Genomic DNA, 144,179 nt, shown 5'->3' on the forward strand with positions numbered 1-144,179 from the left:
CTGGTTCACTCCCCAAATGCCCCCCCAACAGCTGAGATGGGGTTAAAGTTAGGAGCTGGGAGCTCAATCCAGGTCTCCCATGTGGGTGGCAAAGACCCAACAATTTAGTCATCATTGCTGCCAAATGCCTATCTGTACTTTCCCATGTATTTTTGTTTTGCACTGTTATAGTGTGTTGTCGGGTATGGAAGCCAGCCATCCCTAGAAGGCTGCAGCAGGGTGGAACTCTGGAAAACATGACTGTAATTATAGAACAACATCGACTTGGAAACAACTGCATCTTACCTCCACTATGACTTATCATATTATTAAGAAACAGATTATTCTAGCAACAGGTTGTTAAGAAGCCTGTATTAAATTTTTGGTGCAACCGGGGAAAGTGATTAACTTGAAGAAATACATGAATATGTTTCAGGTTTGGGCTACTGTGTAGAATGAAAACTGAAATTGTAAATTCCATAGTACTCACTGTCTTGGCTGATTTTAGTGTGAGCTTATGCATGACTACAGCCCTCCCACAAGTTTACACAGGCTTGGGAATTTTCTTACCAAAGTTATTATGCAATCTGCATTTTAGCCACGATATATAATGCTTAGAAAAATATTAGGAGGCATATTAATCTTGACTTATAATTATGTATTCCCCTTTACTGGGTTAGTACTGAATTATTTTTCCTATTCTATATTTTTAAGGAAGTAAGGCTTGCTGTAAGCCTATTGTCATTGGAGCTATCCTTCATTAACCTGTTTCACATCTATCACAAATAAATCATCTAATTGATCAGCACAACTCCCATCAATGAGCTTTTTTTTTGCAAGCCAACTAATTAGCATCAGGCCCTTGCCTACGAAAAGTTAGCCAGTACAGGATGAACTCGCTTCAATAAACACAGCTCTGAGTGCCAACCAATTAATAAGATTTCATTTTTATTTATTTATTTTTATTTATTTATTTTTTCACAGGCAGAGTGGACAGTGAGAGAGAAAGACAGAGAGAAAGGTCTTCCTTTACCATTGGTTCACCCTCCAATGGCCGCTGCGGCCGGTCTTCTCCTGGTCTCCCATGCGGGTACAGGGCCCAAGGACCTGGGCCATCCTCCACTGCCTTCCCTGGCCATAGCAGAGAGCTGGCCTGGAAGAGGGGCAACCTGGACAGAATCCGGTGCCCCGACTGGGACTGGAACCCGGTGTGCCGGCGCCACAGGTGGAGGATTAGCCTATTGAGCCGTGGCGCCAGCCTCAATTAATAAGATTTCAACCAGGAACTGTGATTCTATAGATGATGGAAAGTCACGAAAATTCTAACAGTCCCTGACCTCCTGCTTCCTAAAATCCCTAGGAAAAACTCAGCAGTCTGTTCTGCTTGCCTGACCACAACAGCTTTCCCATACTATGGCAAGCAGTAAATTCAGCTTTGTCCTTTTATTTCAGATAATGTGTGGTAGTCTTACCATCTTTTAACATAGATGGATTTTTAACTTCTGACTGGGAATACTGGAAGCTACAAAGCAATGGAGAAAAGCTTTCAACATTCCAAAGGAACATAATTAATAAACTAGAGTTCTCTACCTAAAAAAACTACCACTCAAATATAACAGATATTTTCAAACACTCAACAGTTTATTTCTCATACACTCTTTCTTTGGAAGTCAATGGAAGAACTCAGGCAAGATGGAGATACAGGTTCCTGCAAACAGGAGATTCTATGTAAGAAAAAGAAATCAAAGAATAGCCACAGAATGGCATTAAAAAGAGAACCCATGATGACAGTTATAGCCCAGCACAAACCAGTTCACATTCAGCTTGTATCAAGTATGTAGCAATGCATAACAAACCAACCCAAAATGGTGTGGCTTAAATAAAAACAAAAAACTGTTTAGCTCACAGTTTTGCTGAGCAGGTCTTCTGGCTGATCTTATCTAGGTTCTCTAGACTATCTGCAGTTCAGCTGAGGCTGATTTGTTCCAGATGGCCTCACTCATACCTGATGGGTATCTTGGTGTTGACTGGGGTGGGGAGGGGTGACTCGGTTGTGACTGTTTCCTCATCAGGAAGTGATCCTGGTTTATCATAGGACAGCTGGGGCCAAGAGCCCAAGCACAAGCACTCTTTATGCCTCTATTCCATCACATGTGCTAACTCTCCAGTGGTCCAAGCAAGTCAAATGGTCCAGGTCACAGCCAAAGTGAAGGAACATCCAAATTTACAGAACAAGGGAGCATAGATACAGAAAAGGTAATTGGGGCTGGCCATTTTTGTTATTATTATTTTGTCTGCCACAGAGCTCTTCAAAAGCCTCCAGCTGAAAACTCTTTAATAAGATTGAAATTGGTAAAATACACCTGATGTATCTGAATATGCTGATGGAATATTTAGGTAATTGCAAAAGCATTTGGTATTGAATTCATGGTAAATGCAAGAGCTCTTTGGTTGTGGAAAATGTAAATTTTGCGCCAAAATAAACTTATTTCTTAATTCCATTTCCAACATACTTCTTGAAGTACCCCTGTATAAAGATGACTAAGTGAAGGGGAAAAATAACAGAACATTGTTCAGGAAATAAAAGCAACATAGTTTGCAACAGACTCAGTAGTAGTGTTTACTTAGTCATAAATAAGTCGGTTAACCGTAATTATTGTTTGTGTCCCTCCAAAATTCATATGTTGTGACCTAATCCCCATGGTGGTAGTATCAGAGGTAGAACTTTGGGAGGTAATAGGTCGTGAGGGCTCTGCCCTCATGGATGAGATTAGTGCATTATAAAAGAGGCTTAAGGGGGCTAGCATTGTGGTCCAGTGGATAAAGTCACTGCCTGCAATACTGGAATCCCTTATGGTCACCTGTTCAAGTCTCTTCTGTTCCCACTTCTGATCCAGCTCCCTGCTAATGGCCTGGGAAAGCAGTAGAAGATGGCCCATGTTTTTAGGCTCTTCCACCCATGTGGGAGACCTGGAAGAAGCTCCTGGCTCCTGGCTCCTGGCTCCTGGCTCCTGGCTCAGCTCCAACCGTTGGAGTCATCTGGGGAGTAAACCATCAGATGGAAGACACCTCTCTCTCTCTCTCTCTCTCTCTCTCTCTGTAACTCTGCCTTTCAAATAAATAAGTAAATCTTTAAAAAAGAAACAAAGGCTTAAAGGAGCCTGTTTGCCCTCCCTCCATGTGAGGATACAATGGGGACACAATTCTCAGGTAAAAGAAGTGAAAGTCACAGACAGAAATGGCAAATGAAAGAGACAAGAGCTTGCTGTTTTTATCAGTAAGCCTTGGAGGGCCATTTGTCTTTAAAACTATCTGCATTTTAACTTAGTTAAAAATAAAGACAAAGGAAAGGAAAGTGGTCAGCATTATTAATCCAGGCTGATAGGCAATGATCTGTAATATTAAGTGAAAAACAAAAAAGCAGAAAAATTTGTATAGTAATCTATTATCTGTGTTTTTAAAGTGGAGGGACTGGGAAACATAAATATAGGATTATATGCATAGAATGTCCTCAGCAAGCTCTCTCGGGTGTGCCATCAAAATAAATCCCAATCCAACCATAGCTCACCCTTCCATCGCTCTCACCCTTAAGAACACCACCCTCTCTTGCTGACACTGGGCCCATAGCCTTCTCACTGTTTCCCTTGCCTCCCTGTTTCTGCCCTTCTGCATAAAGCAGCTCAAATAATACAGTTAAACACAAACAGATCACATCACTCCCCTGTTCAAAACTTAGAGGTTTTCTTTTCTTTTCTTTCTTTTTTTTTTTTTTTCATCAAGACATAAAATAAAACCAAATTCCTGGGATGGACTGTGGTAGCCTCAAGTGATCTCATACTCATGTCATACACTTCTTGTTGTAACACATTTTTTATTATTACTTTTTTATTTGAAAGGCAGAGTTAGAAAGGGACACACACACACACACACACACAGAGAAAGATCTTCCATATGCTGCTGAGAGAGAGAGAGAGCGAGAGAGCGAGCGAGCGAGAGAGAGAAATCTTCCATATGCTGCTTCATTCCCCAAATGTCCACAACAGCAAGGCTGGGCCAAAGCCCAGAGCTTGGCACTCCGTGCAGGTCTCCCACATCGGTAGCAGAAGCCCCAGTCCTTGGGTCATCTCTGTTGCTTTCTAAGGCACATTTGAAGGGAGCTGGATCAGAAGTGGAGCAGCTGGGGCTTGAATGTGCCTCAGGGACTTTGCAAAAAATAGCCCCTCTGCCTGTAATACTTTCTCAGATGTCTGCTAGTCAGCCTCTCATGGTCGCACCTCTTCCCTACTGCCATCTCTTCAGAGAGACCTCTTCTAGGGCCTTTCTGTGCACCCTTGCTGCCCCACACACCTTGTACCCATCATTGTTTATCACCTCACCCTGATTTATTCTTCATAGTATTTATTCACCATATGCCCTTTCATTGTATATTTAATATTTAGTCATTTATCAGCCATATTTGTCGACTTTGTTTATTGTGCTGATCTCAAGCTCTTAAAACAGGACCTTGTACATGGTGGTTATTAATGAACAAATTTTTTTGAATAAAGGAATAAACAATGGAAAATACACACTGGTTTGAAATTGATGCCTCTTCAGAGAAAAAATGGCCTGCCATATTTTACAGAAAAGAAAATGTTAAGGGGCCGGTGCTATGGCATAAGGGGTAAAGCTGCCACCTGCAGTGCTGGCATCCCATATGGGCACCAGTTCAAGTCCTGGTTGTTCTACCTCCTATCCAGCTCTCTTCTATGGCCTGGGAAAGCAGTAGAAGATGGCCCAAGTCCTTGGGCCCCTGCACCCATGTGGGAGACCTGGAGGAAACTCCTGGCTCCTGGCTTTACAGATATCTGGGGAGTGATCCAGCAGATGGAAGACTTCTCTCTCTGTCTGTCTGCCTCTGCTTCTGTGTAACTCTGCCTTTCAAATAAATAAATAACTCTTAAAAAAAAAAAAAAGAAAACGTCAACTATTTATAGCAGCTGTTTTAGGGAGGGAACTGGGAACTTGAATACCAGGGGTGAAACATCAGGAGAGAATGACTGACTTTCACTTCTCTAGGCCTTCTGTCTTCACCTCCCGATGCATCCAGGATCCAAGCGATGGTCTCCACAGTGCTGCACACACAGGAGCTGCCCTTAGATTGTAGAAAAGGAAATGTTAGAACATTCATTATAAGTATCCTTTTCCTGAAATGAGGAAGGCATTCTTCATATTCAATTCACAGGTTTTGGTAAATGCATGTAATTTACAAATAATCTTCTACATTGCAAGTTCAAAATTTATTATCAAAGGTTATACAATCCAAAAGAAACATGGTCTCTAGGAGTTTAATGACAAACTCATAGGCCTTGTAAATAGTGGATGTGTTGTTTGAATCAACATTGAAATCTAGAGATTTCACATAAAATGCCAAGTTTCTGGCTCTTTTGAGACACTAGGAATGGTAATTTTGGTCCTGTGATTTGCTGGTGAGGATGGACACGTGTGTGTTTAGAAGGAGGAGAGAGGTGTGTGCACTGGCACACAGGGTCTTCCCAATGACTTCCCATGGGTTTTCACTTTCAGCTTACCTCACTCATTTATTGTCCTGACCCTGGAGGCATTTTGGTTTATGGTTGACCCTATTTCTCAACTTAGCCAAATCATTTGTCCTTAATAACAGTGAAAGTGCTGAAATTTGCTAATAATCTACGTCCAAAGGGGGAAACAAAGGATGCATCCTGAGGTATTCCTATTAGAACACCATACGTTCTCTCTTCTGATCTTGTTGAATGAGAATAAGGGAGCACATTGTATTTGCTAGCACACTAGAAACCCAGCTTAACCGGACTGTATCCTGTGAATCATCACCCCTTGGATGTGTCCTGGCTGAGAGCAGATGAGAAACACTGATATGTAGACTACAACTTTGTACGCTTTGTATTCTCTAATTATTGCACAGTTCTTCTTTGTTCCATGTGCATCTATGGTCCATATAAATTTCCTACATTGAGAATATTTACTGAAGATTTGTTGGTTGAGTGATTAACAGAAAAATGCATGGATTCTGCTGGTATTTATAACTCATATTTGCAGGATCTTAGTCCACCCGAACGAGGATGAACTGGGTCCGAAGAAAGGTAAGTGCGCCGCTCGCCCGTTCCCCAGCCTCCTGATCTCTGATCCCGGAGACAATCAGACGCAGTGGGGAGTCAAGTCAAGCAAGCAAGAACTTGGTTTATTGCACATGTAGCAAAGCCTTTTAAAGCACAAGACCGCAGGATTACTGGGCAGGGCATAAGGACCAACCAATTACTTAAAAGGTCATTTTACGGGGTGACTTTTTACAGGACCAGCTATATGTCTGTACACTGATCAGTTGTCACTTCCCCTGATGCTGCACGGCCAATCAGCTTTGGTGGTAAACGACTTTGGGTACCGCCCACCTTACTTCCTTTGGGCGCCATCTTTGAATTGCCTCCTGTGCCTAATTTCCCCACAATATAAGCATAATTTGCATGAATAAATATAGAGGAGAGTAAAACACATGGAAAGAGATGTCTGTACATAGAGTAGAAGCTGGATGAAGCCTCATCATTTTTGTTTTCTGGTTTGTCCTTAACCTCATTTTCTTATTTAATCCTTACAATAGTCATATGTGGACAGGTTTTTATTATTTTTTCTTTCTAGTCTGTATTTTTTAGGCTTATCTGAAAAGCACAGTTATAGAGAGAAAGAAGAAGAGGCAGACAGAGACAGATCTTCCTTCTACCTGCTCACCCCCAAATGGCCACAATAACCAGGGCTGGGCCAGGCCAAACCCCGGAGCCAGGAGCTTCCTCTGGGTCTCCCACATAAATGCCTGGGCCCAAGGATTTGGGCCATCCTCCACTGCTTTCCCAGGCACATTAGCAAGGAGCTGGATCAGAAGTACAGCACTCAGGACTCAAACTAATGATCACATCATGTATTCACATGGGATATTGGTGCTGTAGGCTGTGATTTTAACCCGCCAAGCCACAGCGCCAACTCCTCTCGTCTGTATTATATATGTGAGAAAATAAGACTTAGAAAAGTAAAACAAATAGTCTATAGCCACGTAACTGCTAAATGGCAAAGCCAGAATTCAAACTCAGGTCTAACTTTAAAGCCAATGGTCTTCACTAAACACCACCTACCCTACAAACAAACAAGCAAGTCTTCCTGAGTGTCGTTGAAATTTCTCCAATAAGAAATTCACAACCAATGAAGGTGTAGTCATTGAAAATGAACTATAACATCAGCATATTCTGCAACAGCAAACAGAGAAGTTTTTTAAGCCAAATCAATGCAAGGGAGTCAACAAAAGGGCATCCCACAGTAGAATTCAACAGGTTTAAGTATGTGGCTAAAAAGAAGTTAAAACCTTAACATTTAAAAAACTTGTTAGGGATAGCCTTGAAAAATAGAAGACGTTTGGAAAGTACTTGTTATAAAATGAGGAAGTGGTTTCTTGGATGCAACTGTTAGGTAGGAAGTCAGATATGAGCTCAAGTGTGTGTGACAAAGGCCTAAAGAGAAGACGTCTATGTCCAGCATATGCATCTCAAAGTCATCCCAATAACGTTTCAGGGGCAGCCCAGTATTTGCATCCTGCCCTGCCCCCTTCTACCCAATAACCTGCCAGGTGGGAGGTCCCCACCCCTTCTGCTTGATAATCTTCCAGATGCAGCCCAGCATCTGCATTTCAAACACCTTACTCCAGATCCTGATTCTCCAGGGGTCTTGCTTGCCTTTCCTCTAACTCAGGGTGGCACCAGCCAGGTTTCCTCCCATCTGATACCTTCAGGGGGAAAACTCAGATAGGAGTTTTTAGTATTTACGTCCATAAAGTCTTTTGTTTCAGGAGGAGATGTGTGACGACAAAGACCCATCTCCTTAAAAACCCCCGGCCTCAACCGGACTGCGCGCTCAGTCCTCTGCCTCCATGCTGAGCTGCCTACCTGGCCTGGCCAGGTATATTCCACTTGACCATGTAACCTTGCTCTTCTCCCTGTCTGAGCGACTGGGCACTTTCTCTCAGGTTCTGTCTGGAGAGGTGCCCATCCGTTCTTACAGATGTCCCTTCCCTAATAAACTTTGCTATTTTACTTTCCACTACTCTCTGTCTCACACCTGAATTCTTTCTTGTGCGAAGACAAGAACCCTGCCATTCACTGGTAACACAACTATTTGTGGTGGACAAAAAGTTGAGGCTAACTCAATTTTTTAAAATATGAAACCAAAACTGCAGCTTCATTCATTCAACAGGAACATTTCCAATATAACCAAGGGTAATGTTGGGCAAAGGAGACACAGTTTGGACTCAAGTTCCACTGAATTTGTGGTATACCAAAGCTGAGGAGTCTATATCTGGCCACAAGAGAGCGCTAGGTCAAGTGAAGACCAAGCAGAAGGTCTTGTGGGCCCTGCAGAGAGGTTGGGACTGATGGCTACCGAAAGGGGAACTAAGAGTTAAGAGGCCTCTCTCTGTCCAGGCTGCATACAATAGCACACCCTGTGTGTGCATCAGCTGAGAAAAAGAGATGTGGTAACCAGAGTCTTTCACAACAAGATAAGATAAAAGGCTTAAATAAATTAATCAGAATGGTTCTGAACATGATAAGATAAAAGGATTAGAAGATAGAGAATGAGGCAGCTGCTGAATAAGAAATCATATACATATTTCTCCAACAGAAACAGGCTATGCAATTCAGGGCAGCTTATTTAATGGAAAGGGAAATATGTTAGATGGAAAGCTGAGTGTCTGTGGTAGGTGTATGTCCATAGAAGGGAGCTTGATTGTAAATGAAAAATCAAAGATAAACCCCTAAGTTGACTGGCAGAGCATTCATGAGGTTGATAGTAGGGTGGCTTTGAGCTTAGTTTTAAAATTTTTTAATTGACCACTTAATACATGAATATATTTTCCTTGCAGAAATTATTACACACACAGGTCAAGATAAAGTCTTCTTTCACCATTTCACAACTGTCCTCTACCCAAATCTCAACACCTTCCCCAATTTATCTTTTTCTGGAAACTGAATTACAAATACTTACAATATTTGACCCTGATGCCAAAAGCAAAAATGGGAGGAAAAGCTCATGGTAACAACAACACTAATTCTCTTTTATAACAGGTGCTGTGCTATCCAGTTTCCATATAAGGTGTTGGATCATTCAGTAACTGAGTTCTGAGCAATGACTAATTGCCAGGGACTAGGAGTACAACAATGAGCTCAAGAAGTTAAAACCACCTCCAAACTTGGCATTGTTTTTTTGCTGTATACTGATAAGGTGAGACTCAGAAAAGTTACACAAGGCACCCAGGGGGACTGTGAGTTAAGTGGTAGTGCTGGGGTTCAAATCTTGACCTGTCTGTATTCAAAGCCAGGCCCTCCTTCTAAAAGTATCCAATTTTTTAAAGGCTTATTTGTTTATTTATTTGACACGCAGAGTAACAAGGAGAGGGAGAGGGTGGGGGAGGGGAGGGGAGGGGAGAGGAAGAAGGGGAGGGGGAGGGGGAGAGAGAGGATGAGGTGGGGGACAGAGAGAGACAGAGATCTTCCAATCACTGCTTTACTCTCTAAATGGCAGCAACAGCCAGGTCTGGGCCAAGCCCAGGCCAGGAACTCCATCTGGATATCCCATGTGCATGGCAGAGACCCAGATTCTTGGGCCATCTTCTGCTTCATTCCCAGGCAAAACTAGATTGGAAGTACAGTAGCACTGACTCTAACCAGTGCTCCAATATGGAATGCTGGCAACACAGGCCATGGCTTAACCCACTGTGCCAAAACGCTGGCCCCTATCCAATGATTTTTAAATCATTTCTTTTAAAATAAGCTTTTAAAAATAATTTTTAAATGAAAATAAAATTAAATCATCCCTTTGTCTTCCATTTGTCAACGTTCAACATAATTGTCACAGGCCTCCTGAAGTCTCTTTGTTTAACCAAGCTTGAGATTGACTACAGCTAACCCTCACATTTCTCCTGCTTTATAAATCATCTTTCAGTTAATATTTACAGGACACATCATGTATCAAAAGCTAATGTTCTCTGTTTATGTTAGAAATATATTGACTGATTTATATCACGACCAGTCGTTTAGACTGCCTATGTCTAAAGCTGTTTAACCACAGGCAACTTGAACCTTTGAGGTATTTCATATAGAAACTCCATCCAGCTCCTCTGATGAAAACAAATCCATCTTTACAGGTAGGCCACTGAATGAACCAGAGCACTTCCATTTTATCTTTTTTTCTGCATTGAGTGACAAGGTGATGTATTACGTGCAAAGTGTTGTGCCAGGTATAATGGAAATTCAAAGAGGGGTAGGTGTGGTTCATCTCTACTTCATTTATCTTCATTTTTATGAAAAAGGTTTTATTTATCAGTTCATTTTGAAAGTCAGAGTGACCAAAAGAGAGGGGGAGAGATAGAGATAGAGATAGAAATAGAGATAGAGATAGAGATAGAGAGATAGAGAGGGGGGAGGGAAGAAGGGGGGGGGGAGAGAGAAAGAGATAGATAGAGAGAGAGAGAGAGAGAGCCATCTTCCACTCATTGGTTTACTTTCCAAGAGGCCCCAAAAGCCAGAGCTGATCCAGGCCAAAGCCAGGAGCCTGGAACTCCACCATGGATCTCCCACATAAGTGGAAGGGTACAAAAGGTCTTTAAAAAGTCTATGGAAAGTGTGTATTATGTAAAAATTATGCATGAATTGCAAAAATTTTTTTCACCAGGGCTGGCACTGTGGCGCAGTGGGTTAATGCCCTGGCCTGAAGTGCCGGCATCCTATATGGATGCTGGTTCTAGTCCCAGCTTCTCCACTTCCGATCCAGCTCTCTGCTATGGCCTGGAAAAGCAGTAGAGGACGGCCCAAGTCCTTGGGCCCTGCACCCACATGGGAGACCCAGAGGAGGCTCCTGGCTCCTGGCTTCGGATAGGCGCAGCTCTGACCATTGTGGCCAATTGGGGAGTGAACCAGCGGATGGAAGATCTCTCTCTCTCTCTGCCTCTCCTTTCTGAGTAACTCTGACTTTTAAATAAAAATAAATAAATTTTTTTTTGCACCAAAGTAAAAACATCTTTTAATTTCATTTTCCACTAACTTTTTGAAGTACTCTCACATTATGTGCAAAGCACTGGGCTGTTCATGTCACATGTTCTGGCTCATTCAGCTTTCTCAAAGTCCCTGTGAAGCAGTTTGCTATGGTTTGAATGATTGTGTCTTCTCCAAATTCATGCTTTGGAAGCCCAGTCCCCAGTGCAACAGTGTTGGGAGACGGAGTCTAACGAGAAGTGTTCAGTCATGAGGGATTGGATTAATGCCATTATAAAATAAGCCTTCAGGAGTGCTCTGCTTCTACTCTTCTGCCCTGTGAGGACATAGTATTCCTCCTCTCTGGAGGACACTGCACCCACGTGCTGACTTGGAAACAGGTGAGTCCTGAGCAGACGCCAAAGCTGCTGGAGGCTTGCCTTTGGACTTCTCAGCCTCCAGAACTGTGAGAAGCACATTTGTGTTCTTCATATGTTACGCAGCTTATAGTGTTCCGTAACAGCAGTACAAAATGATCTAAGACGTAGGCACTACTATTCACACCACCTGATGGATGGGAAAAGCTTGAAAGGAAGGTCCCTTGCTTGCCCAAAGCTGCACACTCTGCCACAGAGCCACATCTAAAGCAGATCTGCACCATTTCTAAGCCAAACATTTAACTACTATCACGGTACTCCGTTTCTTGGGGCTCATTTTGGGAGTAGACAGTGAATCCAAGTACTTCAAGTTACAACAGAAATGAGGGGAAAAAAGACTCATCACGAATATTGTAATTTAATGAAATAATTGCGCATCTTGCTGAATCTTTATAAAGGAGAAGTTCTGGAAAATTCCTCAAATGCAAGAATGATGAATGGAGATTAATAACTAATTTGAAATGCATAATATGTTCAAGGTACATTGCTTATGTTAATAACTGTTTAAGGAAAATATGTACAATTCTAGTTTATTTGTGACCTTAATTTCCCTTAACTAATTTTACTCATAAGTCTTTTTTTAACTTTTGTTTAATAAATACAAATTTCCAAAGTACAACTTTTGGATTATAGTGGATTCCCCCCCCAATAACCTCCCTCCCACCCACAACCATCCCATCTCCTGCTCCCTCTCCCATTCCATTCACATCAAGATTCATTTTCAATTATCTTTATATACAGAAGATCAATTTAGTATATACCAAGTAAGATTTCAACAGTTTGCACCCACACAGAAACACAAACTGTAAAATACTGTTTCAGTACTAGTTATACAGAGATCCTACATGGGGAGTAAGTGCACAGTGACTCATGTTGTTGATTTAACAATTGACACTCTTGTTTATGACGTCAGTAATCACCCGAGGCTTTTGTCATGAGTTGCCAAGGCTATGGAAGCCTCTTGAGTTTGCCAGCTCCAATCTTATTTAGACAAGGTCATAGTCAAAATGAAAGTCCTCTCCTCCCTTCAGAGAAAGGTACCTCCTTCTTTGATGGCCTGTTGGCTTTCCTTGCCTGAAATACTCTCTTGGGCTTTTTAGCTGGATCTGAATGTCTTAAGGGCTGATTCTGAGGCCAGAGAATTGTTTAGGACATCTGTCATTCTAATTCATAAGTCTGAAGCTCTTTAACAATGAGTTCTTCTACATAGCAGTTTTTAGAAATTAAATTTGTAGGGGCCAGCACTCTGGTATAGCAGGTAAAGCCGCCAACTCCAGTGCCGGCATCCCATGTGGGTGCCGGTTCGAGTCCTGGCTGCTCCACTTCCAATATTTGGCTCTCTGAGCGATCCAACATGGGAAGCAAGATACACAGCAGACTCATAGAATGGCAGATGTCCTAAACCGCACTCTGGCCTCAGAATCAGCCCTTAAGGCATGCAGATCCGGCTGAAAAGCCCATGAGAGTATTTCAGGCATGGAAAGCCAAGACACTCTGGCAAAAAAAACAAAAACAAAAACAAAAAACAAAAACAAAAACAAAAAACAAAACCCTAAATGAAAGATCTCTGTGAGCAAGATCCCAGTGGAAAGAACAGGTCTTCAAAGAAGGAGGTACCTTTCTCTGAAGGGAGGAGAGAACTTCCACTTTGACTATGACCTTGTCTAAATAAGATAAGAGTCAAGAACTCAAAAGGCTTCCATAGACTTGGAAACTCATGACTGGAGCATAGGGAGATTACTGATGCCATAAACAAGAGTGTCAATTTGTAAAGTCAACAACAGGAGTCACTGTGCACTTACTCCTCATGTAGGATCTCTGTCCTTAATGTGCTGTACACTGAGATTTAATGCTATAACGAGTACTCAAACAGTATTTTTCACTTTGTGTTTCCATGTGGGTGCAAACTGTTGAAATCTTTACTTAATGTATACTAAACTGATCTTCTATATATAAAGAAAATTGAAAATGAATCTTGATATGATGGAAGGGGAGAGAGAGTGGGAAAGGGGAGGGTTGCGGGTGGGAGGGAAGTCATTGGTGGGGGGAAAGCCAATGTAATCCATAAGCTGTACTTTGGAAATCTATATTCATTAAATAAAAGTTTTTAAAAAAATTGGCTCTCTGCTATGGCCTGGGAAAGCAGTAGAAGATGGTCCAAGTCCTTGGACCCTGGCACCCTAATGAGAGACCCAGAAAAAGCTCCTGGCTTCAGATTGGTGCAGCTCCGGCTGTTGCGGCCAACCGGGGAGTGAACTAGTGCATGGAAGACCTCTCTATCTGCCTCTCCTTTCTCTTGTAACTCTGACTTTCAAATAAATAAATAAATCTTTAAAAAAAAAAAAAGAAATTAAATTTGTATGAAGAAGAGAGACTACTTTGAATTTAAAAGAGAAATGAAACTAAAGAGTTATAAAAATCATATGCAAGAAAAAGAGGTGCTGAAATATAGAGTACACTATTATAATTTTTCCAATTATGCTGAGGTAATAATGAAGATTTATTCCTCAAAAATTAGGAAATTCTGCAGAAGTACAGATAGAGGATACGTTCATTTGAAAAGGAATAATAATGCTGAATAGATGCTAACTCCATGAGGGCACAGATGCTTGTGAGTATTTAGAAGCTGGAGGAGCCTCTGGCCCATAGTAAGCAGGTGCTCAGTAAAAACCTCTGAAACAAAAGGAATATGTGGTCAAACTCAAGGGACTTAGTCTCTGGATTCTGCTTCTAAATGATGCATGAATTTGAGCAAGTTATTTAGATCTTTGGGTGCCAATTTTATTCACTTATTTATTTGTGAAATCTTTTGTTTACTTATTTAGAAGATATTGCAAGATGACATTCACTCTACCAAAAAAAAAAAATAATAGCTTGGTGCTGGTTTAGGAACAGGCCATAAATCAATGGGGACTAGAAAAGGGGTCTCCCTCCCTGTCTCTCTCTCTCTCTCTCTCTCTCTCTTTGTGTGTGTGTGTGTGTCTGTGTGTGTATTTAGTATTTCACACAGGTATTATACAAAATCAGTATATAAAATAAAAAGAATTAATTTACAACAAATGGCTACTGATTAGGAAAAAGATTAATGTTAATTATCTCTCATATTATTTATCAACCTAAATCCAGATAGATAAAGGATTTGAATAAAAATATTTAAAATAAATAAAAATTAAATTATGAAACTGTTAGGAATAAGACAGAAGTGTTTTTTTAAAAACAGCACGATGAAATCCTTTCTAAGCATAGCATCAATGCCAAAACCATAAAGAAAATAGATTAAAATGAAGAACAATTATAATAGTTTGACATTTTAAAGTACTACAAACAAAGCTGGGAGGTAAATGACAACTAGGAAATGATAATTAAAACAAAGAAGATAAAGAACCATGAGGCTGGTATTGTGGCATAGCAAGTAAAGCCTGTAATCCCAGCATCACCTATTGGAACTCAGGTTCCAGTCCTGGCTGCTGTGCTTCTGATCCAGCTCCTCGCTAACAATGCAAGTTCTTGGGCCCTTGTCCCCCTCGTGGGAAGTCTGGGTGGAGTTCCTGGCTCCTGGCTTCAGGTTGGTCCAGCCCTAGCTATTGCATGCACTTGGGGAGTGGATCAGTGGATGGAAGAACTCTCTCTCTCATCACTCTACCTGTCAAATAAATAAATAAATATTTTTTTAACTTTTATTTAGCAAATATAAATTTCCAAAGTACAGTTTATGGATTACAATGGCTTCACCCCCCCCATAACTTCCCTTCCACCCGCATCCTCCCAACTCTCTCTCCCTCTCCCATTCCATTCACATCAAGATTCATTTTCAATTATCTTTATATACAGAAGATCAATTTAGTATATATTAAGTAACGATTTCAACAGTTTGCATCCATACAGAACATAAAGAGTAAAATACTGTTTGAGTACTAGTTATAGCATTAAATCACAATGTACAGCACATTTAGGACAGAGATCCTACGTGAGAGTAAGTGCACAGTGACTCCTGTTGTTGACTTAACAATCTGACACTCTTGTTTATGGCGTCAGTAATCTCCCTAGGCTCTTGTCATGAGTTGCCAAGGCTATGGAAGCATTTTGAGTTCGCCAACTTCGATCTTAGTTAGACAAGGTCATAGTCAAAGTGAAAGTTCTCTCCTCCCTTCAGAGAAAGGTACCTCCTTCTTTGATGACCTGTTCTTTCCACTGGGATCTCACTCACAGAGACCTTTCATTTAGTTTTTTTTTTTTTTTTTCCCAGGGTGTCTTGGCTTTCCATGCCTAAAATACTCTCATAGGCTCTTCAGCCAGATCCGAATGCCCTAAGGGCTGATTCTGAGGCCAGAGTGCTGTTTAGGACATCCGTCATTCTATTAATCTGCTGTGTATCCCCCTTCCCATGTTGGATCTTTCTCTCCCTTTTTTATTCTATCAGTTAGTATTAACAGACACTAGTCTTGTTTGTGTGATCCCTTTGACTCTTAGACCTATCATTATGATCAATTGTGACCTGAAATTGATCACTTGGACTAGTGAGATGGCATTGGTACATGCCACCTTGATGGGATTGTATTGGAATCCCCTGGCACATTTCTAACTCTACCATTTGGGGCAAGTCAGCTTGAGAATGTCCCAAATTGTACATCTCCTCACTCTCTTATTCCCACTCTTACATTTAACAGAGATCACTTTTCAGTTAAATTTAAACACCTAAGAATAATTGTGTGTTAATTACAGAGTTCAACCAATAGTATTAAGTAGAACAAAAAAATACTAAAAGGGATAAAGTATTAAGTTGTACATCAACAATCAGGACAAGGGCTGATCAAGTCATTGTTTCTTATAGTGTCCATTTCACTTCAACAGGTTTCCTTTTTGGTGCTCAGTTAGGTTTCCTTTTTGGTGCTCACCTATCAGGGAGAACATATGATATTTGTCCCTTTGGGACTGGCTTATTTCACTCAGCATGATGTGTTCCAGATTCCCCCACTTTGTTGCAAATGACTGGATTTCCTTCTTTTTGACTGCTGTATAGTATTCTATAGAGTATATATCCCATAATTTCTTTATCCAGTCTACTGTTGATGGGCATTAGGGTTGATTCCAGGTCTTAGCTATTGTGAATTGAGCTGCAATAAACATTAATGTGCAGACAGCTTGTTTGTTTGCCAATTTAATTTCCTTTGGGTAAATTCCAAGGAGTGGGATGGCTCGTTTGTATGGTAGGGTTATATTCAGGTTTCTGAGGAATCTCCAGACTGACTTCCATAGTGACTTTACCAGTTTGGATTCCCACCAACAGTGAGTTAGTGTCCCTTTCCCCCCACATCCTCACCAGTATCTGTTGTTGGTAGATTTCTGAATGTGAGCCATTCTAACCGGGGTGAGGTGAAACCTCCTTGTGGTTTTGATTTGCATTTCGTTGATTGCTTTGATCCTGAACATTTTTTCTTGTGTCTGTTGGCCCTTTGGATTTCCTCTTTTGGAAAATGTCTATTTAGATCCTTGGCCCATCTCTTGAGTGGGTTGTTTGCTTTGTTGTTGTGTAGTTTCTTGATCTCTTTGTAGAATAAATAAATATTCTTTAAAAGAAAGAATCATTAGCTATAATATAGGAGAATGCTACAAATTAACAAGAATTCCACACAACATGTAACACAATAGAAAAGCAGGAAAAGGAAATGAGCATGAAATTCAGAAAAGAAATTTTAATAAAAATGGTCAATACAGAAGGAAAATCTACTAGTGGTAAATATGTAAACATAAAAATACAAATATAAACATGAAACTTCTCTAGTCATTGAGTTTCATGCTTATTCGCTCCTGGCTTCAGCTTGCCCCACCTGCCACTGTTGTGTGGATTTGGGGAGTGAGCCAATGAATAGGAGATCTCCTTCTGTCTCTCTGTCTCTCTGCCATTCAAATAAATAAAAATTAAAGTGAAATTAATTTATTAAAAAATGTGAACAATTATGTACTCTAGAGTATGTGAGAGAGTAGAGGAAAAGACATATGGAGGCTAATGATGTTACTTTAAAATAGTTCTTTTTTTTATTTTTTTTTGACAGGCAGAGTTAAACAGTGAGAGAGAGAGAGACAGAGAGAAAGGTCCTCCTTTTTCTGTTGGTTCACCCCCCAGGTGGCCGCTAAGGTGGGCGTGTTGCGGCCGGTATGCTGCGCCTATCTGAAGCCAGGAGCCAGGCGCTTCCTCCTGGTCTCCCATGCGGGTGCAGGGCCCAAGCACTTGGGCCATCCTCCACTGCACTCCCGGGCCACAGCAGAGAGCTGGCCTGGAAGAGGGGCAACCGGGACAGAATCCGGCGCCCCGACCAGGACTAGAACCCGGTGTGCCGGCGCCGCAAGTGGAGGATTAGCCTAGTGAGCCGTGGAGCGGGCTAAAATAGTTCTTAAATTATAAAAGTAATATCACAGCTCCATAATGTTAGGAAAATAGAAGATAGAAAAAATAACTTCCACATTTAACATAATGATTGTCAGTTTATTTTCTTGCAATATTTTATATTATTATATTATACCTATCATAAAACTCACTCCCTTAAAATGTACAACCTAGTGAATTTTAGTGCATTCACAAAAATGTGTAGCTATCAACATTGTCTAGTTCCAAAACATTTTCACCACCTCCTCTTCACAAAATGTTGGAAACCCACCAGCAATTTCTCTCCATTCCCCTTCCTTCCACCCTGGCCTTATTTTCTGTCTCTGTGTATTGATCACAGGTATGTCTTCAATCCAGCTGAATTGTAGGAGCCTATCTTGTTTCATGTAACATTCTATCAGAAGCAAGCTTTCCACAAATGGATAAATCACCCTCACATTTTTGTATGGAGAAAGCATAAATCTAAAACAGCTTAAGAGGGCAATAAATAAATAAGAAAGGAAAACAAAAAATAACTCCTGGATACCAATTTTAAAAAGGAGATGTAAATAATTTATAAGCAAGCATGTTCAAATATTGAGTAGTAACTTGCTTAGATTTATGAAGACAGGGACATTTGCTTGGGTCTGATAGTCTTAGTAATTTGTATTATCTTAAAAAAAAATTTTTTTTTTAAAGCAAAGCAGTACATGCAACATGGTTACAAAAAGCCAATGATCTGACAAGCTTATTAAAAAAGCTGAGACTGTTTCGCTGCTATATCTTGTACCTACTCCACACTTTTGCCTGCTACCCACACCCTAGACAAAGTCTAATTTTTAAGAGCTTTTTTTAAAAAAAATTTTTTCTGGTGGTTACTTCCCTATCTCTAATAATATAGTCATATCACCACTTCTTTATTTATCCAACAGGCAGACTTTATCTGTGGACTTCCTGTTCTGATGAGATTAGTTCTCGTATTTTCCTCCCCCCAACATGAATGTCTCATAATTTTTACTTCCCCTGTTGTCATTTTATCTTACTTACTTTAGGTTTTCTTTGTAACTTGTAAGTTTATTTTGTATGTGTGTGTGTGTCCTTGTTTCATATTCAGTTAACTATAAGCTGTATCTTTTAACTCTCCTCTTTGTATAGGTCCCCTCCCCTTCTACTTCTAAAATTCTCTCACTGCTGTTTTCTGTAAGTTTTTGATAGTGTATATAAAAATGTTGACAGACACAGTTGTTTAGGAAGTTTAACAGTGACTTTTTTAAAAGTTGTGAAATGAAAATCAAAGGATAGAAACAACCCAAATGTCCATCTACTGATAGATAAAGAAAATGAAGATATACACAATGGAACACTATTCCACCAAAAAAGAGTGAAATCGTCACTTGCAACAACATGGATGGAACTGAAAGTTATTATGCTAAGTGAAATAAGCCAGGCAAAGAAAGACAGATACTGCATGATCTGACTCATATGCAGAATCTACAATAGTTGATGTTTTAGAGGTTGACAATAGGATGGTGGTTATCAGAGGCTGGAAAGAAAAGGAGAAAAGATGGGAAAACTGATTAACAGATACTAAGTTACAGTTAGATAGGAGGCAGAAGTTCTGGTGTTCCATTGCTCATAGAGGTGACTATAGATAATGAAAATGTAATCTTTATTTCAAAAAAGGAGAAAACTGCTGGATGTTTTCAACATGTATAATTTTGTGTATCAAACTTTTTAAAAAATATTCATTTATTTGAAGGTCAGAGTTATGGAGAGGGAGAGGCAGAGAGAGAGAGAGAGAGAGAGAGAATCTTCTATTCACTGGTTCACTCTCCTGGCTGCAACGGCCAAGGCTGAGCCAGGCTGAAGCCAGGATCCAGGAGCTTCATTCAGGTCTCCCACATGGGTTCAGGGGCCCCGAGCACTTGGGCCACCCTCTGCTGCTTTCCCAGGTGCATTCGCAGGAAAATGAATTGGAAATGGAGCAGGGTGCTCATACGGGATGCCTACGCTGCCGTGGTGGCATTACCTGCTATGCCACAGCACTGGCTCTGAAATATTTTTAAAAATTGTGAAATAGTTCATGCACATAGGGAAGAATAGAAACTGATACAGGAACACATATTCATCTACCATTTAGCCTTTTTTTTTTTTTTTTTTTGACAGGCAGAGTGGACAGTGAGAGAGAGAGACAGAGAGAAAGGTCTTCCTTTTTGCCATTGGTTCACCCTCCAATGGACGCCGCGGCCGGCGCACCGCGCTGATCCAATGGCAGGAGCCAGGTGCTTCTCCTGGTCTCCCATGCGCGTGCAGGACCCAAGCACCTGGGCCATCCTCCACTGCACTCCCTGGCCACAGCAGAGAGGTGGCCTGGAAGAGGGGCAACCGGGACAGAATCCGGTGCCCCGACCGGGGCTAGAACCCAGTGTGCTGGCGCCGCAAGGTGGAGGATTAGTCTAGCGAGCCGCGGCGCCGGCCCCATTTAGCTTTTTAAAAATCTTAACATTGTAATATATTTGCTCCCCTTTAAAAAAAAGAAAGCATTAGATGCTTGATGATGTAGTGGTTAAGTTGATGCTTGGGATGCCAGTATCCCATACAACAGTGTCTGGTTTGAGTCCCAGCTCCTCTGCTTTTGATCCATTTTCCTGCTAATGAGATCCTGGGAGGTAGCAGATGTGGCTCAAGGACTTGGGTCCCGACCACCCAGGTGGGAGCTCTCTCTCTCTCTCTCTGTACCTCTGCCTTTCAGATGAATAAAATAAATCTTAAAAAGAATTTTTTTTAAACAGAAACCATTGTTGATTTATTGCCAGCTTGTGTGCTGCAGAATGACTCTATTTCTCTTCTACCTTAATATTTATCATGACATCAAAAGTTTTCTCATTACCCAGTATTTACTCTTCTGCCACATGATTTTATATTTTGATATACACTTTGCCATCTATACACATTATATATCAACAATGACATTTTCAAGCATAATCTGGAAGCTTCTGGGAATTGGTGAGCACTAATCTTTCTAAATTCTCAGCTATTTTTTGTAAATCTTACTGCAAAGCAAGCAAAAAGTTTCCAGAGCATGACTCACAGGCATAAAGTACACCATAAAAAGGCAAGAAAGAATAACTTTGTGGCTTAAGAAGTATGGGACACATCAAAGGAAGGAATCCAACAGATTATTTTTAATTTAGCACCAAGACAAATTTTAGATTGGGTCATCCATGCAAAGAAATTGAAGAGGGTGTTACCTAGTAGTGTCTTCTCACCACACTCACGAGTGGATAGAAAGAGTCAGGGAGAGAAAAGTACAGACTAGAACAAATCACACTTCACAGAAATGAAATTTAAGGAAGAAGGAACAAGGATTTGCATAGTGACCTCACTTCAGCTTATGCATAATTTTATAACTAGAATAGAAAACTTAGAAGGAGTCTGACTCTAGACATTTTAACACTTGAACATAGACTAGAGAAGGAATAAGAGTCACAAAGGAAAACACAAAATGAAAAGAATAAGGGCAAAGGAAAGCTTAATGGCATGAAGACAGAAATTTAACATACTTTTCTTTACTACAAAATAGACAAACATCTTTGCAGTTTTTGTAGTTAGCCATAATTCCCACATTACTGTTTAGTAAGTATTGTTCCTTCATATTCCTTTCCAATTTTATCCTCCTTTTTCTACTATGTATGTGCATAAGATGTACACAATGTCTATCTAGCTTTAATTGCAGTATAATATACAATGTGGAATGCCACCTTTAAATTTTAACACATTTAAGGGCAGCCATTTTACCAGGTGGGTAAGATGCTAGTTGGATGCCTCATAGCATATCAGAGAGCCTGGTTTGATGCCTGACTGCAGCTCTCAGCTCCAGCTTCCTGCTAATACAGACCCTGGGAGGCAGTGGCGATGACTCAAGCAGTAGATTCCGGACACCTACAGGGAATATTTGGGCCTGAGCCCAGCCTCAGCTGTTGTGGACATTTAAGGAGTGAACAACTGATGTGAACTCTCTGACTATCTGTCTCTCAAATTAAAAAATAAATAATTTAAAAATAATTTACCATGATTATTGACCCAAATTCATCCATTAGACTTATGAGTTTCAAGATTGTTTGATACTGGGCCTCTCATTCCCAGGCTTACTACTGTAAATTATGCTGCTATAGGGAGCACTCTCAGCATAAACAGGGGAGAGCATGCTGAAAAAAAAATCAGAAAAAAAGTAAAGATTCTATTTTTATTTATTTGAACATCAGAGTTACAGAGTGAGGAAGAGACAGAAAGTGATTTTCCATCTGCTGGTACACTCCACATATGGCCATAATGGTAAGGACCCACAAGGAGCTTCATCCAGGTCTCCCACATAGGTGCAGGGGCACAAGCATTTTGGGCCATCTTCCACCGCTTTTCCTGGGCCATTAGTAGGGAGCTGGATTGGAAGTGGAGCAGCCGGGACAGGAACAGCCGCCCATGTGCAATGATGTCACAAATGTTTTTTGGCTTTACTCACTATGCCACAACACCATCCCTGAAAAATAAAAATTTAAAAACAAAAAAGTAAACGTGAGAGATTTAGAAGTCACCTCACTGTCGCTCCCCCTCTTCGTGGAGGAACGACACAGGACCCTGCGCTGTTCTTTTGTCTGCTCGGCCCTCCCCGGGTTTGCTGCTGGTTCTTCCTGGGTTGGCTACCGTCCTTCCACCTCCGTGGAAGGGCGGTTCCCCCTGCCACTTTCCCCACTTCTGCGGGGGAGTGGCACACTGCCGGCCGGCTCTCTCGGGGGCTGCTCAGGTGTTCCTTCAGATAGATGTTCCAGGTGCATGTTGTCTCTCTCCTCCTTTATAGTCCTCTTCCACCAATCCCAACTCTGCTACCCACACGCCGAGTACGCTGCTCTCCTCCAATAAGGAGCAGGTCCTGCTGTTTATTGGTTGAACTGGAGGCAGCTGTGTAGAAGCTGTTTCCTCCTCTCCCAGCGCCATATTGTGGGAGAGCAGATGCATAAAATAAGTCTTAATTCGAGTAACAGTCTAGTCCGAGTTGCTCCCCACACCTTACAGAGATGGTTGATTCAATAGAATTGGGTCCTATTTCTCGTACATAATTATAAATATTTTAGCGTTATCTAGTAGGTATGCAGTTATGTGCATGGGGATTTTGGTTTTCTTTTTTTTCTTTTTTCTTTTTTGACAGGCAGAGTAGACAGTGAGAGAGAGAGAGACAGAGAGAAAGGTCTTCCTTTGCCGTTGGTTCACCCTCCAATGGCCGCCACAGCCGGCGCACTGTGGCCGGCGCACCACGCTGATCCGATGGCAGGAGCCAGGTACTTCTCCTGGTCTCCCATGCAGGTGCAGGGCCCAAGTACTTGGGCCATCCTCCACTGCACTCCCGGGCCACAGCAGAGAGCTGGCCTGGAAGAGGGGCAACCGGGACAGAATCCGGCGCTCCGACCAGGACTAGAACCCGGTGTGCCGGCACCGCAAGGCGGAGGATTAGCCTAGTGAGCCACGGTGCCGGCTTTATTTTGGTTTTCTACTTTGGAGATGTTTACAAATAAAGAAAACCATATATAATAATAAGATTACACATGTACCCAGAATTAATCAATGTTCATTACATTTTAAAATTTGTATGTATTTATTTATTTTACTTTATTTGAAAAGCAGGGAGACAGAGAGTATTCACACCTCAAATGTATTCACTCCTCAAATGCCCACAACTGCTAGAATTGGTCCAAGCCAAAGTTATCATGCAGGAACCTCATCCAGGTCTCCCACATGGGCGGCAGGGACCCAATTATTTGAGCCATTACCTGCTGCCTCCCAGGATGCACATTAGCATGAAGCTGGAATCAGATGTGGAGCCAGAACTTGAGCCCAGGGACGCTGATATGGAATGTGGGTGTTCCAAGTTGTGTCTTTTGTCTTTTTTCTTTTTTTTCGACAGGCAGAGTGGATAGTGAGAGAGAGAGAGACATAGAGAAAGGTCTTCCTTTTGCCATTGGTTTACCCCACAATGGCCGCTGCGGCCAGCGCACCGCGCTGATCCGAAGCCAGGAGCCAGGTGCTTCCTCCTGGTCTCCCATGCGGGTGCAGGGCCCAAGCACTTGGGCCATCCTCCACTGCCTTCCCAGGCCACAGCAGAGAGCTGGCCTGGAAGAGGGGCAACCAGAACAGAATCCGGCACCCCGACTGGGACTAGAACCCGGTGTGCCGGCGCCGCAGGCAGAGGATTAGCCTGTTGAGCCACAGCACCGGCCCCCAAGTGGTGTCTTAACTGCTGACCCAAATGCTGGCTCCATGTTTTTTAAAATAAGTCTCCCTTGTACCCTTCTGTAGTCACATGGGCAACCTCTTAATGATACCAACGAATTACAAAACAAGTCCTAAAATAGTTCCCATAAATGATGGTAAAGAGGGATGAGTGTAATTTATAAGGAAAGAATTTACTCTTTAATGGGTTGCTGTATCTAACATAATTGCAATAATACTTTACGTCTATATGATGCTTTATAGTTTGCAAAGTGCTTTTGTGGCCTGTACTCATATAACAAGGGATGTGAGGTAACTGTCAGCCAGGACTGCCCCACCACAAAAAGGGTATGGAATGATGAATACATAAATTTCAGCAGCTAGGGAGGATGCTTACTGGAACAGCATAGAAAATAGTTTTTGGCCTCATTGGGGAATTTTTATCAAGTGACACTTTTCAAGTTTTCTTCATGTTAAAAGGTGAGCAAGATGAATCTCTTGTCTTTGAACCAGTGCAGCTCAGAGGCAAGTGAAGGAGGAACAACTTTAGACAGGTTGAAAGAGAAATCAAGCAAATATACTATTAAGAGAAATGGCTCCATCAACCTTCAGCATGAAATTTCAGAGTTTAAACATCTGCATGGGTTGGAGGAGTCAAGTTCTGTTCAATCTGTAACACTCATCTTCATATCATTAGCATCCAGTGCAGTGTTTGGCCAATGTATGCACTTGGTACATCTTACTGAAATGGAACCACTGCCAGTGACAAACAGATCCTGTTGAAGCAACCTCTCTCTGCCTTCTCATGCAGTTGTAAAATCACTTTTCCCCCTTCAGGCAGAGAATGAACAGCTATTCTGTCAAGTTCACAGGGGCTTTCCTGTATTTTCTCCCATAAAGGAATAAATTACATGCCTTTTCCACTGAGGTTAAGACACTAATTCTTCTTATGTAATGCTAAAAATATAATAAGGCCTATTAGAGACCTAATACTAAGACTAAATAAAAAAGTTTTACTGCCAAGTGGGGAAGCTGGCTCAGGCAGAGCACAGGAAGAGATTTATGAAGACAGAAAGGGGGTAGGTCTTTTAAGGCCAAACCACTACAACTGTCTCTATCCCATACCAGGAAAGTCAAATGCTTGAGTGATGTTGATTGGCTGGCGAGGTCTGGGTTTGGTGTTGCATAATTTCAGAGCTGTCGAGGTGTTCTGCTGTACACATGTAGGGCACATGTACCTCATGACCTGCCCAAATGCGGACTGTATCATTTACTTGGGTGTCAGAAGATAACGTGGTTTCACAGGCTTGATGGACTGATCAGAGGTTAGCCTTGCACACAATTAACCTAGGGTTCAGAAGCTTCCATTTCTGTCCCTAACAAGATGGTACACCCGCCTTTGTCTCCTGAACTGTGGGGGACTCCTCCCTTTGGCAGTCTTCCTTTCACAAGGCAAAGAAGAGGAATGAACTCTCATTCATTGCTTGCTATGGTAGGAACTCTACTGTGCTTAGAGAAACTTTACAAATGACATTATTTGGGTATCACCACTTGCAGCAGATGCCACACAGCTATTAGATGGTAAACCCAGGATTCACAGTCTGGTCTAATCTGGCATTACAACCTTAGTAGAGAGCCACTAAAGCCTGTCAACACCTTCAAAGGGCTCAGTGGCTCTCTTACTACCAATTAATGAGCTGGGCAGCTGGCTATGACATACAGGGCTGGATGTTATCCCAACCCAGACTTCTAGGTCTGACAGATCTTGTGTTAGTTCATTAGATTGAAAGAACAGCAATTTGTCAGAGTCAATGAATGGACCAGCAGCATAAGGTACTCTCGAATGAGGAGGAAAGAGGAAGGAAAAACTAAAGAGGAAACAGTGGAAGGCTGAAAATATTGAGGTTAAAAACACTAGCCATGTTGGATGCTTTGTTGGTGGGAAAAGGGTACAAAAATGCTCTTTATGTTGAAAATTCACTGAGATTCAAATGAGGTAATGCATCTGATATGCTTTAAAAGTATAAAGTGTTATACAGTGTTAAAAGTATAAAGTGTGAGGGATTACTCATGAAAGAAGAAAGTTTTTATAAAAAAAACTTGAAACTTTGGTGGTATTTTTGCCTCTTGAAGAACTGGAGCCATTTTGACACTTGCTTTTTGTTGAAGAAATAACTCATTTATTTTCTATTTGGCAGGATCAAAATTAAACAACAAAATTGCCTGTAGGAGAAGAAAGTCGTGGAGTATATGAGGTTCCTTTATCTTTCTCTGAGTTGTGTCCAAGAAGATTGGATAGCAAATTTTAGGGATAATTTGAAATAAAAAGTATGATAATTTAGATGCAATCTAAATTAAACATAAATAGTATGCCTAGACTACTTGATAGTATACTAGACTACTTGGAACTAGTGAAATATTTTTACCTAAAAAATCAATTTTTAAAAAGTATTTATTTGAAGGCAGAGTGACAGAGAAAGAGGGAGAAACAGAGAAAGAAATTTTCCATCCTCTGGTTCATCCCCCAAATGGCTGCAACAGTAGGGGATGGGCCAGGCTGAAGCCAAGAGCCAGGAGACAAAAGCTAGGAGCCCAGAACTCTACATGGGTCTCCCACCTGCATGCCAAGTGCCCAAATACTTGGGCTGCTTTCTGCTGCTTTCCCAGGTGCATTAACAGGGAGTTGGATGGGAAGCCGAGCAGCTGGGACTGGAACCAGTGTTCTGAAATGGGATGCTGATATTTCGAGGTCGTCTGCTGTACACAAGGCCAGCCCCTTAAAAAAATCAATTGTTGTTTGATTTTTTTTTTTTTTTAAGATTTTATTTGTTTACTTGAAAGTCAGAGTTTCGGAGAGGCAGAGGCAGAGGGAGGGAGAGAGAGAGAGGTCTTCCATCTGCTGGTTCACTCCCCAGTTAGCTGCAATGACCTGAGCTGCGCAGATCCAAAGCCAGGAGCCAGGAGCTTCTTCCTGGTCTCCCATGTGGGTGCAGGGGCCCAAGGACCTGGGCCGTCCTCTACTGCTTTCCCAGTCCATAGCAGAGAGCTGGATTGGAAGTAGAGCAGCTGGGACTTGAACCGGTGGCCATATGGGATGCCGGCACTGCAGGCAGTGGCCGTACCCACTACACCACAGCGCTGGCCCCTGTTGTTTGATCTTTTGCAGATATTCCATCTGTTTCCATCTTCTTGTTTTGGTAAACCCCTCCCCCCATTCTCTCATTCTTTTTCTTTCCAATTTGTCATCTCTCCTTGCACTAATTAGAAGAATTGTTATTTTACCATTCCTTTCTCCTAAACTATATCTTTTATCCTTTATGGCATCTGATAAAACATGTGGTTCTTTTAAAAGTTTGTGGAAAAGTGGAATTAAAAGATAAATTTACTTCAGTTCAAAAATTTGAAACCATGTGTGACTTTCCAAAATTTCATAGAAATGCCTACTTTGAAAAAATTATACATGGCTGGCGCTGCGGCTCAATAGGTTAATCCTCTGCCTGTGGCGCTGGCACACTGGGTTCTAGTCCCAGTTGGGGCGCTGGATTCTGTCCCGGTTGCCCCTCTTCCAGGCCAGCTCTCTGCTATGGCCCGGGAGTGCAGTGGAGGATGGCCCAAGTGCTTGGGCCCTGCACCCGCATGGGAGACCAGGAGAAGCACCTGGCTCCTGGCTTCGGAACAGCGCGGTGTTACAGCCGCAGCGCGCAGGCCGCAGTGGCCATTGGAGGGTGAACCAACGGCAAAAGGAAAACCTTTCTCTCTCTCTCTCTCACTGTCCACTCTGCCTGTCAAAAACAAACAAAAAAAAAAAAAAAAACAAACAAAAAACAACTATACATGAATTTCAAAAATTTTCCATCGAAATCAATTTACTTTTTCCACTTTCCCATAAAGGTTTTGAAATACTCTTATACTTTCCCTGTGTGTCTGGGAACACATTGTGCCTTCTGTCTTTTATTCTTCCCTTCTGCTTGTTCCTTTATCCATACCCTTACAACCTTAGAAATTCAAGCTTCCACAATTTTAAATCTAGAATATTTTGCTGTTCCTCCAACTAGAGAGTTTAAACTGTCTCTAATTACACCGTTTTCCAGCCCATTTCCTCTCCTTTGCGATGTACATGGAGCACTCAGCACAGTCTGCTGACTCTCCTCGGATCACTAGTGCTATTTTGGTGGAGTGCCCCCTTCCAAGAGTCTCCGGTCAAGCATTTCTTCTGCCAAATATGTGCCACGAGACAGTTGCCCAGTTTTTGTGAGTCTTGGGTATCTCATCAATAAAATGGAGACATTAACATGTGATTGAGGTGGTGGCCACTACATTTGGTGTAGTGGTTAAGAGGCTGCTTGCCTACATCCTATATTGTCGCACCTATTTCAAGTCCTGGTTCTGGGTTCTGACCCAGCTGCCTGCTGATGCACACCCTGGGAGGCAGCATATGATGGCTCAAGTACTTGGGCCCCTGTCATCCTTGTGAAAGACCCAGACTGAACTCAGGGTTTGCAGCCCTGGCCTAGCCAGCGCTGGCAGTTGCAGCCATTGAGGAGTGTATCACCAGATGGATGATTTTCTCTCTCTCTCTCCCTCTCTCTCTCAATAAATAAATGTTAAAAATAAATACATTTTAAAGTCTGCCTATCAGTTTTCTTCTTTTTCTTATCTTTGTCCTTCTTTTTAAAGTTTAACTTTTTAAAATACTTTCTCATGGTTTAAAAACCAAAAGGTATACAAAGAAAGAGAGAGGCCGGGGCCGGCGCCGCGGCTCACTAGGCTAATCCTTTGCCTTGCGGCGCCGGCACACCAGGTTCTAGTCCCGGTCGGGGCGCTGGATTCTGTCCCGGTTGCCCCTCTTCCAGGCCAGCTCTCTGCTGTGGCCAGGGAGTGCAGCGGAGGATGGCCCAGGTGCTTGGGCCCTGCACCCCACGGGAGACCAGGAAAAGCACCTGGCTCCTGGCTCCTGCCATCGGATCAGCATGGTGCGCCGACCATAGTGCGCCGGTCGCGGCGGCCATTGGAGGGTGAACCAACAGCAAAAGGAAGACCTTTCTCTCTGTCTCTCTCTCACTGTCCACTCGGCCTGTCAAAAAAAAAAAAAAAAAAAAGAAATAGAGCAAAATCTCCCAGCAGAACAATGCTCTCCATCTCTCTAAAGTACTATTTCTTACATACATTTTTCTAATATTTAAACATATTTAAATGTGAACATTGTAAGTTCTAAAAATAGTTTAAAAGCTATATATTAAATACTATGTATTTAACATGCATAAAATCTGGGTTCCAAAACTATCAGTTTATGAATAATAAGCTAAGACCCACAGAAATTCAGTCTCTTTGCCAAAGGCACTCAGAGAATTAGTAGAAGGGCTTGAATATTAATTACACTTGTCCAACAGTCTTTGGGGTCTCACATTTAATAGGCTAAAGCAAAAGTTATAACAACCTTGTTTGTTAGGCAAGCAAAGCCCACCCATTCCCCCATTTCTGCTTTATGGGCATAGAAGCCAGGTGGAGTTAGAATCAGTTCTATTAGTCCTTGAGCCCCTGCACCTGCGTGGAAGACCTGGAAGAAGTTCCTGGAGCCTGGCTTCAGATTGGCCCAGCTCTGGCCATTGCAGCCATTTGGGGAGTGAACCAGTGGATGGAAGACTTCTCTCTCTCTTTGCCTCTGCCTCTCTGTAACTCTGCCTTTGAAATAAATAAATAACTCTTTAAAAAAAAAGTTTTCATAACCCCAAAATCAATGTCTAGCACTTTTGCAATCATTTGCAAACATATGCAGAAGAGCAAAACACTTGAGCTGCTCATTGCACACATTTCCAGCCGAGTTTGAAGACAACATTCAGCCTTTTTGATTCAGCCTGCACACTGTATACAAGAGTCCTTCTTCCATCTATTTACCACCATGTTTCTCATAGTTTTGGTCTTTTTTGGATGATACTGCTACCTAAAATGGCCTCCAAGCATCATGCCAAGTGCTGTGTAGTTTTCCTAAGCACAGTAAGGCTTAAGGAGAAAATATATGTTAGATAAGTTTCATCTACACATGAGTTATCATGCTGTTAGCTCTGAGTTCCATGTTTAGTTCTAAGATTTATTTATTTATTTGAAAGGCAGAGTTACAAAGAGAGATCATCTATTAGCTGATTTACTCTCCAAATGGCCACAACAGTTTGGGCCTGGGCCAGGGCAAAGCCAGGAGCCTAGAACTCAATATGGATCTCTTATGAGGGAGATAGGAGCCCAAATCCTTGGGCCATCTTTTGCTGCTTTCCCAGGTGCATTAGGAAGGAGCTGGGTCAGAAGTAGAGCAGCCAGGACTTGAACCAGAGCTGGTATGGGATGCCTGCATTGTAGGCATCAGCTTAGCTCATTGTGCCACAACTTTGGCCCCAGGAATCCAACCTTTTATTTCCTCTAGGAATAATAGCTTAGCACTATGAATTCAAGTTTGGAATAACTTCATACTACATAACTACCATGAATAATGAAGACTGGCTATATTTTAGAGCAGAAGACATGAATTCAAGTTCTCCCATTATGTCTTAGTTTTTGGTGTATGTTTAACTTTTACTTAAATATGAGAGTTGTGCTATCATATCCTGTATTCTCGAGATAAAAACTGCATTTTGGGGGCTACTGTTGTAACATAGCAGGTTAATCTGCCATCTGCAATACTGGCATCCCATATCACAGCACCGGTGTGAGTCCTGCAGTTCCATTTCTAATCCAGCTCCCTGCTAATGTGCCTGGGAAAGTAGTGGAAGATGACCCAAGTTCTTGTGCTCCTGTCACCCATATTGAACACTGGATGGAGTTTCACGCTCCTGACTTTGGCCTGGCCCAGCTGCAGCTATTGTGGCTACTTGGGGAGTGAACCAGCATATGGAAGATAGCTCTATCTTTCTATTTCCTTCTCTCTCTTCCTTCCTCTCTCACTGTCACTCTGCCTTTCAAATAAATAAAAATAATTCTTTTAAAATAAACTACATATTTTATAGGGTGCAAAAATGGCTCCTAAGCACATATTTGGAGAGGTACCTAAGCAGAAACGGCTGTTGCTCTCTGTGGCTTAAATATTTTGCTAACTGCATAGCCTCTGACTCACTCATGAGGTAACATTGCTGATATATGAGTAACTACCAGGATTTGAAGTTTCTTCAGGAATATTTCTATCTTTCATTAGTATTCAAGAAAATATTTGCAGTCATCAGTAGATAATTATGAGTACATATAACTATCACCAACCTGGATCTCTATTTTAACAGTCAGAAAATATAGCTTTTGTGTTAATTACAAAGAAAATCAAAGCTTGCTTGACAAGTTTTTACTCAAAATCCCAAGTTTTGCCACCAAAAATTGATACTTTAAGAATGGGTATAATCCCTTGTGTCTGTTTAAAAGCATATATTTTCAAGAAGGTCAACATATTAACATTAACCAGTTCCTTATTGTTACTTTATACCCTTTTGGACAATTGTAGACAAAGAAAACTGGCTTCTTAGACCTCAGTGTGAATGTGTTAGCCAGATGTTTTCCTGATCATACAGGTTCTACCAAAAGAGGATGAAGGAGGAATATGGCTAAGTGGGTATATATAAGAGTTCATAAAGAGATGGTAGGCTAATCATTCAGTCCAAACTGCCTGTTATGGGTTGAATCACATCTTCCTCCCAAAAATGATCTGCTGAATTCTTAACCCTCAGTACTTCAGAAAGTGGCTTTACGTGGAGATAGTATCTTCACAGAGGAAATCAAATAAAAATATGATCATTGGGATAGGCTGCAATCCATTATGACACAAGCACAGGGAGAATGGCAAGTGACCATGCAGGCATAGGTCGTGGGAATGCAGCAGGAGCCCAGGAAGGCCAAAAGTAACCAGCAAACCACTAGAAACTGGGGATGAGCATGGCACAGATTCTCCCTCATGGTCCTCAGAAAAAAACAGCCCTACCTACACCTTGACCTAGGACTTCTAGGCTCTGGAACTGTAAGATAATAAATATCTGTGATTTAAAGCCATCCAGTGTGGGCCACTTGGTTATATAGCATTCTTAGCAATCAAATACACAGTTCATCATTGGTTAAAGAATAAAATGAACCCTCACTGTGGCTTCTTGTTCTGCTCTATTCCCACAAAATCAAAAAAAAAATTTGCTTAGAAACTAGCCATGATGAACCAAATGTTGCCCAAGATCATGAAACTACAGCCTAAATGTTTCACAAACACAAACAAATCTGATTCTTCAAAACCTCTTACAAAGGATGGGTCACTCCCAGGCCATTTAAGTCACAGACTACTGTACTGGAATTTTCCATATAATAAGCTTATATCACTTGATGTATTGCATGCTGTTGTGTCTTGGGAATTGCCAAATTAAAGCAGGGAGAGAAAGAGAGAGAGTGAGTTCTGGTGGGAGAGCAGCAGGGGTCTTCAGAGAAAGTGTAGTGTTGAATGCATTTTGTTACCTACTCTGGGTTCTAATTACAACTTTCTTTCTCTTGTGCAAGCAAATCCATTTGGAACTATTTTGGGCTTAGCGTGGGCATCATTCTTTGTACTCTGCTTCATCCCCATGGTTTCCCTATTGATGGGAAATTGCTAAAGAACAAAGATAAGAACTAAATGAAAGTAGCTTTAAAGAAAATTTAAAAGACTCTGTCTCCATTGAACTATATACTTTCAGTAACATGTTCATGAGTTATTTTACTTCTCCACTGGACATTTCTTGAAAGTGATCCTTGCAATACCTACATGAATTCTATGATTATGATAATTATTGTGCTCTTTGCATAACAACTTGCCAAGTGTTGTCACCTCACTGTGTGGGATGGGGTTCAGCAAGAAATCAGGGCCCACGTCAGTTGGTTCAGTTGAGGCATTTCATACCAAGAAGGAAGGGCAGGGAGCCAAATGTGGAAAGGAAGGGCATCCCAGACAGTAGCAATAGTAGGAAGCCTCTATTATTCATCTATGGGGCTGAAGAGGTTGAAAGAGGAGGTAGGTTAACAGAGCCAGGGAGCCACTGCCTATGGCTCTAGAAGAACAATAACTGTAGAGGAATAGTAACCTTCTTGGAGAAGTTGCTGGAATTAAAGAGGGGGGATGGATGTTACATTCTCCTTTTATTCTTCTACCCAAATTATGATTCCACTTTATCTTTTTATCTTTACTGTATTGTCCTAACTCCTTTTAGCCATGGGCAAATGAGTCTAGGAAAGGCAGCTAGCAGAAATCAACATCCTGCCCCTTAGAACCAGAGAATGGCAAGTGATGAATGGAACTGGGATCAGGGAGGCAAGTGCAAAGCTTGTGCAAGATGTTATGAGTATTTTGGGTTTGGGGCAGCAAAAGATCAAAGCAGGTCTGGAAAGCCAAAACCAGGTCTGGACAAGGTCAGTAAGGTCTAAGAGCATTGCATACAAAACAGAGAGTCATACACAGGAGTGGTGTCAGTAGAGGAGACTAGCACATACACACCATAAATTATAAATAGAGAATCATAAAACAGCCTTCTGTAGATCAGAGGAAAGAAGATGGTGTAGATTTTCAGGATAATTAGACTATATCAATGAGATGAACATCTACACATACAAGGAAGTAACAGACTTCCAGAGGTACAATTCATTACTCACATATAGGATTCCTTGCAAATAATTAGTTAGAAATGTAGGCATGAGACTGTAAAAATTTGCTTTTAGTTTTTACCAATACCCTTGCTGTTTACATTTAATTTTTATAAGTTATTTATTTTATTTGAAATAAATAAGGTTGAGAGAGAGAAACAGATAAAGGTCTCCCATCTATTGGTTCATCCTCGAGTGCCTATAATAGCTGGGGTTAGGCCAAACCAAAACAAGGAAAAAGGAACTCAATCCAGGTCTCCTACACGGGAGACAGGGACCAAAGTAGTGGAATCGTTGCCTGCTACCCAGTGTGTGCATTACCAGGAAGCCAGAACCAGGAGCCAAAGCAGGCGCTCAAACCCAGGCACTTCAAAATGGGGTGCAAGAGTTCCAAGTAGCACCTTAACCACTAGGCCTACCTAGTGTCTCCCTCCCATTTTACGTTTTTTTGAACATCCCAAGTTAACGTCAACATTTTTTGGAAATTTTGTTTTGAAATTGTGGATATTAGTTTATTGTCACTCTTCTTTCTCTTGAGATTATAAAGAAAAGTGAAAGCTATTTCAATTTTTGATGATCTGAAATCTCAAAATAGGACATTCCTATCTGATGCTCAGAAGGCACTTATTTGCCAAGAAGGCAAAGATGATAGAGAATAAACAAAAGCAGGAATCATTAAATCCATGAACAGAATGAAACCATACACATAGACTGATACAAATTACAAACTTGTCAAAATTTTTTTAAAGACTTATTTATCTTGAAAGTCAGAGTTACAGAGAAAGTGGGGAGAGACTGGGTTGGGAGAGAGACAGATCTTCCAGCCACGGTTCATTCACCAGATAACTGTAAGGGCCAGTGATAAACTAGGCTAAAGCCAGGAGCTACATCTGGGTCTCCCATATGGAGGGCAGGGGCCCAAACACCTGGGCTATTTTCCTCTGCTTTCCCAGGCCATTAGCAAGGAGCTGGATTGGAGACACAAAATGCACCCATGTAGGATGCTGGCATCACAGGTGGCAGCTTAACCCACTATGCCACAACGCTGGCCCCTCTCTTACATTTTCTTTCTTATATTATTTGTGTGTCATTCATGGTAGTTAACTATATTGGGGCTTGAGTAAATTCTTTCTTATTTATTCCATGTAGCATCATATGAAAAAAAGTTACATAGATACTTTAGAAGTGATTGCAGGCTGGTGCTGTGGCTCACTAGGCTAATCCTCTGCCTGTGGCGCCGGCACACTGGCTTCTAGTCCCGGTCGGGGCGCCGGATTCTGTCCCGGTTGCCCCTCTTCCAGGCCAGCTCTCTGCTATGGCCCGGGAGTGCTGTGGGGGATGGCCCAAGTCCCTGGGCCCTGCACCCGCATGGGAGACCAGGATAAGCACCTGGCTCCTGCCTTCGGATCAATGTGATGTGCCGGCTGCAGCGCGCTGGCTGCAGCGGCCATTGGAGGGTGAACCAACGGCAAAGGAAGACCTTTCTCTCTGTTTCTCTCTCTCACTGTCCACTCTGCCTGTCAAAATAATAATAATAATAATAATAAAGAAGTGATTGCAATTATTTATGAGTCAATTGAAAAGAAAAAGAAGGGTGGGCATTGTGGGGCAGTGGATTAAGCTGCCATTTGGTATGTCTGCATCCCATATATTGGAGTGTAGTTTCAAGTTCCAAATCCTCTGTTTCAGATCTAGCTTCATGCTAATACACCTGGGAAGGCAACAGATGAGGGCTCAAGTGCTTGGGTTGCTACCACCCAAGTGGGAGACCCGGATGGAGTGCCTGCCTCCTAGCTTTGGCCTGACCCAGCTCTAACTATTGCATGCATTTGAGGAGTTGAATCAGTGATGGAAGATCTCTCTCTCTCTCTCTCTCTCTTTCAAATAAAGATAAAAAATCGTTAAAAAATGAAAAAAATTATTATAACAATCCATTTAAAAATAATCTCTATGAATCCACAGAAGCTTATTTAGATAACTATACTGAAAATTATTCCTTGCCTTTAATTAAATCCATTGAAAAATTTAAAAATAATTTTTACTAATCAAGTGCCTTTTGGTGGGATTTAAATTAATATGTGTAAGAGAAGCCTCTTTCACCAATAACACAGTCGTCGTGCAATAATTAGATGTATTTTGCTTACTCTCTCATTTATCACAAAAATGTGCTTTTTGGAAAGTAATAATGGAGGCATGTAGAATTACAGAAATACAAGTGTATATAATTATCACAAAAATGAGGCCAAAGGACTATTCAGATATAATGAGGTGCTGTAGCTGTGATTATCTAGGTAATAGATAAAATCCATTCACCTAGAAATTGTTAGTGAGGATCAAATATGTGCAGATATTAGACTAGGCTCTAAGAACATACAAATAAACCATAGTTTCTGGCTTCAGGGAGTTATATATAAAGAAAATCTAACAATAGGGCTATGAGAGATGACTACTAGCAGGTAGCCATAGATAGCACAAAGGCAAGGTGTCCCTGGACAAGAGGTGGCTAGCAAGCCTCCAAACTCAGAGTTCCCAGATCTGAGCCTCTGGATCTTGGCTAGCATAGGCCCAACCTTTGGCTTCTTGCCCATGGCCAGTTCCAGCCTGGTCTCCCTCCTTGAGCCAACATCATGCTGTAGTATACACAGCCACACCTCCTGCTTACCACTCACTCCCAGGTCTCAAGGGCACCCTTTATGAGCTGGAATACACTCTACTTCCCACTTCTTTTCCCACATCAAAAGACCATGTAGTCCTGTGAATTACATTTCTTATTCTTTTTTCTTGTAAAGATTTATTTATTTCATTCAAAAGGCAGAGTGATGGGGAGGCAGGGCGGGGGAGAGACAGAGATCTTCTACCCTCTGGTTCAAACCCAAAATGCTCAAGCAGAATCTTTTTTTTTTTTCTTTTTAAGATTTTATGTATTTTTTTGAGAGACAGAGTTATAAACAGACAGCGTGAGAGATATAGAGAAAGGTCTTCCACCCACTGGTTCACTCCTCAAATGGCCACAATGGCTGGAGCTGGGCTGATCTGAAGCTAGGAGCCAGGAGCTTCCTCTAGATCTCCCACAGAGGTGCAGGGGCCCAAGCACTTGGGCCATCTTTCACTGCTTTCCCAGGCCACAGAAGAGAGCTGGATTGGAAGTGGAGCAGCCAGGACTTGAACCGGGTCCATATGGAGTGCTGGCACCGCAGGTGGTGATTTTACCTGCTCCGCCACAGTGCGGGGGGGGGGGGGGGGGGGGGAGGTGGCATCTTAAGCATATCAAATGACCACACCTCTACATCTCCTGATTTGATTTGCTCTACTACAATGATCCAGCAGCAAGCAAAAGGCCCCTCCTTCCAAAACGGGTTGTTCTCTTTTCCAGTACTCTGTGATGGGTACTGCTTGTCTGCATACAATGGTTCTCAAAGTTGGCTGGGCTCTGGAGTCAGGTGGGGAAGTTTTTAAACACAGATTCCTCATGAACCAAAATCTCCAGAAGTAGGGCTGGGACGATCTACATTTCTAACAAGTTCTCCTGGTGGCTCTTTCCTGTTAGTCTGGTTCTAGTCGAGGGACCAGGGTTTTGAAATTACAAGGTAAAATCCAAGTACACAAAGTCATTCTTCCCTGGTACACAGCCTAGAATCATTACCCATGTCTTAAATACCCAGAGTTTTTTATTTTAATCCTGTGTCACTGCACCTGTTCTTCTCTTCTGAAGGGCCTTTCATCTCCTTTACTACCCTGAAAAGCATTCCCTAATCTCTCAGTTGACAGTCCTCCTCTGCTTCTACGGCTTTCTCATGGTGTACTTTGGTTTTTCACCTGTCTATTTCCCTTACTGCACTTTGACTCCTTTAAGGGGTGGGACTGCAAATTACTCATCTCTTTAATCTCAGGAGTCCATCTATGTTCCTGGTTCATAAGTGGCACATATAATTAATAAATGAATGAACAGAGTCCTAGTTATATCATGATAAAGAATTAGCTATGTATGAGGCCATTTTTCTTTATGAACTGAATAATTATATACATTCCATTAAAATATTAATTATAGATTGTACAAGCTCATCAGCAATTGAGATAAAATGCAAACTAAAATAAACAAATGCTACTGCAAAAAAAGTAGTGATTTCTTTTTCCAGTGAAGGACTGATTGAATCATTAAACATTTAGATTAATGCAATGTTTGGCAGATTTCCAGTGTTTTTATTTTTCATTTACCTTTCTGATCATTTGTGGTCTGACATTAAAATGCACACATATGGCACATCACTTTTTTTCAGGCAGTGATTTTTTTCAGTGCATTTCTTTGTTTAATGTATTTACAGTATCCTTTTCCTCAATGTTGGTAGTTTTTAAAATAAAAATACAAACCCCTACTAAGCAAGAAATTGTTTAGTTGTATCACTGTACAGTATAAGGTAAACGTAAGTGGAATTTTTAATGGACCTATTTTTTTTCTTGTTTGTCTTACATTCATTACCCTTCTTGGGTACTTAACACCTACTTTCTCTTTTGTGAATGCACTCTCTGTTCATGTGGTTCTTTTCGGAGGTGGAGTTTGTGATAAGAATGGGACATGTTGGGGCTGGCACTGTGGTGTAGTGGGTGGAGCTGCTGCCTACAGTGCCGGCATCCCATGTTGGCGTGGGTTCGAGTCCTGGCTGCTCCACTTCTGGTCCATCTCTCTGCTATGGCCTGGGAAGGCAGTAGAAGATGGCTCAAGTCCTTGGGCCCCTGCATGCACGTGGAAGACCCGGAGGAAGCTCCTGGCTCCTGGCTTCCAATCGGTGCAGCTCCGGCCGTTGCAACCAACTATGGAGTGAACCAGCGGATGGAAGACCTCTTTCTCTCTCTCTGCCTCTGCCTTGCCCTCTCTGTAACTCTGACTTTCAAATAAATAAATAAATCTTTAAAAACAAACAAACAAACAAAAAAAAAAAAAACAAAAAAGGACATGTGATCCAAGCTTGGTTAACTAGACACACAGTGCTATCCTCAGGAAGGGCACCTGATTCAATTCAGCCAATGAGTTAGATCCTAGGTCTTTGTTGGGATCTGGGAGAAAGGTGTACCCTTTCCCTGGGTTCGTTCAACTGTTTAAATACAAAACGTGATCACCAGCACTTGAGCAGCACTGCCCAAGAATGAAGCCGACACAGAAGCAAGCAGAGTCAAGGGACAAAGAGAGACAGATTCTGATGACTTTTTTTGAGCCTTTGTATCTAGCTATGCCTGAATCCAATGTGTCCCTTAGAATTTACACTTATCAGAGCTCCACTCATTCGAAAGAAAAACATTCCTTCTTATTCTTATCCTGGTTTGAGTTTGGTTTCTCTCATGTATTAGCAAAAGACCACTGGGACAGTATGCCATCCTTGAATTTGCTATTTTCCAGAAGAATTATGTAGATTTTCATTGTAGCTTTTACCTTCTATGAATTTTAGTTTGTTGTCAGATCCTAAATCACTCTTCTGAGTGCCAATTACCCTGTTTGCTAAACCAGGGAGCTATAATGTCCCTTCTGCAAAACTATTGTTTTGTGAAATACTCTAGAATATCTGATACAGTATTAGATAATCAGCTGCTATTTAAGGATTGTAATTCCCTAGGCAAATGCTGTAATAGCACAGGTTGTGTGTCAGCAGCTTGGGTGGGGGAAGGAAGTAGGAGGAGAAAGTTTGATAATTTTCATTTTAGATAAATTAAAAAGTCAAAAAATTATAATTCATCTTATTATAATTATCAGCTTCTTCTATAATTGGAACACTTATTTCAGACATGTGAGAAATGTCACAGTCGTCAGAGTTACCAAAGGATGAACACAGATGCGTCAGGCAAAAATGTACTCTCAGTTCACTTTCTTCTCCTCAGACCAGGACCAACTGCAGTTTCAGATTGAAATGAGAAGGCTGAGCATTGTTCACATGTGTGTTTTGAAGAGAATGGCAATGCCTGAGACAGAAATAAGGGGAAAAATGACTATTTTAAAATTTTGACTGTTCTAAAAGTAGAAATAGTTTTAATAAGAACAATAGGATTTGCTATACCAAATGAAATGTATAAATAGGGCCACACTGTAATCTCAAACAACTATGAATGAACTTCTTTCTCTTTCTCTCTTTGAAAAATAATCAAGATACTCTTTCTTGGAATACTTTTTTTCCCTTCAAGTTTGCAAGGTTGCAAGGCTAATGCCTGACTTCCAGTACACTTACAACTACCGAAAGGCACTGCAACTTACTGTTTGTGTCTTCTCTCTCATGTCCATATTTTCAAGTTTTAGATATTGACACTTAAATAAATGGCCTATTCCTAACGTAGACTGGATTTGTTCAGGCTGAATTATCCTATAACTATAAGTATTTAAGTTATGACATTTGCATTGGATTTTCAGTCTGCACAACTTCTCAGCAATTTCCTCCCTACCTCATTAGATTTTCTTCAGGTTATAAAATTAATGTATGTTCATTTTAATAATACAGAGTTATAGTGAGAAAGGTAATAATTTCCAGCTCCAATCTCATCCTTCCAGGTTCCCACTGTTTAGTGCACAATGTTCCATAGCATCTCTAAGCTTATACCGCATATACATAGACACATGCAGGGCCCACCTTTCCTTCCTCCCTCTCTTATCTCTGTCCCCACCCCTTTCAGTGTAGTTTTCCAAGTGTTAGATCATGCTTCAAAGGTCATAGACTGGTAGCCTACAGTCTACATACAGCAGGGAAGTTTTTTTTGGTTTTTGTGGAATGTTGGGGGAAATTTAATATGAGAAGCTGAAAGCTCATAATCCTCAGGCCTACATGGTGATGCTAATATTGATGCTGATGGGTTTTCCTGCTCACCTGTCCTCTCCATCCCCTGCTTTTTATACCTTCCCTAATCCACCTACCTTTCTATATTGCTGGCCTAACAACCATAAATATTTGAGTTTATAGTGTTTGGATATTATTTAGCCACTTATTTTTTGCATTTGTCATTATATCATGTATTATCAATGAGAATTAGATTCAGTTGCGTACAACCTAACATGCCAAACTTCAGTGACTTAAACATTGAGTTCATTTTTTTTTTTTCTCATTTAAAATGAGCCTGGAGGTGAGTAGTCTAAGGCTAATATGGCACTCCAGGGTCATGAGGGTCCACGGCTCCTTCTTTCGACCTTCCTCAGGACATGCTGAGAAGTTCTGTTTACTCATCTGTATTTCAGGCAGAAAGGTGGAGAGGAAAAAATGAGGCACCACCTAATTGAATCAACTTAAAGATATTTTCCAGAAGTTCTACCAGATACTTTTGCTTATAATTTACTGGCAAGAACTTAATCACACAGCCACACCCAGCTGCTATGGGGATTTAGACATGTATTTTGGCTGAGCACGTAGCATCTGAACAAAATCCAGGTACTGTTACTAAGGAAGAAGTGGAAGGATCAGCCTCTGCTCCCTCTAGGTTAATATACACATATGGAAAAGACTGCTAGTTGCACCTCAAGAGTCAGTCTTGCTCTTTGGCACTCAGAGAGCTCCTTGAGATGTACCTGGCCATAGTAACATTTGGAATAAAAGGTGTATTTCTAAATCTGATTTTTTCCTTTTTTATTTTTTTTCTTCTTTTTTGTTCTGTTTTTTTCTTTTTTCTTTTATTTTTTTCTAAATCTGATTTTTAAAATAACTCTTCAACATCATAATCTTCTTTCTCTCTGACATCAATATTTTTATTTCTTGAGGATTCACCCAAATTATGTTTTCAGGTGTAATAGTAAGAGGGCTTCAAAAAGTTAATGGAAAAATGAGTATTATGTAAGGTGTATGCATGGATTTAAACATTCTTTGCACTAAAATTAATTGATCTTTTAATTCAATTTCCACAAACTTTTTCAAGTCTTTTTTTTTTTTTAAGATTGATTTATTTATTTGAAAGTCAGGGCTACACAGAGAGAAGGAGAGGCAGAGAGAGAGAGAGGTCTTCCATCCACTAGTTCACTCTCCAATTGGCTGCAGTGGCTGGAGCTATGCCGATCCAAAGCCAGGAGCCAGGAGCTTCCTCTGGGTCTCCCACGTGGGTGCAGGGGCCTAAGGACTTGGGCCATCTTCTATTGTCAAGCCTTCTTGTGCATGTGAATTTTAAATTGCAATGGGGCCAGCACTGTGGCATAGTGGGTGAAGCTATCCCCTGCAGTGCTGTCATCCCATATGGTCGCTGGTTTCCGATCAGGCTGCTCTGCTTCTGATCAGCTCTCTGCTATGGCCTGGAAAAGCAGCCGAAGGTGGCTCAAATGCTTGGACCCTTACACCTGTATGGGAGACCCAGAAGAAGCTCCTGGCTCCTGGCTTTGGATCGGCCCAGCTCTGGCCATTGCAGCCATTTGAGGAGTGAACCAGTGGATGGAAGAACCGCCCCCCCCCCCCGGCCGCCTCTCTGTAACTCTGCCTTTCAAATGAATAAATAAATCTTTTTTTTTTTTTTTTTTTGACAGGCAGAGTTGGACAGTGAGAGAGACAGAGAGAAAGGTCCTCCTTCTGTTGATTCAACCCCCAGATGGCTGCTATGGCCCGCGCACTGCGCCGATCTGAAACCCAGAGCCAGGTGCCCCTTCCCGGTCTCCCATGCAGGTGCAGGGCTCAAGCACTTGGTCCATCCTCCACTGCCCTCCCGGGCTACAGCAGAGAGCTGGACTGGAAGAGGGGCAACCGGGACAGAATCCGGCGCCCCAACTGGGTCTAGAACCCGGGGTGTCGGTGCCGCAGACGGAGGATTAGCCTAGTGAGCCATGGCACCGGCCATAAATAAATCTTTAAAAATATTGTAATAATTATTGCTATATAACCTTCCAGGAGGGTGTGGTGATCTACATTCTTAGCATGTCCACTTTCTCATACATTTATCAATTTGGAATTTTTTCTCCAAGTATTTTCTTCCTTTTTTATTGCTTTAAAAACAGTTTTAGACATTGAAAATTCAAATAGTTTCCCAAATTTTCTTCTGATACATTTATAGTTTTGTTTTCTACTTAATGCAACTTATTGGCTCAATCAATAAATATTTATTGAGCACTTATTATATGCCAAGATCTCATTAAATTCTCATGGGAGCATTTTCTGGCTGAGAGACTAAACAAATGAACCAAAAACTAAGACATTTCCCTGAGGGAATATACAGGCTAGAAAGCTAGGCAGGCCACCTTCGACTGGGTGGACAGAAAATCTTGCCTGAGCAGTGACTGATTCCAGAACAGCTAAGGAAGGTGCAGGTGGGACTGGCTTGATGTGTGTGACCAGCAGCAACAAGGCTCACGTGGCTAACCAATCAGGGGAAGAGACCAGCTGGAGAGGGAGGTGGGTACCACGAAACTCAGGACTTTGCAGACCACAAGAAGCAGTGCCAAGTTTACCATAGAAAGGAGTTTTTACTGCATCTAGAATTCTTTTGCATTATGTTGCATTTTAAATAAATTATTTATTCTTTGCAGGAATGAAGAGTCCAGGGTGTTACACAATCTTACCTAATTAAAAACATTCTAGAAAATATATTTTCAATTGATATTAAAAATATAATCAATGTTTTTAACAACGTTCATTTTCATCTTGAAAGGCAGAGAGGGAAAGAGAAAGAGAGAGAGAGAGAGAATTTTCCCTCTGTTGGTTTATTCCCTAAACACCTACAACAGCCAGGGCTGAAACCAGGAGCCCAAAACTCAATCTGGTTTTCCCATGTGGGTGATAGGGACCCAAGCACTTGTGCTATTATCTGCTGCCTCCCAGGAGGCATTAGCAAGAAGCTGGATTGGAAGTGGTATAGCCTGGATTTGAACTGACACTCCATTATGAGACACAGGCATCCCAAGTGATGGTTTAACCTGCTTTGTCATTATGTCTGCCTCATAGAGAGTGAGATCTTTTTTTTAATTTTATTTTTTAAATTTATTTGAAAGGCAGAGAGACAGAAAGAAGGCGAGATACAGAGAGATAGAGAGAGATCTTTTATCTGCTGGTTCACTCCCAAATGCCTGCAATATCCAGGGCTGGACCAGGCTGCGGCTATGAGCCAGAAATTAAATCTGGGTCTCCCATGTGAATGACATCCAGGTACTTGAGCCATCATCTCCTGCCTCCCAGAGTGCATATATTTTTAATATTTATTTATTTATTTATTTGAAAGGCAGAGTTACAGAGAGGCAGAGGCAGAGAGAAAGAGAGAGAGGTCTTCCATCTTTCGGTTCACTCCACAAATGGCAGCAACTGCCACAGAGCTGGGCCTACCTGTAGCCAGGAGCAGGAGCTTCTCTGGGTCTCCTACACGGGTGCAGGGGCACAAGGACTTGAGCCATCTTCTGCTACTTTCCTAGGCCTTAGCAGAGATCTGGATAGGAACTGGAGCAGCTAGGACTTAAACCAGTGCCCATGTGGGATGCTGGCAGCAGGTGGTCACTTTACCCTTTATGCCACAGTGCGGGCCCCTCCCAGAGTGCGTAATCACAGGAAACTGGAATCAGTTGGTATTTGAATCCAGGCACGCTGATATGGGATATGGATATTTCAAGTTATCTTAACTGCTGCACCAAATTTTTGCCCCTATAATGAGTATTTTCACCCTAGTGTCTTAGGTGAGACTGCTGTAACAAAATACCATATGTTTATAAACAACAGACTGTTATTTCTCACAATTCAGTAGGTTCGTAAGTCCAAGATCAAGGTGTGGACAGGTTCCATGTCTGGTGAGGGTCTGCTTCCCAGTTCTTGCTGTGTCCTCACTTGGTGGGAAGGGTGAGGGAGTTTTTTGGGTTCCCTTCTATAAGGGCCCTAATTGCACTCAAGAAGGCTCTACCCTCATAACCTAATCACCTGTCAAAAGTCCCACCTCTAACATCATCACCTTAATGGGGACGCTTTCAGTCTATAGTCCTAAAGGATGCGTTCCTTGAATAAAGTCTTCCTAGAACTTCATTGTAAAACCATGATAGCAGCAGTTCATAAATCGCACATGAAAATCAGCTTTATTTACAATCATATAACATTTTGGACCAAAAATACAGCCCTAGCGGAGTAGACATTTTATTCCCGGGACTTGACCCTGAAGAAATTACTTTTGACCAATTCCAAAAATTAAATCTACCCAAAAAAGGGCAAGATAACCCACCCATGAAGACACTGAAAAGAATGTCACAAGGCCAGCCTTGTGGAATAGCAGGTTAAGCCACCTCCTGTGGCGCTGTCATCCCATATGACCACTGGTTCGAGTCCTGGCTGCCCCACTTCTGATCCATCTCCAAGCTAACATCCCTGTGAAGCAGTGGAAGATGGTCCAAGTCTTTGGATCCCTGCCACTGTCGTGGGAGACCCAGATACAGTTCCTGGCTCCTGGTTCCAGCCTTCCATAGCCCGGCCAGTTGCAACTATTTGGGAAGTGAACCAGCAGACAGAAGATCTGTCTGTCTATCTGTCTATCCCTCTCTCTCTGTAATTCTGCCTTTCAAATAAATGAATAAATATATATTTAAAATAAAAGGACTATTTTGAAGGCAAGTCTGAAGGAGCACTTCTACAAGTAATTTGCACAAAGGTAGCACATGGGCACCAAGATAATGTTGGAGAAGTGATGGGCAAGTTTTAGTATGCTAAAGTCTGTATGTTTAAGTAATGAGGAAAAGGGCCATTTCTTTACAGTTAAACCATATTCTTCTTAATCTTTCTGTACTCATTCTATAATTCATAATATGCTTTTAAAAAAATTCAAAGGCCTACAACCTGAACACTGTCTGCCCACTCCCCACATTCCCAACCTGCACACATTTGTCATCTTGATAAGCTCAGAGGATGGGGGAGAGGCAAGAGGTGGAGGATTAGCCTATTGAGCCTCAGCGCCGGCTCTATCTGTTTTTAATCAATGCTCTCTGTGGGTTTGATGGGATCTGCCACTATGCAAATAGTTATCACTGTAGTAAGTACTGAAGGGCATATCTTTACTTATCCATAATTATCATTTATTTTTTTGAAAGATTTATTTGAAAAGTAGAGTGACAGAGGAGGGACACACACACACACACACACGAAATTTCTAGCTGCTGGTGCCTACAACAGCTAGGTGGACCAGACTGAAGCCAAGAGCTCAGCACTCCATCTGAATCTCTCATGTGGTGGCAGGGCCCCAGATACTTGGGCCATCATCCAATGCCTTCCTACTTGCACTAGCAGGAAGCTAGATGGGAAGCAGAGGTGGTGGGACTAGACCTAGCACTTCCATATGGGATGCAGGCGTCTCAAACATCTTAACCCGCCTTAACACCCACCCTGTTCTCATTTAAAAAAAAATAGAGATCAAATGACATATGAATTTTCTGGATACGTTTTAAGATCCAAAGACATGTGGTAAGTGGGCTGTAATGCACAGGAATAACCTAGACAATCTTATGATGATTGGTAACCAGTGTATCTCTCAAAATGAAACAATGTTTATGGCATTACAATGAAAGATCCCTGAAATGGGGTTGAAATTATGGTTTGGTCTGAACTCTGTTCTTTAGTTTAATATATTGGGAAAATAATTTAAATTCTGTGGGCTCCAATATCACTCAGAGTCCTTAAATTTATTGCAAGTAATGGGGATTGGTCACGGCTAACTTAAGCCAAAGGATAATTATTGGAAAGATACTTCAAGACATACCAATGTTTGAAAAGTTGAGAATCAGGCTTGGATATAGACAAGAACCAAGCGTCTGGTTGATCTGAACTAAAAGAAAAACAGGTGCTGTAAGGGAGGAATTGATGTATGGTAGTCAAACATTGCTTTCCTTTTCACTTTGAATAAGATAATCTCTAAGAGGCCCTTTAACTTTGGTGTGCTCTACTTCTGTGTTTGGAGAAGATGAGCAGGAGCAGTGAATATGCAAACAGGATGACCAGAAGTGCTTTTGCTGCGTGTGTATCTGCAGGTTCTGTGCTGCTCACCACACCGGTAGCTGACCAGTTTTGCATACAGCAAACAGGAAGTAGGAGGGCTCTTAAGCAAGCAAAGTTTAGGTCGATAGATTATGAAGAACAAGCACAAATGACATTTCCAACAAGCATTAGAAGTTTCCAAATGCTTCCAGCAGTTACTGCCTTTACAAACATAGGCTGCTATGCATTATGTGAGACTGTGATAGATGCCTATGAGATAAGAGGTAATACCTACTACTGATATGTCTTCCTATTTGAAAGAACACACTGCTAAACTACAAAGCCAAAGTTATAAAATGAAAGCCCACAAGTCAGATAAGGCCTGAAGAAAATTAGTTACTGTATTTTTTTGAGCTGCTGTAATAGAATACCAGGGACTCGGTATCTTATAAAGAATATTTAATCTATTCTCATAGTTCTAGAAGCTGGTTAAGTCCAAGGTTGAGGGTCCAGCACTTAGTGAGGGTCTTCTGAAGCATCATCCCCTGGCAGAAGGCAGTACATGGAGGGGTGGGGAAGCCTGCACTCATTCTTTGATAAGGGACCCACTTCCACGATAATGATAATGGATCCACTCCTGTAATAATAGCACTAATCTTTTTGTAAGGCTAGAGCTCTCATGACCTCATCATCTCTTAGAGGTTCCATCTCTTAATACTACTGCATTGGGGATTAAATTTCCAAAACATGAACTCTGGGGGACACAGTCAAACCACAGCAGCTACCAAAGACAAAAACAGATTTCAGATTTCTCTTGTAAAAACAACAATAAAATAAAGCCCCAATGGCTCTGCTAACACCAGGCCTGAATTTCTCCACAGCAACAGCTGTCTGTCGTCAGGGGAGGGTTCTCCATGTTGTCGCACCTGCCCCATGGCCCCCTTAACTTGTAACCTCACCTTGCCTGGACCTGAAAACACTCACTTTCTGACACTTGATGTAACTACTTCCATGACAACCACCAAAGACCAGTGTGGGCTACCGAGTGGCATCTTCAAGGTCCTAGTCTCTGTCCTTGTGATCCCTTTGTGATCTCTTATTACCTGTAACAGCTGGAAACAACATTCACTCTGCCCCTACCGAGTCACACCTGTCTCTTCTAACAGCAATTTTCAAGTGTATGCTCCCCCAAATGCCCCTGATTATTTGTGGAAGTGGCAGCAACCAATCCCCATCTAGAACCTTCTTTCAAAATCTAATGGAAAAACCAGTATCAATGCATTTGAAAGAACCATCTCTGTTTGACTTCTTTGAAGACAAACTCTTAGAAAAGCCTTGCTTTAGGATTATTTAGTATGAATAGCTATGAATTTGTTGCACACTAATTGATGATGATACCCTTTGGGGAGCGTCTTCTGCACGTGTTGGCTCTCATGTGACTACTGGCCTTCTAAACTCCAGCACACAATCCATGATTCATTCTGGACTTAGCTGGACCCATTCTCTACAAGGCAGTCACAACATTTGCTTGCCTGTATCCCTTGGACAGTCTCAAGTTGCTTTTAGGATAGACTTTAAAATGCTTACAGCAGCCAAGATTCTTACATTGTTTGATTCTCCCTTCTCTCTCAGGCTTCACCTTCCAATATTTCACTTCCCATCGCATGTTCCCTGGCTCACTTCACTTTGACCACTTTGGTCCTTGAATTTGTGGAAGAGGTCAAGCTTGTTCTGGCCTCAGGTCCTTGACGTTGCTGTTCCCACTTCCTGGGGGACTCCCCTTCCTCTCAGCTCCTACCACTCTCAGGCTTCAGTTTTAAAATATTTCCAGGTCAGAGAAGCCTTTTTTATCCCCTTTCCAAACTCCCTCTCCTCACTATTTCTCACAGCTCCCTGCTCTCTTCCTTCCATTGCCTTTACAGACACAATCTGTAAACTCTGGAAGAGCAGAGATCTTGTATCTTTTGCAACACACTGAATATTCAGAGTCAGCACCGTCTCTGCCAGAACAGAGTAGGTGAACAATATTTTTTTTGCCAAACGAATGAATGAAAAACCCATATTCCATTCCCCGGGCCAGCTCAACATCACATTGCATGATCTTCTGGACTGAATAAGACACTTTCTTATGAAAACTATTTTAATTTTAGCCTCATATAAACAAGCTCAGGATGGTTTATCAGAAGATACAATGCCTGGCAGAGAGAAAAGCTATTAACCTTCTGCATTCTTTAAGTGGAAACCCAGCTATTCGTGAGAAATGCAAATTCTCAGGGTTCTCTTTAGACCAATTAATCACAAAACTCCAGGGCTGTGGCTCAGCAAGCTGTTATAGCAAGCCTTCCAGGTGATTATCACACAGGAAACCGTGAAAACCCTTGCTTTAGGTCTTTGTTTTAAATTTAAAAATATTATTTTGACCCTTAATCCTGGTAGTTATTCTGATGGTAGAATCTATTTCAGAAGGAAATGTTCCTCCACAATCCAAAAGCCTTGCATAAAGGGCATTTGTAAAGCATGTGCCCTATAATATCCTGGAAGGCAGGCCCTCCTGGTTGACAGGGGCCTGCCCGCTGGGGGGCCTGCAGTCGACAGCGTGGCAATGCCCAAGTGTAGCTGAACAGAAGCGTGGAACAAAAGCCAGAGGGCCACCGTGCAAGCCTTTGTTCATCCGTTTCCCGAATGCGCACCCACGATCACAGGAGGACTCTTTCCCACCCAGAAAAACAGCCATTCAAGTTCCAACAATGGCTGCAGGCCGCGAACGCCGTTTTCAATTAGTCCGTTTTCCCCCGGGGCACTGGAGATACACGTAGCTGCAGGATGCGCTTCCATTCTTCCCTCAAACTCGCACAGAAATAACTGAAACTAAACCAAAGGGTTGCACCGAAAAGCTTCAAAAAGAGAACTGGAGGAGGCTGGGGCTGCGTTCTCCGTTTCCACCTTTTTGCAAAACCCGAAACGGATCGCGTCGACGTCCGGACAGGAGCCTCGGCCGGCGGCCGCACCTCACTGCGCATGCTCTCTCGCCCCTCCCGCTCGGAGCCGGAAGGGGGAGCGCTCGGGGCCTGGGCCTGGCCTGGCCGGGGCGTCGGCACCGGCGGCCATCTTGGCTTCCTGGGGAAAGGCGGCGTGAGGGGGAGAAGTTGTAGGGTGGGGGCAGGAGTGAGGAGGAGGGAAGAGAGAGGGGGAGGAGGCCGCGGCGGGGCAGGGCGGGGACTGCCTGGCTGCCTGGGTTGCGGAAGTGGTAGCCGCTGACCGAGCCTGCTGCTTTCTTGCTACTGCTTCGGCTTGCCAGCTTCCCCCCCGGACGGAGAGGGCGGCCCGGCTGTGGATGGTCAGATAGTTCCCATCTCCTGCCGCCAATCCCTGGCCCCAAGCAGCACGGAGCAGACGGCGGCGGCAGCGGCAGCAGCAGGCGAGGAGGAAGATGGCGGGACGGCTGCCGGCCTGTGTGGTGGACTGTGGCACGGGGTAAGGGGGCTCACGGGCGGGGGTAGGGAAACTGAGGCGGAGGAAGGAAAATGGCGGGGGAGGGAGGAGGCCGGGAGATGAATGGTGCGGCGAGCTGCAGCCGCCGGCTTGCAAGGGGTGGGGCCCGCAGCCAGCGCCTCCCTCGTCCCCTGGCTTCACCCTCGTGGGACTGGGACTGGGGCAGGGGCAGGGGCGCGGGGCCGAGAACCCCCCCGGGAGCGGCTTCGTTCGCGCGACCCCTTCCAGCGCTTCCGTCCCCGCGGTGGGCAGCGCCGCCCAAGGAGATCTAGGTGGGAACGTTCGCCTCCCCGGGGGCCGCAGTCATCTGGGGTGGTCGCCTTGCCTAACCCAGCCCACCTGGCTTCCTTCCCCGCTCTCCGCGCCGCTTCCTGCCCGTGGGGCTTGGGGAGCCAGGGGCGCGAGCGCGGGGACCAGCCTGGCAGAGGGGCGAGAAAAGAGAAGCGCTCCTTGTGGGTTTTGCAAGACTGCTGTGACAACACCGCCCCGGGTGTGGGTGGGGAGAGGGAAGAATGGGACTCGGAAAATGGGAAGCTGGGACGGGGCTTTCGTTCGACCACCCACCTCGTGTCCACTCCCGGTCTTTTCCATCTCCCAGGGGGTTTTTACCGGTGAACCAAGTCACATCTTAACTCGAGACAAAAATGTCATGTGTTACTTCTCTTGCCTCAAAAAAGTCCCCTAGTGAGCAAGCGCGCTGCAACTTCCTTAGTTTTGTCAAAGCCGCTTCCTGCTTTCAGTCTTTTATACCCTTATAAGGTAGTTTTTCGTTTCCAACCTGAACACATCTTACTAGAACTTTCAAATTTAACCAGGTTCCAGAGACACTTGGATTGGCAGTGCTAGATAGCAGTTTAGGGGAAGGGGGAAGGGAAACACCCTGGAACAGAAACCGGGATCTTAAAGCCAGGGGGAAGGTGTGGAGGTATAGAGGAATGTGCTTCCTTTGCTGGGAGTCGTTTGTCATAGAGCTGTAGTGCCCTTTACTAAAACAGAATGGCTTGAAAGTAGTCTTTCCTTTTGCATTAATATAGACATGCAGAGAGTTACGGTACGTGCTATATCCTTACAGAGAGAATAAACTGCTTATGTTTTAATGTAGAATGACTGTTTTATGTTGGTGTATTGGAAGCGGGAGTTTAGTTTTCTTTTTGGCCCATGCTGATCATATCTGTTTAATCCCTAAAACCTTCCAGTTTTTTTGAGGGGAAGGGAGCTGTTGATAGCCTTTTCTCCCCCTTTTATTATTCACCATACTATTGTTACTTAAAATATGACATCTGCTTCTTTCTTTATATACTCTATTTAAAATTTCCCTTGTCTTAGTTCTCAAAACTTGATGCTAGAGTGACAGTTTCTGAAGCCCCAGTAAGGCAGAAGGAAACAATTGACTTCTTAATATTTTTCCTTGGGAACCACTCTTCGCTTAGCTTTGGAATATATGTATGTATTTATTTTGATGGATATCTTATTATACCTTATTCTTCTTGGAGTCTTGTTTCCCTGAACTAGTGTTTTTTAAACATTTCTCTGTTAATCTAATTGCTGAGTAATTTGTGTGGAAGATTGGTTTTAAAATTAAATGTAGCCTGAGTAGGACTTTTAGGTGTGTTTTGTTAAAGTGACAAATATTGCTGCTAGATGAATGCTTAATGCTTTAGATATTACTGGATTACCCATAAAAGTAGTGTCGATAATTGTCAAACTAATAAATAACTTGGTAATCTAAATATGATGTTAATTTTTCTCTCCATTTCTGTTACAGTTTTGGTTACTTTTGAAATATTATATTAGGTTATCTTATTGAGGGTAACTGTATTTAAGTGACCTCTTTTCTGAAAGATCAACCTTGGATTTTTTTGCTGAGTGATCAGGAGCAATGAAGAGAGGGGTTAAATCTATTTTTGTTTGTTTTAATATGTCAATTAATACGTTATTACACTAATCTTACCTCATAAAGAGAGGTTATTAACTGGATGCTCAATGACTGTAATGGCACTGATTACAGTTTCTTTTATTTTGGGCCTCAAAAGGGTTTTTTGGTCTTTCCAGTTGCCTATTAAATGCCACTCCTGGAAAGTTAACACCTTCAACTTTATTTTTAGCATGTAGAGGTAAGTCCTTGAGGTTGGGTCAGATAAAAAAGCATCTCTAAGGATAGCCTTAACAGGGAGTTTTGGGTTCTAAGATTACTGTGGTCCCCAAATGCAAACCACATGTATAATTTGTATACTTCTTTATGCTTAAAGAATGCATTCCTCTCTTGGGTCTCTAATTAAAATTACCCACTCAGTATAAGTGAAAAATTATATCCTGAATCAGGTTGCTCATTTCATTTCATTATGTAAGTTAAGCAAAAGGTGACCAAAAAAGTGACCGTCTATGAAACTTGGTGGTCTTAGATGATAAATGTTGTGAGAGTTAGTAATCATGAAACTCAACCTCTAGATTTTAAATTAGGGATCTTCCTCAAAATAAGAATGACCTAGACTTAAGGTCATAAGCAAAAATACTTATTTTCAAAAACATTTAGAAATACTTCCTTCATATTTATACCTTATCTACACACTTCCTGGTGTATTGGAAAAGTATTGTAGAATAAAATTTGGGCACACAGATTCCCATTGATGGAGCTGGTTGTTTAAATAAAACTGAATTACAGAACTCAAATTTGCCATTAGTGATGAGAAAAACATTAGCAAATTTTGTAAAACATTGTAATATTTGTGAAGGTTAAGATTATCTAATCCAAGTGGGTTCCTTTTTTGTTTTGTTTTTTGGCATATTTTCACTCATATTTCTGCAATATTCAAGTCAAATAAGGGAACTCCTGCTGTCCTGCTAAGGTCTAGCATGTTTATAGAGCTTTACTTTGTGATTTTCCTTTTCCCTTTTATGTCCCCCTCTGACTCCTAAACACTACATTGGTAAGTTATTTCTGGTGATTATGATAGTAGAGGTTAATACAGCTTGTTATAAAAGGTATGTTCAGATCTAGAGTAAATTAAGAAATTTCCCTAATTGACTTTAGCTTCTTAGCAATCTTAAAATGTAGCATATTTTGTAGAAGTCAGTGAGATGAGTTTATTTAATTCATCTAATGGCCACATTCCAGAAATTATGTAGATAAAACATGATCTTGTTTGAAAGCAGTGAGGAAGAGCTGGGTGGATGAGGGAAGACTTAAGTGGGAAGTACATGTTTCTTCCATGAATTCTGTACCTATGTTTAATAATAATGTATTTTCTCTAGCCACAGGGTTGAAATATTCGAAGTATCTTGTTAACAAAAAAAAGCATTAATTAAAATCCTTAATCCTCGATAGAACATTTTTACATGCTGTTTGAAGGAGATACAGCAGCCTTGCTCCTGTTGAGAAGTCAGTTTCTTAGACTTAGCTAAAATCTCTTCTCTTTTCCTGCCAGTATTTTTTCCTGCCTGCCAATTTTGTGTTTAAATACCTCTATTGATCTTAAATTATTGTATCTGGTGAACTTTCCAGCCTTACTGTAAAATGCAGTTGAGAATTTTTATTTTTAAGCACAGGAGGGAAAGATCCACTGTGAGTAGTAGACCTGCTGGCCAGGCTTTTTACATGATCTGTGACAGCTATTTTTGCTTCATTGTACAAGTAAGAAAATAGCATTAGAGAATTTAAATAACTCTTCTAGTATCATGTAGTTGTTTGAGCTGTTATTTGGACCTAAATTCTTCTGTATTTAAACCCTGTGTTCTTTCTATTAACTGCAGGTACTCCTGAGCCCCTTTTTGGAACTATGTACATTTGCTTTATTTTTGTTGATAAAGTTAACTCATTCATAATTTTACAAAAAAAAAATCCTATCCTTAGGCATTTGATTTAGAGAAATCTTCATGGCTTTTTTTTCTGGATATGTGAGTTATTAGAATTTTCCTTGTCAATTTGCTTAAATTTAGTTTTTAGAAAATACACTCTTTGGGTTTTGTTTTTAAGGAAATAATTATAGCTGGCATTTAACAAGAAGTATGTGTAAAAGCCTATGCTAAATGCTTTATGAATATTATCTCATTAACTTTTCACAGCAACCTGAGATGTATTATCTCTGATTTAGAGTTAAAGGAAATTTAAGTTTGAAGAAGTTAAGCTATTTGCCCAGAGTATTGTAGCAAGTAAGTGTGGCAGAGCTGCTACACTATGTCACACTTATGTGGAGGGGGATCCTTTAGATATTTTGAGCTTTTAAATATTTTTACTTTTTTTTTTTTGGAGGAACACCTTGTAATGCTGTAAAGATAAACATTTTTAGTGTCTTAAGGATGACTTACACAGGTTGGAAGATATTATTGTCAAATTGAGGCTTACCACGTACTTAGTAGCAGCTAGGCACTCTTGGAATTATAATGAAAATTTTACAGTCTACTTCCAGGAACGTTAATTGAACAACCTAAAATCATTAAAAAAAAAAAAAAGAGGATGGTAGACAATTACATTTAATCAAATGTTAGGATATGTGTTTTTTAGACAGTGGTGGCTATCTAAATTGTAAGGAAAGAAGGAGATTTTTGTGTTTAGAAGTTAAGCAAACTTTATGTCAGAATTGAGCTGTCTTTTTTTAAGAATTTGGATGGATACAGGACAGTATTTTGCAAACGAGAAGGAAAAGACAAAAGGAAAGAGTGGCTGCTTCTTGTGTTTAGTACTTTTAGCATGATGTTGGGCTGCACCCCTCCAATATGAATTGTGTACTATGTAGTAACATGTGGATCTGAATTATATAATGTGAAAGGGAACTATCATTTGTTGTGCCTCTTCTGTATCAGGTATTCCTATGTCAGCAAGGCTTTGATTGCAAAAAAGTTTTGCTTGATAGAGTATAAAATTTTCAAATAGAGGTATGAGATATTGAAAATAGGGCTTTTGGTATATTTGTAGAATGCTGTAGGATCAGTTGTACATGAGATATTTGGAATGAAGTTATGGATCTTTGTTGAAGTGATAAATGAAAATAGGAATTAGGAATAATCAGAAACATCTCATATCTAGAATCTCAAGGATTGGGCCTATTTAAATGGGCTTTTTACATAATTCTTAAGCAGCTACTCAGTTCCAACCTTGTAAAAATTCTGCCATAGCATATTGGTGGTGAAAATAGAGTAGAAGATACACATTAGGAAAATACTGCTTTTTTTTTTCTTACTTTTTTAAGATTTATTTATTTGAGAGGCAGAGAGAGAGAGAGGGCATGAGAGAGCAATCTTCAATCTTCCATCTACTGGTTCACTCCCCAGATGGCTGCAACAGCCAGATCTGGAATGAAGCCAAGAGCCAGGAACTGCATCTGGGTCTCCCAAGTGGGTGGCAGGGGCCTTAGCATTTGGGCCATCCTCAGTTGTCTTCCCAGGTGCATTAGCAGGAAGCTGGATTGGAAACAGAGTAGCCAAGACTTGAACCAGCACTCTGGCCAGTGTCATAAACGGTAACTTAACCTGCTGTACCACACACCAGCCTCTTGTCTGTACTTTGCTTCTGGCAATTTTTTTGTATTGTTCACTTACAGCTAGAAAGGGCTTTTTTAGTTAGCTGTTTTTTGAGTTCAACCTTTACCACTACTAGCTGTATGACTGTGTGCTTCAAAGCCTGCAGGTTGTCTTACTCCCATCTAATCTGAAGGTCAAATTATGGCTTTTTTTTTTTTTTTAAATAATCAAGATGGCTCAGCATAGTGCCTGGCACATAGTAAGAACATAATATGTTTCAATTATTTTAAGCATGAGTTATCCTAAGGAGAGGAACATTGTTTTAGCCTTATTTTCTTACCTCTTGCAGGTCTTGGCCTGCCTACCTCACTTCCTTGGAGAATAATTGAACAGGTCTTTGCAATCAGGATATTTTGTGATTTGAGAGATTGTGAGTGTGTAGCTAGGACCTGGCAGTTGATTCTAATGGATTATAAGTAGGCATCAATGAAGATTTCAAGATTGAGAGGTTGAGTGACTGGGATAATAATGGAGTTTGTTTTAAGTAAATGGATAAAATTGGAATTTGTTGTTGAATTTTTAATGATGATCTGTAATTGGAAGTGTGCTAGAGGAAGTTAAAAACTTGGGAGTGGGGGGCTGGCACTGTGGTGTAGTAGATAAAGTGCTGGTGGGCACTGGTTTGGGTCATGGCTGCTCCACTTCCGACCCAGCTCTGCTATGGCCTGGGAAAGCAGTAGATGATGGCCCAAGTCCTTGGGCCCCTGCATCCACGTGGGAGGCCCGGAGGAAGCTCCCGCCTGGCTCCTGGCTTTGGATTGGTGCAGCTCCAGCCATTATGGCCATCTGGGGAGTGAATCAGTGGATGGAAGAACTCTATTCTGCCTCTGCCTCTCTGTAATTCTGCTTTTCAAATAAGTAAATAAAACCTTAAAAAAATAAAAAAAACTTACAGAGTGAAAGTGAAGATTTGGGAATCATAATAATTTATAAAATTGAATGTAAAATAATGAACGAATAGAGAGAAAAGAACATTTAAAACACTGTGGCTATGTGGTCCTGCTTCTTGAGCATCACAAGGATGAGTGAGTGAGTACATGTGGCTGTGAAGCGTCATCAGTTATGCTGATTGTCAGTCTTCTCTGGTCTCAGTCTACTTTCTTTTCATTTTTTTTTTTAATATTTATTTTATTTATTTGAAAGACTTAGAGAGAGGTAGAAACAGAGAGAAAGAGGTAGAGATAGAGTTCTTCAGTCTGCTGGTTCACTTCCCAAATGGCCTCAATGACCAGAGCTGGCCAATCTGAAGCCAGGAGCCCAGAGCTTTCTTCCAGGTCTCCCATGTGGGTGCAGGGGCCCAAGATCTTGGGCCATCCTCCACTGCTCTCCCAGGCGTATTAACTGGGAACCGGATTGGAAGTGGAGCAGTTTGGACTGGAACCGGTGCCCATATGGGATGCTAGTGCTACCGGCCAGGGCTTTAATCTGCTGCATCAAAGCGCCAGCCCTTCAGTCTACTTTTTAAGAGTGAAATCCTTAAGCAGGAAAGTTTAGCTCAGGGTAATGTTAAATTTCCCTTGTCCAGCAAGCTGTACCTGTCCCAACAGGTGGAAACACCTAAGTGCTTAGACTAGGGGCAGAAGTGTAGAGTGGTTAAAACGTGGCTCTAAGTAATATATTTCCAGCAACAGGATTCCATTATAATAAAAGCATTTGAATACTCCCCTGTAATTCTTTCAGAACTTGTATCTTTTTTTTTATGATATTACCTATCTGTAATAACAGCAAACATAAAGAAGAGCAAAGCAATTAAGTGGTTATACTACAAAAATGTGTGCTGCAGCTTACCAAGCACTTACAACATTCATGAATTATTAAGCAATGCAAGATAAGGTGATGTTATTGGATTAATGTTTTAGATTTGGTTCTCTAAGATAGTGATTGTGTCTCTTTGCTTGTTTTACAATTTTATGTAGGATTTTCTATCATAAAACATAACTATTATATAATTGACTAATACCACAGTAAAGACATCTAAATAAATCTAAATAATCTAAAGGATTATTTTGTGAAATTTAAAAAATTTTTTTCAAAATCCTTTCCAAACATGTTCCCTACAACCAGGAAAGGAATATCCTTGAATTTGTATAATGTGTGTATTTTATTTTTCTACTCCTTCTTGTCCCCAACCCTGATACATACCTCAGAAGAATATTCACCTGTTATGCTGCTGAATATTCCATCTTTAAGCATTCTCTTTGCTCTTCTTGCCTTTTGTAAAAATGCAGTAGTCCTGAGAAAGGATGTCTTTGGATATTTTTCAGTATTTAGTGTGAATTAGGGGTTGCAGTGAGGATAATAAATGTCTTAAAAGACAAGGTGTAGAAGACCTTACTATTTAGAGTTGATTTGAAACTGTAAATATGGAAACAACGATTTTAGTAATGGTCTGTGATAGAACACAAGTATTGGCTTAAGTTTTTGAGAATTGTAATTAAATTTATTGTGTTTTTCTTCCAATGTATGCATTTCTAAAACTAATTTACTTTGAGACAGAAATAGCTTTTAATGTGTATTTTTTGAAGCTTGCTTTAGTGAATTAAAGGAAATACCTAATGATTCATGTAGAATTACAGAGCTGAAAAAAAAAAAACTTCGAAAATAATTTAAACCACTCTTCATATACAGACTAAACAGACTCAGAGTTGAGAAATGTCTTTAGGAATGTTACTAGTTAGTTATTAATTAATCAGTTTATTTATTTTAAAACCTGAGAGAGAGATCTCCCATCTATTGGTTCACTCCCCAGATGCCCTCAACAACCAGAGCTGGGCCAAGCTGAAGCTAAGAGCTGGGAACTCACTCTGGGTCTCCTACATGAGTGGCAGGGACCCAGCTACTTGAACCATTATCTGCTATCTCCCGGTGACACATTACCAGGAAGGAGAACTGGATAACAGTCTATACTCAAAAAACCAGGCACTCTGATCTGGAATGTGGGTATGCCAAGCAGTGGCTTAATTTCTGTACCAAACCTGACCCTGTTCCTGCTTACTACTTGCTAGTACAGTTATATTCTCTTAAATTTTCTTATGAATTCACATATATGAGTTACAGTAATTGAAATTTGCTTTTGGTAGTTAGAATAACGTAATGTAGGGGTAGATGTTGTGGTGTAGTTGGTTAAGCTGCCTGTTGAGACACCCACATCCAGCTCCTTCCTGCTAATGGCACTTGGGAAGCAGCAGTCCCTGCCATCCACATGGGAGACCTGGATGGAGTTACTGGCTCTTGGTTTTGGCCTAACCAGTGCTACTTATTGTGTGCATTTGGGAAGTGAAACTGTGGATGAAAAGAAGCTTACTCCATCTCTGTTGCTGTTCTACCCCTTCCCCTCCCCACCTTTTAAAAAAGATTTGTTTATTTATTTGAAAGAATTAGAGATCTTCCATCAGCTGGTTCACTTCCTAGATGGCTGCAATGGCTAGAACTGAGCCAGGCTGAAGCTAGGAGCCAGGACCTTCATCTGGGTCTCCCACATGGGTGTTAGGGGCTCAAGCACTAGGCCATCCTCTGATGCTCTTCCCAGGCCACTAGCATAGAGTTGGATGGGAAGTGGAGCAGCCAGGGCATGAACTGAAGGCTGCATGGGATGCTGGTATGGTAGACAGCGGGTTTCCTGCTATGGCACCACACCAGTCCTGTTGCTATGCCTTTCAAGTAAATAAAAATGAATACGCATTTAAGAAAATGAAAAAATAATTTTAAAAAAGAACAACATAATGTGTGTTATTTATAGTTAAATAGTTAAAATAGGCCTGATACAATACATGCATCAGAATTCTTTAGTGTTTTGTTATAATGCAGAAGCATACTGCAGGACATAAATGAAAAACTATTGTTTTCTACAACTGCCATTTTAAACTAAGTTTAGAAACTTTTTTTAAAAAAAGATTGATTTATTATTTATTTGCAAGGCAGAGTTACACAGAGAGAGGAGAAGCAGAGAGAGATAGAGGTCTTCCATCCACTGGTTTCACTCCTCCATTAGGCGCAATGGCCAGAGCTGTGCCGATCTGAAGCCAGGAGCTAGGAGCTGCTTCCAGGTCTCCCACGTGGGTGCAGGGGCCCAAGGACTTGAGCCGTCTAGAAATTTTTTTTTTTCTGTAGGTATACTTTATAGATACCATGACAAAATTAATTAATTAATTCTTTCTTTCTCTCTTTCTTTCTTTCTTTCTTTCTTTCTTTCTTTCTTTCTTTCTTTCTTTCTTTCTTTCTTTCTTTCTTTCTGATTTATTTATTTATCTGAGAGGCAGAGTTATTTACAGAGAGAGAGAGGTCGTCTTTCAGATGGCTGCAACGGCTGGAGCTGGGACAGTCCAAAGTCAGGAGCCATGAGCTTCTTCCTGGTTTCCCATGTGGGTGCAGGGGCCCAAGGACCACACAGGCCATCTTCTACTGCTGTCCCATGCCATCAGCAGGGAGCTGGATTGGAAGCAGAGCAGCTGGGACTCGAACCGGCATCCATATAGGATGCTGGCACTGCAGGCGGAAGCTTAATCTACTAAGTTACAGTGCTAGCCCCTGACAAACTACTTTTTTTTTTTTTTCATTTTCTAAACTTTTATTTAATAAATATAAATTTCCAAAGTACAGTTTATGGATTACAATTGTTTTACCCCCCCCATAACTTCCCTCCTACCCGCAACCCTCCCATCTCCTGCTCCCTCTCCCATTCCATTCGCATCAAGATTTATTTTCAATTATCTTTATATACAGAAGATCAATTTAGTATAAATTAAGAAAAGATTTCAACAGTTTGCACCCACACTGAAACACAAAGTGTAAAATACTGTTTGAGTACTAGTTATAGCCTTAATTCACATTGTATAACACATTAAGGACAGAGATCCTGCATGAAGAGTAAGTGCACAGTGACTTCTGTTGTTGACTTAACAATTTGACACTCTTGTTTATGGTGTCAGTAATCTCCCTAGGCTCTTGTCATGAGTTGCCAAGGCTATGGAAGCCTTTTGAGTTCGCCAACTCCTGTCTTATTTAGACAAAGTCATAGTCAAAGTGGAAGTTCTCTCCTCCCTTCAGAGAAAGGTACCTCCTTCTTTGACGGCCCGACAAACTACTTTCATAAAATGAATGCTCTTCTGAAGAAATATGCTTTTTAAATGTTTCAGAGATTTAAACCTTGAATTTTAGTTATTCAAATATATACTAAATTAAACGTGTACATGGGTCAGTGTTGTAGCACAGTGGGTTAAGCTGACGACATGTAACAGTGCTGGCATCCCATACTGGCAGGTTTGAGTCATGGCTGCTCTGCTTCTGATCCAGCTTCCTGAAAATGCACCTGGGAAGGTGGTGGAAGGATGGCCCAAGTGCTTGGACCTGTGTCACTGCTATGAGACCAGAATAGAACTGACTCCTGGCTGTAGCCTGGCCAGCCCTGACTGTTGTAGCCATTTGGAGAGTGAAGCAGTGGATGGAGGATGTCTCTGTTTCTCCCTCTTTCTCTCTGTCATTTTGTCTTTCAAATAAATAAATCTTTAAAAAAAAATAGAATGTGAGCATATCAGCCGTTTTAAGTTCTTTATATACATCCTACAAATTTAGTTTTTGAGATAATAAGTTACTGCCTTTATAGAAACTTGATGAAGTAGGTACTGTTGTATAATCTCTATTTTAAAGGTGAGGAAATTGAAGTATACTTAAATAGTAGATCTAGAATTTGAGCCCTCTGGTAGTCTTACTCCAGAGCCCATTGTTACACTGTTCCTAGTTGGGATGTACTGTAGTCAGTAAGAGTGGTTAAATTGTTAATCTAGTTTTTGAGTAATCCTCTCAAACATACATACTTAAAAATCTATTTTTAGGACTACTAATTTTTAGTACAAAAGTAACATATATAGGGAGGCCTTAGTAAACCTTTTTTTATTATTGTTGATTGAGGCTGAATTAAGGACATAATGTCTAATTTCATTCTGTGTGAAAATGAAGGCATACGTAAATTTGAAGCTGCAATTTGAAAATGAATCTCTACTGATGCGTGAAAAAGGTCATTCCTCTCATTAATGACTGTGTAAGACACAAATGAAAAAATCAAAAATAGAATTACTTAAGGAAACAGATACCCTTGAAAAGGGAAACATTTTTTATTAGATGACTTAAATTTGGCATTTGAATCTGAAGATAACTACTATATTGGTGTTACTAGAAAGTAGATATATTCTAAATTAGGATGAAAGAGTTTGTTATCTGGAGTATATTACCAGTTTGGGAGTGTTTCCTTTGAAAAGCAGAGGGAGAGGAGATCTGTCTGCTGGTTCACTCCTCAGATGGCTGTATCTGCCAGTCCTGGGCCAAGCTGAAGCCAAGAACTGCATCCACGTCTTCCACATGGGTGGCAGGTGCCCAAACACTTGGGCCATCCTCCACTGTTTTTCCCATGCTATAAGCAGGGAGCGGGATTGGAAGTGGAGCAGCAGGATTTGAACTGGTGCCCATCTGGGATGCTGACATCACAAGTGACAGCTTTACCCACTACACCAAAATGCTGGGCCCAGCACACAAAGTTGTAGTGAAAGTGTATATGCTTCTTGTTTGAAAGTCTTTTAAAACAATTTTGCTTTATAATAAAAAATATAGAAGTGATAGAGCAAAGGAAAGGGACTTTGGGGGGGGCATTTTCCTATCTTGGCTAATTTGTTATTTATATAAAAGATTGAGAATTTTATTGCTTCTGAAGTGCCTTTCACAGGTGTTTTAGCTATTTGGGTTTAGAAATTCTTGCTAAAAGATGAAGATACTCCTTGATTGCCATTTAAAACCTGTGAATAACTTGCCTAACTTGTTTCACTTTGCCTTGTTGTTAAGAAAGTTACTTAAATCAGGAAACAAAGCTTTGAATCTTTAAAAAAAATAGATTTTAAAATTCAGGGCCGGCGCCGCGGCTTACTAGGCTAATCCTCCGCCTTGCGGCGCTGGCACACCGGGTTCTAGTCCCGGTCGGGGCGCCGGATTCTGTCCCGGTTGCCCCTCTTCCAGGCCAGCTCTCTGCTGTGGCCAGGGAGTGCAGTGGAAGATGGCTCAAGTGCTTGGGCCCTGCACCCCATGGGAGACCAGGAGAAGCACCTGGCTCCTGCCATCGAATCAGTGCTGTGCGCCAGCTGCAGCATGCCGGCCGCGGCGGCTATTGGAGGGTGAACCAATGGCAAAGGAAGACCTTTCTCTCTGTCTCTCTCTCTCACTGTCCACTCTGCCTGTCAAAAAATAAAAATAAATAAATAAATAAAATTCATAAGAAGACTCTGAGAAGTAAAAATGAGAGATGTAACTTGTGACTATGTAGACAACAGCAACAAAATTATTTCAGCTAATAAAGCCAAAAAAAAAAAAGGATTATTGAAAGGCTGAGGCTGTGGTATAGCTCATAGACAGGAACACTTAAGACTCTTAGAAAAGGAACAGTAAATAATGAAGGTAGGTGGCAAGAATTCACCCCCAAAGTTGCGCTGCAGACTGGACTAGCAATATGAATTCAAAGCTGTCTCTTCATCATATAATTGCTCATTCAGAAGTTCTGACTTAAACTCAGATGGGCTGGACACATACCTTGTGTTACATGGTAACTGACAGCAGTCTGATGGATTATTGTCAGTTTCATCTTACACAGAGCTGTCTGGTTTTGCACTCTACTAAGACTTAATTATTGGTGAGTCCCTCAGGCTAGGAGCAGGAATTAGAGTTCACTGAAAGAGAAAAGATGGGGATGGGATACCCATTTTTCTTTACATCACTAAAATTTATTTCCTTTTTATAACTGCTTGATTTATTTCTAATTATCAGTTTACATTAACACAGTTTTCCAAAGGCACAAAAACTCCTGTGAGTTTCACAAAGTATTCATTCTGAACACCTTAGAAAGCAGTGTTTTTTTTTTTTTTTTTTTTTAAAGAATGATTCATAATGTAATAACATAGGATTTTTCACTAGGACTGGTATAACAAGTAATTTTGGGATTATGGAACATTTTCATTAAGTAGAACTGAATCTATTGTATAATAGGCAATTAAAAATATTAAAGATATAAACTAGGATATAAAGAACTTGAGCTGTACTCAATTTTTTTCCTAGAAGATGGGGTATCTACATAGATATATAGATAATAATATATCTAGATAGATATGAGATATTTATATAGATAGATAATGGTATCTCTAGATACATAGGTAGGTATTAGTTATTTTACATATGCGTGTGAAAGTAGGAATGGGAAGTAGTTTATGCATTCAGATTGTTTATAGTTGGAGAAGTTTTCATAAATAAGAAATAATTATCAAATATGTAAATGAATACTTATGATAGTTGCTATGAGGAATATAAAGATGTATAGGAAATAGTGCCTACCTTAATGAAGCTGACGTGTACACATTATAATATGGTAAGTGCTCTGACACCAAACTTTTTTGGAATAATAGATTAAGGAATATGTGTTTTCCAAGAAGGATGAAAACAAGCTTCCTGGGGGAGATAGGAGGAGGGCCAGTAGGGATGAGTAAAGTATGAATAGGTAGAAATAAGACTAGTGTACCAGGTAACAGAACAGTGGAAGGAAAGAAAGTGCAGTTGGAGAAGTGAAGGTTGAATCTGGGGATGCCATGCATGACTGGCATGTTAGATATGGTACAGTGAAGTAGTGATAGAACCTGATGTATGGTAGTTATTATAATTAAAACAACCTGTTGGAACTGGTCTATGGAGATTTGAAAGTCCTTGAATTCTACACTCAGTGTGGTCATGGAGCCATGATGTGTTGTAAACCAGACTTTTTAGAGTAGGAGGAATATCTGATTACTTCATTCTGGTGATTTGTGATGATAAAATAATAGCCAACATCACCTAGTATATATTAATGCTAGCTACTGTTCTAGTTAGGGATGAGTAAAGTATGAATAGGTAGAAAAAAAAAAAAAAACTACTGAACCAGGTAAAAGAACAGTGGGAGGAAAGAGGCAATTCCTGTTGCCCCCTTTTACTGTGGCACAAAGCGTAAATTGCTTGTCAGAGATCATGTAGCTAGCATGATAAACTGCTATCATCACTACAAAGAAACACTGATTTTGTAGGTTGATTGATACTTGAGATTGAATCTAGCTTTACTATTTCTTTGAATATTTACTGTTTCTCTGAGCTACAGATTCCCAGTGTGTAGAGACAGAATATTCATTTTGCAAGGTTCTGATGAAGATTAGAGATAATATAAAGCTCATAGCAAAATAATTAGTATTTAAAAGCAATTAATGTTAGTTACACTTAAAATGATTATATACAGTTATTGAAAGCGATCAGTTACTTTTTTTTTTTTTTTTTAGATTTATTTATTCGTTTGAGAGGCTGAGTTAATAGAGGGAGAGACATAGAAAGGTATTCCATCCACAGGTTCACTCCCCAATTGACCTCAATGGCTGGGGTTGGGCCAATCCGAAGCCAGGAGGCAGGAGCTTCGTCCAGGTCTCCCACATGGGTTCAGGGCCCAAGAACTTGGGCCATGTTACATTGCTTTCTCAGAGCATTAGTAGGGAGCTGGATTGGAAGTACAGCAGGTGGGACTCTAACTGGCGCCTATATGGTATGCCAGCACCACAGGCAGAGTCTTAACCTATTATGGCACAGTGCTGGCCCCCAAGTTACTTCTTTCATTCGTGTTATATGCTCAACAGTATGCGCAATTCTCTGCTGAACTATGGCATATATAGAAAACTAAGGTATGATTTCATACTTGAGGCTTACTGTTTAGTTCCAGAAATGATTAAGGATGACTTCTTGATGTTTAATTGTTTGGAGAAACTATGTATTATTTGGAGGATAGTTTATGAAGGAACTAAATGAAATCCTTGGAAGAGCACAAACATGAGGAAATAGACAGATATAATCAAGGAAGACTTCATCAATATGAGATACATGAGCTAAAATGAAGTCTCTATGCTGGCAGGAATTCTCTTGTTCATTCTTTCTCCATGTGTTGGCTTAGTGTATAATATTGAATGATGCCCAGTAAATATTTTACTGGTGAGGGGAAGTCAGAAAGAGTTCCATCTTTGGGGGAAGGGTCAGTTAGGAAATTGCCCTGTTCAAGATTGAGATATTTCTTTTGGAAGCTGTGGAATAGCAAGTAGCTTATTTTATTTATTCATATCTTGCTCTATTTCAGAAGGATTTTAGTAGGGAGGAATGGTTTGGAATTGCATTGATTTGAATTAATTTGATGGACAGTAGTAGATTGCTTAGATAATTGAGAACTAGAGTCACAAAAATTTATGCAGTGTTTGAGTCTAGTATTCTGTTTTAAATAACTTTATTGAGATAGAATTTATGGTATGTGTATGTATGGTATATAATTAATTGGATTCTAGCATTCATAATAAATTATGAGGTATCTTCATCACTCCAGAAAGAAATCCTATTCTCATTAAGCACTCTCTGTCACTCTCCATTCTCTATATACTCACTCCTTTGGCAGACACTGATTTACTTTCCATCTTTGTGGATTTGCCTAATTTGGTCATATTATATAAATAGAATCATATAATTTGTGGCCTTTCTGTTTTCCTTCATAGGGCAAGTATCCACTGCTGTAGTGTATGCATTCAGTGGTGATATTGGATTTGGTAGTAGTGAGGAGTTAGGGAAATGTTGTTAAGAAACTTCGAAAGGATAATTACAGGAATGGAAGAGGGATAAAAGGAGATCTATGGATAAAGGAAAATTATCTGGGGGAGGAAGTGTTTACTAAATAATTATTGACTGCCATCCATTGTTAATGCTTAATCTGTATAATCACTTTGTGAATTTAGTGTAGTAACTTAAGCATTAGGAACCTGTGTCTGTGATCATAGACCTGTTTTTAGAATCATAGGATCACAGGCTAATAAATGGTGGAAGAAGCATTTTCATTCATGTCGTTTTCTCTTTTAAATTAATTTATTTGAGGGGCTGGTGCTGTGGCATAGCAGGTAAAGCTGCCGCCTGCTGTGCTGGCATCCCATATAGGCTCCAGTTCAAGTCCCAACTGTTTTACTTCCAGTTCAGCTCCCTGCTAATGCACCTGGGAAAGCAGTAGAAATGGCCCAAGTGCTTGGGCCCCTGCACCCTGTGGGTGACCCAGATGAAGCTCCAGGCTCCTGGCCTTGGCCTGGCTCAGCCCTGGCCATGTGGCCATTTGTTGGGGGTGAACCAGCAGATGGAGGAACTCTCTTTCTCTCTGTCTCTCCCTCTCTGTAATTCTGACTTTCAAATAAATAAAATAAATCTTTTAAAAAATTATATTTTGAGAGAGAGAGAGGTGTACACAGAGAGATCGCCCATTTGCTCAGATTTGCTCTCCAAATGCACACAATAGCTAGGGGTTGGGCCAGGCCAGTCAGGAGCCAGGAGCTCAATCTGGCTCTCCATTTGGGTGGCACAGACTTAACTATTTGAGTCATTACTGCCACCTCCCAGGGTCTGCATGAGCTGGAAGCTGGAGTCAGGAGTTGTAGATGGAGGTGGGTATGGTACCCAGGCACTGATATAGGATGCTTATGGGATGTAAGATTAGACCAGTCCCCTTCTCACTCACAGCTTTTTGATTCTGGGGTCCTCATTTTCTCTCTGCTCATGAAAAGCAGTTGCATTCTAAGGTTTAGGCTTGAAAGGACTGAAAGACTGTTGTTTCTGTTGCCACAAAGAAGTCCAGCTTTTTTTATTCAACAGTTTATCAGTCCTTTTTGTCTGGTTAAATGTTTATTTGCATCTAATGAGAAAAACATTGGAGGAAATTGGTAAAGCTTTTTAAACAATTATTATTCATCTTTGTAGCTAATGTTGTCTTACTTGGCAGATTTTCCTGTGAATCGGATACTGTATTTTTGTTCTTAATGTCCCTAACAGCAAATTACCTTTTTTTGAGCTTTGACATGGTATGAAGAAAACTATTAAGTAGAGACATGAGATATTATGGGAGAAGCATTGAAGTTAATTTGTAGAATTTCATTAAAAATTTGGTAATTTATATCATATAAAAGTCATATGTGATGTTTTGTAATTTTTTTTTAAGATTTATTTATTTGAAAGAGTTAGAAGGAGAGAGAGAGAGAGAGAAATCTTCCGTCTGCTGGTTCACTCCCCGAATGGCCACAATGACTGGGGCTGGGCCACATCAAAGCCAGGAAGCAGGAGCTTTTTGCAGGTCTGCCACATGGGTGGCAGGGACCCAGGTACTTGGGCCATCTTCCTCTGCTCTCCAGGGCATATTAGCAGGGAGCTGCTGGGATTCGAACCAGCACCCATATGGGATGCCAGTGCTGCAGGAGGCAGTTTAACCTGCTGCCCCACAATGCAGGCCCCTTGTTTTTGTATTATGGTATGGATAGATTCAATGTTAATTTTCCACAAATATTGATCAGACGGTGGGCTTTTATGTGGTGTTCTGCTTCAGAAAACTTTGGACTGCCTTGTTTTATTTATTTATTTAAACTCGTGTTTGAGTGGCATGGAGATAGAGCTTCCGTCTGTTAGTTCACCCTCCAAATGTTGGCAGAAGACAAGGCTGGCAGATTGCAATGCAATCCAGGTCTCCCACCTGTGTCCAAGAGCCCATTCACTTGAGGCATCACAGCTGCCCCACCACTACCTACAGAGGGTTATTATTAGCATAAAGTTGGAATCTGGAGGCAAACAAAAGGTCAGGCACACTTGTATAGGACGCAGGCATCTTAACTACTAGGCCAAATGGCCACTCCATTGTCTTGTGTGTGTGTGGTTTTTTTTTTTTTTTTTTTTTTTGACAGGCAGAGTGGACAGTGAGAGAGAGAGACAGAGAGAAAGGTCTTCCTTTTCCATTGGTTTACCCCCCAATGGCTGCTGCGGCCAGCGCACTGCGCTGATCCAAAGCCAGGAGCCAGGTGCTTCTTCCTGGTCTCCCATGCAGGTGCAGGGCCCAAGCACTTGGGCCATCCTCCTCTGCACTCCCTGGCCACAGCAGAGTGCTGGACTGGAAGAGGGGCAACTGGGACAGACTCTGGCGCCCTGACCAGGACTAGAACCCGGTGTGCCGGCGCGGCAGGCGGAGGATTAACCTATTGAGCCGAGGCGCCCGCTCCATTGTCTTGTTTTAAAGAAGTGTATGTTTTAGAGCGCTGTAGGAATTAAACTTACAATTGCTGAGATATTAGTGAAGTCTTTATAATTTCTTTTTTTGGTTTGCAGGTATACAAAACTAGGATATGCTGGAAATACAGAACCACAGTTTATCATCCCTTCCTGTAAGTATTTCTTTTAAGTCACAAGTTAAAGATCTCTCATAAATTAAAGAACTCTTCTCTAGCAATTAAGCATTCAATTCTGACATTCTATAAGGTTTAGTTCTTTAAAAACATGTTTTTTCAAGATCTTTCTCTGGCCTCATTTCTATCCCTTTGACCTTTCATTTCAGCTCTCTCTTCAGCTCTCTTTGCCTAATCCATCAAGCATGTATTTTTAAGGAAAAAGATGAATAAGTTGTTAATGAAACAGTTTGCTTTGAGGGTATTGCTGCATAGGTGTATAACTAATGATTGCATCCCATAACACACATCTGAGACTGACTTTTAGATTGTGAATGTGACTATTTGTATGGCCTGTGCCTGTTGACATCTCCAGTGACCATCCATGTTGCAAAATAAGGTTGGTTATCTCAGTTTTAGAAATGATGATATCAGTTGTTTCTACTAGATATCCTGCAGTCATACTGATTTTATACATTATGTCTTCAGGTAGTTTTGTTCTTTCCTATAGTTTTGGTTTTTCCTATTCTGTTCTTTCCTATTTGTGTTAGCCATCATGGCTCCCTATTCACACATCTTTATTATCTACAGTGACGAACTGGTTTGATTTGCCTTTTTTTTTTTTTTAACATTTCCTCCCACATTTATATGTTGTTACATTGATTAGTTTTTGTTCTGTTTTAAGAATTTGGTGGGGCCAGTGCTATGGTGTAGCAGGTAAAGCCGCCACCTGCATTGCCAGCATCCTTTATGGGTGCCAGCTTGAGTCTGGGATGCTTCACTTCCAATCCTGCTCTCTGCTATGGCCTGGGAAAGCAGTAGATGGCCCAAGTCCCTGGGCCCCAGCACCCAGGCTCCTGGCTCCAGGCTTCGGATCGGCGCAGCTCCGACTGTTGCGGCCAATTGGGGAGTTAACTAGTGGATGGGAGACCTCTCTCTCTCTGCCTCTCCTCTTTCTGTGTAACTCTGACTTTCAAATAAATAAATAAATCTTTAAAAAAGAATTTGGTGACAAATGTTGACTGTTGCTTATGTAGAGATTCTTCAAAAGACTAGTACTTAGTTATATTTTAATTTAACGTTAAACCATTGTTTATGCTCATAGTAGTTTCCTAAGATGCAGTAATAAAGTTTTGAAGACTAAGTATCTTAAAAACAACATAAACTTAACAACTCTGTGCTTTAGAAGTACAAAATGAACATGTCAGCAGGGCCATGCTCTTGCTGATGGTTTAGGGGAGAAATCTTCCTTGCTTCTTCTAGATTCTTCTATATGCAAATAGACAGTTTTGGTTTTCATTCTCTTTTTTATGAGCAGCTATAGTGTGTTAGAAATATATTTACCTACTGCAGGACTTTTGAGTTTTGAATTTTTTACTCATTCAATTTTGATGCAGTTTTGGAAATGTTATATTTATAACTGGCCAAATGACTTGGGCCATTTTCTGCTGCTTTCCCAGGCCATAGCAGAGAACTGGATTGGAAATGGAGCAGCTGGGTCTCGAACCAGCAACCATATGGGATGCCAACACTGCAGGCAGCCGCTTTATCCGCTACGCCACAGTGCTGGCCTCTCATCTTTGTTTTCTGCCTATCCCTGTGTGTCCAAATTTTTCCTTTTTGTAAGGTTACCAGTCATATGGAATTAAGCTGATAACTGCATTTTAATTTGAAACACCCATTTCCATACAAGGTCACAAGTTGAGGTTCAAGGGCATGGTAGGACTTCAACTTTCTTTCTTTCTTTTTTTTTTTTCCCCCCAAGAGGCAGCTTAATCCATAACAGTGCTAATTATGTGGTTTCTTGTAACCCATTATGTTATGATTGCTTATTTTAAGAGAATGGAAACATTATTGCCATCTTTGCAAAATTTGGTTTTGCTTGTATCTTAAATGGCTATATTATCTCTGTTGGACATCCATATGAGTCTTCATGTTTTGAACCTTAAGATCTGATCACCATTGAATTTATTCTTTATTTCAACTCTGCAAAATAGACAATTTTGGTTTTCACCTTCTTTTTTTATGAGTAGCTATAGTGTGTTAGAAATATATTTACCAGGGCCGGCACCATGGCTCACTTGGTTAATCCTCTGCCTGCGGCACTGGCATCTCATATGGGCACTGGTTCTAGTCCCAATTGCTCCTCTTCCAGTCCAGCTCTCTGCTGTGGCCTGGGAGGGCAGTGGAGGATGGCCCGGGTCCTTGGGCCCCTGCACCCACATGGGAAACCAGGAAGAGGCACCTGGCTCCTGGCTCCGGATCGGCGCAGTGCCGGCCATAGTGGCCATTTGGGGAGTGAACCAATGGAAGGAAGACCTTCCTCTCTGTCTCTGTCTAATAAATTATTAAATTTATAAATTTAAAAAAATTTTAAAAATTATTTATAAATTAGAAAAAAAAGAAATATATTTACCTACTGCCAGGCTTTTGAGTTTTGAATTTTTTGCTCATTCAGTTTTGTGCAGTTTTGAAGATGTTGTATTTATAACTGGCAAGTACATTGCCATTTTCTTATGATGAATATAGATATTTGACCTGGCAAACTTATAGATTTCGTTTGTATCTTTTGTTTTCCAGGAAATTAATAGTAATCCTTCTGGATATATGTCCATATTGTAAATAAATTGCCAAAGAAAATTTCTAACATTTAGAAAGTGTGAACTATAAACTTACACCATTTTTCCTTCAGTTGTTTTCTGCCTGCCTTTTTTTTTTTTTAGCCTAGAAACTTACTTAAGATATACAGACTTGATGCATTTCATATATACAAATTTAGGAACATAGTGATACTTCCCATACTGCCATCCCTCCCACCTGCACTCCTATCCTTCTTCCTCCTCCCTTTCCTATTCCCATTTTTATTTATTTTTTTACTAAGATCTATTTTAAGTTAACTATACCCATAAGATTAACTCTGTACTAAGTAAAGAGTTTAACAAATAGTATGAAACAAACAACCGTTCCTCAGCAGTCGAGATATGGGCCATTCAAAGTTACCGCGTTTTAAAATGTCTGTTTCACTTCTATAGATTACCTTTTAGGTACTCTGTTGTTACCAAAGATCAGGAAGAACATATAGTATTTATCTTTTTGGGACTGGCTTATTTCACTAAGTATGTTTTCCAGTTGCATCCATTTTATTACAAACGACAGGATTTTATTTAAGATTTATTTATGTATTTGAAAGGCAGAGTTACAGAGAGGTAGAAAGAGAAGGAGAAAGAGATCTTCCATCCACTGTTTCACTCCAAATGGCCGCAGTGGCTGCAGCAGGGCCATCCGAAGCCAGGAACTTCTTCTGGGTTTCCCACGTGGGTACAGGGGCTCAAGGACTTGAGCCATCTTCCACTGCTTTCTCAGGGCATAGCAGAGAGCTGGACGGAAGTGGAGCAGATGGGATTCTAACCGGTGCCCATATGGGATACCGGAACTTAGATGTCAGCTTTACCCGCTATACCACAGCACTGCCCCCATAATTTCTTTTTCTAGTCTTCAGTTGATATACATCTGGGTTGATTGCATATCTTAGCTATTGTGAATTGAGCTGCATCTGCCTACCTTGAGAATAACTGTTTTATGTGAAATTAATAATTGAATACCAGATTAAGTTCAGTGTATTTAGATAATTATTTTGAATTAAGAACTGCTTAACTTGAAGGATTCAGAAATGTATAACTTAATTATAAATACATAATGGGTTTTATCTCTGGAACCAGATCCTGGATGGTTGAATAATTTAAAAGGGGATTGGTGTGGGTTTTATCTAATGAATGACGATATCTTGTGTATGTGATTAAAATTTAATAGATACTTATTATATTTAAATTACTAGATCATAGTAGTGAATAGGGTAGAAACATGAAAAAAGTTTGTTTTTTAAAAATTACCTTGTAATTTTCCTCACCTTTCTTAATGTTTTTCAGTTTTTCCTATTTGGTTGTTTTTTAAGCATGTGTAGATTTGGTGAGATTATAGTTTTATTTAGCTCAAAATAGAACTTAGTTTTTAAAACTGTAATTGAGGGAGGGCAGGTGTTGTGGTATGATGGGTTAATGATGGGTTAAATTGCTGCTTGGGATGCCTGTATCCCTTATCAAAGTGCCAGTTCAAGTCCCAACTGTTTCCCTGCAGATCCATCATTCTGATACACACCAGAAGCAGCAGATGATGAGAGTCAGGTATTTATGAGTCCCATAAGAAGCCTGTGACAATTCATTTTACATAATAAAATCTCAATCACTAGTCAAAGAAAGGTCTTAAATGCAAAAAGCCAAAAAATGAAGTACTTTTGTGGCCTTATTTTGGTTATTTCTAAAAGATTTGTGTATGTATGTATGTATTGGAAAGGCAGAGTGAGAGAGGAACAATCAGAACGTGGTGGGAGATGAGGAAGGGAGAGAGTGAAAGAGAGTGAGAGAAATGTCTTCTTTCTGCTGTTTAACTCCAGAGGCTGGTCTAGGAACTCCATCAGTTTTTACCATATGGGTGGCAGGGGTGCAAACACTTGGGCCATCTTCCACTTTTTTCCCAGGCCATTAACAGGAGCTGGATTGGAAGTGGAGAAGCCAGGACATGAAATGGCACCCATAAGGGATGCTGACATCACAGGCAGTGGCTTTATCCACCCACTACACTACAATGCCAGCTCCTGGCTTGACAATTTAAATGTAGTTTAAATGTTTCATAGAGGAAGAGTGTAAGTTAAAAGTTTGCTTTCTATGAAGGAAATGAAGTTTTTGACATGTCTAAATATCTTATTTTAAAGGTATTGCTATTAAGGAGTCAGCAAAAGTGGGTGATCAAGCTCAAAGGAGGGTGATGAAAGGTGTTGATGACCTAGACTTCTTCATTGGTGATGAAGCAATAGAAAAACCTACATATGCAACAAAGGTATATTTTTATGATTTGTATAAATATATAATTTGTCTTTCAAAAAATGAGTTTGTTCAATTTTGTGCTTTCTGAAATTTCACTTTATTATAGACCTAATACGCCTAACTTCTTCACAGTAGAAATTTCTTCTTCCTTGTTACTTTAACTCTGCCTCTTTTCCCCCCAACAGGAAAATTTTATTCCAGATGGGCATTATTTACTTTTCCATTCTATTAGCTCCGAGGATTTCAGAGGGATTGGCCTTCTCTTGCCTTCACATTTCCATATATAGAGACATTTCACTCCTATTTTTATTTATTTTTTATTTATTTATTTTTGACAGGCAGAGTTAGTGAGAGGGAGAGAGAGAGAGAGAGAGAGAGAGAGAAAGGTCTTCCTTTTCTGTTGGTTCACCCCCCAAATGGCCGCTACAGCTGGCCGCGGCGCACTGCACCGATCCAAAGCTGGGAGCCAGGTGCTTCCTTCTGGTCTCCCATGTGGGTGCAGGGCCCAAGGACCTGGGCCATCCTCCACTGCCTTCCCAGGCCACAGCAGAGAGCTGGACTGGAAGAGGAGCAACTGGGACTAGAACCCTGGGTGGAAAGCGCAGGATACTTGGGGCATATATCACAGGAGTAGCCAACCTAGTTTGGGATTCGAGAAAGTATTTGCAAAGTCAGGTTTTTTTTTTTTTTTTTAAAGATATATTTATTTGAATGCAAAGTGACAGATATATCTCTATCTATATCTTCGATCTGCTGGCTCACTCCTCAAATGGCTGCAACACCTGGGGTTGGGCCAGGCTGAATCAAGCACCCTGAAACTCCATATAAGTACCAGGGAGTGGCCCAGATACCTGAGTCATTCATTATCTGCTGCTTTTGCAGGCACTTTGGCAGGGAGCTGCATCAGATGCAGAGCCCCTGGGATTTGAATTGGCGCTCCATTGTGGGATGCCTTGGCTTAACTCTTAACTTGCTGCACCACAAGGCTGGCCCCGAGGAGTAAGTCACTGGAAGCATAAAGATAATTTGCTATCTTTGGCTACACAGAGATCTATTGTAAACCTTAATGGAAGAGTTTGAGAAGGAAAGCCTACAATGGCATATAAAATGCTCGATTCTGAATGCCTCTAGATACCATCCCTGAAAGAACTGAATTTTTAGTTTGATCAACCCAGTTAATGTCTGTTTCTTCAGTTCAGTCAGCATTCTTTATACAGGCAAGTTTAGGGTGGGGTCATGCTGAGTTGAATTTTGGTAGATGGGGTGGCAAAAGGAAATGTGAATATTCAAAGTGATGGGGCATAAAATCTAAACTATGTGTTGTTGGCTGGGGGATAATTAGAAGTTAGTGGACTGAAAATTATTGTGATCAAAAAAAGGAATAATGAAGTGGTAGAATAAGTTAAAAAAAATAAGAGGTTATGATTAGAGAGGAGCATACCTACATTTCAGGGATGTAGAAATGAAGTGATGATAATACCTAAACTGGCCAAAATAGAAAAGAGAAATCATCCAAGTGATAAAGTCGGTGAGTTAAGAGACCAGAGTTCTGTTCCATTGCTTCTATTCTCATCTTAAATAATTTTCTTTTTTTTTTCTTTTTTCTTTTTATTTATTTATTTATTTTTTTGACAGGCAGAGTGGACAGTGAGAGAGAGAGAGACAGAGAGAAAGGTCTTCCTTTGCCGTTGGTTCACCCTCCAGTGGCCGCCGTGGCTGGCGTGCTGCGGCCGGCGCACCACACTGATCCAATGGCAGGAGCCAGGTGCTTCTCCTGGTCTCCCGTGGGGTGCAGGGCCCAAGCACTTGGGCCATCCTCCACTGCCTTCCTGGGCCACAGCAGAGAGCTGGCCTGGAAGAGGGGCAACCGGGACAGAATCCGGCACCCCGACCGGGACTAGAACCCGGTGTGCCGGCGCCGCTAGGCGGAGGATTAGCCTATTAAGCTGCTGTGCCGGCCTTGTTAGTGTTTCTAAGGTACTGTCCTGGGTTCTCTCTTAAATTTTTTTCTCTAGATAATCTTATTTCTCTTTTCTCTACAATCTTTTTATCCACAATCTAGATCTCTTCCAATCTAGCTGCCTGTCACTGGCTTAGTCCCTGGCTCTTGAGTTTAATACAAGATGGTACTTTAAAAAGTTCATGGAAAATTGAATTAAAAGATAAGTTTATTTTGGTATATATAAAGAAAAAATTTTTCATGGATTTCAGGGTTTTTGGCCCCAAAGTAAACTTATTTTTTTGTTTTATTTTTTACTCGAAAGACTGAGTTATAGAGAAAGGGAGAGACAGGGAGAAAGAGAGATCTTCCATCCACTGGTTCACTCCCCAGATGGCTGCATTATCAGGGCACACTGAAACCAGGAGGCAGTAACTTTTTCTGGGTCTCCCATGTGGGTGGGTGCAGGGGCCCTAGTACTTGGACCATCCTCCACTGCTTTCCCAGGTGCATTAACAGGGAACTGGATTGGAAGTAGAGCAGCTAGAACTAGAACTGGGACTCATATGGGATGCCAGTGTTCCATATGGTGGCTTATCCCCCTGTGCCACAATACCATCCCTAAACTTATCTTTTAATTCTGTTTTTCCATGAACTTCTTGAAGTATACTCATATCTAATAATTTTTTTTTATTAAATAGTCCAAGTAATTCAATAGCTGCTTGAAAAAAAATGACATTTACATTGAAAAAAATTCCTTTAATTTATTAGTTAATAATTATTATCAGGATGCTTATACCTGATAGAGCACAAGTGTTCAAAACTAGAATCAAATTAAACATTTCTATCTTTATTACTTATTTTACTTGGATTTTGTTTGTGTGCTGCACCCGGAAATGGCACACAACCCAGCTTTTCAGAGAAATGCTGTCACTGAAGGGAGCACAGTATGATCTGATGTTGAAAATGAACTACCTTATGACAGCAGATCATGCAGTATCCAACTGATGATTGAGTATCCCTGGAAATTTTAAAATATTTGTGATATCCATATGAATTTTCTTTAGCACATTGGAGTACCTTGGCACAGTTTTGGAAGCATGTTTTTGTACAAATATTTACCCTTGGTACACAGTTTTGGGAACATGGCTCTGTATAAATCCATGCAATTTTTCTTAGACTTAGCACAGACATTGTGATAAATTTTTTTCATAGACTTAATTGATAAAGTTTCCTCATTACAAAGTTTTCAGAAGTCTGAAAAAGTTAAATCCACATTTAACAATTTGTAAAATTTTGATATCATCTTATTGATACATCTGAAAATTTGCTGTAGAAATAATTTTATCTCTCTCTAAAGACAGGTACATCGTTGTCACTCCTAAGAAAATGTATACTTGTCTAATATCCACTAAAGATCTAACATTCTCTATTTTTGTGGGCTTTTTTGTGGGTATTTTTACTTATTTATATTTATATTCAGTGAAATTTTTTAAAATTTGTTTTAATAGTGGCCAATTCGCCATGGTATAGTTGAAGATTGGGATTTGATGGAAAGGTTTATGGAACAAGTGATCTTTAAATATTTAAGGGCAGAACCTGAAGACCATTATTTTCTTTTGGTAAGTATAAATTATAATTTTGCTGAGGAAATTTTTGTTAGGAAGAAGAAACCTAGTGAACATTTTCATCATACCTGTATTCACTAGGGCATACTTTATTGTATATTAAATTGTCATACACCTAAAAGACTTTGTAACAAAGCTGTATTGTCTTTAAGACAGTAGAGTAGTGGTATGTTGAAGTAGCAAAGTGTTAGCATCAAAGAGGAGCTTTTGATAATTAATATGTAATATTTATGATAAGGAGAGTAATATTTTTAAAAAGTTAAAAAACTGATACTTTCCTTTTTGTGAAAATAGCTATTCTCATTATTTTATTGGTAGCTTTTAGTGACAAAATATTATTAATAGAATTTTAATTTTAAGCTTCTTATAAAAGCAGTGTTTTTATTGCTTTGAAAATCAAGTACCTTTATAAAATTGAAAAAAATAGTAGTTTTTACCTTTCCCAACCCTTGATTTATAGTCCCCAGAGGAAAAGCCTTTTCAATTTTTAAGTTTCTCCTGATAGTTCATAAATTTAAATAATATGTTTCTTCTATTTCTTGTTTTTTAACATTATACACTTTCTACTAGTTTTCTAGTGGGAAAAATGATGATTTCCTTTTTCTCCCTCAACATAAAATGGCTATCTTTTCACCCTCTCTGCCTTATAGTGATATTACAATTTTTGAATAAACCAACAGTCTGTATTTTATTTATTTGAATTAAAATGTTTATTGTCTTTTGTTAGGGTGATTTATGAGTGTTTATGGCTGCACTATAAAGTTGAAAGAACTTTACAATGAATGCTCATACACCTGCAACCTAGATTCAACAATTAACATTTTACTATAACTGCTTTATGACATCTATCTGTGTTTAATCCATCTGTCACCACATTTTATTTTCTGTGTCATTTCAAAGTAAGCTGCAGATGACAGTCATTGCACCCCTAAAATACTATAGCATGCATGTCATCAATCAGTGTTTAAGGAATCATTCCTTCTTTCAAGGTTAAAAGATAATGCAATTTGTCCTTGCCTTTCACTTAAATGTATTTGAGATACCACAAAGGTTTGGATTGTCAGATCAGACTCTTAAGAATTCAAGGTCTCACCAGTGTCAGGGTTTTTGTAAACCACTTTAAGTGATCATGAGGCACAAGTGAAACATGAAGTCTAGGGTTGCCTTTGCTGTTCCCTAGGTCCTTACTTCACCTCCGTAGATGTGTTCTGACCCAGACTTAACCTATGAGGTTTCTAAGTGATATTTACCGTCACATAGCTGAAGTAGAAGAGAGTTGTGCGACTGTCTCTTTTATTCTTTTAGCCATTGTATAACTTACATTTTCTAGGAGGTTATCCAATTACATCCATCCAATCTTGAGTTATTTATTAAACATCTCCAAACTAAGAACATCCTGCTGAAAACATTACTTAGATGAGAATTCTCCTATAGCAAGTGCTATTGGTGTGTTTGCCTGGACACCTGTCTTCCCAAGTGTAAGATGGCTTGATTGGATCACCATTTCGCTCTCCCTGCTTTCTCTTTTTCAATTTTTAATCCAGATGAGCAGTGTGATACAAAGTTTCAGTTTTTGTGTATGTGAATAATTATATTGTTTTTAAGTATGTATAGATCTGTTTGACTTTTTTGGTCATTGTCTTAGTACCTGTTTAGTTTAATGCCTTTTAAATACAATATTTGAACTAAATGGTTTCTATTTAAAAAATTATCAAAATAGTCTGATTTTATCTATTTAAAATTATTATTCAATAGACTGAACCTCCACTGAATACTCCAGAAAACAGGGAATATACTGCTGAAATAATGTTTGAGTCTTTCAATGTTCCAGGCTTGTACATTGCTGTACAGGTAAGCAAATTCTATTTATTTAAGCTTAATTTTAAGTTTTAATCTGACTTAATTTGCGTCTAACACATGAAAGCTTTTATTTTTCCATAAAGGCTTAAAACATAGCTTCAAAGCATATCATAGTTCTCCCCTGAACTGAGACTATAGAAACAGTATTAGAGGAATTGGGGGATAATTTAGTCAGAGAAATATTAAGGAAGTTAATGGCCTGTAGATATTTCAAGGGCTTTCATGGGACAAAAATAAAGAAACTGACATTTATTGAATGCTTACTGTATGCCAAGACCTTCACAGTTAATATATCACTTTAAAAAAAAATGTGGTGAAAAAACATGTATTTAGAATTAGTTAGCTGCACTCAGTTTAGATGATCCCAGTTTTGTTGGCAACATTCAAAGCATCATAATCCGGAGCCAGTCAAACATACTCCTTGTCTCCATGAGGCCTGATCAGGGTATTGACTTTGGCCACGTTAGTGTTGTAGTTTCTTTACAGCCTGTTTGATCTGTGGCTCGTTGGCCTTGACATTTGCAATGAACATGAGTGTATTGTTGTCTTTTGTCTTCTTCATGGCAGACTTAATGGTCAGGGTGAATTTGATGATTACATGCTGGTCAAGCTTGTTTCTCCTGGGGGCACTTTTCTGAGGATATTTGGCCTTGCTGCCACAGGCTACCAAAATGTGGGTGATGTGCAGATGCTTTTTTGTGGTTTTGGGCACCTTTTAGTACTGCCTTCTTTTTAGTACTTCTTTTAGGACTGTCTTTGCTTTGGCTTTGGCTCTGATAGGGATGCAGTGGTGACGACTGGGCCAGGCTGAAGCCAGGAGCCTGGAACTCTGTTTGGGTCTCCCATGTGGATGACCAAGGCCCATGTACTTGGACCATCTTCTGCTGCTTCCCTATGTGCATTAGCAGGGTGTTGGATCGGAAATGGAGCTGCTGGGATTCAAACCAGCACCCATATGTATTGCTGGCACTACAGGTGGTGGGTTGACCCACTGTTATACCACAATGCCAGCCCTTTAAATAGGAGTTTTTTTCAAAACTAATATTAGTCTGGAAGTTATCATTGTAGTACCTTCAAAATAATGTATAATTTCTTTAGCACTATTACAGTGATTATGTAGTCATTGTGTTAAAGTGATCTTAAATAAATTAGGAAGATGGCCTACATATCTTTATAGATCCCTTTCAGCTATTGATTGTATTTCAGGTAGATAAAATAAAGCCAGGTTAGCTTTGTTTTAAATTAATAGTCATATACCTTCTTTGGAGGCTTGGATCGTAAGAAACTTTAGTTTTTAAAAAATGAACTGTGTTGGGTTCAGTGTTGTATGGTGGGTTAAGCTGCCACCTGTAACACTAGCATCCTGTATTGGTGCTAGTTCCTGCCCCAGCTGCTCCACTTCCAATCCAGCTACCTGCTAATGGCCTGGGAAAGCAACAGAAGATAGCCTGAAGTTTTAGACCCCTGCCACCTACATGGGAGAACCAGAGGAAGCTCTTGACTTCTGGCTTCATCCTGGCCCAACTCTGGCTATTGTGACCCTCTGGAGAGAGAAGCAGCAGGTGGAAGATCTCTCTGTCTCTATGTGACTCTCCCTTTCAGATAAATAAATCTTTTTCTAAAAAATGAATTGTTAATTTTTTAATGTTTAAACAAAAAATTTTCATACACCAAGATTTTTTCTATTGAAAAATATTTTCATGAACTTCGCTTCCTAATTAGTAGTAATATTTGGAAGTGTGCAAAAGTACTTGTTACATAGTCCTAAATACATGTTCCATTTAAACAATTTGAAGCTTTTTTTTTTTTTTTTTTGACAGGCAGAGTGGACAGAGAGAGAGAGAAAGGTCTTCCTTTTGCCGTTGGTTCACCCTCCAATGGCCGCCACGGCTGGCGCGCTGCAGCCGGCGCACCGCGCAGATCCGAAGGCAGGAGCCAGGTGCTCCTCCTGGTCTCCCATGGGGTGCAGGGCCAAAGCACTTGGGCAGAATCCGGCGCCCCGACCGGGACTAGAACCCGGCACCACAAGACGGAGGATTAGCCTATTGAGCTGCGGCGCCGGCCTGAAGCTTATGTTTTTAAGAGTGATACTGTTTTATAGCCACCTGTGTACTGACTAACTGGTTGTTGGGTGGTTTTGTACTTTTTACCTAACTTTGTGGTTTGCAGCAGACCAGCCCAAGTGGATATAATTTAAGTTCTAGCCATTTAATACAATAGTGTTTCATGTTAATCTTCCACAGTTTACCTTTATGAGCAAAATAGTCCTCACTAAAATGTATAACATATACATACATATATGTATATATATGCATCTGAAAGCAAAAGGAAGCCTGTAAGTTTGCCTTAATAAAATGTAGAAAGTAAGCATTTTTGTTGGACATACAAAATTAATTTTGGGTAATTTCTTACCATAGTTACTGACTTTTCATTGTTTTCATTGTTCGCTTGTCATATTTATCTTTCAAGGCTGTTCTTGCCTTAGCGGCATCCTGGACCTCAAGACAAGTAGGAGAACGGACATTGACTGGTACGGTAATAGACAGTGGAGATGGTGTCACTCATGTCATTCCTGTGGTAAGGATATTTTAACATTACTGAACAAAGCCCGAATTTCACATTTGGAAAACTTATTTATATGAATTAATACTATTTTGAAAAAACTTTAAGCATTAGACCTTAAAATTATATGGCAGTTTGGCCATTTTACAGCTGCATTTTTCTCCAATTATTAAAATGTTACATATTCTAAATTTTTTTTGCTACAGGTTTGCACTGCAATGAGGATAATTATGAATTCTGATTTCTGGAAAGGAAATATGTTATGACTGTCTTAAATATAGAAGTCTGTTTTATAGTTGTGTATAAATATTTATGTTAACTACGAAAGTTGTAAGCACATGAACTGTAATGGCTTTTGGGCATCTACTATTGAGTAAAAAAGTTAATGATTGTGCCTTTTGATTTAGTAAAGCACATTAAGAAATATGTGTCAGAGACAGGATTTTTCTGCTTAGAGAGGTTTATCTTTTAAAATGAGTTTTATATTACATTTTTCTACTCTTCTGATAGGCCAGAATAATTGTAGTAATAACTACCATTTTCTAAATGGTAGCTTTATTGAGAAATAATTAACATACCATATCACTCAACAATTTATAACATACAATTCATTGGCTTTTGATATCTTCACAAGTGCATCTATTACCACAGTCAATTTTCATTACCCAAAAAATAGATCCTGTGTCTATTGATAGCCATTCCTCATTTCCCCCCCTTTATCTTCAGCTCCTGACGACCGCTAGTCTATTTTTATCTGTGTAGATTTGCATGTCCCAGCCATTTCATGTAAATTAATCATACAGACTATGTGGTCTACTGACTTAAAAAATTTAGGCTAACTTTTTTAAGGTTCATATATACTGTAGCATGTATAATACTTCATTTATATTTATTGCCAAATAGCATTTCATTGTATGAGCATTTGATTTAGCCATTAGGAGATATGTTAATATAACGGAAATTAGGATATGTTCATTTGTTAGCTTCTTTTATAGTTTATTTGGCACCTTATTTTTCTTAGTAATGCATAAAATAATTGTTGACTTTAAAATTTTCATTTAAACCTCAAAACCCCTTTGTGATGTAGATTATTTTTTTGAGCACCTCAGTTTACTCATTAATAAAATGCAAATAAACAACTTCTGTAAGGTCAGCAATAAAACAAAAGAATTTGAACTCACTTTGCCTGACTCTAATTTTTCCTGAACATTTTTCACAACTAAGCAATAATAGAATTTTGTTTTCTCACAAGCCTGGAGGCTAGACGTCTAAGATCAAGGTGTTGGCAGGGTTGATTTCTTGTGTCCTCTCTCTCTGGTTTGTAGATGGCCATCTTCTTTCTCTGCCTGCACATGGTCTTTCCTATGTGTCTGTGTCTTAGTCTTCTTTTAGGTCATATTAGATTAGGGAAAGTGCCCTTAATGATTTCATTTTAACTTAATTACCCCCTAAAAGACTATCTCCTGGAGCTGGCATTGTGGCAAAGCAGGTTAAGCCACTGCCTGCAACTGATATCTCATATGGGTACTGGTTTGAGTCCTTGCTGCTCCACTTCTGATCTACCTCCCTGCTAATGTGCCTGGGAAAGCAGCAGAAGATGGCCCAAGTCCTTCCACATGGGGGATCCAGATGGAGCTCTGGCTCCTGGCTTTATCCTGGCCCAGAACTGGCCATGACGGCCATTGGGGAGGTGAACCAGAAGATGGAAGATCTTTCTCTCCCTTTCCCTCTCTCTCTCTAATTCTGCCCTTCAAATAAATAACTCTTTTTTTTTTTTTAATATTTATTTATTTGACAGGCAGAGTTACAAAGAGAGGTGTCTTCCATCTGCTGGTTCATTCCCCAAACAGCTACAACCATCAGGGCTGAACTAGGCTGAAACCAGGAGCCAGGAGCTTCTTTTGGGTCTCCCACGTGGGAACAGGGACCCAAACACTTGCACCATCTTCCACTGCTTTCCCAGGCACGTTAGCTGGATAGAAAGTGGAGCAGCAGTGGCATTGCAGTCAGTGGCTTAACCTTCTATACCTCAGTGCTGGACCCATAAAGTAAACCTTTTTATTTTTAAAAAGAAAACAAAAAAGACCATATCTCCAAATACTATCACATTCTGAAATATTAAGGACAGGACTTGAATTTGAGGTTGAGAAGGACACAATTCAGTCCATAATAATAATCTTTCAAATAGATTTTGAAAAAGAGATAATTTTTTTGATACCTACCAATAACCATTATCTAGTATTTTGTATTTCTTTGTAAAGGTCCTGATTTTCTTTTAGTATGATTTTCTTTCTACCTAAATGATATTCTTTATCATTTCTTACACTGCTGGTCATGTGAAAATGTCTTTAGTATTATTTCTTAGTAAAGTTAATTTTGCTACATGTTTTTTTATACTTCTGACTAATATCAGTAAATTCATGTTTCCATTCTACAGAATTTAGTTATTTTGGCATTGTGATTGTACATGGAATGTGTCAGTCTTGTCAGTTGGTACCTACTTCATTAGGAAAATGAAAACCATTTTGTAAACTAATTTCTTATTTGTAAACAGGTTTCTTATTATGCAGTTTGAAATTTTAACTGAAATTATAAAAGATAGCAAAAATACCTTATTTTCCATAAAATATGTGTGATTTGACGCATATCTTTTAAAATTCATTATTTCTGTGTTCAGTCATTTTAGTCATCGTTACAAACTACTGATAGTGGGAGAATAAATCTTATGTTTCTGGGCATTGCTGTTCATAATTTGTCTATGATTTTATGAGTTCTGTGATAAGTACAATATGAGGCATACAATTGCAGGAAAAACATGAAGCATTCTCCTGGAATAAAGCAATATTTGAGAATACAGCTATACTAACTTGAGATAATGATGGTTAAATGTTTCTTAAGATTATATCAATTTCAAAACAATGAAAATAATTTTGGCACCTTTTTTTACCCCCACGTAGGCTGAAGGGTATGTGATTGGCAGCTGTATTAAACACATTCCAATCGCAGGACGAGATATAACATACTTTATTCAGCAACTGCTGAGAGACCGAGAAGTAGGAATCCCTCCAGAACAATCCCTGGAAACTGCTAAGGCAGTAAAGGTAAAAAGTGGTGATAGAAGTGGAATTCAGTTAAAAATTAAAACCACATTTAAAATGTTTATATGAAAACAATTCTTAAGTGAAGAAAAATACATAAGGTCTTTTGTTTCCCAGTTATAAATCATTACTCTTATTTTTTTCCTCTGTATTTCTTGCAAAGAAATCACTGATGAAAGTCAACCCTTTGCATAGTTTCTCTCTGTATTTCACATTTGAGAGGACTAACAAAAACATTTTATCAAAAGACTTCAGCATATATTTTTGTGATTGTTCATTTTATTAACAAGAAATGATTGTTGCAATGATTATTGTGATTATTGCACTAGATAGTACTTGCCTCTCAGTTCTTCAGTGAATTATTTTAATCCTAACAGTTTTTTGTTACAATTATTTTGATGTAATTGATTCATTGTGCCATAGTAAAGAGGGAATATTTGGTTCAAATGTACGTCAGTAGAAGAAAAATGTAAAGAGATCTTTAGGTATTTAGTTGCCTGCCACGTATGTAGCTCTTTATTATTTTTGTTCATAATGTAAACTATCAAAATATTTAAAATTGCTTTTCAAATTTATCATTTGCCACCATTACTAAAGGATTTCAGTGATAGTGTTTTGAATATATTAAAAAAAATTGCATTTTTTTAAACATTCATTCTTTCATTTGAAAAAGTGAAGAGAGATTTTTCATCTACTAGTTCATCACCCAAATGACTACAACAGTAAGTTCTGGACCAGGCCAAAGCCTGGAGCCAGGAACTCTATCCTGGTCTCAGATGTGTCCCTACTTTTCTGCTGCCTTTTAGGCATAGCAGAAAACTGGATTGGAGGCAGAGCAGCTGGCACTCAAATAGTACTCTGATACGGGGTGCTGGTATTACAAGCAGTGGTTTACCTTGCTGTAATCACAATTTATTTGTTTTCCTTTGAATGTTTATAGGGTTTTCCTTGCCCTTCAAAACTTAAGAATAAAGACAAATGGACTGCTTCCTAGCTAGTTAAGAAATTACTAAAGAAATTACTAAAGGGTTGACAAAAGTTACCCTAACTTGTTGGCTTGAAAATTAAATATGTTAAAAAATTAATGGAATACTACTATTTCAGCTTCTGAGAAATCTGTAGAATTGAAAGAAAACCGTACTAGGGATATAAACATTTCAGGGAAGACTAATGCTCAGTCTGAATGACTTTTAAGGAACATGCTTTCCCACTTTCAAGATTTAAAGAAAGAAGACCTAATATAATTAAGTTGTCCTTTGTTTTCTAGTATTTTTTCCCTTTATGTTTTGTTATTTTAGTAGTAGTATTTGGACCTATCTTGAGTGGTGTCCTTGATGTGGAGAAATGTGTATGTACTAGGGTTTCCCAGAGGAGAATCAGTAGAATAGTTAGAAACGATATATGATATATGGTAAGACATTTATTGGAGAATTGGCTCATGTGCTTATTGGAGACTGAGAAGTTACATGGCAGCTATCTGCAGGCCAAAGACCCTAGAAATCTGGTAGTGTGGCTCAGTTCAAGTTGGAAAGTCTCAGAATCAGGGAAGCTGATGCTGTAACTGTTAGTCTGAAGGCCAGAGAATCTGGCAGGGAGGAGAGAGCACTTGTGTATGTCCTGGAGTCCCAAGATCAGAGAGCCTGGATAGGTTCAAGGAAAAGAGAAGACTATCTCAGTTGCAGAAGATATAAAGGGGAAAATTGCCTTTTTCTGTCTTGACCCCTAGCTGATTGGAAGGTGCTCTCCCACATTGACAGTCAATCTTGCCCACTCAGTTCTCCAATTAAAACACCGGTCTCCTCACTAAATATTCTGACAGCTATAACAGGAATTAATGTTTCATCAGTTCTATAGACATTCCTTAATTCAGTCAAGGTGAAACTAAAATTATCTGATCTTCCCCCCCTATTTCTTCCTTTTTTTGATTTATTTACTTATTTGATAGAGTTACAGGGAAAGAGAGATTTTGCATCTGCTGGTTCACTCCCCAAATGGCCACAATGGCCAGGGCTGAGCCAGGCTGAAACCAGGAGCTTCATCCTGTTCTCCCACATGGGTGAGGGCCCTAAACACTTAAGCATCTTCCACTGCTTTTCTGAGGCCATTAGAAGGGAACTAGATCAGAAGTGGAACAGCTGGGACATGAATCAGCGCCCACATGGGATGCTGGCTTCACAGACAATGGCTTTATTCGCTACAGCGTGATGCCCCCCCCCCCCATTTTTCTTAATAGGGAAAGAAGAGGCTGGAAAGTCAGGAATCTGTAAATTGCAAAAAGAATAGTATAACCTATAACATTTTTGAATTATGTATATATTTCACTTTTATTTATTTACATTATTGACTTGAAAGGCCAAGAGACAGAGTCAGGCAGAAAGGGATCTTCTGTCTACTGGTTCATTCCCTAAGTGCTCAGAAGAGTGGGGATTATGCCAGGCTAAAGCCAGGAGCCTGGCACTCAGTCTGGGCCTCCTACCTCCAGTGTGGGTGGTAGTACTTAAGCCATCATCTGCTGCCTACCAAGATAAGTCGTAGCAGGAAGCTGGAACTGCAGGCAGAGCTCAGACTTGAACCAGGCACTCCAGTATAGGTTGTGGGTATCCCCAGTGGCATCATAATCACTAAGTCAAACTCCCACCCCAAATTACACTTTTGATGAAAATTTTTATTTAGGATAATAAAGTAACTTACATTTTTAGCTTTTTTTCTTTGCTCATTTATTTAGACCATAGTTGATTTTATTCCAGATAGGTTTAAGGAGTAATTTGTGTAGTTGTGTCACTGTTTTTTATTTTTAACTTCTCTGTAATTTATGCTTTCTTCTTTCTAGGACACAAAATTCTTTACTAAAACAGTAGAAAATTGTTAGAGAACATTAATGTTTTGAGAAAGTAACGTTAAGTAGTAGAAAACGACCATTTGGTCTTTCAAATCTCAATTCTGTTCATATATGAAGAGGGAATTATGTACAGTTGAGCAGTTTATTTGTATTACATATATGACAATATCCTGATGTTAAATTTTCTCTTGATTTTATTTTTCTGAAGACATTTTAAAATTCCATTCTAGTTTACTGATAATATGCCATCTTTATTTACTTCCCTTCTTTTGTTTCTTTTTTCTTCATTTTTTTAGGAGCGCTATAGTTATGTCTGCCCAGATTTAGTAAAGGAATTTAACAAGTATGACACAGATGGGTCAAAGTGGATTAAGCAGTATACTGGAATCAATGCTATCTCTAAGAAAGAATTTTCCATTGATGTTGGTTATGAGAGATTCCTGGGACCTGAAATCTTTTTTCATCCAGAGGTAAGCATTTTTTTATGTTTTTGGAATATTCAGCTGAAAGTATGAACTTGAAGATCTTAAGGAGAATCTCAGAAACATTCTTTAATATACTAAAATGCCATAGTTATATTTCAAGGGAAAAATTGCTTTTGCTAAAGCAGGCTAAACTGTTAATATGTTTTATGCATTTAGAAAAATGAAACCTGTTTCTTGAATATTTGTGAATTATGGGAATAATGGGAAGAGAGGGTCCCTTAAAATTAATGGTTGTGTAAAATATTTTGGGAAAGCTCTAGCAAGTCCTGACTTCTGTATCCATATAAAATGACCATGATACAAAGAACTTTCCTTCAATTGACCATAGCATATTTGACTAGTATCAAAATGATTTTCTATTTACATGAAATTTTAGCAACATAAAAATTGTTATATTATTAAAATGCCTACTATTAATTATGCACAATTCTTATAGTGATTTAGTATCAGAAATTTAACTTAATAATGCTACTAATGTTAAATGCCTGCTCAGTTGGGAAGTTATTTTTTCCTTTTGTTTATTCACTAAGAAATGTTAAGTGATACAATTTTCACGGTCTTAGTGCGTTTCTTTTTTTTTAAGATTTATTTATTTGAAAAAGAGATTTTTAATATCCCATATAGTATGCCTCTGTTTCCGGCTATGGCTTTACCTTCTATGCCACACACCTGCCCTAGGTCTCAGGTGTTTCTTCTTTTAAGATTTATTTTATTTAATTGAAAGGCAGAGTAGAGAGAGAGAGAGAGAGAGAAAGAAAAAGAGGTCTTCTACCTATTGGTTCACTCTGCAATTGGCTATAACAATCAGGGCTGGGCTAGGCCAAAGCCAGGAGCTTGGAACTTCTAACAGGTCTCACGCGTAGGTGCAGGGACTCAAAGCACTTGGGCCATCTGCTGCTGCTTTCCCAGGTGCATTAGCAGAGAGCTAGATCAGAAGTGAAGCAGTCAGGACTCAAACCGGCGCCCATATGGGATGCCAATGCTGCAGGCTGGGGCTTTAATCTGCTGCACCACAGTGTCAGTGCATCAGGTTTTTTTTTTTTTTTTTTTTTTTTTTAAGATTTATTTATAGCAGAGTGACAGGAACAAACATCTTCCAATATCAGTCACTCTCCAAATGTGCACAATAGCTGAGGCTAGGCCAGGCTGAATCCAGGACCCAGAAACTCATCCAGATCTCTTACATGTGTGACAGGAACACAGATACTTGAACTGTTATCTGCTGCTATGTAGATGTATTAATAGGAAGCTGGATTGAAGGCAGACGAGCCAGGACTTCAACTGCCTCTCTGATAGAGGATGTAGATGTCTCAAGCAGCGGCTTAACCTGCTGTACCACAATGCCAGTCCCTATGGTCTCACTTAAAGTACTGAGTATTTGAAGATTAAAAATTATCTTATCTTGTTCTTATCAAGCTCAAACAGTAAGAAAGGGTTTGGTGCAGTGATTAAATTGCCCACATTTTTATTGGAGTTCCTAAATTCTAGTCCTGGCTCTGCTTTCAGTCCAGCTTCCTGCTAATGCTCTTCCTAGTAAGCAGCAGGTAATGAATGACTCGAGTACTTGGGTCCCTGCTTCTCATGTGGGAGACCTGGATGGAATTCTGGGCTCCTGGCTTCAACCTGGACCCACATTGGCTATTGCAGGCGTTTAGGGAGTGAACCAGTGAATGGAAGATCTGTCTTCTTCTCTTTCTGTCACTCCGCCTTTGAAATCTTTCTCCTTCCCTCTCCCCCCTCCCTCCCTCTTTTTCTGTGTGTGTGTGTGTGTGTGCGCGCGTGTGCGTGCTATGCGTGTCTCAACCATTCAAATAAGTAAATAAAAATTCAGTTTTGAAAAAGAGATACACATATTTAAAATAGGTATAAGTGCTGTAATGAATGCATGTGTCTGGTGAGGACATGGGAGCAAAAAGCATCTAAGTCTGCTTGGGAGTACCAGGAAACTTAGAGATATCAGTTAAACTGAGACTTAAAGGATGAATAGCTATGTGTCAGGCAGGTGTGTTAGGGGAATATATTTTTGGCAGAGGAGATAAGCTTGACAGACGTGTGTTAAAGGAGTGGCAGGAGATAGATCCAGATAGGTATTCAAGGGCCAGGTCATGAATGACAGACACACTATAGAAGGGCATTGGTTGGATTCCTAAGACATGCAGAAGCTTTCAGCTTGTAAGTGACATGGATGGATGTAAAGGTTTCAGAAAGATTACTCTAGCAGCAGCATGGGGTTGGATGGATTGGGACAGAAAGGTGGGTTTATTACAGTTTTTTGGATTAAAAATGAATAACGAGAAAAGAGGTGAATGAAAAATAATAAACTTAACGTGACTTAGTAATTGCCTAGATGTGGAGGGGCAGTAAGAAAACCAGAAATCTGCGATGATTCCCTGGTTTACAACGTGAGCAAATAGATTTGCCAGCCAGCAAAATTAGAAAGGGAGGAAAAACAAGTGAGTTTATACTATATGCATCTCTATAAAGGTTCAGAAATAGACACTTTGTTTCCAAGTTTTTGTCTGGGCTAAGTGTCTTAGAGTGAAGATGGACGTAAAGTCATCATCCTATGTGTGGCAAAAGAAGAAATTGGCCAGGGAGAGGCTGTAGAGTGAAATGAAGGTTAAAAAAAATCAGGCCTCAGTGAACATGAACACTGGACAGAATAAAAAGACTGTAAGTAAGAAGAAAATGAAAGATTACAGAAATGATTATAGCCATAAAATTACAAGATACGTGAATGTTTTAAGGAGGACATTAAGCAGTGCCAGTTGCTGCAATGGAGCTGTGTTAGAAGAAACCTGGGAAGCACTCATGGGTGTTTCAATATCACATTATTGGTGATCCTAGGGGCGCAGTTTCAGTGGAATGGTATGATAGAGGCAGCTTGACACCTCAATGAGAAGTAAAAGTTTAGAAATTGCCAATATGAGCATCCTGGGTCTGTGAAGGAGAGTAGTACCTGCTGGAAATGGAAAGAAGTCACTTGCAAGAGTAAGGCTGAGGATAGTTTTTATTTTAAAGAGAGCTTATTCCAGTGACAGGAAGTTACAGGTTAATATGGGTAGTCTTCTGAACTTGGAAGGGCAGAGGAGTAGGGAAGTAGTTAAGCAAGTTCATCATTTATAGTTCTTAAATTTTTTTCACAAAGGAGAATCTAGCTGATGTGTTGGGGGGAAGGTATTAGGCATAAAGTTGTATGAGGGGACTTCAAAGAGTTTGTGGAAAATGTAATTAAAAGTTAGAATTTAAAACTATAAGCTATTTCACACCATCACATTCAAGACATTTCTGTAAACCACACCAGCCATTTTGATTCATCCCTAAAGAATTGAGAATCTTGGGAATTTAATCATGCCAATGTAGTCTTTAACATTATTGAATGAAGGAAAATGGGTGCCCTTGAGTGATTTTCTTAAGATTAGGGAAAAAAAAAAATGCTGTCAGAAGGAATCAAATCATGACTAAAGGAGATGCTTAGTGATTTTCCATAGAAGTATTTGGCCAGATTGACCTGTTTGATGAGAAAGAAGAGCAGGTGCATTGTGGTAGAGAAGGACTCTGGTTAAATTTTTCTGAGAAATATTTGGCCAGCTTTCTCAAAATGTTCTCCTAGTAAGCAGATATTGTGGTTCTTTGACTCTCCAGAAAGTCAACAAAATGCCTTTAGCATCCTCAAAATGTGTTGCCATGACCTTTGGTCTAGACTAGTCCACTTCTGCTTTGACTGGACCACTTCCACCTCTTGTTTCAACATTGCTTTGTCTTGAGGATCATACCGAAAAAACTGTGTTTTATCCCCTTTTCCAATTATTTGAGGAAATGCTTCAGTATCTTGATTGCATTTGTTTAAAATTTCCATTGAAAGTTTTATCTAGTCTGTAATTGATCTGCATGCATAGTTTTGACAGAAAATTGCTCTCCTATTATTTTTCACTCAGAACTATGTGAATTGAACCAGTTGAGATGCCTGTCGTGTTGGCTGTTGTATATGCTGTCAGTTGTTGCCCATTTTCAAACTAAAAGATTAGTTTTTGCCTTGCAAATTGATGTAGGTGATCTTCTATGTGCTTAATTTTTATCATTTTCTCATCCCTTCTTAAAATGAATTATCCACTTGTAAATTGCTGATTTCTTTGGAGTGTTGTACCCATAACTTTTTGTAAATCATCAGTGATTTCACCATTCTTCCACCCAAGCTTCACCGTAAGTTTGGTGTTTGTTCTTGCTTCCATTTCAGCAGAATTCATGTTGCTCTGATATGGGCAACCTTAAACTTTTTAAACTGGTATCATCCTACTTCCAGCCTTAAACTAGATCCTACTCAGACATGTTGTAACAGGTTAGTACCAGTTTATTTTTTTAAATCTATTAATAGTTTCTTCATAATACATGTTTTCCTGTGAACTTTTTCAAGACCCTGCCTGGAGAATAATGACTTCTAGTCACTAAGGAGTATCTAATTAATAGTAGTGGGGCATCCATTTTCTACCCACAGCAGTGATGTTAAATACTTAAAACTTACTTGGCTCATAGTAGACTTTTTTCTAGGCATTTGTGGGCGAATAACAAAAGGTTTGACAAGGCAAAAAAGTTATATTGTTAATAGTAGAGGAAGGAGTGAATACAGAAAGTCAAATTATTTAGCAATAATGAGGAATGCAGGCATGGATTATAGATCATGATGAATTGGTATATAGTTAAAAACTGGTGGCAGAGGAGTTGAGTAACAGAAAGATAGGACTTGTGTACTGGAGTTTTAAGCTTTTAATCGGCACAGTTTTTTGTAATTTCTTTAAGAATAAAAATTGAAGTATACACAGTTGCTTTTTTTTAATTCATTGAAAGTAATAAAACTTTGTTTATTTGGAAGACAGAGTGGCAGAGACAGCAAGATCTTCCATCCATTGGTTTACTCACCAAATGCCTGCAATAGCTGTGGCTGGGCCTGGCTGAAGCAAGGATCCTGGAATTCCATCTGGGTCTCCTATGTGGGTGATTGGGACCCAAGAACTTGAGTTATCACTATTGCCTCCCAGGATATACATTAGTAGGAAGCTGGAATTGGAAGTGAGGCCAAGACTTGAACTCAGGCTCTCAGATACAGAATATGGGCATTCCAAGCAGAGTTTTTAATGCTATGCCAAATGCCTACTACAGCACGATTTTAAAAGGTCAAATAACCACCTACTCCCCTTTGTGTCCTACAGAACAGCCAATAGCTGTTGGAAATTGCTCTTGGTAATCATCTCTAGATTTCCAAATACTGTGCTTGTTAGTGCTATGTATTGATATGCAAATGTTTGATAGTTTGTCTAACCTCCTCTTGGTTAATTTTTATCTAGAATATCTTTCTTCCCAGCCTTCCCACATATTAGCTTATTGTTAGGTAAATCAGTAGTATTACAGTATTATACCTGTGATTATTCACTTTTGAGGCGGGTTAGTATAATATGATTTCTTCTCTTAAAATTCACCTTTTCATAAACTTTTGCCTTGTTTCATATCCTTCATTTTCTGTGTATTTAGGTTGGAATTAACTGCTTGGTTGTACAAAACCTGGAAGGAAGTCTGGAGGGTCTCATTCCATATAGAAAAATTTAATTGTTTCCCTTTTTTAAAGTTGGTTTTACCTCTCCTTATGAGTCTACCTTTATTTTGTCAGTTCCTAAGGCTTTGGAGTGTTCTACACTCTGCAATGTGAAGTGATTTCATTCTTAACACTATGCCCCCTCTGGTGGAACTTAGGATGTGGTATTTCCTTTTTGTCCTTGGACATTTACTTTTTCTTATAATTTTGTTGTTATTCTTTTGGTGGAGATTCAAGAGGGTGAAGAAATAACCACATGTGGCTGGATGTTGAGGCAGATCTGTCTGTGGGGTCAGGTATATGTAAGTGGCTGAAACAGAAGTGGATTAAGGATCACTTGAATTAGGAAACATCAGTTGTGTTGAAGTTGAAAATGTTGGAGATGGGCCAATGCTGTGGTTCAGTGGGTTAATCCTCCGCTTGCTGTGCCAGCATCCCATATGGGCACTGGTTCTAGTCCTGGCCACTCCTTTTCTGATCCAGCTCTCTGCTATGGACTGGGAAAACAGTATAAGATGGCCCAAACACTTGGGCCCCTGTGCCTATACAGGAGACCTGGCGGAAGCTCCTGGCTTTGGATTGGCTCAACTCTAGCCTTTGTAGCCATTTGAGGAGTGAAATGGCAGATGGAAGATCTTTCTCTCTGTCTCTCCCTCTCACTGTCTGTGGCTCTCCCTCTCAAACAAATAAACAAAATCTTTAAAAAAAAAAGAAAAGAAAAAATGTTGGAGAAAGATTAAAACCCTAAGTTGAGAGCAGTAACTAGAGAATTGTGGAAAATCCTGATCCAGAGGCCTAGATGAATAGAATCCTTTCCAGGATAGATAATAGCATTGCATGGGAAGTAGGAGATATCTGTTCTTCAATTTAAGTGGATTGCCTTTTTAATATTGATTGATTTTTATTTGAAAGACAAAGTGACAGAGACAGAGGGAAAGAGATCTTCTCTCTGGTACTTCATTCCCCAAATTCCCATCATAACCAAGGTTGGGCCAGGCTGAAGCCAGGAGCCAGCAACTCCATCCAGGTCTCTAGGGTGGCAGGAATACAATTACTTAAGCCATCATCCTCTGCTTCCCAGGCACATTAGCAGGAAGCTGGATTGGAAGCAGGGTAGCCAGGACTCACACCAGCACTCTGATATGGAATGTGGGCATCCCAAGTGGTGACTGAAGCCTCTGCACCACAACCCACCCCTAGTGGACTACTGTTAAAAAAATATGTTTAGTTAATGTCTCAGATGTCTTAAAAACACTGAAACTTTAGATAGGTAAATGAATTAAATTTGGGTTGGGAACATTCCTTTGGAAAGGAATGGATATTTATTTGAATTAAAATTTGTCTTGCTCATGTTTTCATATATCAGTTTTTACTTTAAATAACCTTTATTTGACATGCCAATATTTTCTGCATTAAAATGTTTAAAAGTCGGGGTTTTGGGCTGGTTATGGCACAGTGGGTTAAATCACCACTTGTGATTTTTGGCATCCCATATCTGAGTGCCGGTTCAAGTCCCAGATGGCTCTGCTTCCTGTCCAACTTCTGCGAATTACCTGACCCTGCCACCTGTGTGGGAAACTGGGATGGAGTTCATAGCTTCAGCCTGGCCCATCATCCCTGGTTGTTGTGGCTATTTGGGGAATGAACCTGCAGATGGAACATAGTTTGCTTGCTCTCTCTACCCACACCCCTGCTCTGCCTTTTGAATAAACAAATAAGTAAATCTTTTTTTTTGAAGTCCTTGTTTTGCAAAATCTAAAACAGGTTTACCCTGTGTGTTTCTTTCCCTATTTTCTGTTGCTAGAGGTTTAACTACTTCAGACTCTCCTTAGTTGAGATTTTTTTATGATGGCATTTATACCTAAGAATTGCTTAGTTATTATGCAACTTTGTTTATCAGTGTTAGGTATTTTCTATCAATTTCCAGGTATGGAAGAGGAGGATTGCCTTTTCTTTGCTTCTATTCCCAGCACAGTGGTATCTATCTTCACTCCTGTGGTTACATTATGCTTACTTAGGGGAAGTATTTATACTTTTGTTACTTCTGTTCAGATAGGAGCTTTATAGTTAGCCATGAAATCTCTTCTTGTCCTATATTTGTTTTTCATAGTGTTATTAAGTATTTATAGTTTAAAAATATCACTCATTGGCTTCCAGATTCTCTACTAGTTTTATAAATCTCTTCATAGGATATTCAGATGCAAAGATTTTGTTGTTATTCCATCAATTTAAATATATGGATTATGTGATATCTCCCAATATGAAACCACTTTTTTTTTTTTACATCTGATATTGAGGTTCTCTATTCTTTCCTCATCTTTCTGGGAATTCTTTTTCCAGTATCCGGAACGTTTTTTATTCTCATTGTCTACTTTATTGTATTGGAGATCGTCTACCAATAGGTTCCTGATAAAAGATGATGAAAATTACAAAATCTTACATGTCTGAAGTGTATTCATTTTGTGTGTATACTTTTTTGATAGTTTGAGTATAGAATCCTAGATCAAAAATCATCTTCCTTTAGCATTTTGAAACCATTGTTTTTTATTATAACTTGAAGTTAAAAAAAAAAAGTTCTGATTCCTGGGTATAGGAACTGTTTTATCCTCTACAGATATTTGTAGGATCTTCCCTTTGTCCTCTGATGTTTTGATATGCTATTTTCCTTGTCCTTTTGTTTTATTCTCTAGCTGACTTTTTCAGTTTTATCTACTGAGTTTTCTATTTAATTTTTAAAATTTCTGACAGTGTCTAATTTTCAGGAGCTCCTCCTCACCTGCTTTTGAATATTTTTGCTACCTTGTTACTGTTTCATGGCTGCTTATCTCTGGCTCTTTAATCATATGTTAAGATACCATTGTTGAAGACATTAGAAGATGTTGTTAAGGAATATCTTTACTCTTCTTCAAAAAATATAGAGAATAGCAAACATACCCAGGTAAACACAGTAGTCCAAATTTTTCCTATACCTTGAACTTTATTATACGGATTTTAAAACCTAGGAAGATGTTGTTTTTAAAGATATATTTATTTGAAAGTTGGAGTTAGAGGAGGAGGAACAGAGAGAGAAAAAGAGCTTCCATACATTGTTTTACTTCCCCAACTCTGCGATGGCTATGGCTGGGCCAGGCAGAAGCCAGAAGCCAGCAGCTGCATCGGTTCTCTCCTGTGGTTTGTACAGGCCCAGCCACTTGGGCCATCTTCTGCTACTTTCCCAGGCTCATTAGCAGAGAGCTGATCTGAGGTGGAGCATCTGGGAGTCCAACTGGAACCCACAGGGGATGCTGGTGTCTCAGGCAGCGATTTAACCCACTAGGCCACAATGCCAGCCCTGGAAGATTTTAAAATTTTAATTTCATTAAGAAGAAAGTGCTGAATAGTTCTTTCTAGTATTTGTGATGAGCTCAGTTCAAAAATATATTTCCTTATTCTTCAATATATTTCATCTTCAATATAATTCACATGCCCATTTCTTTTTCTTTTTTTAAGATTTATTTGTAGGAGAGGCAGAGAGATCAATCTTCTATCTTCCATTTGGGTCACTGTCCAAATGTCCACAACATCCATGTCTTCTGGGCAAGGCTGAAGCTAGGAGCTAGGAACTCCATCTGGATCTCCCATGTGGGTGGAAGGGGCCCAAGTACTTGGACCATCTTCCATTGCTTTCCCAGATGCTTTAGCAGGAAGTTGAATTGGAAACAGACAGGCAGGACTTGAACCAGCACTCCAGTTTGGAATGCTAGTTGCAGGTGGTAACTTAACCTGCTGTGCTGCAGCACTAGCTCCTCTATTTTGTTGTTGTTGTTGTTAAAGAGAGATCTAATAGAAAGGTTTCATCTGAACAGTGCCTCCTACCTTTCTTTCTTCTTTTTAAAAAATTTATATGAGACAGAGATAGGCAGAATTCATTCCCCAAATGCTGACACCTGCCTGGATGCCAGAGCCCTGAGCTGGGAACTCAGTATGTGTTTTCTGGATTTCCCACAAGGTACACAGAGCACCCATCCTCTAGTTCACTCCCCAAATGCCCTCACCAGACAGGTCTGATCCTGGGGCAAGAGACTGGAACCAGGAACTTATTCCAGGTCTCCCACATTGGCTGGTAGTAACCCAACTACTTGGGCCATTCCCACTGTGTCCCAGAGTTTGCATTAGCTGGAAGCTGAAATAGAAAACTAAAACCATGAATCCAACCTAGGTACTTCAGTATGAATGCAGGCATCTTAATTGCTAGGCCAGATGCCAGCTCCTTCATTTCTTTCTATATCAGAATTTCTGTGGGCATATTCAGGATTTGATTAAAAGATAATTACGTTTTTTGTTTTGTGTATTGAGTAAAAACTATTATGGAAAGTCTACAGACATACAGTAGATAAACTTGTCTTAAAAGTAGAGAAAGGAATATGGACAGGTTAATTTTGTGTGTGTGCGTGTGCGTGTGTGTTACTGTTTTTGGTAAACACTGAAGAATATGACTAACAAAGGGACAATTAAAGAATTGGCAAGTTTTACATTATCAACTTAATACTTTTAAAAATGAATATAATAGGAAACTTTTGTCAAATTGTTAATATTTGTCCAAATTTGGGGGAATTAGATCTCTTTTTTTATAGTTAGAGCAAATGACATGTTTTAAGGTTAAAGTATTGCTAAGGGATCATAAAGAGCATAATGTTTTGAGAACTAAAAGTTCTTTGGAGAGTTCACAGACCAAGAGAAGTTGTCCAGTATTACAGATGTGATCATGGAAAATAAAATTTTCAATATTCCAATTACGCTGCTTAATCATTTACTAAGCCATTCTGTGTTGGCATGTGAACTTGTCTTTAAATGAGAGTCATCTAAGTTGTGCTGTATTTCCTGGTTTCTTCTTATAATACAATATGGGCTACTCTTGAGAGAGAAAACACCTTAGTTGTAGTTGGTCTGTGCAGGCTCAGTATGAACCACTATATCCATTTCTGTGTCCCTCTTAGAATTCCTTTTGTAAATTCCTAGCTTGCTTCACACAGATTTTGGCTGCCACTCTTTCTCTTACTATGATAATGGAGATCAATAGAATCTTTTTTATTAATGTTTTAGTTTATCTGAATTAATCAATTTTGTGTCGTCATGCTTCACATCATTAACATTAAATCTCTCCTCATTGTTTACCCAGGCTCTAAATAATTTAAAAATCTTGAAAACTGGAAAATATTGACACAAAGTTTAAAAATCATCAATTGAATTATAGAATTGGTTTAATAAATAAAGGAATGCTGTCTCATTTGGTCAACCTAATTCATAAATGAGAAGTCAAGAGAGGTGGAAAATATTTCGAATTTCATTTTAATAAAGTAAACTTGTTTATTTTTTAATTAGAACTAGATTTCACCCTTTTATTTTTAAACTAGGAAAACCCTGCTAGAATTTCCTTTTCACTTGTAAAGAGCAATATGTGGTCACTTAAGTAATGTTGAAAAGTTTCATTAGAATTAGATCTTTGTTTCAGAATATAAGCTTAATTATCAGAGCTAGCATTTGAAAACTATGTCTTCCTTTTTGTACTTTCTACCAGAAAATACACAGGATTGTTTAGGAGAGGCATAGGGAATAAATGATAAGGAAGAAAGGAGGCCTTCCCTAATTTTTATGTCTCTGTGCATAAAGCCTCTTTGTTATATGTATTAATGTTATCCATTAATTATAAGCTTTAAAAGTTATTTTTAAGCTCTTATTTCCATTCCATAACTGTTTTGTTCAAATACCTTTCCTTCATCTCAAATCTCCCTACCTACCTACCAAATCTGCTTGAAAAAAAGAAATCTGGAAAATATGCTGTATGACACGCATGTACCTTTCACTTCAAATACATCCTAATATTAAGACATGTATCAGGCCGGCGCCGCGGCTCGCTAGGCTAATCCTCCGCCTTGCGGCGCTGGCACACTGGGTTCTAGTCCCGGTCAGGGCGCCGGATTCTGTCCCGGTTGCCCCTCCTCCAGGCCAGCTCTCTGCTGTGGCCAGGGAGTGCAGTGGAGGATGGCCCAAGTGCTTGGGCCCTGCACCCCATGGGAGACCAGGATAAGTACCTGGCTCCTGCCATCGGATCAGTGCAGTACGCCGGCCGTAGCGTGCTGGCCGCGGCGGCCATTGGAGGGTGAACCAACGGCAAAAGGAAGACCTTTCTTTCTGTTTCTCTCTCTCACTGTCCACTCTGCCTGTCCAAATAAATAAATAAATAAATAAAAATAAAAAAACATGTATCATATCATATTCAGAATTTTTTTGAGAACTAAAATCTAGAAAGAGTATCCTATTCTGACCCTTTCTCTGCTTCTCATCCTTTTTCCCTTTTTCTCCTAAAGAAAATTAATTTAATGTATAGCCAGTCCATGTTTTTTTCCTGTACCTACATTCAAGAGATACATATTTTTTTAAGATTTGTTTTATTTATTTGAAAGAGTTACAGAGAGAGGTAGAGACATAGAGAGGTCTTCCATCTGATGGTTCACTCCCCAGATGGCCGCAGTGGCTGGAGCTGTGTCGATCCGAAGCCAGGAGCTTCTTCCGGGTCTCCCATGTGGGTGCAGGGGCCCAAGGACTTGGGCCATCTTCTGCTGCTTTCCCAGGCCATAGCAGAGAGCTGGATCAGAAGAGGAGCAGCCAGGACTAGAACTGGTGCTCAAATGGGATGCTGGCGCTTCAGGCCAGGGATTTAACTCACTGTGCCATAGTGCCGGCCCCTAAGAGATGCATATTTTAAAAGATGAATCATTCAAGTTTTTTTTCTTTTCTTTTCTTTTTTTTTTTTTTTTTTACAATTCTAAAAAACAAGTTTTGCCTTTGAGTATCATCTCCTTTAAAATAGTTTTGTTTTAGTTATGGTAAATCATCATAGAAATAGACAGTTGATTCTCATTATTCAGAGTAAATATTCCAGAAAGTTACTGAGGACCTTACATTGGTTAATTTTGAACCATTGCTACCTGGAGAAATATGGTATCAGGTTCCTGCAAGACTGGTCACATTTTCATCATCTCATCAGTATATAACCTTTTTTATGTGCACTTTTTTTTAAAATTAATTTATTTATTTGAAAGAGTTACAGAGAGAGAAGGGGAGGCAGAGAGAGAGAGAGAGAGAGAGATCTTCCATCCAATGGTTCACTGCCCAATTGGCCGCAACGGCCAGAGCTGTGCCAGTCTGAAGCCAGGAGCCAGGAGCTTCCTCTGGGTCTTCTCATGTGGGTACAGGGGTCCAAGGACTTGGGCCATCTTCCGCTGCTTTCCCAGGCTATAGCAGAGATCTGGATTGGAAGTGGAGCAGTCGGGACATAAACTGGCACTCATATGGGATGCCAGCACTGCAGGTGGTGGCTTTACCCTCTACGCCACAGCCCTGGCCCCTTATGTGTACCTCTGTTTAAAATATGCTTATTATAATATGCAAAAGGTACTACAAAAAGTTTATATCAAGTAGAATTAAAATAAGTTTATTTTGGTGCATAATATTTTGAAATGTTTGCCTATGAGGGGTCATCAAAATGTTTTTGGAATATGCACGTTATGAGAAGCTTCACTTGAATTTCATTTGTGATCTGATCTCTCTACAACTTATTTTTCAGTTTGCTAATCCAGACTTTACGCAGCCTATCTCAGAAGTTGTAGATGAAGTAATTCAGAATTGTCCTATTGATGTTAGACGTCCTCTCTACAAGGTATTTATAGCAAAATTGTTACTCAGGATCACAGTTTTAAAATACTCCCTTATTTTCTGCCCATGATTGAATATTTTTTTTTTTTTTTATCTTTTATTTAATGAATATAAATTTCCAAAGTACGACTCATGGGTTACAATGGCTTCCCCCCCCATACCGTCCCTCCCACCAACAACCCTCCCCTTTCCCACTCCCTCTCCCCTTCCATTCACATCAAGATTCATTTTCAATTATCTTAATATACAGAAGATCAGCTTAGTATACCTTAAGTAAGTATTTCAACAGTTTGCTCCCCCACAGAAACATAAAGTGAAAAATAATAGATGATTTTTTTAAAATGATGATGAAATCAGCCATGATTGAATATTAAACATGTCTTTAAAAGGATATAGTAGAGTTTTACTATTAACTGGTTTTTTGATCCTTAATTTTTTCTTTTAAAATAAAAGTCATTTTTTTCCCCATTAATACAGAATATTGTCCTCTCTGGAGGTTCAACCATGTTCAGGGACTTTGGACGTCGTTTGCAAAGAGATTTGAAAAGAACTGTAGATGCCAGGCTGAAGTTGAGTGAAGAATTGAGTGGCGGTAGATTGAAGGTTGGTGTTCTTAATTATTGGTGGGAAAGTTAAGGGTGCCTTGGTTATTATAATGGAGATGAAAAATGCTTTCCAACTTTTATTTAAGAAAAATAAGGGTACCTATTAAAGTATTCTAGTGGAAAGTGATTAATATCGTGCATTCATATCCATGATGTTCTGGGTCATTTGAGTCTTAGTGTCTGCATTTCTGAAAGCTTTGGTGTTTTTGTTTCTTCTGTTTTATTTTTTTATTATTATTATTCTGTTTTATTTTTAACATTTTTGTTTCACAGCTAGCTTATATAGTAGGTTTCTGTGCATATTCCAGCAGCAGAATTCATTATTGGACCACAATTTTTTTTTTAAGATTCATTTGTGTATTTGAAAGGTCGAGTTACAGAGAGGGAGAGGCCGAGACAGAGAGAGAAGAGAAATCTTTCATCCACTGGTTCATTCCCCAAATGGCCACAACAGGCAGGACTGGGCCAGGCCAAAACCAGAAGCTCATCCGGGTCTTCTGTGTATCCACGGATGCAGGGGCCCTAGGACTTGGGCCATCTTCTGCTGCTTTTCCCAGGACAATAGCAGGGAGCTGGATTGGCAGTGGAGTAGCCAGGACTTGAACTGTTATCCATATGGGATGCCAGCTTCACAGGCTACCTGTAAGATCACAATGTGGGCTCATGATTTATTGAATTTTGAGTCCCTCCTGAGGTCATCTTAGCAGGGTCATGCAAGTGATTTCATGGGCCTTACCTGGCCTACAGGCCAGACGTTTCCCACCCCTATAAAACTTAAAGAAACCTATCCCTTGGAATGTAATAAAAAGTATGTTTTAAGTTCTGTCACTAATAGTGGCCTGATTTCACATTTCAGTCTGCTCATGTAGTAGATTTTTCACAATGTTGACTTGTTTGTACCCTCTTCCTACTAACCAATACATCTATCCCCCATCCATAACCTACTCATCACCCTTCCACCTATCTACGTACAAAAACAAAAGCTAAGAATTTGCTCAATTTTACAAGTATAATTTTAAGTTCTCTATAATGGAAGTCATGCCAATTACAGTGATTGTGAATCTAAATCAGATTTTAACAATTGTGTCACTAATGTCCTACAGCCAAAGGTAAACAGGCTTTTTTCTCTCTGGTCTAGGATCACAAGTTTGATTTAATTATTGTGCTCCTTCAATCTGAAAGTTACTCAAGATTTTGGTCTTTCATGACCTTAACAGTTTTGAATAATACAGTCTGTTTCTTTTGTAGAATATCATGTTTTGGTTTGTGTAATGTTTTCATGTGATTGGGTTTGGATTATGCACTTTAGTAATACTGCAGAAGTTATGTTGGATCATTTTTAGTGCAGTGTATCAGTAGAAACATGATTTGTTCCATGTGTTAACTTTGGCTACTTTGGTTAAAGTGGCTACCAGATTTCTTCATACTATTTTTTCTCTATATTTAAATCATAATCTTATGGGAAAACACTTTCAGATTATTCCTGCTTCTCATCATACTTTTAACCACTGATGTTGGCATCTATTATGAATCTTCCCAAAATACTTGTTAATATAGAAGTTGCCAAATGGTGTTTAGCAAATTCTATCATTCCTTCTATGTATTTTAGTCTTATTTTGCTATAAAGTGCCCTCCTCTCTTCTTCCCTCATTTATTCATTCATTCACTTATAGAAACTAGATTTTCCATTGTTTTATGAACTATATCATTAATGTTGTGATAAAATGTTAATACATTAATTTTGATGCTGAATTTTCTTCTCACATCTGACCAGTGGGAATCATTGAGGTAGCTTTTAGTGGAATACTACATCTAGGCCATCTTGGTGGTCAGAGCTAGAATGTGTGCATGAATGATGAGTACACCCTTCAGTTCCAGAATAGCAGAGGGAGGATTCATTCTAGCTTTTTTTTTTTTTTGACAGGTAGAGATATAGACAGTGACAGAGACAGACAGGGAGAAAAGTCTTCCTTCCGTTGGTTCACCCCGCAAATGGCTGCCACAGCTGTTGCTATGCCGATCCGAAGCCAGCAGCTTCTTCCTGGTTTCCCATGTGGGAGCAGGGCCCAAGGACTTGGGTCATCCTCCACTGCCCTCCCAGGCCACAGCAGAGAGCTAGACTGGAAGAGGAGCCACCGGGACTAGAACCCGGCACTCATATGGGATGCCTGAGACGCAGGCGGAGGATTAGCCATGTGAGCCACGGCACCTGGCCCCCATTCTACTAGCTTTCTACTTTCCCCAATTTGTACTGCCATTTTCTGACAGTGAGAAACTTGACTGCTGCTATCCACAATCTGTTTGGTTTTTTTTGCTCAGTCCTGGAATTTATTTGTAGTAGCTTTGGAATTGTTCATCCTTACCATTGTGAAAAATAGGCCTATTGACTAAAGTTCAGTATTTGCTTGATTTTTATCTTTAGCCTGAGGGTGTAGTATCAAAACAGTCTGTTCAGGAGATACTGTCCCTTTCCTTATTTCAGCCAGGTTATGTTCTTTAAAAATACAATTATTCTGTTTCTGTTGTACTTTGTCTTGCTCCATGTGATTCTCTACTTTAAAATTTTTATTCATTTTTGAGGTATGTGAAACATTAACATGATTCTAAAAATCAGAACTGTATAAAATGAATGCTCATTCTTTCCTCTCCTTACATTCTACCCTATCCTTCCACAGTGTTCCCAGTCCTTTGTAGATAACATTATTTTTGTGTATGTACATTTAAGGTTAAATAATACAGAAATTGTTATTTGAATTTACTATTAAAATAATTTTGCTTTTTTTTTTTTTAAGCCAAAACCTATCGACGTACAAGTTATTACACACCACATGCAACGATATGCAGTTTGGTTTGGAGGATCGATGCTGGCTTCCACAGTGAGTGTGATGAAGCTTATTCTTAAATTTTGATTTTTTTTAAATAGAAGAATTTGTCAGTATTTATAGAAGAAAAACAATCCTTTAGGTATAGTGTAAGAGACTTTAAAAATATGTACATACTCTTTTAAAAACTGAAAATCATTTCAATTAATGTTCGAGTAATTTTAAGCTTGCTAGTCATTATTGTGGAATGGGCATTTTATACCATATTTTAAATTTCTGTAGGAAAAATCTTCTTAAGCTTGTGGTGATATGTATAGTCATCAGAAGAAGGTCATTTTTTTTTTGGCAGATATTTAGAAACATTAAGGAAAAAGTTCTGTTTTATTGCATAGGAAGTGTGATGACCTAAATGGAGTAAATGAACTTTCTAAAACCCTGTCCCCAAATCAGAATTCTTTGGAGTACTTTAAAAGATGTTCTAATACCATTAGCCTTGTAAATACTGGCATTTTGTTTTGTTGAAAGGAGCTTATAAATTAATGAATAACTATACAGCTTCAGACTTAAAATCATTTAAAAATAGGAACATTTAAAAAAGAATTAAAAATTTTTAAAAAGAAAATCAAACATTTTCTTTTGTAATTTTAATTGTTTTCAATTTTTGCATATAATCTAATGGAGTTTTTGACTTTGCCCTTTAAGAATGAGGTAACAGAGCGCATAGGTAGGCTGTATTTACCAGACCTTGAGTGAGGAAGGCAGGAAGATCTAGAAATGTGTATGTATGATTAGAAATAGTGTATCTGTATCTTAGGCTAATACTTCTTCTGTAGATTATTGGTTCAGTGTACAGTGAACAGACTGAACATTTGACACTCAACCTGCCATTCCTCAAAATTTCAAAATCTTTGTAGCAACAGTTGTTGGGCAGGAGGTTTGGGAGACATGAGTTAATTGCTCCTTTTCAATTCTGATGAAGATTTACAGCTGACTTTAAGTCATGGTTGCTAGAATTTCTAAGTTTGTTGAAGTACCACGAATGGACAAATAAATATTTTAGATTTAGATTTAGCATCTGTTTTACAGCATCTCTTTTAAAACATATTGAAAAATGGTCGGTTTTTGATCTTTATGAAAATATGTGTTTTTGTTTTCAGCCTGAGTTCTACCAAGTATGCCATACCAAAAAGGATTATGAAGAAATTGGACCTAGCATTTGTCGTCACAATCCAGTGTTTGGAGTCATGTCGTAAAATTGACTTCATAGTTCTTGGGGTTAGGGAGGTGGAGAAGAGATAATCTTTCTGATTACCTGTTTTGTCTGGATGGCTGATTTTGAGGTTTTAAACCTGACTTGAAATAGTTAAGACCAAACATGATTATACAGGAATATTTTAATAAGTGTATCAACATGCACATGTAGAAGAGAGCCAAAATGATTAAGTGTTTTTCTTTAGATTGAATATTTGAATCTTACGTGTAACAAAAGAAGTGGGTTTTAGTTCTTTCTGTGCCCTGATATTTTGTATATTATTGAATTATCCAAGATTTGATGGGATTTATCGGTATGTAGATAGCTCTATAATGCTTGAATTGTACACTTCTAAATGTACAATGCAAGAGCTTGTTTATATTTCATACTTTTTATACTTTGAGGAAAAAAGTCAAAGAAAAACTGTAGTATTTGAGGAAAAAAGTGACCAAGTAAAGGATAAATTTAAAAAATAACCTCATGAGACTTGGTGTACACTCATGGGATTCCAGTTATTACAAATTGCTCCCCTCTCCTTATCCCTTCCCTCCCTACCAGTGGTTTTCTTTGCAAGTGCTTTTGGAACTAAGAAGCTGTATCTTGGATTAACTGATGCCTGCTAGTGCTTTCTGATACTTGCATTCTGTTTCTTGCTTAAAAGAAAAGTAAAGACAAGACTGTTGGACCAGTGTTGCAGTTCTCTAGTGTCATTTCTTACTCCCACCCCCAAAAAACACCCAAACCTACAATAATTTGACTATAAAAATTGGTATATTTAAAGCCTAACACAATTCTAATAAAGGCACAAACTTCTTTTTAATATTTGTTTCAAGCTCTTTAATATCTTTATAAGTTAACTAATGCATCTATTTTCTTCAAACTTCTGCAACAGTTCTTTAAATCACAACAGTTGGTTAGCAAAGCTGACTTTTTTATGTGCTCTGTACAAAAAATTGTGAACTTTTAATATGTTGAGTGCATTCGTTTTGATAACTGGATCTCCATTTGATATTTTCATTTGTATAACTCATTTGCAGTCTGAAAAAAATTTTTTTTAGTGCCTGTCCCTGACATATCATGGAAAGTTCATTTCTTTGCATTTTAAAATATCTGGATCATGAAGAAAAAATGTTGAAAATAAATTAAAATTGAATTACCTTTTCTAATATGTTTTCTTTTTAAGCAATGTAATTATACTTTGTCTACATGTTTTTGATATCATTTCTATTGAAATGATTATATAGAGATTGAAATCTCTATAATGTGTATGTTAAAAGATTTCTTGTGAACTTAAAATTTTACCAGTTATTTATAGGATAAAATGGAAAAGGTTTTATTTGCTTTTTAGAATATAAGCAGTACTATCAATGAACACTTGAAACTGTTATTTATGAAAATAATATGTGGCTTACAATGCCTGTGTCTCAAAGTTACAGAACATTGAGGTTTTTGTTTATTTTTCTTATAAAGATACAAGCTGAGGGGGGCCAGTGCTATGGTGCAGTGGGTTAAAGCCCCAGCTTGCAGTGCCAGCATCCCATAGGGGATGCCAGTTTGAGTCCTGGGTGTTCCACTTCCAGTCCAGCTCCTTGTTAATGGCCTGGGAAAGCAGCAGAGGATGGCCCTAGTCCTTGGGCCCTTGCACACACCTAGGAGACCTGGAAGAAGCTCCTGGCTCCTGGCTTCGGATCGGCTCAGCTCTGGCCATTGCAGCCATTTGGGGAGTGAACCCAGCGGATGGAAGACCTCTCTCCGTCTGTAACTCAATATTTTAAATAAATAAAATAAATCTTAAAAAAAAAGTTGAGAGTAAATATTAGTTTGTATTTAGAGTAAATTTGGATATTTAATATTTTCTTAGTCATTTATGTGAATTTAAATTCTCTATATGGAAGTAAAGAAACAAAATATCTTATAGTAGTAATATCAACAGTATTAGTATCAAAGTTTTTTTTTTCCTTAATTTGGAAAAGTGTTTCATGAACATTGCAAAAAACTGTTCAGTCAGTATCGAGGAGTAGATGATGAACATAGGTTTCTTTGCCACCCTCACCTGTCTCATGTGTCCTAGTCATTTTCTTTGCATATAGAAATAAATAGTGCTTCCTTGTTTTACACAAATAGGAACTTATTGCACATAGTATTCTATACTTTGCTTTTTCAAAGAACTTTTGGTACAGAAGTACCTTGATAGGCAGTAAAGATTCCGTTCTCCTGGCCCAATAAAATATTGTTAGCATTGTTCCTAAGTACGTCTTTTCCACTTGGGATGGTTGAGTTACAACTGAATAACTAGAAAGGTTTATAAACTTGTTTGATTACAACCTCAGGCATATTTGTATGAAGTTGTGCTTTACTATTTGATATGAAAGTATGAAGGGCAAAAACCTTCAAGGGGGCTATCAAAGAAGGGTATACTTTTCTCTGAAGGGAGGAGAGAACTTCCACTTTGCTTATGGCCCTGTCTAAATACTGAAGGAGTTTGCAGACTCAAATGGCTTCCATAGCTTTGGCAGCTCATGTCAAGAGCCTCAGGTGGTTGTCAAAAATAAGAGTGTTAATTGTTAAATCAACAACAAGAGTCACTGTGCACTTACTCCCCATGTTGGACCTCTGTCTTTAATGAGGTGCTCTAAGAGAATTAATGAGAAAACCTGCCTTCAAACTGTACTTTGTCTGTGTGGGTGCAAACAGTAGAAATCTCTACTTAGTATAGAGTTGGTCTTTGTATATAAATTGAATTAAAAACGAATCTTAATGAAAAATAGATTGGGAGAGGGAGTAACAGGTGGGATGGGAGTGGGGGTGGGAAGACAGGAATGGGGGGAAGAAACACTATATTCCTAAAAAATATGAAATTTGTATTCATTAAATAAAAACCTTAAAAAATGCCTTCAAAATTATACATACATGGAGAAACAAGAAAATTCTGACCTTTCCTGAGTATTTCCTGGTAGTTATTTTGCTCAGTTTTTAGAGGCAATACTTTTGTTTTCCTAAATATCCCTCCTATACTTACAGACCATTTCTTCAGTTATACTAATTTCAGTTGCAGATTTGTAACACTGATTCATTGTCAAGCATCCTATGCATAGTACATTGGAAAAGCACCAAGCTGAGCCAGTGATTGAAATTTTATATTAAAATTTGGGGGGCCGTCACTGTGGCACAGTGGGTCAATGCCCTGGCCTGAAGTGCTGGCATCCCATATAGGCGCCAGTTTGAGACCTGACTGCTCCACTTCCGATCCATCTCTCTGCAATGGCCTGGGAAAGCAGTAGAAGATGGCCCAAGCCCTTGAGCTCCTGCACCTGCATGGGAGACCCGGAAGAAGCTCCTGGCTCCTGGCTTAGGATCTGCTGAGCTCTGGCCATTGTAGCCAATTGGGGAGTGAACCATCTTTCTGCCTCTGCCTCTCTCTGTGTAACTCTTGACTTTCAAATAAATAAATCTTTAAAAAAAATTTGGAAAATATAGCTATAATTTTTGACATTCTTTAAACTTTGGGCTTCAGTTCAATTTATAAGGTAAAGATGTTAGGGTAGATTAGCAGCAATTTCTATGAGTTGTTAAGAATATAGCCTTTTTTTTTACTGATTATTTGTGAGTAAATATACCATGTCTCCTTTTTTTTTTTTTTTTTTTTTTTTTTTTTTTTTTTTTTTAATGGGCAGGACTAATTGGGAAGCAGTAATGGACAAAAATAAAAGAGATGATCATTTTCCAACTTGATACCTACTTTTTAAAAACAAACTGGGTCGGTGCTGTAGTGCAATGTGTTAAAGCCCTGGCCTAAAGTGTCGGTATCCCATATGGGCTCTGGTTCTAGTCCCGGCTGCTCCTCTTCTGATCCAGCTCTCTGCAATGGCCTGGGATAGCAGTAGAAGATGGCCTGAGTCCTTGGGCCCCTGCACCCATGTGGGAGACCTAGAAGAAGCTCCTGGCTTCGGATCGGCGCAGCTCTGGCCTTGGAGGCCATCTGGGGAGTGAACCATCGGATGGAAGACCTCTCTGTGTAACTCTGTCTTTCAAATAAATAAATCTTTAAAAAAAAAACTTTCACACCTTAACTCTTGAACATTAACCTATTGTATATACTGCAAGTTATCACCTCATGATGATGATAGATAGGGTGGTTATCTATTTAGGTCCCTAATACAATTTGTTAGCTTGTTTTTAAAGCTATTTAAACAAAATAGTTCTTGCTGATATTTCTGGAAATACCTTAAGAAATAATATGGAATATAGGGATAATATTTATTATATAATATGTATTATATAATAACACTAATATTTTAATATATGATACATTATATATTATATGATATAATATTTCACTTAGTTTCTACAGAGATGTTGCAGAGAATACCTATGTATGCATGAATTTCAAAATTTGTTTGCAATAAGGTAAACTCACCTTTGAATTGTTTTCCATGAACTTTTTAGGTACCCTCAAAGATAAATGGAAACTTCTTTCATATAACCCTAAAGATGACATCCAAAGCACCTACAAAATTATTGAAGAAATTACTTGTATTATATAAAAGCTTGTTTATTTCATCATAAGGAACATTGTTGTACCTCTTCACACTGGGCTAGTCTGTCCGTAATAAAGCCTAGTGTTTTCTTGACAGTCAGGCTTTGACTCCTGTGACCCATAGCTATTCCCTGAACATCTGTAGATCATATCACATGCAGGAGTACCTCTAGATTGCCCTGTGAAATCTCTTAACGGTTAATACCCAGAGTCCTACCTTAGGTCAGTGGCTACCGAGCATAATAACTAGAATACATGCACCCCAAAACGTGTGCAAACTCTTGGAGACAAGCATTCTTCCATTCAGATTGGACTCTGTCTTGGAGCCTATTTCAGTAGAATAGCAGAGCAGATGGCCAAGAACAGAGTTCTTACCAAGATGTGATGCGGAACTTTCACAGCAAATCCTGAAAGTAAATACCTGTTTTTGTGTTAGGTCCATATGTGAATTGACGAGAATTTGTAGATCTGGAAGTCAGGAATGTTTTTATACGTCAGTGAAAAAGGATTTCTGCTGCTTACTGTTGATAATTCCTCAATACTTATTAAATATCCCTTTTCTATGTAATTTGTTACCTAGTATACCAGAACTTTTATTATAACTTCTGTAGTCTTGTTAGTTGTTTTGGGTATTTTCCCTGCCAAAACCCAGCAGAACACACTTGGAACTTGGAAGCTGAAAATTAAATGAAACCTGTTTAAGGATTGTATTAATGTTCCAGTGGTCACAGTGGCAGTGGAAAAGGAACAATACAGAAGTAAGTGATTTAGGAGAAAAGGCAACTGGAAAGGTGAAAGGAGAAAAGTATTACTCTGTTTATTTGGATTTAGCAATGTGATTATTACTGGTTTACAGTGTTCCATCGTTTTTTATTTACTTTTATACATTACGCTAAAGATTGAGTCATTGTAAGGTTTCACTTTTATTAAAATAGTAAACATTATACTGCTGTGTATATTGCATCAAGTTTGGGTCTGTAGTGGCTGCCTACTGTGTAGTTCAAGCACTATACATAAAAGTAAATGAACATTTCGTTCTGAGCTTAGAGGCTAGTGTAATGGAAAAGGCACTGTCAGAGGAATGAGGTATATTTTGCCTAAACAGGATTTGAGAGAGATTTTAGTAAGATTTCTCTTCATAAATGTGGTGGTTTGGGAGAAACCCAGCTAGGTTAAGGAAAGGGCTTTGGTTTAAAATTAGCATTTTGTGTGCTCCTGAAATTTTTTTTTAAAAGATTTATTTATATGTTTGAAAGGCAGAGTTACAGAGAGGCAGAGAGAGTCTTCCATTCGTTGGTTCACTCCCCGGATGGTTGCAATGGCTGGAGCTGGGCCAGTTCAAAGCCAGGAGCTTCTTCCGGGTCTCCCACGCAGGTTCAGGGGCCCAAGGCCCAAGTAGACATTTTCTACTACTTTTCCATGCCATTAGCAAATAGCTGGATCAGAAGTGGAGCAACCAGGACTCACTGGCACCCATATTGGATGCCAGCACGGCAGATGGCAGCTTTACCTGCTATGCCATAGCACCAGCCCTCTGAAGTTCTTTCTTAATGATTAATGTTATACCCAACAGATGAAGAAAGTAACTTTTACAATCAGGACTGTCTTATTTTATATAATTAGTGCCTTATATATTCTCCAGCATACAATAGTAGTTTAGTAGTTGTATTTAATAAGTGAATGAATGAAATTTATTTTTTATTTTGGAATCAAGTGTCAGTATACAATATTTTTCCTTTAAAATACTCATTTTTTCTGTTAAGACTAATTTTTGCCTTAAAAGTAAAAATTAGTGACATTCTATATAAAATAGAGATTAAGTGATTATAACTTTTTGAAGTAGGTATTAGTCTAAGTTTTCATTTATTTTGAAATCTCCATAGTATAAATTGTTGGTACTGTAAGAGCATTGTGCAGATAATTGACATGCTCCAAAATTTGTAGCATTCAGTATCAGGCTTGGAAACACTACTGATTTGTACATCTGGCTATTATTGTCAATTTTGATTTTTAAAAATACACTTGAGAAAGTGACAGAGGGAGGGACAAATTTTCCATCTGTTGGTTCACTTCTCAAATGGCCCCAATGGCCCAGGCTGGGCCAGGCAGACACTCAGAGCCTGGAACTCTTATCTGGGTCTCCCCCATGAGTAGCAGGGACCCAACCATTTGGGCCATCTTATGCTGTTTCCCAGGAGCATTAGCAGGGAGCTGGATTGGAAGTGGAGCAACTGGGACTTAAGCTCTAATGGGTGCTGGCATCTCAGGCAGTGGCTTATCACAATATGCCAGAATGTCAGCCTCAGTTTTTATTTTCTTTCATCATGCTTCATAATTTCTCAATTTTGAACAAGAGGTCCAGTGATATAGTAGATTGTTGATCTTGAGACTTTGTAAGAAAGTTGATAACTGGACCTGGAAGATATATCCTTTTTCTTATTGGAGGTGCATGAGATCTCCAAGTTCTTATGAATCCACTGTTCAGAAGGTGAGGCTGTAAGAAATTCTGAGGCTTGTATTTTGGTGCCATATTCATGGTTGGACTACATGCACTTTAAAGGGCAATTTCTGTTGAAATAACCTTTCTCTCAACCCAAGATCTATCTTGAGAGTTAGAGATTTTGGTAGGTGGAGAGTATGCAGAAATGTTCAAGAGAGGAAGCAGCAGCCTGAGTGACAATTAGTAATTGTAGTAGGGGTGAACTTGTGGTTTTTAGAAGAGTGAACGGTAAGATTGGAGGGTATTTGTCACTCTCAGTGGCTGAGAAACTTGAAAAGTGATGTAATAAGATTGAAATCACATATGCACAGAGTTGGCATTAATAACATTGTGGAATTTTTAGATTTTGATTTAGTCTACCTCACATTTTACAGTGAGAGAATGTGATATTTTAAATATTTCAAATGACTTGGCCAAAGGCCATGTAAGTAATGGCAGAAACGGACTTACTGGTAATGATTCTTTATGTTTTATACTGAATAGCATGTGGTTTATTAAGTATTAGGGATTTTTTGGATAAATCTGATTTGTCAACATTTCTAACTCTGACCCATTCTGTTGGGAAGGCTGATAATGTGCTAGATGTTGCTAGACTGAGGTATCGAATGACTGAGTCATGTGTGAGACTATAATTACCAGGCTAAAGTGTTAACAAGACCCCAGAACTCAGACTGGATTACACTTTATGAGGCAACGATCTTTAAAAAAAATACTATAATCAGAATAATCTTTTGGATTTCCAACTGCCCAAGTGAGACCAAGGTCATATTTGGACACTCTCACATGTTTTATCTACCTACAAATTGGTACTAAGTTGGCCTCATTTCACATCTCACTACTGTTGAAAATTTAACTCCAGTGACATGACTGGATCTTCTATGAACTAGGAAATTTTTCAGGAGCAGACATTTAGCATAGTGGTTAAGACACCCACATCCCATTTTGGGGTATCTGGGTTTAATATCTGGCTCCAGCTTCTGACTCCACCTTCCTGCCTACCCTGAAATGGAGCAATGATCCCTACTTAAGTAGGTTTCTGCCATCCATCTGGGAGACTTGATTGAGTCCCACCTCAGCTTGGATCCCAGCTGTTGCAGGCATGGGGTGGGTCAGGTGAACCAGCAAATGGAAGATTGATTCATTCTCTCTCTCTCTCTCCCTCTCTCTTTCTTTCTCTCTTTCTCTTTCTCTGCCTTTCAAATGACTATATTTAAAGTTTTGAACTTCTAAGAGTTAAAATTTTAAAAATATATTTTAAAAGTAGAAAGAGATCTGCTGATTCACTCCTCAAAAGCCTGCAACAGGGCTGGCGCTGTGGCATAGCAGATGAGGCCACCTCCTGCAGTGTCCACATCCCATATGGGCACCGGTTCGAGTCCCTGCTGCTCCCCTTCCAATCCAGCTCTCTGCTATGACCTGGGAAAGCAGTGGAAGATGGTTCAAGTGCTTGGGCCCCTGCACCCACGTGGGAGACCCAGAAGAAGCTCCTGGCTCCTGGCTCCTGGCTTTGGATCAATGCAGCTCTGGCTGTTGGAGCCAGTTGGGGAGTGAACCAGCAGATGGAAGACCTCTCTCTCTCTCTCTCTCTCTCTCTGCCTCTCTTCTCTCTATGTAACACCGACTTTCAAATGAATAAATAAGTATTAAAAAAAAAAAAAAAAGCCTGCAACAGCCAAAGCTGTGTCACACTTAAGCCAGAAGCCCAAAACTCCAGGATTCCCATGGAAATGAGTTTTTGGGAGGGACCCAAAGTACTTGCTGCCTATTGCAGTTTACGTTAGCAGGAAATAGGACTGGGAGCAGAGGTGAGACTGAACACAGGCACTCCAGCGTGCAATCTGGGCATCCCAAGTGGCATCTTAACCACTGCATTGAAGCCTACCCCTCAGTTTTTTTTTTTTTAAAGTATTGTAAGTGGCTTCTTTTCTTAAGATTTATTTATTTGAAAGAGTTACAGAGAGATGGATTGATCTCTTCCTTCTGCTGGTTCCTCCCCAAATGGCCACAACAGCTGGAGCTGGACCAATCTGAAGCCAGGAACCAGGAGCTTCTTCAGGGTCTCCCACGTGGATGCTGCGGGCCAAGCACTTGGGCCATCCTCCACTGCTTTTTAAGGCACATTAGCAGGGAGCTAAATCAGAAGTGGAGCAGCCGGGACTCGAACTGGTGCCCATATGGGGTGCCAGTACTGCACGTGGTGGCTTCATCCACTGTGGCACAGCACCAGCCCCTTTAAAGATTTGGAAAACTTTACAATACAATTGAGCTGTGATTATGCACAATGTTTGGCATGTGGCAGATGCTCAAATATTTGTTGAATAAAATTACCTGGGTCCAGAAGGTCTTGGGGGAATAGTATTTCTCATCCTATCATTCTTTATCCTGTATTTTTAAAGAATACTTAGAAATCAGCTGGAGTGATGTCTCTTTTTAAAATAGGTCACATATTTGGTACAAATTGAAATTCTGTTTGTACATCTGTTTATGGTTGCTTAAAATTTATTCATCTATATGGTCCTTCAGAAAATGAATCAGGTCTTAAACTATAGATATGTTTTAACAGGCTCAGGACCAAAAATGTGCTAGTGATGTTGAGATTACATTTGAATTTTATGTCTGGGTTCACATGCTATTGGTATATCTCCAAAGAGATGGTTATTTGGGATGAACAGGACTGCCTTTTTCTCATTTTTCTTCACCTTTATAAAAAGTTGAAACTATGGACAGTGTCCCTCAGGGCACTGGAAGCATAAACAAAATTATGTACTTTTTTTTTTCCTCAAGGAGAAGGAAATGACGACTTAAACTCTTCAGTAAAAAGATTTTTCATCCAGGGGCCAGCGTTGTGCAGGGATTAAGCTGCCACCTGCAACACCCACATCATATATGAACATCAGTTGGAGTCCCGACTGCTCGACTTCTGATTCACCTCCCTGCTAATGCACCTAGGAAAACAGCAGCAGATGGTGCAAGTACTTGGGCCTCTGCCACCCTTGTGGGAGACCCAGTGTGTGAAAGGATCACATTGTCAGGAAGCCTACTTGGTTTTTAGAACTCAACCTTGGAGTGAACTACCTTCCAAGGCACACCTCCAGGGACCTCCATAGGAACTCAATGTTGGACCCACCTTAAGACTTTGGGGTTTAAAGTTTTGTATGAAATCAGACCAGATCCTGTTCAATCCATAGCAGGAAACTTTAAAGTGGTATTTCAAATCAGTACAAAATGTGTTAAAATTTAAAAATCAGAACCCAAATCATTTACATTCTTGCATTAAGGAATGGCATGAGAGGTAAAGGATTGGGTAATTCTGTGTGTTTATTTATTTATTTATTTATTTATTTTGGTCATCCTTAAAGCAAGGGTTTTTACAGTATTTGCTAGTGTTCTCTACATTTCTTTACAATCTGCCTGTGTGTATTTTTCTAATGATATAGATAGTTGACAAGATACATAGTAAATTGCAAAGTAAACTAAATGTAGGATGAGTTTCTTTCTCTTAATGTTAAGGTACATGGACATGATAATCATCTTTAATTCATGATATAAATTTGAGGCACCCATAGTCTTCAGTCCCATATTCTTTCATTGATACTATATGTAGTGTAAATGAAGGTTTCTTCCCCAGAAACTGTTGAGAAACTCCATATTTTCAACATGGGATCGAGAACAAAGTGTGGTGTTTCTTACATGAGTTGAACTGAGTCATAGGTGAACCAACAGATTGGTTTAACTGGTTGCCGTTAATATTTTAGCACAGAACTGATCATTGATATCCTAATCCTAAAATACCTTTTTTTTTTTTTTGTAAAGATGTATTTGTTTTGAAAGATTTAAAGAGAGAAGGAGACAGAGATCTTCCATCTGTTGGTTCACTCACCAGAAGCAAGGAGCTTCATCCAAGTCTCCAACATGAGTGGCAGGGCGCAGACGGCTGGCCGTCTTCGGCTGCTTTTCCCAGGCTATTAGCAAGGAGCTGAATGGGAAGTGGAACAGCCAGGACATGAACCTGCACCCACATGAGACACTGGCGTCACAGGCGGTGCCTTGCCACATTTCAGCCCTCTGAAGTACTTTTCTAAGGGTGAGCTTTAGCATGGAAGACGATTGTGATTTTGGTTTTGTGTCCTGCAATATATTCACTCACAGTGTATCTTTCTTTGTATTCTAATTGTTTAAATTAGTTATTTCCCACAGAAAAATATCAGAAACTTGTTCTAACTGAGAAAATGCATAAAATTACATCAAGAACTAACTCAGAATATGTGTGTTCTGAGATACAGGCATTGTACACTCTGTCACTTATGACTTTGAGTAATTTTCCATTTCCACATAGTTCTGCTGCTAAGATACTTTAAGCTCAGAAATGAACAACCATAGCAGAAGGAAGTGGTTACAATGTAAGTACATGATTGTGGGCCATTTTAGCCTAAGTCACAATGAAAGAATGAGCTGAAGTTACCATTTATCAGAAAAGAAAGATTTTTCTTTCCTGTGCATGCTGATTTTTCCTCCTCCCAGAGTATTCTGATAAAATCTGTGAAATGGACTCAGTATATAACACAAGCCTAAAGCTATCACTGAAGGAATATCCCCCTCCAGGCTTTCTTTGAGGGTGGAGGATAGCACTTCAGGTTGAGTAAAAGCTGTCTCAGGGTAATACAAATGAGGACTCCTAAGGATTTTGAAAATAGAGTGTGGTGGGGCCGGCACTGTGGTGTAATGGGTAAAGCTGCCACCTGCACTGTCAGCATCCCATATGGGTGCCAGTTCAAGTCCTGGCTGCTCCACTTCCGATCCAGCTCTCTGCTATGGCCTGGGAAAGCAGTAGAAGATGGCCCAAGTCCTTGGGCCCCTGCACCCACAAGGGAGACTCCTAAGAAGCTCCTGGCTCCTGGCTTCGGATCAGTGCAGCTCCGGCCAGTGCAGCCAACTGGGGAGTGAACCACTGGATGGGAAACCTTTCTCTCTGCCTCTCCTCTCTCTGTGTAACTCTGACTTTCAAATAAATAAATAAATCTTAAAAAAAAAAAAGAAAATAGAGTGTGGTATCTGACAGTGCAAAAGTATGTCACATGCTTTCCCTCTGCTGCTCACATTTTACCAAGAGAGACTCTTGCTCTAAGACGTGGTAGACCCCTGGCTTTAAGGGGACCCACACATTGAAAAAGAAAGTTGTTATCACTGCTCTCTGAGTTTGTGCTTGATGTGTCATCTACAAGATGAAGGCCAGCTTCACCATAGCTGATGAATAAGACATGGTCCAGCACTCAGTAAGGAATGGTCTTTACAATGGTTTTCATTTGGTCATCTAAGTTTTCTTTTTTTAAAAAAAATTTTTTTTTATTTGACAGATAAAGTTACACAGTGAGAGAGAGAGAGAGAGAGAGAAAGGTCTTCCTTCCGTTGGTTCACCCCACAAATGTCTGCTATGGCCAGTGCGCTGCGCTGATCCGAAGCCAGGAGCCAGGTGCTTCTCCTGGTCTCCCGTGGGGTGCAGGGCCCAAGCACTTGGGTCATCCTCCGCTGCCCTCCCTGGCCACAGCAGAGAGCTGGACTGGAAGAAGAGCAACCAGGACTAGAACCCGGCGCCCATGCGGGATGCCAGCGCCACAGGCAGAGGATTAACCAAGTGACCCACGGCGCTGGCCCAAGTCATCTAAATTTTCATTTAGTCACACAAACATTGGCTGGTGAATTCTTGATTACAGTTTGGTGCACAGTGCAACTAGTCTATCAGATGGGAAGTTGCATCTCATATTTGATAAACCCAGTGTGAGTTTACTGCAGAATCATGAGGTACATAGAGAAATTCTGGTCTCATGTCTTCCAGTCATGAACAACAGCTTTTTGTACTATCTGTGGTGTGGTTGACACCCACCAGACCATTTACAAACAACTCCTTGCAGTGTGTTAACCTTTCATGTTGCGATCAAGTAGAAAGTGTTCCTGTGACACAAAAGCCCTTTACTTAAGGGGTACTGCGGGGTTAACAACAGTTTTCCAGCACAAATGGTTGCATTATGTTCTCTATAATGGATGTGATTGTTTAATGATGACATACTTAAACTGAGATTATTGAACATACATTATTTGAACAATAAAAACAACGGGCTGTGCCTTTTTAAGCAATTAATGTATGCGTAGGGAAGGATAAGACAGAAAAGTCTTGGTTGTCACCATCCATAAAAAGGAGAAAGTCTGAAGGATCCAACTTTGAAAGTGAATGTTTGTGTGAGCAGGATTTACACAGAAAGCTCTCCTGTGTGCATAGCTGTGTCCTTTGAAAAATTCCCTTGATAGGAACAGCTTTGTTGAATGGTTTCCTATGGAAATCCTGTTAAAATAATGTTTCTTCCAGCTGAGAAAGAGTGGCATGCCTTCAGTAAGTAGGGAGTTCTTTTACAACAAACAATTTTTTGTTGTAGAAGAACCCCTCATCTGCCACTTGGCCTTATCTTAATTTTTCTTGGGTTTGATGGGCCTTTGACGAACTTGAAATCCTGGTTATGCTTAGTAATCAGATTCAGTCCAAGAAATGTTTTGAGCATCCACCAATGGTGGGAGATTGTACTAGACCTTGGTGGGGAGACAGAGCAGTTTGTATTTATAGCCTAGCTTGGAGACAGTCCTGACCGTTGCTAACCACAACACATGGCCGTGTGTTTCATATTGTGATGGAGGTGAGAAAATAAAAGTTAGCTCAGAATGAGAAAGTATCAATCTTCCTGTCTTTCATCAGACATAGTTAAGGCCAGCTGCAGAATTAACAGGACATAATATTTCTTTGAAGGACATGTGGCAACTATAACTTGTCGCTTTTTTAAAGTTTTTTAATTAATTTATTTGAAAGGCAGAGTGACGCAGAGGGAGGGGGAAAGACAGAGAAAAAGATGAGTCCTCTGTCCACTGATTCCCCAATGGCTGCAACAGCCAGGAACCAAAACCAGGAGCTCAAAACTCCATCTGAGTCTTCCACATTGTGGCAGGGGCCCAAATACTTAGACTGTTTTCTGCAGCTTTCCCAAGCACATTAGCAGGGAGCTGGATCAGAAGTAGAGCAGCTGGGACTTGAACCCAGCTTTCTGTTACGGGGTGCTGGCATCGCAGGCAGTGGCTTAACCAGCTGCACCACAATGCTGGCCCCTATAACTTGTCTCCACTTCCTTCCTTTCTTAGTCACTGAGAAATTTTATTCTCCGAAATTACAGACTATCAGAGAAATTTTGCTCTTTGAAATTAGTAAGAAGAAAACATCTGACTTTTTACATAATTCACTTTGACACAGAGAAGTGGTCTTAAATTCCAAAGGAAATGCAGAACTTTCGGCAGAAGTTCTTAGACACGACATTCTACATCTAAACTTTATAGTCTAAGGATACAGGACCTGGTACACAGTCCTGTTGGTTCTGAGCCTATGCAATGCAATTCATGTAGATTTTACCCTTCTTCAAATCGTACACTTTCCATGATTCCTACATATACAGTCTCCTTCATAGTAATGGATCAATAAACTTGATTTTTGTCAGACTGCAGTTTCTCCCTGGGATGTCTTAGGCTAATTGAGATAGGATAGAGCATTGCATGTATAAAGTACAAAAGAATAAAGAAACTGATTTTACTTGAGTGTTCAGAAACACTTTTTTTTTTTTTTTTTTTTTTGACAGGCAGAGTGGACAGTGAGAGAGAGACAGAGAGAAAGGTCTTCCTTTGCCGTTGGTTCACCCTCCAGTGGCGCACCGTGCTGATCCGATGGCAGGAGCCAGGTGCTTCTCCTGGTCTCCCATGGGGTGCAGGGCCTAAGCACTTGGGCCATCCTCCACTGCACTCCCTGGCCACAGCAGAGAGCTGGCCTGGAAGAGGGGCAACCGGGACAGAATCCGGCACCCCGACTGGGACTAGAACCCGGTGTGCTGGCGCCGCAAGGCGGAGGATTAGCCTAGTGAGCTGCGACGCCGGCCAGAAACACTTCTTGAAGTCAGTTTTATTAACACATTGTCACCATTTCTAAGCTTATTTAACATTGCATAAGTGAGACCAAAGTGGTCTGTATTGATTTTTCCATTTTGTAATTCTCAATTTAACCTTAAATAAATGTTGTATATATTTACACATATGTGTATATGTATAATACACACATAATGTACATATACCCCTGTACTATATCCTGTTTTGTCACTTTTAGTGGTTTTATGTAAAGGCATTTTTCTTCCACAAAGTAATAGCTGTTCCTGGAGGGTGGAGTCCCTACTTAAATTTCACTTAATTTTTTTTCATTGTCTTGGCCAGCATTAGGCATGCAGTAGATGTCCCATAATACTTTCCACATTAAGTCAACTAGGCTTCTGTCTTAACCATTTCTTTGAGACATTCCCCAAGTTTGAAGCCTAACAGATTGTCTGTGGTACCCTCTTCATCACAACCCCACCTCTGCCTAATAAAGCACAAATTACCCCTAGGCAATGAGGCGCTGTGCAATTGAAGTTTTTTATAGCTCCATTTGTCTGCATCCCCTAAATGTCAATGGATAGCCGTGTTTGTCATAATGTGTGGCAAATGCAAGTAAACTCCCATTAGTAGTATCATTAGACATGAAATAGACCCACAGGAACTGAAAGAGGTGATAAACTGTCAGATTGCACTCTTAGGAAATGCAGGCTGTCATACGCAGTTGAAAATGTGCAGAAGTAAATGCAGGATTCTTCATCCCAACCCAATTTGTTTTTCAAGTCTTTGCATGTTTGCCTTTGCGCATCTACTTTGATTAAAGCACAATGAAATAAACCGCAATTTAAAGTAGCTCAGGAAAGCCACTGAAGAAATCAATGGATCTCAGTGTAGCAGCATGCAGAAAGCAGCCTTGATTTACTAAGTGTGCCTTTCAGGTGGGCCACGTCCCTCATGTGGAAGCAGAAGTCTGCCTCCCAGTGGCTAATGGGGGATCTGTGTCATTGACCATGATAACCCATGGTGACATTTTTTCTATACTTGAAAGTTAGGTATGCAGTGAGTGCATCTATTCATAAAACCCGCAGAAAGAGGAAGTAATAGAGAAAGCCCACAAAAGGATTGGATAAAGTCCATATTCTCAATTAGCCTGTGCTCTTTTGATCAATTTTATTCTATATGCCTGCCTATAGCATTTCCACACACGGAGCCTCCCAGTTCTTGCTCATTTGGTGGTGCAATTCTGAAGCCATATTGCCTGGAATTCGGCTTTGAACCAATGTCACCATATTTTGAGCCAGTAAAAAGGGACTTACCTGTATTCCTGTCCCGATATCTCCCATGCTCTAACTGATTTGATGACGTCATGGCACCTAAATTAGATAAACACAGAGCAGTTTTATTGCCAGCCCCCACAACTCAAGAAGGCCCCAGGAGGGAGTAAGCCCCAGCTTCCTCTGTTAAATCCGCTGTAATCTAATGAGTTATTCAAGTTGCATCTCAGGTCTTCATAACTCCTGCCATTATTCTCACCAAATTCAGATTAGGTGGAGTTGCTCCAGCAAGCTGGGGCTAAGAGGATCAAGCCAAGGCCTCACCTGTCTTTCCTGCTCCAGTTCCTGCCTCCTTAGGGATGAGAGCTTGGGGAATTTGCTGTCCTGTCTTCTATGAGATGTTGTTGACAATCTGGATCTTGATCCCGTCAGTTTGTCATGGCCAATTAGGGGGTCCCTACTGACAAAGAGCCTGCTTCTCTGATGGTGAGCTGCTGGGAGAGGCAGCTGGCACATGTGTGCTCCTGCTGTGGCGGCCCCATGAGCCTGCAAACCCCCAATGTCTCCAACTCAGGGTAACTAGACACACACATAAGGGATAAGATGGAGACATCTGCAAACTTCAGGAAATATTCTTTTGAGGTCCTCTCTCTTGAGAGTTTAGGGACAAACTGAACACCCCTTTCAGTCCAGAGAAAAGGGAGAAGGAAACCACGTTGTCGAGAAGAAATCCTTGCAAGGTGGTGACAGGCTCTTGTTCGGCAGCTGGCTTTGTTTCCACCCCGAGCTGAGAGCCACTGCTTTACAGATCACCATCTCAGGTGTCTGCTACCAGAGTTCCATGATTCTGATTCCTGAATGTCTCCGGGGTGCTGTTCTTCCCGGCCTGCTAGGTCTGTTTGTACACTTAGGGCCAAGTTCTGCCTGGCCCAGTCTTTTTCCAGGGAGTGCTTCCAATTTTTAAGACCAGATGTGTTGCTCAAATTTGGTCCTACTCTGTTAATAGCAGATGGAGTGCGGCTCTCCCACCCAGTGAAGACCAGCTTTGGTCTAGCCCTCTGGATAACTTGTGCATGTGCAGAGGAGGAAAATTTTAAGTTTAAATAAACACTCTTTGCTTCCTGTAGAACCAAGAAGACCAGAGCATGGCCCAAGCCTGAACACTGTAGCCCTTTTAGAAGTTCACCAGGAGAACCAGGGCTAATTTCCCCACTCACAACTTGCTCTGACAGTGCTTCCACTCATTAACCATTGTCCTCATTAACACATGAAACTGCCTGAGACCTAGGTGGAGGAGACAGATTGGGGCCTTACTTCCTGTCTCCTTAATGATAGATCTTGCAATAAACATTTCTACAACAGCTGGGGCTGGACAGGCTGAAACAGGCTTCTGGGAACACAATCCAGTTCTCCTTTGTGAGTGGCAGAGGCTCAACTGCTTGAGCCGTTATGTGCTGCTTCCCAAGGCATGCATTAGCAGGAGGTTGGACTCAGAAACAGAGCTGTGACTTGAACAAGCCCTCTGATAGAGAATGTGGACATCACAAGCAGCAGCTTAACCACTAAGCCAATGTCTCCCCTAAAGTCTTTCTTTTCTCAAAAGTGGATCCTGGGGCCGGCATCGTGGCATTATTGGTAAAGCCTGTGCCTGCAGTGCCAGCATCCCATATGGTGCCAGTTTGAGTCTTGGCTGCTCCATTTCCAATCCAGCTCCCTGCTAATGTGTTTGGGAAAGCAGAAGAAGATAGCCCAAGTCCTTGGGCCCCTGAACTCATGTGGGAGACCCAGATGAAGCTCCTGGATCCTGGATCCTGGATCCTGGCTTCAGCCTGGTCTAGCCCAGCCATTGTGGCCATTTGGGGAGTGAACCAGCAGATGGAAGATTCTCTCTCTCTCTCTCTATCTCTCTCCCTCCCCCCCCCCACTTCAAAGTAAATAAATAAACCTTAAAAAAAAACTGGTGCCATAGTATTCTTTCCATGCATTTCTTTTACCCAACATTTTATAGGAAGGAGCTTCAAAAAGTCCATGAAACATGCATGCTATGAAAAATCTGCATGGATCTTGAATCTTGATGTGAATGGAATGGGAGAGGGAGCGGGAGATGGGAGGGTTGTGGGTAGGGGAGGAAGTTACGGGGGGGGGGGAAGCCATTGTAATCCATAAACTGTACTTTGGAAATTTATATTTACTAAATAAAAGTTAAAAAAAGAAAAAGCTGCATGGATCACAGGCTTTACACCAAAACGCACTTCTTTAATTCCATATCCCACAGACTTTCTGATGTGTCTTCATGTGCAAGACATACCCACGTTGCTGTGATCAATTGTGCATTTCACTTGGTTGTTTAGTATCACCTTTTCATCCTGAATATTTTTCCACTTCCCTCATTTGTAAGTCTTTCCCTCTCCTCCTCTTTCCTTTAAAGGTGTCTTCTCTCTCCTCTTGCTGCCTTCAAAGGCACTAAGGGCACTAAGTGTGCTTTATTCAATAAAAGCCAGGATGTCTTTTCCTGAAACTAAGGATGCACAGGGTGTTTCACCTGGAATAGAGGAGGGAAAAGACAACATGAGAAACAAGTTACCATCTCAGTAAGTTGGCTGCCACGTGGTCACTCCAAGAAGAGACCCTTAGAATGAAACATGGAGGTGCTGGTGCTGTGGCGTAGGAGGTATAGCTGCCACCTGCAGTGCCAGCATTCCTTATGGGCGCTGGTTCAAGACTCAGCTGCTCCACTTCCCATCCAGCTCTCTGATTTGGCCTGGGAAAGCAGTAGAAGATGGCCGAGTCTTTGGGCCCCTGCACCCGCATGGGAGACCCAGAAAAAGCTCCTGACTTTGGATTGGCCCAGCTCTGGCTGTTGCAGCTATTTGGGGAGTGAACCAGTGGATAGAAGACACCTCTCTCTCTCTGCCTTTCAAATAAATAAAAAAATCTTAAAACAAACAAACAAACAAACAAAGCTAGAATGGAGCAAGGGGGCAGGGAGAATGACAGAATTTGGTGCCTCATGAGGCCTGGGGAAAGGCAGTGGAGGAAGGACCATGCTGTTTAGCCTGCATGATGACTGCGAGGAATGCGGTGGAGGTGAGATGGATGTTGGGCTCAGTAGCAGTAACAGGAAGAGCAGCACGTTTGGGAGGGGAAATGATAAGTTGTTTGCTACCTGTGGACTTTGAAGGGTGTGTATAAGATAACAGTACAACTCTCCACTCAGCAGGTGCAAATAGAGATCGCCAGATCCATAGCATTTTCAGAACTAAAAGTGAAGATTGAGTTATACAGCAAAACTTGGGGCAGGAAATAAAGGTAAAGGAGAGAAATAAGCCAATGACAGGGCTTTGGAGAATGCCTTCCAGCGGTGCGCAGAAGAGTCCAAGGAGGAAGAAGGGGAAGGTCTTGCATTAGGAGAGAATCGGAGAGAGTGAAATGTCTCGAGAGCAAAGGGTATTAAGGCAGGAATGCCAAAGGCTTCAGCACTGACAGACGAGAGGCTGACTAAAAGGTTATTCCAAAGATCACTGATGACCTTTGAGACATCAACTTTAGAAGGGAAATGGGACTAAAGCAGTTTGCAGGGTCTGGCTTTGTGCCACTGCAGGTTAAGCCACTGCTTGGGATGCCAGCATCGCATATCAGAACACAAGTTTGAGTTTTGGCTGCTCCATTTCTGATCCAACTTCCGGCTAATGTGCCTGGGAAAGCAGCAGAACATGACCCAGTACTTGGACCCCTGCAATCCATGTGGGAGACCCAGATGGACTTCCAGGCTTTGTTCTGGCCCAGCCCTGAGGTTGGAAATTCTCTCTTTCTCTCTCCCTCTCTGTATCACTCTGTATTTTGAATAAATAAGTAAATAAATCTTTAAGGAACAAAAGTATTCCACTGTCTTTTTTTTTTTTTAAAGCAGATTGCAAGGAGCTGTATGACAGGGTGTTGAGACAGATGCAATCATTGCAAATCTTTTTTTGTCAAGAAATGTATACTTAAAAAAGAAAGAGCTCATTGGCTGTGGCAAAGGTTTGAAACAAGTTCCTGGAGTTTGTTTACATGGGATGCTTTGAACATGCCTGTGGACTGAGGTGAAGGGGAATGGGGGCTGGGTTTTGACTCAGTTTCTCAGAATAGGTAAGAGCTGATGGGCTGAGAGAAAGTGAAGGGGTCTGTTCTCTTGGGAGAGTCACAGAGGAGAGGATGGTTGAGACGTTCGGGGCTGGGGGTGGGGAGAGAAGGATTCCCAGCTCCAGCTGTCCTCAGCATGGTCATGACTCCTCAAGAGATGTCTTTGCTGTATTTACTCTGCATATATGAACCTTATGAAGGACCATAAGCTGCACACATATGGGAAGCCTTTCCTAGCAGCCCCAGGCTGGCTGGTGGAGGGCATCTCCCCCTCCACCCCCTGAGGCCATCTGTAACTCTGCTGTTGTGTTTCTGGCAAATAGCAGCAAGCCATAGAGTAGGAACCAAACTAGGATGTGTTAACAAGAAAACTGGGCTCTGTCCTTTGATCAGACTAATCAGGGACTGAACCACAGGGCATTAACAATTGAGATTAGCATTGGCTGGGTAGGTTGGCAAGGCCAAACTGGGAGATGCCAGACTTGGAATTCAGAAGCAGCTCTTATTTGCATTCATTTTCAGAATTATATCTGCAGCACAAAGGGGACTCCAAACTGATTGAATTGGCTTCTGAATTAACAGCATGCTTGTGAACATACGGTTTGCTCAGACTAGAATTATCCTCTGCCCCTTGGGTGCACTGCAGTTGGTGGTAGAGGGAGGCAGTGATGCTGTGATGTTCTTGCCTGTTCTCTACAATATTTGTTGTCTCTGGAGGCTTGAAATCATCAGAAGTGTGGTTACCTCTTAAAGGGATGTTATAGCTCTTTAAAATTCCAGCAAGTGTTCTTAGCATCTCCATGTAACAGGCCCAAGATACTCCAATTGAAAAGAATACAGGTGCATCTGTTGACCTTTTAGGTAGAGGGGGATGCTCTGGGGCTGCCCTACACCTTCGCATTGTAGTGACTGCTTTAATTCAGTATTACAGCTTTTATCATTTGTCATTCTAGGAAGAAATGTCACTGTTCCCCTCCTTTTCCCATTACTGGGATCTTAAGGAATTTTTTTGTTAGTTCGTTCCTTATCTTCAAAACTACTTTTAGTGGGCAGGATAGGTGTTAACATACAAAAGAATAAACAATATGTCCAAGAGGCTTCTCTTTTTCTGGAAGACTGGTATACTTAAGGATGCTACCTTTTCAAAATGTTTAGAAATCTATTCCTAAAACTCTCACAATGCAAAGTGGGTTTGAGGAGTATTTTAGAAACTGGAGGCTGCCACAATTCTTCCATTTCAGTCTCCTTTCTCTCTTCCCATTATGATCTTGGTCTTTTTTGTATGTTAACTACCTCTGCCTAGAGTCAGACAGGGCACAGCACTAACCCCCTGGGAGGAGATGTGCTCCAGGCCTCTGGGAACTCACATGCTGTGACAGATGGTGGCAAATTACACTGGCAATTGAAAAAGCCAGAGTGTTTTTGGGGCCTCTGCTGGAGGAGCAATTCCAGAGAGGGAGAGTCTGGGAAGATAAATAGCAGGAAAGCAACCAGCAACTGTCCATGCTCAACATTGATTTGGTCTGTGAACTCTTCGTAAAAACCTACATAGAAGAAGCTGTCCTGGACCCTGTAGGCTCACACATAGATGAACAACCTGCATTCTGCCTATAATCCAGTCACACTGACGGCACACAAAGGGCAGCAGGGAGAGTTCTAGACTAGGAGGGAGTAAGAACAAAGGCTTATATGAAATTGTGCACCCAAATTATAGACACCATGTGGAATTAGCCCAGTGTAGAAATGCATGTTGATAGGTGAGCCTTGAATGGTGGATGAGGGTGGGAGAGGCTGAATCCTGGAGCAGGTGGGGAGGCTAGCCATGATCGAGGTAATTCCCTAACTTAAAGATGCAGAAAGTCAGACTGCTCTCCAGCAAGATCAAGTGATTTGTCCAAGATCAAGGTCACTCAGGTATTTGGTACTCAGTACTTAAGAATAGGCTAAGACTATCAAGCACTTACTAGCGTGGGCCACTATTCTAACTGCTATAGGCATAGTGACTATGTGATCCTCACAGCAGGTTATGTTGTTCTCACCTCTGCTTCATAGATGGAGAAACTGAGGCAGAAGAGGACACATTCTTTGCCCAAAGTCACACAGGCAGTTGGGCCCCAGGGCCTGTTTTTTTTTTTTCTTTTTTTAAAGATTTATTTGAAAGGCAGAGTTAGAGAGAGGCAGAGGCAGGGGCAGAGAGAGAAAGGTCTTCCATCTGCTGGTTCACTCCCCAAATGGCCACAATGGCCGGAGCTGGGCCAATCTGAAGACAGGAGATTCTTCCAGGTCTCCCATAAAGGTATAGGGGCCCAAGGACTTGGGCCATCTTCTATTGCTTTCCCAGGTCATAGCAGAGAGCTGGATCAGAAGAGGGGCAGCTGAGTCTTGAACCGGCGCCCATATGGGATGCTGGCACTGCAGGCAATGGCTTTACCTGCTACACTACAGCTCTGGTCCGGGCCTGTGCTCTTAACCTCTGATCTACACTGCTCCTCAGGTCTCCAAATCCTGCCCAGAGCTGCTTGTCCTTGAACTGGACATGTGTGGGGTCGAGGAGACACTGTATACCCCTGAACAAGGGAGTGACATAACAGAAGTGATATTTAAAGAGGCCTGGAGTAGCTTCTGTGGTCAGAGGGGACTAGAGACAACATGGAGAAGGGAGACAGGGTAGAACTGTCCCGTTAAGGTGAACAGCTGGACTGCAGCAGGAATGGAGAATACTGCATTGTACTGGAATCATTGCTTGGCGATCATTTACTCTATGGTATGAATCATTTACTTTGTAGTTGGTCCTTTGCTTATCCTCAGGTAAAAGAAAAACTTTGACAAAGGGAATGGAGAGAGGGTAGAAAACGACAAAAAGGTGGGGTGAATAGTATGAGGATATATCAGAAGTTTTTGGAAAACATATATTAAAAAGTATGCATGAATTTCAATTTTTTTTGTACCAAAGTAAACATATTTCAATTCCATCTTCCCATGAACTTTTTGAAGTCCCCTTGTATGGTAAAAGAAAGGGGCAAAAATGTCAAACTAGAAACCAAACAAATATGCTAAGTTATACTAGTCCTTACTTTGTGGGGGCAGTTAATTTACCTTTGGTGAATGCCAGTGTTCATTTCTTATTGAATAAGGGTAAGAAGAAAGAGAATGAGAAAGATGCCATCTGCTATTGGGAATGAGACCCTCACAAGGCAGACAGACAACACTATGAGCCCAGCTTGAGGACTCGGGCAGGGGAGGACTTGTCAGGTCCCTGCTAGGGCCCCTGTCAGCCCACAGCCTTCAAGAGATCCTCCTTGGTGCCAGTGCTATGGTGTAGTAGGCTAAACCTTACCTGCAGTGCTAACATTCCATATGGGCGCTTGTTCAAATCCCTGCTGCTCCACTTCTGATCCAGTTCCTTACTAATAGCCTGGGAAAGCAGCAGAAGATGGCCCAGGTGTTTGGGCCTCTGCACCCATGTGGGAGACCTAGCAGAAGCTCCTGGCTTCCGATAGGCCTCGCTCTGACTATTGTGGCCATTTGGGGAGTGAACCAGCAGATGGAAGACCTCTCTCTGTCTCTCCCTCTTTCTGATGTAACTACCTCTAAAATAAATAAATAAATCTTAAAAAAAAAGTGCGTGAGAGATCCTCCTAGTCCAATGTCCTGGCCTTCGTGGGGTGACCCACATCCAGTGACAGACACAGGATAAAGGCCAGATGATTTTAGCCCCACATGGGCAGCCCTGCCAGGCCATTAAAACACCAGTCCCCGTGGGGTTGGCCTCAGCTGCTTTTGGCTGCATCATAACTGGACTTCTCTCTCCACCCACACCCCTGCTCTTTCTTGTTCTTTCCACAGGGATGGATCCCCAGAGCGCTCCCCAATAAACATCCTGTCTACCAAACCAGCCAGAATTGTGGAGACCACCTCTGGACACCTCCTTTTCCATCCCACTGCTCTCCAACAATTTGGGAGGCAGAGGGCCTCCTTCCCTCAGCCCCATGCCTCATGCTCCTCAAGCTGTTTGCTTCCTGGAAGATGAAGTTTCCCATTGAAAATGACTGTTTTTTGTTGCACTGGGGAAGAGGGTTAGCCACCTCCCTTGCCAGAACCTTCAATGTGGCTCAGGGCAGCTTGGTTTAATCTCATCGTTGACTGAAGATGCTACGTAGAGCATGAAGTCCCTAGCAAGTTTTTGTTTAGAAGAGACTTCTCATTTCTGTGAGCTTTGGCTGGTCAGGCTTTATCATCTGCAGATACACTCTGTGTGTGTGTGTGTGTGTGTGTGTGTGACCGTGAGTCATCCTGGAGTCTGCTCCAGCAGTACGGTCATGACACACAATGACTCATGAAGTCCAAGGTCCAAAATGCAGCTTGGGGACACAGAATGCTCCAGAGGTCTGGCAGAAAGGTCTCTCTTGCTCCCTCTGTCCAAGTGGGTGCCACTCTCTGCAGCTTGGCTTTGCTTCCTCCCTGTGTACCCAGCAGAAGCACTGGCCCCTGAGTGCAGGAGTCCACCACACTGAGTTCTAGCTGCACTAGTTTGTGGTTTCTAAAACTTAGCTCCAAATCCCAGGAGAGCTTGGGTAGGATGAGCACCTCCGCTCAGGCAGCCATGGGTGAATGACTTCTGGCACAGAAGAGGAAGACTCCCTTGGCCTCCACTGTATGTGCAGAATCTGAGACGGGGTTAGGGTGAGCTGAGCTGAGGACCACAAAGTGTCAGTGACAGTGGGTGAATGTGTCATCCATGGAGCAACCAGAAGTCTTTGAGTGAGGAACAGCTCCCCTGATTTCTCAAGAGGCAACCCCTGTCCCTGGGTAAATGCACCTTACATAGAGGAACAAGAGAGGAAGAAAATAGACAATGCATGGCAACTTGAATTGACAGTGAAATGGACACACTGCAATCAGCGAAGACACTGCTTGAGGCTGCTCACTGTTTCTAAGAAGAAATGTTGGCACATGGAGTCCCCTATTTAAGGGACTCAGTGTGTACTGAATGCTGCCCTCTCACTGGTCCCTGGAGTCCCATTTCCATGTGCATTCTGATAGGTGAGCTGCCCGTTCACACACAGGCTGCGAGCAGTTTCACAAACATCCACCAGATGGTACCTTCCTACCAGGAATTGGGTTTCAGACGGTGGCAATCCAAATGGTTTTACCACTCCACAGATAAGCTACAGAATTTAGATGCCCGTCCTGGCTACAGTCAAAGGGGGAAAAAGCTGCCACAGAAAAAGTTCCTGTAACATTTTGAATCTCCAGAATATGAAACAGGTTTTATTTAAAGTGTCCTTTTCGTGTTGAGTTGTAGAGACATCGAAAAGGCCAGGAGGGAGGGAAAGACCATGATGCCAGCTCCTGAGAGGGCCACTGGATCCCCTGTGACGCCTTGAGCTGACAATTGGCTGGTTGTCACATGCCTTGTGGGTCTGTACAGTGCTGCACAAGTTTTCTGAAACGGTAGCGTCACTCTAGAAAAGGACATCTTCGCAGAGACACTTCATGTTCAACCTTTCGGATCCTAATCCTGGGCCACAATCTTCACAATTTCCCCAGGTTGTTTGTGCTTTGGGACTGGGGAGATAACTAAGTTTGCAGTAGGGTGACCTTCGTGTCCTGGTTGGATGGCTTCTTTCCCGCTTCTGGCTCCAGAGGTAAAGCAAATCTAGACAAGGCGTTGGCCGATCCTCCTGGCTCACTAGCTTGTACACACAGGCAACAAAGCTAGAGTCACACATGCTCAGTGAACTGAACAACTTGAGGGGGTGGCAGATTATTTGTAAGTTATTGATTTCTTTTTTTAAAGATTTATTTATTTATTTGAAAGACAGAGTTACAGAGAGGCAGAGAGAGTGAGAGCAAGAGCAAGATAGAGAATCTTCTATCCACTGGTTCACTCCCCAAATGGCCGCAATCGGCAAGAGCCGGGCTGATCTGAAGCCAGGAGCAAGGAGCCTCCTCTGGGTCTCCCACACGGTTGCAGGGGCCCAAGGACTTGGGCCATCCTCCGCTGCTTTCCCAGGCCATAGCAGAGAGCTGGATTGGAAGTGGAGCAGCCAGGACTTGAACCAGTGCCCATATGAGATGCCAGCACTTCAGGAGGCGCCTTTTCCCACTACCCCACAGCACTGGCCCCGTTATTAATGTCTTATTTGTGATATTTTCTAACTAGATCTCCTTGTCCTATTTGCTGGTCAAGAACAAGGGTATTTCAATAAGTCCATGGGAATCAGAATTAAAAGGTAAGTTTGGGGGTGAACATTGCAGCACAGTGCATTAAGCTGTCACTTAGGATGCCTGCAACCCAGGAAGGCCTGGGTTCCAAGTTCCACCTCCCTTTTTGATCCAGCTTCCTGCTAATGTGCGCCCTGGGAGACAGCCAATGATGGTAGCTGAGTCCCTACCACCCACATGGGAGACCTGAATGGAATTCCAAGCTCCTTGGTCCAGCCCTGGATGTTGCAGACATTTGGGGGGTGAACCAGGGTATGGACTCTCTCTCTCTCTTCTTCTCTTTGTTGCTCTGCCTTTCAAATGAATAAAAATAAATATTTCAGCTTTTTAAAAAGGGTAATTATATTTTAGTACAAAATAAAGTTGAGATCCATGCCGACTGAGGGTTCTTCAAAAACTTCATGAAAAATGCATATTATGAAAAAAAACTGTGTGAATTTCAAAATATTTTTCACCAAAATATATATCTCTGATTGAACTTTCCACAACTTTTGAAATACCCTTGTATGTATTAGAAAATAAAGAGGTCTTTTCTAGATTTTCAGAAGTTTAGACTTCTGAAAGAAGAGTTTCAGAAGTTTAGACTTCACAGAGGCAAAACCCAATAGATTTGGGAGAACACCTGGGTAAGTCAGTCAGCCTTCCCAGGTTGGGGAGCGAGGAGGGTGGAGAGGGGAAAGAGGATAATTTGGATCTGGTGAGCCACTGAGCAGGGAATTTCTTTACTCTTGTTCACCTTCAGCCATGCTCCCTGGGGAAGGGGGTTCTGTGGAATGTGAGGGTGAGGGGCGGGGCCTCCCTCGCTGAGTAGAACGCAGGAAGGGTGTGATGATCCCATCCCAGAGGGGAGGGCACTGTCACCTCACCTGCTGCAGATGGGCAGGGAGAACCCGTTGCTTTCAAGAGCACAGAATCAGCAGAGGAACTCTGTGGTCTGAAGGTGCCTCTCAGTACACCGAGCTGATAGGGGACCCCCAAATCCACACCCGTCAGGAGCCTCAGAATGCGACCTGATTGGGAAATGGCCTCTTCACAGTGTCATCCAGTTAAGATGATGTCATATTGGATTTGTGCTTAATCCAGTTGACTGATGTCCTCATGGAAAGAGAAGAATCTGGACACAGAGCCGCACACAGAGAGACCGCAGAGTGGTGCAATGCAGCTGGAAGCCAAGGAATGCCAGGAGTTGCCAGCAATGACCAGAAGCTGGGCCAGGAAAGCCTTCTCCCCTAGGCCTTTGGAAGAGCGTGGCCCTGCTGGCACCTTGGTTTTAGACCTCCAGCCCCCAGAATTGTGAGAGAATACCTTCCTGTCACTTTAGGTCACCTCCTTTGTGATTCTTGGTTACAACAGTTCTAGCAAACTAATACAGGCAGGAATGGGTGATGGAGGAGTGGTCAGACTGGGTCCCAGCTGAAAAGCAGGTGTCTCCGCAGACACAAGCACAGAGAGGGGACAGTGGGCTGTGTGTGCTCACCTGCATGGAGCCTCCGGTGTCGGGAGTCCTGGACTGTACAGGATTCCATATCTGCCACTGGACAGGATGGGGTTGAAGCAGAAACTGAGTAAGAAAATAGTAAAAATCACATTTTTGTACTCTTGAGTTTATGGACTAAAATTGAATGCCAGAGTTTCACCCATTCTCTTATTTAACTCTCTGAAGAGTGAAGCCCATTATCCACACTGGATGAGCAAGGAGCGGAGGCTTAGGAAGTCAGCCAGGGCCAGTGGGGTTCTAGGCTGCCCCCGCCTGCTCACCCAGCCCTCCTGCCTTTCATCCTCACTTTCTCTTACTGGCTGTTGCATGCCTGATGTCTTGACCATGCTGAACTGGACCCTGCACATGAAACACAGCCCCTTGCTTCCCACGTGGGCCTTAGATCAGGCTGGTCCTTTGCCAGACAGGCCCTTCCCTTTGTGTTTCTCTGTCAAAATCCCACCTGTCCCAGGCCTGGCTCCTGAAGCCTACCCAGGTCCCCCAGATCAGCTGTCACCCCTTGTTCAACATTGGCTGCTGGGGCAGCTGAGAGCTGGGTGAAGGCAGCTGCTGCGTCTGTCCTGTGTTGTCCCTGTAAGCCTGGCACGCCGCCCCCTCGGGGGCTCTCAGTGCTGGGCTGTTGGTTTGTGTGGAGTAATCACTGCTACAAATACTGTTGTTACTAACCCCAGGTTCTTTGTCTTGCCTGCAAATAGAAACTGACCAGAGGTCAATGTGTAGCCCAGACAGGGTTTACTGGGCCTTGAGCGCAAGGGAGACTGCACAATGGGAAGAGATACCACTCTCTGGCTCCATGAGGGGTTTTGTCTAGTGGGGAGGCGTAGTGGTTCCCTCTCAGCACCGGGCACTCTGATTTGCATGTGGCTTGGTATTCCGTGCAGGTGTGATTTCTGCTTTTGCACACAACATGCTAACAAATGTTCACTAGCAGCACCCCAGGAAGGTCATATATAGGTCACATTGGACTACTCTGGGTATGCATGTAGGTCCCCAACAGGGCAGAAGAGGGTCTTCTGCAGTTAGAGTCCGGATGCTTCTTGTTCCTGATTGGCTTGGAGCTGCATGGAATGGGCTGCACAGTCAGGTCGGGAGAAGGATACAGGTCAGATGCGGGGCTGGGCTGGGGGAGGGCTTGAATCCGTGCATCTTATCCCGTCTCACTGTTGTACTCCACGGTGCACTTTTAGACAGAATCCCTCAGTTTGTGACCAAGGCAAGCCGTTTAGAATTTGGCGTGCCACCTCTTTCCCGTGCTGCACTGGTGTAACAGGTAGAAGGCTCTCTCATCAGGACCAGAATATCACTGTACTTGTGGGGCTGGCTGTGAGTTTGAGAAAGGTGAAGGTAGAATAAGCAGCTGGGGCCATTCTTTCTGAGGCCTGCCTCAGCCTGTGTTGGGGTGCCTCTCACTCAGCCTCATAAGGCAGATGGAGCCTGCAAGCCCTATGGGGGCAGGGTTTCAGCTCCTTGCTGACTGCCTTCCACGCTGGTATCTCCCTCTGTCTGCCAAGGCCTAAAACCCCTTGACCTAACTGCACAGAGCTGGGTTCTGGCATCAGAAGTAAGACTTGGAAGGCAAGTTTTCCAGGACAGGAATGAGGTGATTTCAGTTCTCATGGGGTTATAAACGATAGATTCTTTCCCAAGAACAAGTTTCAACCAGGAGGAGGAGGCTGGGCAGGGAGGAACCAGCTCAAGAGCTGGCTGTCGACCAGGGGAGGCGAAGGCAGGGACAAGGGAGTGTGGTGTCAGGACAGGAAGCCCGGGGCAGAGGTGAAGGTCATCCGCTCTCCTTTGCTGCATGGGCCCTTCCTGATCTGCCTTCCTTTGCTAATGCATCTGTGAATTTTGATTTCACAAACCTAAGAGGTAATTTTTAAAATTAATTAATAAATTAATCGAAAGGCAGACATACACACACACACACACAGACACATACAGAAAGACTGGTTAACTCCCCAACTGTCTGCAACAGCTGGGCTAGACCAGGCCCAAATAAGGAGTGACAACTTCATCCAGGTCTCCTATGTGGGTGGCAGAGACCCAACTATCTGAGCCATCACCTACTGCCTCCCAGGATGCACATTAGCAGGAAGCTGGAGTTGGCAGCGAAGCCAAATCTTGAACCCCAGCACTCTAATATGAGATGTAGGTGTCCCAGATGATGTCTTAAGCAAATGCCAAAATGCCTTCCTCTAAATAGTACTTTTATAGGGGCTGGCACTGTGACGTAGAAGGTTAAGCCTCTGCCTGCAGTGCGGGCATCCCATATGGGCACCAGTTCGAGTCCTGGCTGCTCCACTTCTAATCCAGCTCCCTACTAATGCCCCTGGGAAAGCAGCAGATGGGCCCAGTCCTTGGGCCCCTGAACCCATGTGGGAGACCCGGAAGAAGCTCCTGGCTCCTGGCATTGGATTGGCTCAGCTCCAGCGTTGCAGCCATTTGGGGAGTGAACCAGCAGATGGAAGACCTCTCTCTCTGTTTCTCCCTTTCTCTCTATAATTCTGACTTTCAAATAAATAAAAAACTAAATAAGTCTTTTTTAAAAAGTACTTTTGTAAAAACATTTTCGACCACCAGAAAGTTGCCATTATTTAATGATTACATAAGAACATCAACATTACAGACACAAAACAAAAATCCTCTCACCTATAGTAACCATCATTCATTAAAGGAGTATATTTTGATGAAAAAAATGTAGCAAAGACTGCCTCCGAACAAAGGACATTTCTTAAAATTATATGAATATGATTTTATGGGAAAAAAATGATTACCTTCTCCTTTCTGCCTCCCTCTGCTGTGACTCCGTGAAAACCTTGGGACTCACTTTTCCACCGGGATTCCGACGCCTGATACGTTTGTAGTGCAAGACACAATGCTGCCCTCTGGTGGTTGAAAGGACTCATACCTCGGATCTTGTGTCCTAAATTCTATCTATTGAACACGCACCAAGCACTAAGCATGAGGTCCGTGTTGGGACACAAGAGGAGAACCAACCCCTCGCTATCGAGGGAGTTTCCTGCAACACTGCCGTTTCAACCAAAAGTTAGCAAAGTTTATGTTTCTGGGTTGAAGTGGCTGGGTTGAAGTTCCAGTGTAGGTGGTTTTGCATTACCTCGACTCCACTGCCTGCAAGAGGCACTCACCCTCACAAGCCTCAGAGCTGTTTTGTGAATTTGTGTCTGATTGGCTCCTTAATGCTTTATCACCACCTGCAAGGAAGCCTGGGGTCCTGGGGGCTCTAAAAAAGCCGGGACGTGACAATGGGGACAAAAGGTCTCCAGAGCACGCCTGCTCTCAGCCCTGCGTGGACCATAGCCTTTCCCTGAAGCCCTTTTATGCCTGCTCCAATCTCACCGTGGCTTCCACTTGCTCAGACTACTCCCTACTGTCCTTTTCTCTTAGTCTTTTTTCCAAGCCAAGGTGAAGTTTCCTGATGACTCAGGCTGTGTTTAGCAGCTTTCCACCCATCACTCTTTCTCAACTTTCTCTTTCTGCACATTTATCTATTATGATGGACAGGAGTTGTCTTCTTCCTTTGAAATATTGGGGCTACATTTAGGCCTCAAACCACAGTATTTTCTCATCAAAGATGTGAAAAATTAAATCAGGGCAGGCTGCATTATTTGGCAAAAACAAACAATTCCTGCCTCTCTGTGACTTAAAATAACAAAGACTTCTTTTTTCCTGATGTTACATGGTTACTATGAGTCATTTAAGGGTAGAGATTTAGCAGAGAAAAACAGAAGATACCCAGTTATATTTGAATTTCAGAAAATCAGTGACTTTCAAAAAAAGTATAATACATATATGCCCTAAATACTGAGTACTAAAATTATTATTTTTTTCTGAAGTTCAATCGCGCCTAGGCATACCATATTTCATCTGACAACCCTGACCGGGGCCTGCTCCATAACCCTACTCTGGACTCAGGCTGATGGCTTTCCCACCAGGGCAGTATCACAGCAGAGAGAATGGGGATGGAGCCCTTTTGAAAGCATTGTACAGTCATAGTCACATCGCGAGGGGTACATGTTCATTGTTAGTGGATTCTGTGGTTGTGCAAACACCATAGAGTGCATTTACACAAAGTAAGGTGGCTATGATGTCATAAGGTGGGTCCTCTGTGGTACATTTGGGCCATCACTGACCGAAGCATCTCTATGCAGCACATGACTGCACGCCACCTCCAATCACATCTCTTTGGTTAAAGGTAGGCATTCAGCTGTTCCTCAGAGCAGAGGGGTTGTGAAAGGCTGTCATAGGCCGGCGCCGCGGCTCACTAGGCTAATCCTCCACCTTGCGGCGCCGGCACACTGGGTTCTAGTCCCGGTCAGGGCGCCAGATTCTGTCCCGGCTGCCCCTCTTCCAGGCCAGCTCTCTGCTGTGGCCCGGGAGTGCAGTGGAGGATGGCCCAAGTGCTTGGGCCCTGCACCTGCATGGGAGACCAGGAGAAGCACCTGGCTCCTGGCTTCGGATCAGCGCGGTGCGCCGGCTGCAGCATGGCCGCGGCGGCCATTGGAGGGTGAACCAATGGCAAAGGAAGACCTTTCTCTCTGTCTCTCTCTCTCACTGTCCACTCTGCCTGTAAAAAAAAAAAAAAAAAAAAAAAAAAAGGGCTGTCATGTGCTCAGGAGAAAGTGCCAGGTTACCTGCCAACAGCCCGAATCGTTGTCATGATTAGGTATATTCTGATAGCTGCTAAAAAAGTGACATTTCTCTACCTCGTTAAAAGAAATTATACTAAGCACACTCTTTGCCCTTGTAATTTCTATCACACGTTTTGCTATTGATTTTGAGGAAGCAGAGAAAGTGTCCCAGACCCATTTAAATATGCAATGACAACTACATGAAGCTTCCCTGTCTCTTTCCTTCTCTAGGTTAAACGGTCTTTATTGTCACTGTCCTCGTAAGATGTAGCTTCCAGATCTTTTATCATCAGTCATGTATGCTTACTTAATTGTAGCTGACTGTATTCGATGTTTTTAAATGAATGTAGTTAAGGAGGGGGGGTGGCTGGGAGGTATAGAAAAAGAATTTTCTGGAAAAGAGAGACTACAGATGACTTTTTGCATAGTATGCGAGTTTCCCCTGGCATTGCTTGTAGAAGATCAGCAGTTTCTCAACCCTCAATCATGATAGAATCATCTGGAGAAATTAATCAGTGCTGTGAATGTGTTCCTGCCAGAGATTCAGATCCCACCGGCCTCAAGTGGGTGTGGGTATCCTCCGTTCTTTTCCTTTTCTTTCCTTCTCCCTCCCTTCCTCCCTCCCTCCCTCTCTCTTTCTTTCTTCTAAAGACTTATTTATTTATTTGAAAAGCAGAGTTACAGAGAGAGAGAGGGAGAGAAAGAGAGAGATCTTTCATTTACCAATTCATTCCCCAAATGGCCACAACAGCAGGGCTTGGCCAGGCCCAAGCCAAGAGCCAGGAGCCAGGAGCCAGGAGCCAGGAACTTCTTCCGGGTCTTTCATGTGGGTGGCAGGGGTACAAGCCCTAGGGTCACCTTCTTCTGCCTTCCCACGTACATTACCAGGGAGCTGGATCAGAAGGGGCGCAGCCAGGACTGATACTGGGACCCAAATGGGATTCCGGCACTGCATACAGTGGCGTAACTAGCTGCACTACAGCACTGGCCTCATCTGCATTTCTTAATTTTTTTCCTGGCTATCTATAGTTGCATAATGAACTGACCTCACACTAAGGGGCTTGGAACAAAAATAATCATTTTATTATTATTATCTTTCATGGTTCTAGGGGCTGACTAAACTCTAATATATAAGAAACATTTGAACATTTTAAGAGAACTTATGGGCAAAGGAACCACCAGCTGTAGTAAAAGAGACTGTGCTTATTTGAGACTTAAAACAATTTTTTTAACTTCCAGCTTTTATAGGTAGGAAGCAGGCTGCAGGCCCAGCTTTGCCCACCAAGGTGGGTGGTGACCAGGGAAGGCCTGCGTAGTGTGAAAGTTAGGGCTGTAGAAAACAATGCAGTTGGGGCCGGCGCTGTGGCATAGTGGGTAAGGTACTGCTGGCATCCCATATGGGTGCCAGTTCAAGTCCCAGCTGCTCCACTTCTGACCCAGCTCTCTGCTATGGCCTGGGAAAGCAGTGAAAGATGGCCAAGTTCTTGGGCCCCTGCACCCGTGTGGGAGACCTGGAAGAAGCTCCTGGCTCTTGGCTTCAGATCGGCTCAGCTCTGGCCGTTGCGGCCATCTGGGGAGTGGACCAACAGATGGAAGATCTCTCTCTCTCTCTGTGTGTAACTCTGTCTTTCAAATAAATAAATAAATCTTTTAAAAAAATAAACAATGGCATTGCGAATTTCTCTAAGGAAGACTGCTCTTGGGGCTATGAAGGACTATCTCCCACTCTTAGGAATGGGGGCGCTCACATTGCCACCTCGGGGGATTTCACTGACTTGCATTAGTGACTGTCGTCCAGTGGAAGTGTTTCTTGTGATGCTGCCATCAAGTGCACATTGAGTTTGTGTGTGACAGCAGGTGCTGTGTTTTGCTGTCTCTTAGGTAGCCCCATCCAGAGGTGGCTGTCCAGACCCGCTATAGAGTTGGTGTTGCCTTGGCACAGATCCTGAACTTTGAGCTCAGCACAGTCTCTGGAGGGGAGTTTGGGGTTTTTCCCCTTAGAGAGCAATAAGTGTATTCTCAGGTGGAAAGGGGAGGGACCGGGTGATCCAGAGAAAGCTGTCATGTGGACGGGGTTGGGGTTGGGGCTGTACTGCAGGTTCCATTGTGTTCTCAGTGTAATTCCAATAAGTACATCTTTAGGAATACAGTGATTTTTTTTTTTTTTTGACAGAGTGGACAGTGAGAGAGAGAGACAGAGAGAAAGGTCTTCCTTTGCCATTGGTTCACCCTCCAATGGCCACCGTGGCCGGCGTGCTGCAGCTGGTGCACTGCGCTGATCCGAAGCCAGGAGCCAGGTGCTTCTCCTGGTCTCCCATGCGGGTGCAGGGCCCAAGCACTTGGGCCATCCTCCACTGTCCTCCTGGGCCACAGCAGAGAGCTGGCCTGGAAGAGGGGCAGCCGGGACAGAATCCGGCGCCCTGACCGGAACTAGAACCCGGTGTGCCGGCGCCGCAAGGTGGAGGATTAGCCTAGTGAGCTGCGCGGTGCCAGCGTAACTCCAATAAGCGATCATTGCAGCACTCAGTGAGCATCTCATGGGAGAGAACCGTGCTAGACGGTAACGTAAGAGAACTCTACATGAGTAAGATCCGTCAGCTCACCGCAGTTTGACAATTGCACACGCATGCTTAATTGATTTGTCTCTCACAGCCACTCTGTGAAGCAGGCATTGATTCCATCATACAGACAAATAAGTTGAGGCCAAGTCACACAGACACTAAGTGCCAGAGATGGAATTTAAACCCAAGCTTATTTAAACAGGTTCTGTGATCTTAAAACCTAAAGAGACAGAAGTAAACCTTCGTTTTACAAATAAGGAAATTGAGGACCAGGGAGATGAAGTAGTAGTACAACTGTGCTGCATTTCTTTTCTTTTTTAACTAAAAAATTTATTAGAGAGAGAGAGAGAGGAAGGAAGAGAAGGAAATCCCTCTACTGGTTCGCCCCTCAAATGGTTACAATGGCTGAGGCTGGGCCAAATCAAGCTAGAAGCTGGGAACTCATGAGGACAGCAAGAACCCAATTACTTGAGCCATCACCTGCTGCCTTTCAGGGACTGCATTGGCAGGAACGGGAGTCAGGAGTGGAGCTGGGTGTTAAATCCAGACTCTCTGATTTGGAATGCAGGTGTCTTAACGAACATCTGTAACTACTAGGCCAAACACCTGTCCCTGTGCTCCGTTTCTAACCATGGGTTCTCTGGCTGATAGACTCTAGTCCAGCTCTCAGTGCTCTCTGGTGTCCAGGTAAAAGTCATGCTTAGTCAGTGTCTTCAGAGTTGTTGCTTTCGAGAGTGAAATACCCGTAGAAGAGACAGTACCTGCACTAACTTTTCTTGTCTGTTCCCTGAGAAAGCAAGCGTTTGGTCCCTCTCCTGTTTCGCTCCTGGCAGAAGCACAGGGGCTGTGACGTGGTTGATGAACAATTGTTGCTTCCACAACAACTGTAGCTGGACTGGTGTCCTTGCTTTTCTCTAGAGAGCATGTTTCTGAGTACACATCGATCCCTGGAGTCTGGCGTGGGTCAGAGAGATATCTATGCTTCAGAGCATGGAAAATGGGAAAAATAGTACATCAGTGGGCCTGCTCTGGAATCCTAAGGTACTCAAAAGGCCACTCCTGTCTTGGTCTCTGTTGCTCTAGGCGACAGGTTCCACATCAGCACCAGCTAGCAGCAGGGGGAACTGTGAAGACACTGGGGTGGCCGATTCCATAGTTACAAACAGAACAGGCAGCCAACACGGCATAAAGAAAAGTCCAAATGGAGTCAGAGACTGCCTGAAGATGAAGTATTTATGAAGCACTTTGCACCCACAAAATGAATATCGGTCATTTATCATCCAAACTCATAGTATTATAGTAAGATATAAGTATCTATGTTAAGGCTTAGGACCCAAACTGTGAAAAAAGAGAAGGAGACATTTTTGTACATGTGAGTCCTATTTTTAATGCTATCGTGAAGCAAAGTCATAAATATTAAACATTTTAAGTACCTACATCTCTATCCAGACCCACTATTACTGTGCAAACCTGTAATTCTCTCCTCTGGCCTTCTGAAACTGCTAGCTCTCTGTCAGCAGGCAGCAGTGACAGGCAGACTCTTTCTGTTGAATCCGCAATAACCCTTTCGCCTTTCTCCCGCAGCATTCAGATTTACCTTTGTGTAGCTCTTTGTGTTCTTACGTAACCAGAGAACACATGGGATGTTGGTGATTGTGAATATGGGTACAACTGAGAATTCCATATCAGTTGGGTTTTATGTAGAATTCAAGGTGAAATCTACAGCGGAAGCTTCTTGCAAAACCAGGAGCTGATTGTGTCTGTTTCGGTGTCCAAGAAGCCTCCAGGAAACCATAGCTCTCTTACTTCTCCTCTGCCTATTCTAATGACCTCCTTCACAGAAAAACTTCTGTAACTAATCCACACTGTCTTCCCAATGTCTAACACTTGATTCACCTTTTTAAAAAGATTTATTTATTTATTTGAAAGGTGGAGATACAGAGAGGCAGATGCAGGGGGAGAGAGCTAGAGAGAGAGGTCTTCCATCTGCTGGTTCACTCTCCAAATGGCTGCAACAGCCGGAGCTGAGCCAATCCGAAGCCAGGAGCCAGGAGCTTCTTCCAGGTCTCCCCTGTGGGTGCAGGGGCCCAAGCACTTGGGCCATCCTCCACTGCCTTCCCAGGCCACAGCAGAGCTGGATCAGAAGTGGGGCAGCTGGGACTCCAACTGGTACTCATATGGGATGTTGGCTCTGCAGGCGGCGGCTTTACTTGCTACACCACAGTGCTGGCCCCGCTTCACTTTTTAATTAGAATTATTGACATAGGAGCTAAAAGAAATTTTATAGATCATTTGACCAACTGTTTTATTTTTCCCAATAAAGGAAACTAAGATTCTGAAAGGTTAAAAGAGGACTAGAAGGGGTGGGAGCTTAGCCAAGTGGTTAAGATGTCGGTTAGGATGCCAGCATCCCACATCAGAGTACTTGGTTTTGGATGTCTAGCTCCAGCTCCTGCCTCCAGTTTTCTGCTAATGCAGACCCTTGGAGTCACCAGTGATGATGACCAAAGTAATTGGGTCCTGTTCACCCATGTGGGAGAGCTGGATTGAGTTGCCAGCTTCTGGTTTTAGCCAGACCCAGTCCTAGCTGTGAGGGGCATTTGGGAAGTGAGCCAATGATGGAACCTCTTTCTGTGTATCTATTTCTGTCTCTGTCTCTGTCTCTCTCTCTCTTCCCTGCTCCCTGTCTGTCTCCAAGTTTCCAAGTATTTCAAGTCTTTGTTCAATCTTGTGAGGTTTGATGTTGTTCAATATTGTATCCCAT

The 144,179-nt window shown here is 41.0% G+C and overlaps 1 protein-coding gene and 1 long non-coding RNA gene across 3 annotated transcripts; one reads left to right on the forward strand and one right to left on the reverse strand.

The window, feature by feature from the left end:
* Positions 1-22,054: 22,054 nt before the first annotated feature.
* On the reverse strand, positions 22,055-50,774 carry LOC138849008 (uncharacterized). The gene is made up of 2 exons (XR_011387320.2): positions 50,636-50,774; positions 22,055-22,359 (listed from the first exon to the last, which is right to left on the reverse strand). It is a non-coding gene; the product is annotated as an uncharacterized LOC138849008 (long non-coding RNA).
* ACTR3 (actin related protein 3) lies at positions 49,818-107,257 on the forward strand. 2 transcript variants are annotated; one of them, XM_070071013.2, is made up of 13 exons: positions 49,818-50,053; positions 68,792-68,847; positions 72,982-73,028; positions 73,616-73,740; positions 77,178-77,288; positions 79,050-79,145; positions 81,624-81,731; positions 84,674-84,817; positions 87,950-88,123; positions 101,332-101,424; positions 101,898-102,023; positions 104,818-104,901; positions 106,005-107,257. In XM_070071013.2, the coding sequence occupies exons 4-13, from the start codon at positions 73,669-73,671 to the stop codon at positions 106,098-106,100; spliced, it is 1,104 nt and encodes a 367-aa protein (XP_069927114.1). In that variant the 5' UTR covers positions 49,818-50,053; positions 68,792-68,847; positions 72,982-73,028; positions 73,616-73,668; the 3' UTR covers positions 106,101-107,257. The 2 variants fall into 2 exon arrangements, with proteins under 2 accessions (XP_069927114.1, XP_002712451.1); XM_002712405.6 differs by lacking the exon at positions 72,982-73,028.
* The last annotated feature ends 36,922 nt before the right edge of the window (positions 107,258-144,179 follow it).

Source organism: Oryctolagus cuniculus, chromosome 3 (assembly GCF_051225735.1).
Source record: "Oryctolagus cuniculus isolate XC-2025 breed Fujian yellow rabbit chromosome 3, ASM5122573v1, whole genome shotgun sequence".
Lineage (NCBI taxonomy): Eukaryota > Metazoa > Chordata > Mammalia > Lagomorpha > Leporidae > Oryctolagus > Oryctolagus cuniculus.

Coding starts and splice junctions, on each gene's coding strand:
- ACTR3 (XM_002712405.6), top strand. CDS start 50,010: ATGGCGGGACGGCTGCCGGCCTGTGTGGTGGACTGTGGCACGGG. Junction 50,054..68,791: donor GTGGTGGACTGTGGCACGGG/GTAAGGGGGCTC, acceptor TTTGGTTTGCAG/GTATACAAAACTAGGATATG. Junction 104,902..106,004: donor GATCGATGCTGGCTTCCACA/GTGAGTGTGATG, acceptor TTTTGTTTTCAG/CCTGAGTTCTACCAAGTATG.